This window comes from Diabrotica undecimpunctata, chromosome 5 (assembly GCF_040954645.1).
Source record: "Diabrotica undecimpunctata isolate CICGRU chromosome 5, icDiaUnde3, whole genome shotgun sequence".
Taxonomy (NCBI): Eukaryota; Metazoa; Arthropoda; class Insecta; order Coleoptera; family Chrysomelidae; genus Diabrotica; species Diabrotica undecimpunctata.
Window position 1 is genome coordinate 107,936,458 of NC_092807.1, and position 144,179 is coordinate 108,080,636.

At 33.9% G+C, this 144,179-nt stretch overlaps 3 protein-coding genes and 1 non-coding gene across 9 annotated transcripts in view; 3 read left to right on the top strand and 1 right to left on the bottom strand.

Annotated features, from left to right (window-relative positions):
* The first annotated feature begins 822 nt into the window (after positions 1–822).
* On the top strand, positions 823–81,516 carry st (ATP-binding cassette transporter scarlet). 2 transcript variants are annotated; one of them, XM_072532539.1, is made up of 15 exons: positions 824–1,047; positions 12,856–13,024; positions 13,075–13,123; positions 19,309–19,358; positions 20,295–20,431; positions 22,752–22,922; positions 26,439–26,677; positions 42,636–42,828; positions 45,181–45,209; positions 45,265–45,370; positions 47,191–47,418; positions 51,594–51,729; positions 63,170–63,275; positions 63,340–63,440; positions 81,321–81,516. In XM_072532539.1, exons 1-15 carry the CDS (start codon positions 985–987, stop codon positions 81,494–81,496), a joined length of 1,953 nt encoding a protein of 650 aa, XP_072388640.1. In that variant the 5' UTR covers positions 824–984; the 3' UTR covers positions 81,497–81,516. The 2 variants fall into 2 exon arrangements, with proteins under 2 accessions (XP_072388641.1, XP_072388640.1); XM_072532540.1 differs by lacking the exons at positions 12,856–13,024; positions 13,075–13,123 and having other exon boundaries at positions 823–1,047.
* Positions 51,163–51,236, top strand: TRNAN-GUU (transfer RNA asparagine (anticodon GUU)). Its single transcript has one exon. It is a non-coding gene; the product is annotated as a tRNA-Asn (tRNA).
* An 11,467-nt stretch (positions 81,517–92,983) lies between the features above and the next one.
* Positions 92,984–144,179, top strand: part of Camta (Calmodulin-binding transcription activator) — a 1,863,487-nt gene continuing 1,812,291 nt past the window's right edge. For all 4 annotated transcript variants that reach the window (XM_072532541.1, XM_072532543.1, XM_072532542.1 and 1 more), the window contains exon 1: positions 92,984–93,201. The gene's annotated coding sequence lies outside the window, so the exon portion shown is untranslated. The remainder of the gene's footprint in view (positions 93,202–144,179) is intronic.
* The window catches only part of LOC140441675 (cilia- and flagella-associated protein 206-like), a 46,748-nt gene continuing 41,169 nt past the window's right edge, over positions 138,601–144,179 (bottom strand). For both annotated transcript variants that reach the window (XM_072532547.1, XM_072532546.1), the window contains one exon: positions 138,601–138,849. In XM_072532547.1, coding sequence (XP_072388648.1) covers positions 138,607–138,849 — 243 coding nt within the window. In that variant the 3' untranslated portion in view covers positions 138,601–138,606. The remainder of the gene's footprint in view (positions 138,850–144,179) is intronic.

Sequence of the window (144,179 nt, forward strand, 5' to 3'; positions counted from 1 at the left end):
CCCTATACTGTGGCGGAGTGCCTGGCCTATCCTTCTCCTTGATCAGCATATTTAATTTGTAATGTTAATATATTTTAAACGTGTGATGTCAATATATATTTTTTTTAATCTGTAATTAATAATGTGACGTTATTTGCTCTAATTATGTTTAAAAATTTATGCAAATATAAATTTACTCTACTCTACTCGACTCTAATAATGAAAACTCCGTAGTGACCGATCGATAGAAGTGATAAATTTTATTGATCTCATGAGAATCGGAAAGAATGGTTAAATTCGCCAAATGTTTATTGACATTGACATTGAAAATCACCGATCGCTTCAAGCGTTGTTTCTAACAGAACGGTTTATTCTACAGAAAAAGTGTTAAAAAATAATTTTGTTCAAAATGTTCTCAGCTACATTTTTTATTTGAAACATTTTTTTCAACGGCGTTCAGATTCTTGGTAAATCGGTTCCTTCTCCGCTACGAGGAGGGTTATAGGGAGAAACCCGGGGTAGGTGTGACAAACTTTTTTGCATTTTTTTAGGGCCCCAAAATTGAAATTCTCAGCAAAATTCAGCTTGTTTGTATAATTCGTAAAGTTCAGTGGTATTTTCGTCTCGGACGACTGGAGTATAATTTAACTAGACTATGTAGACAGATAGATTTACACTTATATCCAATATAAATCGATCTCTTTCAACTACTCATGCAAAGTAGGGAATTTAGCATCAGGTTACAACTTTATAAGTTCCGGGATTCGAATTCTCTACAAAATAAAATTGTTCATTTCTCTTCTACACGGTATCTAGAAATGAGGTTTCTGTAAAAGCAAACCACAAAAAGTTTCGTACGTTGTAAATTTACACAGTCCACAAAGACAATATTTGTTTTCTAGTATATCAAGTGCATTGTTTAATATTCAAGATAAAATAATACAAAGTCGCGTCTGGCGTTGTTTTTAATTTAAAGTTTTCAATTGTTCTACAACTACGAATAAAATGCTTGATGTTGAAGAGACCCCATTGAGTTTATTTCAAAGCCATGGATCGTCTGGATCGTATGTGAGTATTTAATTTTATTTTTAATTAAAAATTTTATTATTTTCATTATATCACTTGTGCTTTCTACTAAAATCTTTGTAGGCTTTTTTTCAATCTTCTTTTTTATCTATTAAAATATAAAAACTCTTCAATTTATGCCTACATTACTATGTTCCATTTTGTTCCCAACATAGTGGAACAAAACACTTGCAATTCTACTATACAAGAAATAGATGTGACGTACAATCATAGACCAATCTGTTTAACCAAATAAGTCAAATCCATACTCATACAGTGTGGAAACCACTTATGGAATAAAATTGTTTGTGTCCTTATTATAGAAAATAATAAAAAACTCTGGGACACGTTTTTTCAAAACTTTTAAATTTATAATAGTCCATAATCCTTATTTTTAATGAAACACCCTGTATATTTTTATGTTTTTAAAAGATTCTTAACAACCTGGTTTCAACGAACTATATACCTAATGTAGGGTCTATAATGAATAATATAATGTGAAATTTTAAAATTAGTAATATATCACTTGTTATGATATTATTTTAAATTAGCTCTCTCTCTCTTGTCGTTTCCTCATTGCTGAGGATCGTGATTTCCTACAATGCGGGCTGTCAATTCTCTCCATCTCTTGCGATTTTGGGCTGCTCTCATGGACTCGGAAAACGTCTCTCCAGTGGCTTTCTGTACTTGATCTGACCATCGGATAGGTGAGCGTCCTCTGCCTCTACGTCCTTCTACGTTTCCGCATACAATTAATCTTTCTAAGTTGTCATTGTCTCTTCTCGCAATGTGGCCAAAAAACTTTAAAATATTTGCAAGACACTGAGAGGAGAGTCTGGTCTGAATGTTTAGCTCTTCGAGAATCGACTGATTGGATCTGTGCTCCGTCCACGAGACGCGTAGCATTCGTCTCCAGCACCACATTTCGAATGCGTCAATCCTTTTCCTATCCTCTGATTTTATTGTCCATGTTTCGGCACCGTAACTGAAGATTGAAAAAATGAGTGTCCGTACCAGTCTCATTTTGAGTTTTTTGGATAAAGAGCGGTCCTTCCATATTTTTGACAGTCGACTCATCGCGTTCTTGGCCATCCCTATTCTTCTGCGAATTTCCGTATGGGAGGAGGCTGCATTGCTTAAGGAAGATCCTAGATACGTGAACTCGTCTACTTTCTCGAATTGATTTAGGGCGCCTGTTGTTTGGAGGATATTCGCGTGGTCCACAATCATGATTTTTGTTTTCTGATTATTAATCTTGAGCCCACACTTGTTGCTTTCGGTTTCTACTCTCTTTATCAGTCTCGACATCTCCTCTTCAGATGTTGCTATCAGTGTTGTATCGTCTGCGAATCTTAAGTTTGAGATCTTTTTTCCTGCAATGGAGATGCCGCCTCTCCATCCATCGAGTGCGTTCCTCATTATGTATTCTCCATATAAATTGAACAGGTCTGGAGATAGTATGCACCCTTGTCGTACACCTCTGCTGGTTTTGAAGGTATCAGATTGCTGGTTTTCAATTCTTATTTTAACTGAGTTATCTTCGTATAAGTTTTTAATTAATATTGCCAAATGATCTGGAACTCCCATCTCATGAAGAACTGTCCAGAGAACTTCCCACTTCACACAATCAAATGCCTTTTGGTAGTCTAGAAAACAGATTATTATTGGAATTTTAAATTCGCGGGCCTTTTCTATGAGCTGCCGCATATTAAGGATTTGCTCTCTCGTACCCTTCCCTTTGACAAAGCCTGCTTGTTCTTGGGGAATTTGTTTGTCTAAGTATTGTTGCAAACGGCGTTTAATGATTCTTAGTAATATTTTGCTTGGATGGGAAATCAGTGAGATGGTACGATAATTACTACACTTTGTAGTTGTTCCTTTTTTATGGATTGGTATGCACAATGATGTGCGCCATTCTCTGGGCCACTTTCCGCATCTCCAAATTTTATTACAAAGTTTCCACATTATGTAACATCCTTTGTCTCCCATGTTCTGAAGGAGCTCTCCCGTGATATCATCGCAGCCAGGGGATTTATTCTTCTTGAGGTGAGTTACAGCTTCTTCAATCTCGGACAGCAGAATTTCAGGTTCAGGGTTGTATGCGATGTTTTCGAGGGCCGAAGTGTGGCCTAGATTTACGTGTTCTTCCCTGTAGAGCTCTGAACAATAGTTTTTCCATGTTTCCAACACTCTGTCGATATCACTTATGATAATACCCTGTTTGTCCTCTATTGCATAGTTCTTGGGTTTAAATTCTCTCGCAAGAATTTTCACTTTCCGGAAGAGGTCTTTGGTTTCATTTCGATATCCGTGATTTTCTATTTCTTGACAGATTTCAGAGATGTATTCTTGTTTGTCTTTTCGGCATCTTCGTTGAATATCTCTGGAGAGAGCTTTATATGTCTGTTGATCACAGGGGCCAACTTTAAGTTGCTTTCTTTGTTCAATCACTTTCCACGTGTCTCTGCTGATCCACGGTTTAATGCTATTATTTATAGATGGTTGGCGACATTGGTTCACTGTTGTAAATTAGCTAAATACATACAATACATTTCTACTCTAAGTGTCAGGGAAAATTTCTGTTTAGTAACCGTGTTAACATTTTTTGTCATCAATAGGTAAAAACTCTCTAGATCATCATCATCATTGGTGCTACAGCCCTATAAAAGAGCCTCGATTTTCTCAAGTCTATTACGCCAGTCAGTTCTATCCATTGCCAACTGTTGCCAGTTTGCTGCGCCTATTTGTTTATCATCCTCATCTACACCATCCCTCCATCTGAGTTTTGGCCTACCCCTACTTCTACTTCCCACAGATTGTGACATAAGGATTCTTCTAGGAGGGTTGTTCTGCCGTGATATTGCCAGATGTCCTGCCCATCTTAGTCTTCCTATTTTTATAAATTATACTAGGTCTTTATCACCAAATATATGTTTATATCTGTGATATATCTCGTAGTTGTACCTCCTTCTTCAAACACCATTTTCACAGATGCCACTGAATATTCTTCTCAGGATCCTTCGTTCAAATATAAGCAGGAGATTTTCATCTGCCTTGGAAATGGTCCATGTCTCCGACCCATTTGTCAACGCTGGTTGTATAAGGGTTTTGTACATGGTTATTTTTGTTTTTTTGGTTTAAGTTTCTGCTTCTCATATGTCTACTCAGTTCAAAATAGCATTTGTTTGTTAGAATTATTTTTTCGCTTGATTTCTTCCGTCATGACGTTCTCCTTGGTGATCAGAGAGCCTAAGTATGTGAATTTGTCCACCACTTCAAAGGTAGAGTTATCAACCGTGAGTTGGTGGACGATATTTCTAGCTTTATTGTTGGGTGTTGATGCCATTATCTTAGTTTTCTCCCCATTTACTTGCAGGCCCATATTTTTTGAGGCATTTGACAAGGTGGTATACATTTCTTCTAGCTTGCGTGTTGTGCGGCAACTAGGTCAACATCATCTGCATATGCCAAAATTTGGGATGATTTATTAAAAATGTTTCCTCTGTTGTCTATTTGGGCATCCCTAACCGACTTTTTCAGAGCTATGTTGAAAAGGAGACACGCCAGCGCATCTCCCTGTCGCAGCCCAACATGCGTTTCAAATGCCTGTGATTGTTCGCCCTGTATTTCGACTTTGCAAACAACTTTGCGCATTGTAGCCTTAACCAATCTTATCAGTTTATCGGGGATGTGGAATTCATCCATAGCTTCATACAATTTATTTCTTAGGACACTATCATAGGCCAATTTAAAATCTAGGAAAAGATGGTATGTGTCGATATTGAATTCATTGGTTTTTTCCAGTATTTGCCTTAGCACAAAGATCTGGTCTGTTGTTGATCGAGCAGGCCTAAAACCACTTTGATATTCGCCAAGAAGCTCCTCTGAATATGCACTCAGGCGAGCATATAAAACTGTCTAGATAGTCTGCTAAAAAAAAACTAAATCGGTAAATAATGCCGATTGTTATCAATCAGTTGTTGGTGTGTTGACATTTTACATTAAAATAATAAATTCCTAATTAAAAGCTAATTTCTTGCAGAAATAAAAATGAAATATTTAACTGAGACCCACCGAATTGAGATTTTAATGATTATCGGTTACGGGGAGAATTGTAGAAGTCAAGTTGAAATAGCAAACTTATTTAGTTAGAGGTATCCTCAGTTGCCTAATATTGCACAAGGTACTGTGGCTAAAATTTATGCACAATTCAGAGAACTTGGACATGTTAAACCATTAAAAAGAAAACCGAACTTCATTGAAGATAAGGTGAAAGTGGATATTTTGTTGTCGCAGTGTCGCAGAGAATCCAACGTCAAGTTTACGTCAAATTGCACGTCAAAATAATGTGAGTCCAACAACTGTCCTAAGGTGTTTCCATGAAGAAAAACTTCATTCACACAAATTGACTTTTGTGCAGGAGCTAACAAGACCATCCAGATCGTAGAATGGATTTCTGCGAAAGAATGATGAATAAAATTAACACAAATGAAATAGCTCTTGACACAATTCTTTTTTCTGATGAATCAACATTTACATTGAACGGAGAGGTAAACCGACAAAACTGTAGGTATTGGTCAGAGGAGAATCGTCATTGGACGCGTGAGACACACACTCAGTATCCTCAAAAGTTGAATGTTTGGGCAGGTATTATAGGAGATCATATTATTGGTCCTATATTTGTAGATGATAATTTAACAACGGAAAAATATTTAAGCATGCTAAGAGACGATGCTCTTTCTCAGTTGGCTAACTTATATCCCAATCCAGCAGATCCGACCCTACCGCATGAAACTGTCTGGTTCCAGCAGGACGGCGCAACACCCCATTATGCTTTAATGGTGAGAAATTACTTGAATGAAATCTTCTTCTATAAATGGATTGGACGAAGGTGTACTATTGAGTGGCCAGCTAGGCCGCCAGATCTTACGCCTTTGGATTCTTTTCTGTGGGGTTATCTCAAGAACAAAGTATATGCAACACAACCAACTAACATTGAAGACCTCAAAGAAAGGATGACTACAGAAATAAATGGATTGGACGAAGGGGTACTATTGAGTGGCTAGCTAGGTCGCCAGATCTTACACCTTACCGCTATTAGTCGTGACACCGTCTCGTGGCGATTTTTCGTGACGCTCGCCTCAGTATTTTACTATAGAGAAAAATTAATACGGAAGTAGCGCCTTGCTAAGGGGCTGTAAACAGTTGGAAGAGTCCATGTACGCGACGAGGTAAGTCGGTACTATAAAACTATTTGACAAATCCATGTCATACTTGGCAGGAAGTGTAAGTACTATGCACCCTACTAAATTATGTTAAATAAAAGTTTTTGGCTGCTAGCAGAGGTGTACGACAGGGAAAATTGTCCTCTCCACGACGAAGATTGGCAATTATCAATGCTATTCTAACTTTTGACACTACAGCCCGAAATAGTTCAGTTGAGCTGCATCCAAACCATTCTCTGAGGTTTCTCAGCCAGGACATTCTTCTTCTACCTATGCTGCCCTTTCCTTGAATCTTTTCCTGCATACAAATATAGCCTACGTTGAAAGCACAATTATAGTTAGACAGGTAAGGCTGTAGGTTTTAATTAGGAGAATACACTGAACCAAGAAGACCAGCAAACATTTGAACTATTTTTGCCATTGTTTTTTTTTCTTTCCAGAACTCCAGAACTTTGAACTGTCATTGAGAATTGGATTTTTAATATCCTGAATGTGTTGGTTTTTGTGGTTAACTGAAATCATTTTGCATTTGTTTCTTAAACAAGAGAATTTACATATAGTATATTTACATATCGATGACATAGTCATCTATCTATAGAGCCTTTTTTGGGCTTTTTTTCTCAATTATGATTTTTCGAAGTTCAGTTTCAAATATGTTTGGAAATTTTTTATTCCTACATCTATGCCCAAGTACAAAACAGTCTATTCTTGAAAGTAAAATATCATAAAATCTATCAAAATCTAAAATCTACATTGTTCACACCTAAGATAGTGCCCCATGGGACACTAGCTAGATAAAAAGAAATGTCCCTGTAAGGTGCCTATTTAAATTCATATTGTTCATAATAAATTGTGAATAAATACCTACAGTTATTTTGGACAATGTATATTCAATTCAATAGTTTGGATGATATTTGTTACATTTTATAAAAGGATTAGAAACAGCAGAAATAACCAAATCTGAATTGTTAATATAGAAATAAGATCAAGACCTGACACAAGGAATTGTATATAATTGAAACCAGTTATAGAAAGCCAAGCAGTCGGTTATACATTCTATATGGGATGATGATATCCGAGTTACATGATTATGATTCTTTTTTTTTATATTTTTGTAATTTATTTTTGATCAAATATATAAACATTGTTAGCTTTTGAATTGAGATAAAATAAATCGATGTGATAACTGATTTCTAAAGCATTCTAATTTATTTATTTATTTTAAATTTTTTCTCTCCGTTTGAAAAATTTATAAAACCAGTTTTGATTCAGTGAATCAGAAAGAGTAGGTATCTTTATACTCTTATACTGTTATTGTATAAATATGTATTTTATCAAACATGCCGTTGCTTACAAAATAAAATATTTCATGTACACACACATACACACTAATGAAATGATATTGTAAAATAATACCATATCCTGCGGTTCTTTTTTTTTGTTGGCAATAGGTAATTAATTTTTGTGTAACATATATGTTCAGAGATTCAATACACATTTCTTCTATAGCGGTTCGGTAATTTTAATATTTTAAAAGGTTAAATCCAATTTTGTAGTTTTTTATTTCAATAAAAGATTTTATTTCAATATTTATTTGCTTTACTTTTTTATATAACATATTTGATGAACAAAAGTGAAGTACTATAATAGCTAGAATAGAATTGAAATAGAATAAAAATTTGCTTCATTGTCACTGAAAATTGTACATTTTATGAATAAAATAAATCCAAATCCAATAAATCCAGAATTTAAATAAATTGCACATTGCATAATAAAACCTTACGAGTTGCAGCATGTGATACCTAAATATAAGGTATGTGCAGGTAATACCTTAAGAACTTTTGTCCGTATTTGTGGCCAAATATAATTTTTTTAAAAAGTAACTGTTATTACAGTTACATGGGTTATCTAAATATATATTTATTGTATAATTTTTCAAAAATTGATAAAAATATGATATTTATGACTTAATTAAAAAAATACTGCTATTGGCCATATTACCAACATGGTGTCGCTAATATGGCCACTCTACAGAAAGTAAATTTTTATATTTAATTATGAAGCTTAACACAAAATAGAATAAAATAGTTTCAGATTTTTTAACAGTTTTATTACATGTTAAGCAAATACAGTACAGAAACTTAATATTGTCTTATTTTTCACAATCAGGGCATAAGAACGTATCAATTTTGTCTTTAGCTGTGAGACCCATGCACTCTTCGTGGATATAAGTGCTACATACGCTACACAGTCTCATATCTACCATCATGTCTTCCTTGCATAATTTGCAGAACCAAGATTCTTGTTTTTTTGTTCCCTTTTTCTTAGCAGGCAAGGTCTTAAATTTGTTTTTTGGATTGGGTAATTTTCGTAGCATTGACGAGACTCTTTTACCATCTGTAGTATGCGTATTGGCTTCAATATTTTCTGAATCACTTTTTCCAATACATCTACCGAATAAATCTTTAGTAACAACTTGGGCTCGACTGTTGATAGCTGGTTTTCTAGGCTTTTTGGTATCGTTCTTTATTGCTGCATTTTCAGGTGTTTCGAGCATAATTATGAAAGAAGTATTTTGGTTGTTTCAGAAATCACTGTGATCGTCTTCTGAATCAATAACTTCATCACTGCTAGAATCATGCAAACTAAAGGATAAGTCAGAGTTGCTACTATCAGTGTCTAGAAATGGTTTTTCCGGGCGATTCTTCGGTTGAAAATCCGAAGTAGAGGGACGACAAGAGTTACTACTATCAGTAACCAGACATACTTCTTTTGAGTTATTTTTCGGTTGTAATCCCAAAGTAGAATGACAACGGTAATATTTTTGTTGAATGCCTGAAGTTGATGGCATGGATAAATCATCTGCTTTATTACAAGCGTTAGTTTCTGATAATGTGACATTCTCTTTATCTTCCTGATGTTGGTATGTGATAGTACTAGGGGCAAACGCTATCTCTGGGATAGCTTCTGGGTTGAATGGATAAATTCCCGTTGAAGAAAACCCCGATTTTATATTAGATGGTGTCATTGTTTTGTCCCAAACTGTAGAAAAAATTGCCCCAAATCTCTGTTTGGTAATAACACGATCGCTATGAATAGAATAATATTTCATAACTTCATCATTCCCGTAATATTCAAAGGCTCTAAATACAGCTTTGTCCATTGGTTGGAGCTCGTGAGTAGTATTACTAGGTAAACAGTATAGAGTAATTTCGTATCTTTCGGCAGTTTCTACAATAGTGTGATCCAAATGGCATCTTGCGCCATCAAATATGATAATACATGGATCAGCAACCTTAAATTTTGAAAAGTGTTGAAGCCAAACTGAAAACGTTTCAATATTCATGCTACCTTTTGCAGTCATTTGAACAACAGCACCTGGAGGTAGTGAGTCAACCCATTCTGGCTTACTACGTTTACCCTTAAAAAGTACCATTGGAGGGATTGCTGTACCGAGAGCATTACCACAAAAAACAATGGTAACCCTTTCTCCATGTTCGTTTGCAACAACATGTACTCTTCTAGCCCCTTTTTTCGTTTTTCTAGCTGGGTCGGTTTGCTCCATCCATATATATATATATATATATATATATATATATATATATATATATATATATATATATATATATATATATATATATGTATATATATATATATATATATATATATGTATATATATATATATATATATATAATCCTGAACTTGTTCTATTTCATCTTGTCCGATCCTCATTGTGATGTCTTCATCTGTATTTGTTGTGATTTTGGTCTTGCTATAATTCATATTAAGGCCTATCTTTCCAGCTTCTACGTCCAGTTTTTTCATCATTAAGAGGAATAATAATGGATCTCTTTAAACCCTCTGGAAGTATACCGTTTTCAAAGGAATAATTAATTAGTGAGACCAGGACTTCCGACATATATTTTTTTCTGAGATTTGAGAAAATTTTTATGGATAGTCCGTCAGTACTACAGGAAGATTTGCTGTTGATAGTATTGATTATTTGGATCGATTTAGATTTATCAACTGGTCATATAAATAAAGAATTCGAGTTTTTTTTAAATTGGGGAGACAAGAAATGGGATCTTGTTGGGGCAAAATAGTTGATGCTATTTTTACTCACATTAACGAAGTATTCATTTAGATTTTCAGGGTTTGGAAGAAAAATGTTTGAGCTTTGTTAGTTTTATGCCAAAGATCGTTTATTATGGACCAAGTTTCTTTTGCAACACTTTTAGAGCTTTCCAGACCATTTTTGCTTTTGATAAGTTTTAAGTAGGTTCCTCTGTCCTCCTCCTAAGTGCCTTCTCTGTTGTGGTTGGCGATCAATATGGCAAATTTCTCTCTATTCTGGGCTTGATGAATTAATTCATTTCCTTTTGTGTGGGTCCAATCTCTGATGTTTCGTTCCTCTGTACTTGGTGATATATTCAGTGACAAAGACGTTGGTAGTAAATTTATTGATGTACGAGGGTGGATTGATATAAAACTAGCCTTTGATAGAAAAAACAAGTTTTTTGGAATTAAATCGATTTATTTCTCAACGTAGTCCCCATTTAGCTCGATGCACTTAGTAAGACGATTGTTCCAATTTCTTTTATCCCATCCGAACAGTACTTCTCCTCGAGCTCTTCAAAATAGGCTGAAGTTTCAGCGACGTCTTCACCATTTGTTGCGAAACAGCGTCAACTGAGCCACTTTTTTAGGTTTGGAAACAGGAAAAAATCGCTGGCGGCAAGATCTGGGGAATACGGTGGGTGTTCAACCAATTTATGGCCTAATTCGTATAATTCTGCCATGGCGACGGCCGATCGGTGAGCCGGTGCATTGTCTTGGTGAAAGAGCATTTTTTGCGTTCCAAACTGGGGCGTTTTCGACGCAATTCGGCATCGAATTGATCCAATAATGCCGCATAGTACTCACAATTGATTGTTTTTCCTTTTTCCAAGTAGTCGATGTGGATGATGCCCTTCGCATCCCAGAAAACAGCCGCCATCACTTTGCTGGCCGAATGTGCACTCTTTGCCTTCTTCGGCGGTCCTTCGCCGCGTTTGCGCCACTGTTTCGACTGTTATTTGGTTTTCGGTGTGTACTAATGTACCCAGGTTTCATCAACGGCGATAAATCGGCGAAAAAAATCCTTCGGATCGTGCCGTATCATCGCCAAAAGCGTCTCCGAAGTGGTCACACGTTTTTGCATTTGATCGATTGTCAGCAAACGCGGCACCCATCGCGCGGATAGCTTTTTCATGTCCAATTGATGGTGAATGATGTTGTGTACGCGTTCTTAGGAAATGTTTAGGACCTTTATCAACTCGCGGAGATTGATTCGATAATCTGCCATAATCATGTCATGGACTTTGTTGATCATTTCCTGCTCGGTGACTTCATTTGGCCTCCCAGGACGCTCATCATCTAAAACACTCGTACAAAGACGAACAAATTCAGCTTTCTTAAATTTTACTGTTACTAACTAAGGTGCAACCTCACCATAAACTTCGTCCAGGTTGGCTTTGATTTGCACATTTGACCTGAGGCCTTTCGTGGCGGATTGTTTTTGTAACTTCCTATGTTAATATATCAAGGATTCTGTCTTGTACTATATTTATTTGTGGTTCTGTTCTATCGTCATCAAACAGATCTTCGATGTATTTTCCCATATATTTCCTACATTTTCTGGGCTAGATACTATAGTTCTCTGGGTTTCTTTATATTTTACTTCACTGCGCTTTTTGTAAGATCTTCTTACGTCCATCAGTTCTAGGATTTCTTCTGTTATCCATGTATTCTTTGTTTAACTTATGTTGTCTTGTAGTTGTTCTGTTTGTATAGTTGTGATTGTTGTTTTGAATGTGGGCCAAATACTTTCTACTGATTCTTCTGCTACCGCGGGTGCTTCACTGAATTTTTCTTTGAGTGTATCATTGAGTATTTTCTCTATCTCTGCCTGTACTGTTGGATCTTTAAGTTTTTCGAGGCTAGGTTTTATCTTCTCTTTGTATTTGATTTTCTTTAGTTTAATTGAAATTTTATCAACAACAGGATTGTGGGCGGAACCGATGTCCGCCCCGGGATATGTTTTAACTCCCCTGATTCCATTTCTATAACGTTTATCAATTAATATATAATCAATCTGGTTTCTTATTATGTGGTTTTGATTATCTCCAGGTGCTTTCCATGTATATAATCGTATTTTTGGTAGTTTATATTTTTGAATATAAATTGCATTTAAAAAATTCGATAAAGTAGGACGATTATTCTAATATATCAGTATATTCAAAGAAATTATGTGTAGTACTTTTTCTCCGAATCATTGAAAGCTATAACCCAACGTCAATTAATAAAAAAAGCGACTACAAAATGAGTTAGAAATTTTTTCTTACCAATGAATGGTTACAATGATTTTCCTGACTATAATAAATTTAACGCCATGATTGAATGGTACTTGTAACACGTCGTAGACCCCTTCGCATTGCTTTTGAATCGATAACATCATAATTTTATTTAATTTCGAGTTTAGTCCTTGACGAAATTGCAAGGTATAATTAATTTAGAGGTGTAACTAAGACCACGTTTTATTTTTAGAATGAATTCGATATATTTGCTTCAGCTAGTTTGGCGAAGAAAAGACAACGCACCTACTCACGATGGTCACCTATTGAAGAGGGAGTGACTTTAGTTTGGGAAAATCTTTCAGTGTACTCTTCGACAACAAAAAATGGGCAGATGCACCACAAACAGATAATTAACGGAGGTTGGGATATAAACGTCTATTTATAAGATAATTAACATTGTTTTTTTTAGTTACCGGAGCTGTTAAATCAGGCAGTTTGGTAGCTATAATGGGATCAAGGTATTTATCTAGGGGAGAGTTGGATAAAACGGGATAGCTAACGTTATTTGACTCATAACTATTTGACTACGCTATTGATATCTACTTGTTTTTAACTGTAACTTCTTCATTGATCACTTCTATGTTTAAGTATAGTTACGCCTAAATAGTTTGACGATAACATTGAAAAAGCCAATTTTTTTAAAAATGGCAAAGTATCCCGTTTTGTCTACCTGGTCGGGTAAAACGGGATGGTTTTAAATGTGAATAAAGACGATATTGTAGTTAAATATATTGACTTTAAAAATAACACAATATTCATATAACATTAATATTAAATAAATTTATAGTTTAAAACCGACAAAAACCGCATGAGTATGGCTCACCATCATTCTCTACTTCGGCGCAAGCTTCGTGATCCCAAAGTTGACATTGCTCACACATTACCCAACCATCATCTGATTTTGATTTGGAATACAGTTCCGAGTAATAAATGCAAACTTGGTCTTCGTTTTCATCATCTGAACTGCTATCCCTTTTGTTTCTTTCTCTTTTTTCTTTTATTGGTTTTGGAACATATTTTTTATCCTTTCCTTTGCCTTTCCAATTTTGTTTTTCTTAAAAATTTAATTTTGGTTTCTTGATGGGCTTTTTACCTATAGACCTCTCTTCTTTAAAAGCTGTTGAGGTTAACACAGCTGTTTTTCCTCTCCTTTTATCATTAGGGTTAATTTTTCTTTCTGCGTGAGGAAAGGCAACTAGTTCTTTGGGAGTGACTTAAAATTTATTGACAGAGTACCAACAAGAGAGTATCGCATTAGCATAGAACTTGCTGCAAGAAAGAGGAGGAGGAATAATTTGACAATTTTCCTTATTTGGTGAATTATCTTTTTCTGCGTCACTATCAACTTGGTTTTGTAATAATGGTGCTGTAATGCTGTTCATCGGTGTTTCTGTGGTTTCAGCTGGTTCAAATATCCAGTCTTCAAAAATTTTCGGATTGAAAAGTTGAATGCCAGTCTTTCTAAACCTATTCACAGTGGTTTGGACGCTAGCAGCTGTCGTATATGCGCTTCCGAAAAGTTTTCCTATTTAGGAGACTGTGATTGGTCGACCTGGATGTTGATGCATCCATTTTTAAACTTCTGAAGTATAATAAGTGATGAGTGATAACCTAAAACTGACGTCTAGAGGCTGCAATCGATGCGTGGTATGTGGAGGGAAGCACAACATTACAACACCAATATCTCTAGCTTTCTCTATGACGTCAATATTTTTTGTGTGGGTCGTATATCCATCGAAGAGTAAAAGAACCGGATGTTCTTTGGAAGGTTTTGAAAACTCAATAAAATGACTAAACCAATTAGAAAACATTTCTTTTTGCATCCATCCTGACGAATGATAGAAGCTTTACTGCCAGGTGGAGCATCATCTAGCAGCTTAGGTTTTGCTCTGGACCTGGGAAAAATGAAGGTAGGCGGCATAAATAGAGAAACATAAAAAATACTCACCGGTATTTATTTCGTTGATTTAAACTTAATAATTCTTAACTAAGTACGGATGAAACTAATTAGCATAACCTTCTGCTACGTTCAAATGGACGGTATCTGTAGTGATTAACATCCCCGGTCATTAGATGGCGCCGCTTATTTTTAAATTATCGTCGGTATTCCGTTTTACCACACTATTTTGTTTTAACCAACTCTCCCCTACACTTATGTTTCTTACACTTTGATTAAGTAAAACACACATAATATTATCGTCTAAGTTCTTACTACAAGATCACTACATTAATAACGTAGTTAATCAAACTCACATTTTTACATACATTTAATATGAATAGGAAAATAGCAGAATATATTAATAACAGGTTGTCAGATTATTAATTAATATATAATAATTAATTTTTGAACAAAAATTTCGATCATTTGATTTTTAAATAAAATACACAGCTCATGACATAAACGCATGTTTTTATATCAAATTAAAGCTATTTTTTTAATAGGATGATATAAGGTTGTGTGAGAAAAAATTGTCGCAAATTAGGATTGCCAGCTGTTAACAACGCGAGGTGTCAAAGATACAAAAGAGAGCTAGCGCGCATCGCCACTGGTTTGAAGTATCAGTTATGTGAGTTTTTAAAGCATGCGTCGATAAGTAGTGTAATAATATACAGATGAATACCAGTGCACGTGATTATCCACGTCAGAGATCTGAGTTGACATAGTTTCCAAATTACAAAAAACTTTCTAAATTAAATTTAAATCAAATAAATAAAAAAATAGAAAACAAGAATTAAGTAATATTCTTACGTTATAAAAAAATTGAGCCGCTTGAGTAGTTAAGTTTCGGTTTTCTTATCGATACATTACAATTGCGCATATGATGGTTTTATTAAATTTGTGAACAATGTAAAAAAAAGTGCGGTGCTTAAAAGTTACACGGTACTAAATGCTTTTGTTTCCAAATTTTCATCTTTCTTACACTTTTTTCATCCATCATCAACAACAAAGTATTTTGAGCTGGCTTGTTTCTAAAAATAAATATTGATAGCTGTACCGACTGCTCAACAATCTGCAAAAGCTCGTTTTTCAACATTGTCTCATTAAAAGGCAGTTTATTGTTAGGTAACCAATCTTTTAGTTCAGTCTTGGTTGAATACATGTTTGGTGCTTTCTCTAACAACATGCTATGGTATGAAGCGTTATCAATTATAATTAGGGATGATTCAGACAAACTTTTTACAAGTTGATTTTCAAAGCACGATAAAACATTTGCTTCATTTATTTCCCCTTGGTAGTCCAATAAAGCCGATTTAGAGGAAAATACCGCCTCTGCACCCTCAATGAAGCCATTTTGATTACCAGCATGAAGAATAATGTATCTAAAAAAAATATTTCAACACCTTTATGTCTTCAATATGATTAAATCTATTACCGTCTTCCATAATTTTTAATAGATTCTACACTTCTTTTATTCTCATCTTGCCATAAGCGACTATTTAGACTATTCTAAAAAATCCAAGTTTGATCTATAAAAACAAACTTTATAGTTCTTCATTTTATATTTTTGATAAAAAATGCTGCCCTCTTCACAGCAATATGAGACTGTTCCATCAACTTAATATACTTTATGGTGTATAACAAAAAGTATCCTTACTTCGTTGATATAATATACTGTAAATTATATTAGGAATTTAGTATTTATTATTTCAGTATTAGTTTCTTTCTTCAGGCCTAGTACGTTTTTTTAGTGGTAATGCTAGAAGTGTATTAGTTTTTAAGGCCTGAGAGATTCGGCTGCATTTAAAGCTGCAGCTACACGCTAAAGCAAGAATGTATATTGTAAGCATCTAGATAAACTCATAAACATATAAAAAATACATTACATACTTCAGCAGTATTCCTGGATATCGCAAAAGCACGATGGCCTGTTAATGAAGCTAAAGAAAATGTTTCCTATACAGCTCGTTGAAATATTACAGTCATAACTTCACCAGCGAACATTTAGAGTAAAAATGGAAAACGAGTACTCGAGTACTTACGAGTTAAAGCCAATCTTCTTCTTCAAGTGCCATCTTCGTTCCGAAGGTTGGCGATCATCAGGGCTATACGTATTTTCGAAACTGCTGACCGAAACAATTCGTTGCTGCTACAGCTATACCATTCCCGTAGATTCTTTAGCCAGGAGTTTCGTCTTCTTCCTATGGACCTTTTTCCTGCTATTTTCCCTTGCATAATTATTCAAAGCAGTTCATATCTTTCGCCTCTTGTAATGTGTCCCAAGTATTGCAGTTTTCGTTTTTTGATCGTAAATATGACTTCCTTTTCTTTATTCATTCTTCTCAAGACCTCGACATTTGTGACTCTCTCGGTCCATGATATTCTCAGAATTCTGCGATACATCCACAGTTCAAATGCCTCTAATTTTTTGGTATCAATCTTTTTCAACGTCCATGACTCCATTCCGTAGAACAGCACAGAAAGTACGTAACATCTCATCAGGCGAAGTTTCATTTCAAGGCTCAAATCTCTTCCGCAGAACACTCTCTTCATTTTAGTGAATATGGATCTGGCTTTTTCTATTCTTATTTTGATTTCTGCTGAGCTATCGTTGTCTTCATTTATAAAAGTGCCTAAATATTTGTATTTGCTAACTCGATCGATAATTTCATTGTGTAAATATAAATTTTGGACATTTTGTGTTGATTTCGATATTACCATAAATTTAGTTTTCCTTATGTTCAAAGATAGTCCATATAAATCCATTAAAGCCAATAAACGCCCCTATAAAAAATACGCCAATAAAAAGTATACCTTTTGTATACATCTGATATTCCGGAGAGAAAAAAAATTCAACCAGTTCAATATTAGCTGATGATACAGCAGTCCTGACAATAGAAAGAACTATAGAAGAATTTACGGTTAACCTACAAAATGCAATTGATGACATAGAGCGCTGGTCCAAAAAATTGGGTAAAAAGTTTATTGACCAGAAATCAGTTCATATTAACTTTACTAACAAGAAAATCAATTATTTCGCAATTATCTTAAACAACAGCATTATTCCTAATAAAAATCAGCGAAATACCGGGGTTTAAATCTTGACGTCAAACTCAAATGGAAGGAGCATTAAAAAGAAAAACTGAACAGTTGAAGATAAAGTACAATAATACGTATTGGCTGATAGGTAGGTCCTCTCAACTTTCCATCCAGAATAAAGTACTGATTTACAAACAGATATTGAAACCGGTGTGGCCTACATGGAGCTGTCCAAAAAAAAAAACAATTATGGAAATTTAGAAAAGCCCCAGAACCGAATACTAAGGATTATTGTAGGTGCTCCTTCGTATATTCAGAATAACGATTTACGTAGAGACCTTAAAGTCGAATTTACTCCAAATGAAATTAAGAAAGTCGAGAGGAGACATGAAGAGAGGCTCCATGAGCATCCAAACCATGAAGTATTTCAGCTTCTTGTCAACCAACTCCAGATAAGAAGGAGACTCAAGAGGACTAAACTGTTGGAGCTTGTGTAATGTGTGAAGTTGTGCAAGGCTTGTGTTGTGGATTGGAGCCACAACAAGGACGTGAGTAGTTAGTGAAAAGTAGAGTCAGTGCGGTGCTGTGTGTCCACAACAAAAAAGTGGGCATTTCATATCAAAAAAAGCTAGGATGAACCAGGTGATATCTAGCTTACAAAAAATCTTAGGAAAATTAGGTTAAAGAAAAAAGGCTGATTAATCTTATAGATTAGGTATATTCTTATTATTTAAAATAAAAAAATATACTTCCCTAGCAGCAGCCAACGGTAGAATGGATCCGTTATTATCACGTTCCTGTCTAAAATAATGAATCAAAGAGGCTACAATCTCTTTATAACGAATATTTAACTTCTTATTTGACATTTTAGAATTAAATCACACTAATTTTGTTCTAAAAAGAACAGAGTTTAATTAATAGTAAATAATAAAAACAAATCTGAAGCGTCAACACCACAATTGTTAAATAAGTGTTACCAATTTATGCCAAAATGTCACCTTCATTCGATCGCATTTAAAATGTAATCCGGACAAATAAGCTTCATAAAAACGCTTTAAAATTCCCTTATACAAATTAAATAAAACAAGTTAGCTTGTATTTCTTTAAGTTTACGTCATTAGAAATCTTGAAATATTATTTCTGTGCGTATATAATAAAATATGTTTAGTGACTGTAATACCCGTGTACTTGGCTAAAAGATTCTAAGAAGGAACAGACCTACGACTTAAATATTTTGTGTTGTTATCGTATGAAGTCACTTATTATGATGCGGATGACGTGCATAACGTTTATACTGTACCAACTGTACATATTATCGCTTTTCAAACCAGCGTCGTTGCGCGCTTACTTTGTTTTACTGTATCTTTGATACCTCGCGTTTTTGACAGCTGGCAGCCCTAATTTGCGACCATTTTTTCTCAGGCAACCTTATATAATCGTATTAAGAGAAACATTCGCTTTAAATTGTATAACAACATGTATATATAATATAAAATATAATTTTTGTTAAAAAATTAATTACTATTAATTGAATTAAAAATATTTGCGGTCACTATTCCCCTAATTTTAAATGTATGGAAAAATATTAGTTTGGTTAAGTACTTTATGAACGTAGTGATCTTTTTTTAAAGTTTTAATAAATTATTTTTATATTTTTTATTTTAGTGGTGCTGGGAAAAGCACTTTGATGACTGCTTTAGGATATAGAACTGAAGGTAAGCCTTTTTGATAATGCTTCGACGCACTTTCAGTATCTACATGTTTATGTAATCAATGATAGGTACTTCTTTGAATATATAAAAAAGAATACTGCACTAATGATATCAGAGTTTCAAATATCTCTTATGTTCTATTGTGGGGTTGATATTTTCTGACTTGCTTCTGATTTCGATGTTTACATGAGTAAACAAATTTTATTTATCGATTGCTGAAGTTTCCTTGTCCTGCATTTATCCTCAGAAAATCAAAAACTGTACAAATAGCTGATTTATAATTTTATAAATTGCTATCCGCACATAAAAACAGCTATCTCAACGCTTCGGTGACACAAGGGGAAAGATTGTCAATTTTACTGAACATGAAAGCTCAGGGCAACTTCAGAGTTCAAATTCAACAGAGATAGGAAGCAATGAAGTTGAGTTTACTTTTACAGATCGTGGACTATGCGTTGCTGAGTCATCGGCATCATTGGGTAATTACATTGGGCTAATATAGCATTCACAGGTATTAAATCACATTCGCTTGTTCTATAAAAATTCTAATACATTTATACTGGATTCAGTCGAAAAGAATTATTTGTGGATGCAAATAGGAAACATCTGTAATCCATAAGCTCAACTTTTTTGCATAGTTTAGTAGATTACACCCTTTATCATATTTACTTTCGAGTTTTGACGTACTATATGTTGATGATATGTATTTAATAATTTAGCATCTTCAGTTATACCTATTTGAGTACAACAAACTTATATAAAATATACAATCTACCTACACAATCAGCAAATAAAAGATCTTCCTTTCAAGACATAAAATTACCCTTTCTCCGTTCCTTTAAATTTCCAGATTTGGAAGACAAATATTGAAGTATTTCATATTGTCTAAATACTTAATAAAATTGTTTAAAAACAGCTTAATTATTTATTTGTTATCAGGTAAAATATTAACTGAGGGCAACATTCTCATAAACGGTCGTCAAATTGGGGACTATATGAAATATTTAAGCGGATTTATGCACCAAGAGGATATGCTGCTATCTTATCTTACAGTAAGAGAACACATGAATATAATGGTAAGAAATTAAAATAATCATTTTTTTTTGCTATTAGGTATATTACTATACTTCATTTTACGTTAGGAACGGAACGTTTGGCTTATGCAGATCAGTGTAGCCAAAACTCTCAGGCACGTGTTGGTAGTAGACTGCCGATATACGAGTCATTCCATATTCAGCACTGTGTAGATGTAGTTAACTAAATTTTACAAATAAGCAGATACGTACATTTTAATACAGAATAATGCATTATAAATACTTGTTTCTTTAATAGGTACGTAATTATTACAGGTCTGATAAAAATAGTTAAATTTGACTATTTTTTAACATATGTTTATTAACCTGTTTAACCTTGTTTGGCCTATATACTATCTCTTTTATTGAGACAATTTGGTCTTTTTTCCGAAAATCCACCCATACCAATCGTTACTTGCATGCCAACTCTCATCATTCCCCTTCACAAATTAATTCAATCATTAATACGCCTGTCTCCAGGTCAATACGCCTTTGCAATGATGCAAGTATACCTGCTGAGCTCTCTAGTTTAAAACAAGCCCTCATCAAAAATGGTTATCGCAAAAATCACATCAATAGGAGCATCCACAGACATCAATCTCCCACTCAATCTCAACCCAAAGATTCAGATCCACATCATACGAAAGCTTTTCTTCCTTACATCAAAGGTGTCACTGACAAAATCGACAAAATTCTAAAATCAAGGGCAATAAAGACAATATTTACCCCCTAACAAAACTTTCATCTCTTTTTCGGTCAATCAAAGACAACGTTTCAAAAGAACAACATGGAGTTTATGAAATTCCTTGTGCAGACTGCACTCGATAGTATATAGGAGAAACAATTCGTAGAATCCAAAATAGGATTTATGAACATTTCATTTCTGTTCGAAATTTTAGCTCTAGGTCAACACCATCTTCATGCAGGTCACAAAATTGATTTTGAAATCTGCAGAACCATAGCCCCTATCCGCTTCTATAAACCAATAATTATCCGAGAAGCCATAGAAATTGAAAAAATGCCAAATTATCTCAATAAAAGAGATGACGGCATACATTGAATATTTCGTGTTCCCTCCAATGAAAACATTGACAGGACCCTGGTCTACCTGGCCTTTCAGCACACGACCGTAAGCGGAACCACTAGCCCCAACGAGTCCGACACCGTTATGAGGGTGCGCGTTGCACGAAGCATCCCGGGGCTTCCCCCGTCCTCGTAGTACCTGTGGTGCGATTACGAACACCCGTCCGTTAACACCCCCGGGGCGGAAAGGTGAACGCAGGTAGAGGAATTCCACCTCGCACGTAGACAGGTAGCCGCTGAGGATCTCTCCTCTACCACTCTTGTACCTCCCAAGGTGGGTACGTGCCGTGACCCAGAACCCCTAATGGGGAAGGAGTGCGTCAGGGACGCAGCTCGTTCAACCTCACCTGGCTCTTGTGAAAATAAGAGTAGAGTGGTCCCAGGAGAGTCTCGTCTCGGATACTAGGAGTGTAGACCGGTGACCGTAAGGCCGAAGCGCCCTGCATGCGTTTCTACAAACCCGCCACCTCAAATGACGGCTATCCACCTCTCAATTCCTTCCCATTAGTCGCCTCTTACGACAGGCAGGGTAAATTGCCTCGGCCATACTCTTATCTCCGCGAGCCAAACGGAGAGATGATGGCATGCAGTCACCTTCGACTTGGAGACCTCTCATGAAGAAAATACCGCCCGCTCCACCCGTCAACCAAATTCCTACTGTCAGAAAAGTTCGTGCCAACACCCGCGCCAATCTTCGCGCCAATCCCCATGATAACCCCTACGAGAACTCCCATCCAAACCACGTCATCATCGACAGTATAAGTGACTCGTCCTCTATTCCCAGCACTAGTAATGCATTGATTGATGATCAGTGTAGTAGTATCTGAGGGCTCGGGAGACTGAGATTTCGGAAGCCCTGAAGAAGACATCGAAAAGGATGTCGAAAGCTCGGCGCAATGAACTTATACAACATAATACAAAACTGTCGTTTTCACTCCATAAACTAAGTGTGAATTGTTTTACTATTTTTTAAAATGATATTGTATGATAATGTAACAAAATTGATGACGTGCAAAGAACTTAAAAGCATATAATTTATATTCAATTTTCAGTCTACTTAATTCTTGTTAATGGCTCTTTAATAAAAATATTTTATTACCCATTAAAGTTAAAGGTCCAGTAATAAACTTTGGAATTAATGAAACTTGTGAAACTAGGTATTGTTGGTCTTTTCAAAACACCAAGCTTTTTTTTAAATATTTTAGCATATCTGGCTTATTTATTTTAAACACATTTTTAGGCCAATTTAAAGCTTGATAGAAGACTATCGGGAAATGATAAAAAACAGTTAATATATGACATCCTCAGACAACTTGGACTAATGAAGTGCATTGATCTTAAAATTGGAGGTATAGACCAGGCCAAATCATTATCTGGTGGAGAGAAAAAGCGATTGGCATTTGCCACAGAGGTAAATACAAATTAGTTTCAAAAAAGGTAACACCGTCTCTAGGATAGGTAAAAAACTGAAAACTCATTGGGTAAGATAAACTAAGTAAGATAAATTTATACGAATATGTTTTGGAAGCTGATTCATCACATGAATTCGTTTTTATATCTAACTCTCATAGAGGGCGCTAGTTACAAGGTTCGTACCAAGTATTATTCAACATAACTTTTTTAAGGGTAAAATTATGAATCAAAATTCCAAGTGAACATAAACATTATACAGTTTTGCAACAAAAAAGTACTCCTGTTTTCAACAGTTAGCGTAACGAATATGACAACACAAACAAATACGTCTTCTTTAAGTACTTGGCGGATACAAGAGCAGTAGCTACATCCTTATCATTACAGACAAGACCAAGAGCTCTTGCCAGACGATCTACCGGTTAGATTGGATTTTTGTGAAATATTGTAAGAAAGTATCCAAATGTTTTAAATGCATTATTTTTACGGACGAGGTCATCTTTCCGCAACAAGGTATGTTTGCATAACTCCCAATGCACACTGTTGGTGTAATGAGAATCCACGAGTCAAAAGGGTATCACATTAATAACATTCTTCTTCTTCTTTACGTGCCATCTCCGCGATGAAGGTTGGCAATCATCACTGCTATTCTAACTTTTTACATTACAGCCCGAAAGAGTTCAATTGAGCTGCATCCAAACCATTCTCTGAGGTTTCTCAGTCAGGACATTCTTCTTCTACCTATGCTGCGCTTTCCTTGAATCTTTTTCTGCATTATTAGTTTTAGAAATTCATATCTGTTACCACGTGTTATATGTCCCAGATATTGTAGTTTTCTTATTTTGATGGAATCCAGTATCTCCCTGCTGTTCTCTATTCTTCTTAGTACTTCTTCATTGGTTATTCTGTCTATCCAGGAAATTCTCAGCATTCTTCGATATGTCCCCATTTCAAAGGTTTAAATTTATTGAGACATTGTTTATTTAAAGTCCATGTCTCCACACCATACAAAAGAACAGAAAATACATAACACTTTAGTACTCGTTTTCTAAGATTTAGGCTGAGGTCTCTATAACATAATATTTGTTTCATATTACTCAATGCACTTCTGGCCTTTTCTATTCTAACTCTAATTTCTTTAGTATAATCGTTTGTTTTATTAATGTTTGCCCCTAAATAGTTTTAATTCTGAACTCGTTCTATCGTCTTAATATTTACGTGTAAATTGATGTCTTTAATAGTTTTCTTTGATATAACCATGAATTTTGTTTTCTTTATGTTAAGTGACAGACCAAATTCTTCACTCGCTGCAACAACCTTGTCTAAAATTCTTTGTAGATCTGTAATATTTTCTGCTATTAGTATTGTATCATCAGCATATCTAATTTCACGTATGGGCAGGCCATATATTTTTATGCCTGCTACTTCATCCTCTAATGCTTTTTTGAATATTTTCTCTAAGTATGCATTAAACCGTTATGGCGATAAGACACAGCCATGTCTAACATCTCTTTTGATTTTGATTTTATTAGTTTTTAAATTATTTATTCTAATGAGGGCTTCTTGTTTATAATACAGATTATTTATTATTCTAATATCCGTGTGTCGATGTTATTGATATAATTTAGGAAGCAGACATAGATGTCCTGGTTTTCATCTAAACATCTCTATATTAGCACATTTACTGCATAATAATGCTTGTCTGGTTCCTTGAGCATTTCTCTAAATCCGAACTGGGTTTGTCCAATGTCTTGTTCTAACTTTTTATATATTCTACGATTAATAATCTTTAGAAATACTTTTAGTATGTGGCACATTAGACTGATGATACGGTGATTTTCCTTTTTCGGTACAATCACGAGTGTTGATAGAAGCCATTCTTTAGATAATATACAAGCTCTGTTATGATATTATTCGACAATAACATGTACATTGCAGTCGACGATAAGTTGACATATTTGGAATTCAATTTGAAATGAACAACATTCATTTAAAGTTAATGTTTGGATAGCAACTTAATAGATTATCATATTCTACCTAGATATTTAAATAGTGATATGTACTTTGATTTTATAAACAATCACTTATTCGAAATAGAAGATTTAGCGCTAAACGAGCTAATATCTTTTTTGCACGATGTAGCTCCACCGCTCTTTTATAGAAGGTGTCGTAATTGGTTAAATTACCATTTTCTGAATCAATAGACTGGTATAGGTAATAAAGGTATGAAATTGCAAAGGAATTGCAAAATATGATGGATGAATTAAATAGCGAATCAACAAAAATAGGTCTACAAATGAATTATAATAAAACGAAAATTATGACCAACCAACCAGAAGAATTAATAATTACAATTGCACAAACAACTATAGAACAAGTAAAAGAATATGTATATTTTTGGGACAACTAATTAAATTAAATAAAGAAAATCAGACCGGAGAAATAAAGAGAAGGATACGGTTGGCTTGGGTATCCTTCGGAAAACTTTCCTATAGAGTAAAAAATAGAAAATACCCCCAATATTTAAAAGCAAGAGTCTTCAACCAATGTATACTTCCTGTTCTCACCTACGGTTCTCAAACTTAGACGTTTACAAAGGAAAACATGGAAAACGTAGCAAAGACACAACAAGCCATGGAAAGACAAATGCTGAACATCAGGCTATCAGACAAGAAAAGAAATACTTGGATCCGCAACAAAACAAAAGTGACCGATGTATTAACGCAGATAGCAAAACTTAAGTGGACGTTCGCTGGACATACCATAAGACAGAAAGACGACAGATGGAATAAGATGATTATACACTGAAGACCATATAGTTAGAAAGAAAAAGAGGAAGGCCACAAATGCGATGGTCAGATGACTTGAAGAAACAGGCAGTCCCGAAGTGGATACAAACTGCCTACAATAGAGAGACGTGGAAGAAAGAAGAAAATTGAACAGCAAGGGCTGTATAGATAGGTAGATAGAGAATAAGGGTATGGGAGCTCCGATTCATTGGCCTCCTCGGTCATGCGATTTTAATCCTTTAGACTACACAGTTTGGCTACCAATTTTTACGTACAGATCTGAATCTTAACAAATGATGATGAAAGAGAAGAAAAAACTGGAAGTGGTGTAAATTAACTGTCTAAGAAGAGCATGTCAGATATTCAGACTTGATCATATCCCAAATGAAGAAATAAGAAGAAGAATAGGAAGGATTTACAATATCGTAGATACAAAAGACATTGTAATTGCAAACGGATGAAACATTAATTAACTTTTTCAATGATTTTTAATTAAATATTAAGATTTAAAAAAAAAAAGAATAAACACAAAAAATATGTTTTGACTTATGGTACCTAATACAAATTTTGTTTAGAATTTTACGCAAAATCTAAAACTGCAATAAGTTATAGTTCACTTTCGGTATAACCAGCAATTGCATGTCTTTCAAAATATTTTCTTTAAGTTCATCATAAGTTATACTTTAAAAATATTTATTATTAAATAAACTTACTAATAATTTATATAGTTGCTTACAGATCCACCTCTTTTATTTTGTGACGAACCCACAACTGGTCTAGATTCGTATTCTGCTCAGAAATTGGTGATAATTATGAACCAAATGGCCATTACTGGAAAAATGATTTTGTGTACCATACATCAACCTTCCTCGGATATATTTGCTATGTTTAGTCAACTAATTTTAGTTGCCGATGGACGAATAGCTTATATGGGTTCTACCAACAATGCTCTTGACTTCTTTGAAAGGTAAATGTAAAAAAAATAACAACAAAAACTGGGGAATAAGTCACAATTTTACTTTAAAGTTAAGTTTATTTGATGTTTCGATTTCCACTTCGGAAATCGTTCTCAAAATACAAAACATTATTAAATTAAACAAATTTTGTTTTTGTTGCTTGGTAAAAAAATCTTCTGGTGAAATGGTAATTTAATTTTATTTGTCTCTGAACCTTAAGACATACCTACATTATACATTTTAAAGTAAATGACTTTAAAATTCACTTTATTGGAAGATAGTTTATTCCATTACATTTTTTTTATAATCATGTTTATTTACAATCTACATCATTACAGAGTATTAAGTAAATGTGTTACAGGTTTTGGACGTGAAGAAGAGACATTCAATGATGTTTCACATTATTCTATTTTGTTTTAGTTTTGAAGTAGGTCTTGGGGCCAGGTTCTATCTAGTCTTCTTGTGGCTGGACCATTGTTGAATAATTCCCTTACTAGCTCATTTTCATGGTGAATGGTACGTTCATTTTGTGACTACGTGGCTCGATAAATTTCTTCTCTGATGAAAGGAATCTTTAGGTTGTAGTGAAGTGTTTGATTACTTGCGTACCATGGTGCATCCACTATCGATCTTAGCACTTTAGACTGGAATCTTTGGATGGTATTCAGCGACGTTGGTTTTGCACAGTCCCGTAGGTGTAGTCCGTAGAACCAGATAGGTTTGAGTATGGCTTTGTATAGAAGAATTTTGTTTTGTATGTTAAGTTTTGATTTACGTCCAAGGAGTCAATACATTTGCCGACATTTTAAGTCGAGCTATCTTCTTTTGGTCTGGATATGTTTTTTCCAAGTGAGACCATGGTCAAGATGGAGGTCAAGGCATCTAGCGTCTGTAACTGTTGGTATTCCTACATTTTCTATTCTTACAGGTGGCATCAGTTAAGAGAGCAATCAAGACATTGAAGAACAAAAAAGCCAAAGGACCCGGAGGAATACCAAACGAACTAATTAAAAACGGAACGGAAAAGTTATTCCGCATGCTACATAGAATGTTCGAAAGAGGACTAAATGGAGAAGAAATACCTGCGGAATGGACACAAGCATACATCACATCCATACATAAGAAAGGAAACAGGAAAAAATGTGAAAACTATAGAGGAATTAGTATAATATCGTCGGTAGGTAGACTTTACGGGAAAATTATTAAAGAAAAACTAGAAACTGAAATAATAGGAAAAATTGGAGAAGACCAAGCAGGGTTCACAGTAGGAAAATCATGCCTAGATCATACGTACACATTAGAACAACTGATAGAGAAGAAAATGGCAAAAGGTAGACCGGTCCATCTGGCCTTTGTTGATCTAAAGAAAGCATATGACTCAATACCTAGAGTCAAATTATGGGAAGCAATGAATGATCTCGGAATCCGACAAACACTAATATAAGCAGTTAAAGCACTATACAAAGAAAACAAAGTAGCTATTAAATGTGGAAATAAAGCCTACAATCCAATTAAGACGACAAAAGGACTTCTACAAGGCTGTGCTACGTCCCCTACTCTGTTTAAAATATTCTTGGAAAAGACACTCAAACCATGGAGGAGAAAGTGCGAAGGAATGGGCATACCAGTAAGAGACGAATACCTATACACCTTAAGTTTTGCCGACGATCAAGTAGTCATCGCACAAAATGAAGAAGATCTCAGCTTTATGCTCAGAAAACTAGAAGAAGAATATAAAAACAACGGAATGGAAATAAACTTAGAGAAAACCGAATACCTAACAACAGAAAACAAGGATATGAGAAACCTAGAGATAGACGAGGGAAGACAAATAAATGGAACAGATAAATTCAAGTATTTAGGAACCATAATATCGAACCAGGGAACAACAGAAGAAGATATAAACAACAGACTGAGACAAACAAGAAACTGTATAAGACAACTAAACTCAGTGTTGTGGGATAAGAACATTACGATAAAGACAAAAAAGAGAATATATAACACCCTGACAAGAAGTATCCTGACATATGGGTCCGAAAACTGGACAATAAACAAGAGAAATAGAGGTAGAATAAGAGCAGTAGAAATGGAGTTCCTGAGGAGAAGCTGTAGACTTACAAAAAGAGACAGAATTGAAAACGCAGAGATTAAGCGGAGAATGGGAGTGCAATCAGACATAATCGACTATATAGAGGCCACGACAGAAGAGCGGACAGAGGACGCTGGATAAACAAAATCACAGAATGGAGCCCGATTGGAAGAAGAAAGAGAGGAAGACCCCGAAGGTCATTCAGAGATGAAATCGACGAGGCTATGGAGAAAAGAACCCTGCGAGATGGAGACTGGAATGACAGGGAAAATTGGAGAAAACGGTTGAGTGAAGGAAGACAGTGAAAACTGTGGAAATCCTTAGTAGTAGTAGTACAGGTGGCATATGTTGTGACGGCTGGTAAATGTTATTTGAGTTGATTTTATTTATTTACTTTTGTTCTTCATTTCGTATACCAATCACTGAGTCTGTTCAGATGAGGTTGCAGGTTTTGTAAGGCTTGTATGTGATCTTCATTTACAGCTAGTAGTGCTACGTCGTCAGCAAAGGAAGCGATTGTAGTATTATTAGTCTCTGGTATATCGGTTGAGTTCAACATGAAAAGCTTTTAAGTATTCTTAAGTATTCTTAGAACCAAAAACATAGATAGTAGAGATCTACAAATTATATCGAATCTGTATCAAAATCAGAAAGCAAGAATAAGAGTCGAAGGAGAACTGACAGAGGAAGTAAGTATAGTTAGAGGAGTTCGACAAGGGTACATACTTTCTCCACTCTTATTCAACGTCTGCAGTGAAGTGATATTTCAAGAAGCTTTATTGGATATTGTGAAAGGTATTTTGGTCAACGGAAATAGCATTAATATTATTAGATATGCGGACGATACGGTCATATTTGCAAGTGACATGGAAGATGTACAGTACATAATACAACATGTATACAATGCATGTGAAAGGTACGGACTGCAAATGAATCTCAAGAAAACGAAATCAATGATATTCTCAAAAAAACCACAAAATGTAGATAACCAGATCATCAATAATACAACGATCGAAAGAGTAACAACATATAAATATTTAGGAACGTGGCTAACCGAAGATGGAGATCAAACAAAAGAAATCAGATCTAGAATAGAAATGGCAAGAAACACGTTCATAAAATTGAAAAACTTACTTTGCAATCGTAACCTTAATCTAGAGATCTGCACAAGAATGCTACGTTGTGACGTTTTTTCTACTTTACTATACGGCATGGAAGCGTGGACCATAAAACAGTCTGAAATAAAAAAATTAAACTCCTTTGAGATGTGGTGCTACAGGAGAATCCACAGAATATCGTGGACTGAAAAAGTAACTAATATAGAGGTGTTACAAAGAATGAAGAAAGAATGTAAAGTCATAAAAACTGTTAAAATTAGAAAGATTCAATATCTGGGTCATATAATGAGGGGCGAGAAGTACGTATTACTTAGATTAATTATGCAAGGGAAGATACAAGGGAAGAGAAACCCAGGACGACGCAAAATATCCTGGCTAAGAAATTTGAGAGAGTGGTTCGGTTGCGGATCATTAGAATTATTCAGAAGCGCGGCCAATAAAATTAAAATAGCGATGATGATTTCCAACCTCCGACAGGAGAAGGAACCTGAAGAAGAAGATATCGGCTGTGTAGAGTGAGAAAAGCAGCGTCCCTAGAACACTGTCCTGCTGAACTCCGGAGTTAATAGGACATAGGTTGTATTGTTGGTCTTTGTATTTTATAGAGGAATATCTATTAGATATGAAGGATTTAAGTAGGAGGAAATAGTCACTGGATAATACTATTTTTACTTTGTCAAACGCTTGTGAGATGTCTAGAAATATTATATTGTTGCAGTATTTTTTTTCCTTAAGACTTTTTGATATTTAATTTATCATTCGATGGACTTGTTGGGTAGTGAAGTGATGTTTTTGTAGTAATGTTAGGAATTCACGATCTGAGTATATCCCTTGTAGCAACAATCTTTCAAAAACTTCGTTTACGGTTGGGAGTAGGCTGATGGGTCGATAAGATGTTATTTCATTGGGTTCTTTTCCTGGCTTGAGGATCATAATGATTTCAGCAAATTTCCGTATTTTTGAAAAGTATAAGCTTAGCATGCGGTTAAATATAATTGTTAGCAAAGTAATGGTCTTGCAAGGAAGTTGTTTTAGTACTTGTGCCGAGATTAAATCATAACCTGGGGCCTTTCGTGAGTTAAGTTTCTTTATCTATTGCTTGACTTCTATAGGAGTAAATCTTTTAATTGGGAGCGACATTTGATATGCTGTGCTAAATAGTTCTTCCACTTCTTCATCAGAGTCTGCTAGCTCTATTTGAAATACGTTTGCAAGATGTTCAGCAAAGACGCTTTTTGTCCTTTTTTGTTGGAACAGGCCCATTCGCCATTTGGTTTACGGATGGGAAAGATAGTTGTGTATGATTTCTTAAGCTCCTTAGTCGTCTTCCATAACTTCTGGTTATTTGCTGTAAGGTTTGTATTGTAACGTTCAAAGGTTTCGTTGTTTGTGTAATCAAATGCAATGATGACAGTAAAATTTTCTTGTTAGTAATCGTATAGGGAATCATTAAGAAACAATCAGGAAAAAATCTTCAATACTATGTATTCCAACATGGTAAGTATTTGGTCCTATATTTAGTTTACCTTCAATATTAACACCAAACTATGATTTTATTTGTACAGTTATTTTAAAACATAAATGATTGATATATCCTCGACATATTATTAACTTGCTAATATTGGTATTTTCTTTTTATTGATTTACTCTTTTATTATGGGATACCAGATCCTACTGTATTTGGCCGAGAAATTTGCGACGCAATTGCTTTCATTTAACATAATTAGAGTCGCTCCTTTTATTTTTCTCTTTTTACTATCTATTTCTTTCAGGACTATACTTGAATCTTTCCATTGAACTCTATGTTCATTTTCCCATGCATGTTTACATATTTAAGATCTATAAAATTCTCTATTTTTAGTATAAGATTGATGTTCACTTATTTTAACATTTAAAAATGCGTCCAATGCCTCCCTTGCCCTCAATCCTTCATTTTCCTTTATTTTCTGAAACATGAGTCAAAACAGGGATGAGTTCTTTTAGAATTAAACTAATTATCAATTTGCCTATATTTGTCCACTGCTGAACGTAGGTCTCCCGTAAAATTTTCCATCTATTCCTATGTTGTGCTTCTTGTATCCAGTTCGTGGTGATGCGTTTGATATCATCCGTCCATCTATTCGTTGGTCGTCCTCTGCTTCGATATGCCTCTTGCCTTGGTAGCCATTCCAGAATCTTTCTGGTCCATCTATCATCCGTTAATCTGGCAACATGTCCGGCCCAAGCCCATTTAGCCATGGCTATTTTTTCCACTGCATCTGTGACTCATGTTCTTCTTCTTATTTCTAGGTTTGGTACTTTATCTCTGATGGTAATACCTAATATTGATCTTTCCATAGCGCGTTGTGTAACTCTTATTTTTTCTATTGTTCTTTTTGTCAGAGTCAGTGTTTCTACATCATATGTAAGAACCGGTAAAACGCACTGGTTAAAAATTGAACTAATAACTAATCTTAATTCTCTTTGCAAACGGTTATTGGCTAGAAGTTGTTTATAAAATACTTTATTGCAAAAACAAAACTTTTAAACATTTTAAAAATGAAGTCTACTCTTGAGTTAAAATGGTAGCGACAATGATGTCAACAAACCTCATTCACAGTTACAAAATTTTTAATTCTGAAGAGAAAATCACTGACCTTTCTTTCGTAGATTGTATTTGGACCACACCCAGAATCGTCCACGCTCCACAGCAATGTGATCTGCCACTATTCGCCTCGGCTTTCTTCTTTTTGTATCTGCAATCCTCCTGCAGTGACTGTACGAAACACCTGACTTTATTCTCCAACAATTTACACTTTAAATTTAATTCTCCAAAATACTCAGCTACTCAATGACACAAGGACCTATTTCTGTAAACTTGGTGCCGCCAAACTATTTCCTACAAATTACAGAAACTGCCCACTTTAGATCCAAGGATATCTTTTCATCTACTTGTAATCTCCTTCCGCAATTCTGCTAACTTCCTTCACAATGCCGGTATCCAAACTCACGAACACACCCCCTATCGAGACACGACCTTTCCATTCGATGATCCAATGATAACTGTCTTTCTCTCATATATCAAACTATCAATTCTCCCATTCAAACAAAAACTGCCCAGTCATAAAGCTTTATTTTGTTTACAATCATTAAGAAAAAACCCCATTACTGTTTCCAGAGAAACTAAAATTTTTGCTTTAAACTTGGCTTTCACTTTGGTTACATAATTCATTTCTATAACAAAAGGTTAACTACAATATCTTAATCCTAGGTCATATACAAACAATGAAAAGATTATAATGAGCATGGACTTTCTAATTCTATATAAAAAGATTTTACCTGCGACTGTTTAAAAATCAGTTGTTGACAGTCAAAACTTTTTGTTAATATAATCTTATCTTAATCTAATACATAAATTTTGTTTACCAGGATATCTTGAACTAGGTACCAGGGAAGAACGATGAATGTAAAAGATAAGCAAGGAAACCTGATAGTGGATGAAGACCAAATATGTGAAAGGTGGAAAGAATATTTCGAAGAGATACTAAATGACGAAGTGACTACTGAAGAAAATTGTTATGTTCCTAGACCTCAAATAGTAATAGAAGAAATATCAAAGCCCACAGGAGAAGAAATTGAAGAAATAATAAAAGATATGAAAAACCAAAAAAGTCCCGGGGAGAGCGGCATTGTGGCAGAGAACATAAAATATGGAGGAGAGGTCTTAATAAACAAACTTGTTGAGCTAATACTAGAAGTATGGGATGCCGAAGAAATGTCTCAAGAATGGAATAAGTCGATTATAATTCCTATACACAAAAAGGGAGATAGAACTGAATGCGCAAACTTAAATCTTAATCTAATACATAAATTTTGTTTACCAGGATATCTTGAACTAGGTACCAGGGAAGAACGATGAATGTAAAAGATAAGCAAGGAAACCTGATAGTGGATGAAGACCAAATATGTGAAAGGTGGAAAGAATATTTCGAAGAGATACTAAATGACGAAGTGACTACTGAAGAAAATTGTTATGTTCCTAGACCTCAAATAGTAATAGAAGAAATATCAAAGCCCACAGGAGAAGAAATTGAAGAAATAATAAAAGATATGAAAAACCAAAAAAGTCCCGGGGAGAGCGGCATTGTGGCAGAGAACATAAAATATGGAGGAGAGGTCTTAATAAACAAACTTGTTGAGCTAATACTAGAAGTATGGGATGCCGAAGAAATGTCTCAAGAATGGAATAAGTCGATTATAATTCCTATACACAAAAAGGGAGATAGAACTGAATGCGCAAACTATAGAGGAATATCCTTATTAGAAGTAATGTATAAAGTACTCGCCATACTAATTAAAAAACGATTAGAAATATATATAGAGAAGAATCTAGGAGAATACCAGGGAGGATTTCGGAAAGGAAGATCAACAGCCGATCAAATTTTTATGCTAAAACAAATCCTGACCAATTGCTATGAATACAACATTTCAGCACAAGTACTTTTTATTGATTACAAAGCTGCCTACGATACAATAGACAGAAACAAGTTAATAGGAACACTAAAAGAATTCCAAGTGCCAAAAAAATAATAAGATTGGTAAAAATGACAAGTCGACAAACCATTTGTGCTGTGAGATGCAACGGTACAGTCTCAGAATAATTCGAAGTGAAAAAAGGTGTTCGCCAAGGAGACCCGTTGTCTACATTACTATTCAATATGGTTCTAGAAAAAATTGTAAGGATTAGTGGGATAAATAGGTCTGGAACTATTTTATACAAGGAGCACCAATGCTTAGCATACGCTGATGATGTGGTTCTCATTGCAAGAAATGAAAAAGAACTATCAAATATAATAAAAAGACTGATTCGGGAAAGCTCTAAAATAGGACTGAAAGTTAATATTAATAAATCGAAGTACAAGGAGATCTCGAGCAAAAAAGGAATAAGCCAGAGGGGATCCTTTAAATTGGAGGTGAAGAATGGATCAGTTGTAGAATTCGAGAAGGTGGATGAATATATGTAGTTAGGTACTCTTATTGATGAGACATGTAAGGAAGAAACTGAGATCAACCTGAGACTGACCAAGAGTAACAGGTGTGCTGGAGCCATGAGCAAAATAATTAAGGCCAAAGATATATCTCGTAATACAAAAATAAGAGTATACTTTTTTTTTTTAATTTATTTATTTTAATGGCTTTGGCTTGAAACCTTTAGCCACGTAATTACATACAGATAGTAGTATTCATTCATACAGGATTGTACAAGGAGGACACTTTTCACGCTCAGGGATTCATCAGAGCAGCTTTATTGTAACAAACAAGACATAAACCACGGTTAGGTAGGTGGGCAACATATATGGTAAACATACAAAGGAAATATTCATGCATACGATCAATTTTATACTCATACCTTTAATTTAATTTTTACAAGAAATATCATAATTATTTTAAAGATTTTTATATTGTCTTCACTTAATAGAAGATTTACGTTTAATGGTGTACTTAAACCCTCTTTTATTAATTCTTTTAGCAGCCACGTACTTGTATTACGATGTAGGGGGCAGTTGAAGAATATGTGATTTAAATCAGCTATACTAGTCCCACACTCACATCGGTCTGTTGGGAGAACTCCTATTTTGTGTAGATGTTTCGGAAAACATCCATGATTTACTTTTAATCTTAAGACAGTTGACACTGTGTTTCTGCTTAGTGTGACATCTTTGTAAAATTGTTTTACATCTACTGTTGGTTGTAATTTGTATAAATTAGTGCCCCTGCTTTCACCAAACTAAATCCATTGTCTGTCCCATTTAAATTTAATATGTTGTTTGGTATAGGCAAGTAGGTCACATGTGTTAAATTCTTCTATCACCATATATGGGTGCTGTAATGGATTTTTAGCTATAGAATCAGCAATAGTATTGCCAACAATATCTGAGTGTCCCTTAACCCATAGAAACTTAGTACCATATGGATCTGATAGTTTTAGTAACTGTTGAAAAATTTCTAATATGAATATATTGCTATTTATCGTGAATTTAAAGTTTTGCAAGGAGTGTAATACTGACAGTGAATCACTGCATATGCCAATTTTGTTCCACTGGTTTTCACAGCACAGTATACAGATACAAGAGTATACAAAACTTTAATTAAACCCACAATGCTATACGCTGCCGAGACATGGACTATGAACAAAACCGTACAAAACACATTGGAAGCATGGGAAAGAAAGATACTTCGCAGAATATTTGGTGGAAAAGTAGTAGAGGGAGAATGGAGAAGACGAACTAATGCAGAAGTGTATCATTTGTATGCTAACCCTATAATAACAAAAGTGGTGAAAAAACGTAGACTAGGATGTCTTGAAAATTTATTTAAATGGTCTATTTATTAATTTTTATTTTTCTGTTTTTATTGGCTGATAAAATGAATCATAACAATATATATATATATATATATATATATATATATATATATAATATCAAAGCTTTAAAAACTTTTTTTAAAAGCTTTTAAACTAACTAATATTATCTATGATATGGAGGAAAATGTACCTAAATAATTATATTAGCTTTTGAATTTGAATGATTCGGTTCCAATCTAATAAAGTTGGACGACAAATACAAATCTACTATATACATTGGAAAAAATTAAAAATAATATCCAATGGAAGTCTATATTAATAAAAAGCTTTTAAAAGTAATACTATTAGGTAATCAATTTAAACTAAAATGGAGCACTTTAAATTCATTTTTAAATTGTAATTAAATTATTTAAGTTTTCAGATATTAATGTATTTCATATCGCAATATGCAAAAGAAAGAGAAACTATGCATATATTTTAGAAAATATACATACGGTATAAGAAAGTATAATATAAAAGTATCTTAAAATAATACCAGTAGCTTTTAATAACACTTAATTTAATACAGTAACTTTTTATAATTTACTGCCAAGCATAAAATTAGGGTCACCCCATAATTTGAATTTATTTTAGAAATTATTAATCTCTTTTAACTTTTTTCATTTGTAACATAGTTCACTAATGGATAGCTTAAAAAAATTGTTGTTGTTGCTATTTCAACAAGCGTTTAAGATAATGAGAGCCCCTTACCCTAATTCCTTTAAACCTTTATCAGCATAGTTTTTGTTTCTGTGGTTTTAACGTAAATTATAAATTGTTTTTGTAATGTTGTCACCGTCAGTGTAATGCGCAATGAGCATTAGTTTTCTTGTGGCGGTGTTAGAAGATGGCCACGGTTACCGCGAAACTGCGAGAAACGTTGGTGTAAGTTTCTCGAGTGAGCAAAGAGTATGGCGACAGCACAGTATATTGCTAAAGAATTCTTTATTAGCAATAGGACAGCTGGAGTGACTGCTTTGTCGTTTCTAGTACTTTGAGAAACCGAACGACTACTTTTCCTTCTACATCATCTGCAAGACATAAGCAATGTAAACGTAAGTGAATGGACAGTTAGGAGGCAGCTTTATGCTGCTGGTTTATCTTCTCGAACTACAGTAAATGGACCACCTATTTCTTTTGAATACTAAATTGTCAGATTAAATTTTGCACGAGAACACTTGACTTGGACAATACAGGATTGGAGTCGTGTATTGTTTTCCGATGAATCCAGATTCTCTCTTACGGAATCCAATAGGCTGCAGTGGAACGAGGTAACGAAGGCAATGGAGGAGTGTACATGTCCTGGTTACCTAATGAATGTTGTGGCAGAGTATCTGGCTAAAGATTATGGTGAAGAAGGGTACGACCGTCGACGTGACAGAACGTGAGAACCAGGTGTTTGACGGGGTTATGGACTGTGAACACGGAGAGAGTACAACTCACCTCGCATTCGCGGATGACCTGGCTGTGTTGGTAGTAGCGCGGGATGAACCAGATCTCTCAAATACCGGGTCCTGAACGAAGGCGGCGTTTGAAAAATGGATGACACAGCACGGACGAAAACTCACGGCAAAGAAAACTGAAGCCATCGTTCTGACAGGGAAAAGGAATAGGCAAAGTGTGGAATTACAATGTGTGGGGGCGTGTCTAACACCCAAGAAATACGTTAAGTACCTGGGAGTGACGTTGCAGTATAATGGAAAGTTACCCGGAAGCTTGCAAATAGTACGGCTGCGTTGGGGATGGTGATGTTTAACATTGGGGAACCCAAATCCGAAAGGAGAAGAGCCTTAGACGGTGTTGTGCAGTTAATCGTTCTCTACGCGGCACCAGTTTGAAGTGAGGCGGTAGAAATAACGGTAGAAGGCTCATGACGTGAGTGGACAGCACAAGTCTGTTGCAAGTGGCATGCGCCTACAGGAGTGTGTTTGCTGCAGCCTTATGGGCTATCACTGGATGTGTTCCGCTGCATGTGTTGGCAGTGGAAAGAAAAAACTGTGTGAGGGAAGAGACCTAAACCTTACTATGACCGAAGGAAGACAGAAAAGGGAAAGGCCAATTGAAAGATAGCAAGAAGAATATAACAACACGGAAGATTATAGTTTATTCGTCTTCCAGGTTTGGACCGTGTCATTTGTGAGTGACCCAAAAGTGGGTTCATCTCGACGTTTCGCTACAATTGTATGTAGCTTGTAATGTAATTGTATGTAGCTAATAATATGGGTTTTTTCGAACAATATGGAATGACCGGTTTCTTGGCAGTGTTCTGCAACTGCAGAATGGGAGAAAAGACCTGATCGAATGCATCTTTGAATGCATCTGCATTTTTGCGGAAAAATGCCTCCTTTCAACATATTTTTCTTTTAGAGGCAATTTCTACAAACAAATATCTGGAACACCAATGGGTTCACCCCTTTCCCCTGTCATTGCTGACATTTTCATGGAAGCCTTTGAGTCTTTAGCCCTAGAATCTTACCCCTTAAAACCAAAAGTCTGGTTCCGCTACGTTGATGATACATTTATCATCTGGCCCCATGGTCAACATACCCTTTCTCCCTTCCTAGATCATCTTAACTCACAACATCCGAGTATGAAATTCACAATGGAAGTAGAAAATAATCGGTCCCTTCCCTTTCTCGATGTGTTAGTCACCTCCAAGCCCAATGACCGATTGGGTCACTCTGTTTATAGAAAAAAGACTCACACGAATCGTTACCTACATGCTTCATCACACCACCATCCTGCCCAAAAGAATTCTGTGATCAACTCTCTCATCCATCGGGCCATTTCGATTTCTGATCCTGACAACCTTAGAGAAGAACTTGGCCATCTGCAAAAAACCCTTGTCGCCAACGGTTACTCCAAGTCCACAATTCAAAATATTACACACCGACATCTACATCCCCCTTTACACCCTAGGACGACAAATTCAGAATCTTCGGGTAATACTCCTGTGGCTTTTCTTCCGTATATTCGAAGTGTCACTGATAGGATTGGCAAAATTCTTCGCAAAGAAGGTATCAGGACTACTTTTCGACCACCCAAGAAAATCTCACAATATCTACCCTCTCCTAAGGACCCATTACCGCCCCTATCTTCCTGTGGTGTCTATTCTATTCCTTGTTCATGTGGACAAGTGTATATTGGCGAAACTGGTCGTTCCGTCAAAACTCGGATTCAAGAGCATCAACGATGCATTCGATCAGGTCTTTTCTCCCATTCTGCAGTTGCAGAACACTCTCAAGAAACCGGTCATTCCATATTGTTCGAAAAAACCCATATTATTTCTAAGAGCCCCTTCTTTTATTCCAGGAAAATCCGCGAATCTCTAGAGATCCGAAAAAATCCATATAATATCAATCGAGAGGAAGGATACTACTTGTCTCCCATCTGGAATCTCAGTCTAGAGCCGCCGTCCGGTTCCGCTACCACGATGCAGCCACATGATTGGCCAGCGCGCGCTTCTTGACGTTCGCGCCACGGAGTGTGCCGATACGTCCCGACACGACAGGTCACCGCGACTATAAATAGAGCGGTAGCGGAGTAATCGTCGGATTCACTCCCCGCCTCTCGACGCGTTAGTGTTCTGAGCTGTTGGACGTGAATCCCTGTTCTGGCATTTGGTTTTCACCTCTGGCTGCGTTAAGTAGTTGAGTTACTGTGACCAAATGCCCATCTTGGTAGTTAGTATTCGCCTCTGGTTGCGTTGAGTAACTGAGTTACCGTTGCTAACTACCCATCTTCCTGTCTTTTGTTTTCTTTTTGTTCTCCTGAAGAAGCTACATACAATTGTAGCGAAACGTCGAGATGAACCCACTTTTCGGTCACTCACAAATGACACGGTCCAAACCCGAAAGACGAATAAACTATAATTCTGACTCTGGCCGTGGAAGCCTACGATTTCATTTAACACGGAAGATGTGGCACCTAGACAAAGATAGTGATCCCGAACATAAGAGATTGGGTGGATTGTGGCCCCAGGCGACTGGATTATTTCCTATTGCAGGTGGGTGTTTTAGGGCCTACCTCTCTAGGTTTAGAAAGGCTGAAACAGATGAACACCTACACTGCAAACACTCGGAAACATACAATGTTAGAGTGCAGCAGATGGATAGTAGAAAGGAACAGAATGTAAAGAGAGACTGATGTCAATTTTGTGACTGTGACATATTTATTTGCAATTAATGTGTATAGCAACAAAGCTACTAGAAAATATATAACATCGGTCTTCGAGAAGTTTGGAAAAACATCTAAACTGGACGGTCTGCAACATATTTTGCGTGTATATTATCAATAGCAATTCAGCTTGAAAATTTAACCAGTACACTCTTTAGAACCACTTTATCCTGCAGAAATAATTATAAAATAATCGTGTTCTCCTCCAGGTAACTGCAAAAAAAATGTGGGTGGCGCAAAAACGACTTAAAATGCTTAAAACTGTGTATTGATTGCCACGGGAAAACTTGCGATAATAACTTAGAGTGTAGAATTAAATTATAATGGCAATCATGATGATATAGTTGATATTATGATTATATAATATGTACTGATAAAAATATTGATGACAATGAATTAATAATTGTACGTAATTGAAAATTATAATGATCATGCTTTAGTGAGATGAGTGAACCGCCTGAAAAAAAAATTGTAAATTTTTATTAAATATATTTCTTTTTGCTTCAAATTTCTAAGTCTAAAATAATAAAAACTTATATATGTAATACAATTACATGCAACATTATATTAGATTATTGTACCAAGTTTTTGTTTCTTAACAAATTTGTAATGTTAATTCAGTTCTATTTTGTTAATTTTTTAATATAAAAATTTGTTTAGCGGTTATTTTTGGTGCGAATTTTTATTATCACAATCCTAGAAAAAAACTTATTTATAACAAATTATTGAGTATTTCTTTTAAAAAGGTCATGTGGATAGTATTATTTTTATACGATACTGCAAATTAAAAAGAAACATTTAAGTTGGACCATTATTAACGGAGATATTGCAAATCTTTCTGACGACGCGGATTTGAAATCTTCCGTTCAACTTTTGAATGTTTGGATCTACTCCTTACCACTTTTCAGGCAATAAGTTTTTATTTAGGAATCACATATGTAATTTTACTGTACGTGTTTGAACGACCTTAATTATCATCGTTGTTTCTATAAAACCTGCCAAATAAAATTGTACAAAACAACTTATTTTTAAAAACTATTAAATTTTAACTTAATTACTCTAAAAAATATTTGTCGGGTTTTACAGCTGCAGCGAAGATGTACAGTGGGTGATCAAATTATTAGAGTCAGCCCATAAAATTTTACTTTTTGTTTAATAATGGTATGTAATTAAGCTACAAAACATATTTTGTGCTTAATTCTGTTTTAGTGCGATTTAGAACCTTATAAAGTTTCTATCTATCTATAGCCCAAAATCTATTTATGTGTTGAATATAGGCCTCTCCCATTTGTCTCTGTCTTCTGTTTGTCCTTTCCATATTGGACCTGCGTTTTGCTCAATGTCATCTTTCCATCTCATTTGCGGTCGACCTCTTGACCTTTTTGCAGTACATATATGGTCTCCAACGGCCAATTTCTTTATTCCATCTTCCATCCTGATATCTTTCGTTATGCCCAGCCCATTTCCATTTTAATTTCAATGAATGTTCGACAGCGTCTGTTGTTTCGGTTTTGCATCTTATCCACTCGTTCCTCTTTTTATCTCTCAACGATATTCGCAACATTTGTCTCGTGGTTTTTTTTTCGACCACATTTTTGTTTGCGCCGTGGGGTAAAATCCAAATTTTAGTTAAGTTTTTTCTTTATACGGTTCACAGTTGCACTTTAAACTTTAAAAATGGCTATTTTTCTGTTAGAGTGATTAGTGTTCAATAATAAAGTTTTTATTTCCGCTGTTGTCCTTGGTGAGATGTCTTTGACTTTTCCCATGATGTTCGTGTACCACCGGTGTAACGAACATGCAATGTTTGCTAAATTCACAAAAAATAGTATACGATTGTCAAAATATCACTGGAGAGCAATGGAAACTATTTATTATAACTCTAAACACCAAGAATACAAAATCATATGCACACGAGTTGCAAGCAAGGCTGGACAGCACTGACCAATAATATTACCTGAGTCACATATTGCCACGCCCGCTGTGTTGACACTGTTGCCAGACTATTTATTGTACTTTTATAAAGTGTTATAAGATAATTAAATGAAAACAAACGCATTACTATATTATACAGCTCAATTATATACCCTTTTTTAAAAAAAATTGAATTTTACTAGGTGACTCTAATATTGTGATCACCCACTGTATCTTTATATTATATTGGTAAACATACAGTAAGGTATATATTCAATGAACACTTTTAGGATGGGTTATGTATGTCCAACATCTTACAACCCTGCTGATTTTTATATTAAGACTCTATCCACAACTCCAGGTTACGAAGACAACTGTAGGCAAACAGTTAAAAGAATATGTGACCAATTTGCTGTTAGTGATGAAGCAAAAGAAGTCGAAATTGTAGTACAATACGAACTTCATATGGGCAGAATAGCAATAGTAAGTTTTAAATACAGATTTACTTTGATAACTATATTTAAAAAACTAATGAGAAATTTTAACAAACTAATAACTAAGATTAATATCAGTAGAGAAAGTAATATTAAACTTTCTTAATTTCCGGTTTGGATCGCGTTGAATTTTGCTACTCACAGATTTCTACTAAATCTCTGAAGTCCTCATTTGAAATTTCGGTACTTCAGTCTCCTACACAGTACTACACAGTTCACTGTTCACAGTACTACTGCCGATGACGAACTGATTGGCTGAAGTGGCGCGGAGTAGGCACAAGCATTATTAACTTTGAAAGGTGAACTAGTGGAAGAAACGGATGATGATTCATTTTGCTTGAGAAAAAGTTTCCATGTTGAAGATAGCCGTCTGCCGTTATTTTTTTATTGAGAGAATCAGAGCGTCATTCCAATCATCCCAACATACGGAACTTTCAGGGACAGTCATCCGTTTATAAAAACGGATGGAAGCAATGATTCTGAAAGTTTTAAAGTCTTTTTAGACCTATTTGACTAATGTTGGACCAGAGCAGAAATTATATCGGAATTTCGTAGTTTATGTTTTAAAATATAGTTTACCGTCCGTGGTTAATTTGCGGTTAGTTGACCAAGTGCTTGGCCAAGACTCTTTCGCCGAAAATGCTTCATCCTTCAGTCAAAAATTCTTTTCATTTTATCTAACTACTTAAACAATACCCTATGTCACCGTCAGACATTCTAGTACGTTTCGACATCGTTTCACTCTTTACAAACATTCCTATAGACAAAACTCTAAACATTTTGGAATCTAAATATAGAATCTAGCAAATTTCTTCTTATTAAACATTCTGCACACAAATAAACGGTGCTCCAATGGGCTTCCAACTATTTCCAGTAATTGTCAATATTTTTATGGAAGACTTCGAAAATCAAGCCCTATCCACATCAATTTTCAAACCCACATATTGGCTACGATATGTTGAGGATACATTGAATAATATACATCTTAGTATCCAGTTTACGATGGAGATGTGAACTGATTCATTCGTACCAATTCGCGACTTTATCATAAAGAAAAACCAGTCCCAAGGTTTTTATCACTCTGTTTATGGAAAACCACCCACACCTATTGTTACTTGCACCAACACTTATCATACAGCTCAACAAAAACTGTTATTTCTTGTCCAATCAATTAAAGACAGCATTCCAAATAAACAACACCAACTTTATGAAATTCTTTGTGCAGACTGCACCCGATCTTATGTAGGCCAAAAAAATCGAAGAATCCAAAACAGGATTTATAAACATTCCGTTTTTGTTCGCCGATTTTCGCCGAAGTCCGATTCAGTTTTAGCTCTAGGTCAACACATTTTGAAAACTCCAGAACCATAGCCCCCATCCGCTTCTATAAATCCACCTTTCAATCAAAATCCCGCCGTAAGGAGTCTTCGATCCCAACCCTCATCCAACTACGTCATCCTCTACGGTATAAATGAACCGTCCGCTGTCCTCAGTAGCAGTAGTTCAGTAATTAGTGAGCAGTGTAGTGTCTGGGGGCTCAGGACACTGTTTTGCAATTACTTATGTGCTACGTTATTCTTTCTTTTAACCACTGCGATGTTTGCACTATATACTGTTCATCACATTCGAGGCAAGAAAGTTGGTAGTAAATTAGATGACTCTGATTTAGAAGCGGTGTCTTGTCTTTGGGCTTCGAGAATAAGATGTAATTGGTATGCTGTTAGATTTAGCTATTTTGATGTTAGGAATTCCACTCAGCAGCTTAATTATAGCCATTTGCGTAGGGTTACTTTTTGCAAATAACAGAATCTGTTGGTCTGTTATCATAATGACCGTCATATAAGTCTAACTTGTAGATTATATACTTGAGAATTTTACTATAATAGCCCAACATTTAAACGAGATTCCGTAGTGTTATACAACATACTTGCACGATCTTTATATGCTATATATAGTATATATATTCTTCTTCTAATGGCGCCACAACCCTTTGTGAGTCTTGGCCTGCTTAACAATGTTCTTCCATTCTGCCCTGTCGGATACTTTCCTTCGCCACTGCCTGATGTTCATGGTTTTAAGATCCCTCTCTACGTCGTCTATCAGTCTTTTACGGGGCCTTCCTCTTGTTCTGTTGTCTTGGGGCTTTCATCTCTGGACTACTTTTACAGCTCGATTATCTAGCATTCTTTCTAGGTGACTAAGCCCGTTTAGTCTTTGTGACTTTACAATATATGTAGTATATATACGTACACTATATATATATATATATATATATATATATATATATATATATATAATTTTTATAAAATATACAGGAAATTTAATTCTGTTTTTGTTTAAGCAAAGAAAATTTGAATTGCGTCAGAATTTGTAAGTAAACTGTTAAATAAAAAAAACACATCTTACAAAAAAATATTGTTTTTAGCAAAGAAATTCGTTGGTTGCCAAAATTGTTTTGGTTAACGTACAGATGGATTTTGGAGATTTATAGAGACCCGTCATTGGAGGCAATGAAAATGGCACAAAGAATGGTAAGCAAATATTAAATAATGTTAATTTTTCTGTAGAAAGTGTAAGTACTGAGCGCATTTTCTTAATACAATGTATGGGAAGACTCATAAATCCAGCTGTGATAAAAAACTACATGCTTCCTCCCCTTCTTTTGGCTTTTTAACCTTAAGTAAGTCGTTTCCTGTTTAGCTACTCTCCTCTATTCAGATATCTTGTGTGTCCTTCCTTTACATTGCCTCATAATTTGTTTTTAGTTTTTCCTTCCTTTCGTATGTCTGTTTCCATTGCACCATTTTTCTAACTTTTCCGTGTCTTTTCATCTTTAGACATATCAGCCTCTGATTTTTTACAAATCGTACAATAAATGTGATTATCTTTAATTTATTTCATTAATCTCGTTTTTATTCTTATTTTCCATGTACTACCGTCGTATTACACTGGAACATACACTTTTTTCAAAACCTTTAATTGTTTTTCTTCTTCATCCTTAAGTAATCCAACTTTGGACATAGGCCTCCTATAAATCAATCCAGTGTCTTCTATTTTGCGCCACTTGCTCCAGTTGTGTCCTCCGATCTTCTTAATATCATCAGCCCATCTCATTTGTGGTCTTCCTCTGCTTCTCTTTCCTAAAAATGGCCTCCACTGTTGTATTTCGTGGTTCCATCTCTTATCCTGCATTCGGGCATTGTGTCCTGCGAAGCTCCATTTCTTTGTTTTTTAATCCATTTTTTTGCTTTTTTGTCTATAAGTCTCACCCCGAGCATTGATCTTTCCATCGTTCTTTGTGCTTTTACTATTTTATCCATATTGGACTTGGTGAGTGTCCACGTCCGTGAACCATACGTGAGTATAGGGAGGATACACTGATCGTAAATTCTGTTCAAAAAAAAAACCTTTAATACTCTTTCTCAAATATCCTAAGTTGTTCTATATATTTTTTTTCATAATCCAGGTCTCACATTCGTATGTTGTTATAGATCTAATTAGGTTTCTCTAAATGATTATTTTGATTTGTTTATTTAATAATTTGGACGCTATCAATCTTTTACTTAGATAGTATGCATAGTTTCCACTGGAGATATCATTTATTTCGCTCCCAATATAATTCCCTGGATTGATTTCTTTACCCAAGTACGTGAAGGTATCCACTCGCACAAAGATGTTTGATTTTAAGTTCTCTTTAGCTACAGCTACATTATTTAAGCTGACATGGTCAGTTACATTGGCTTCTCGAATACTCGCTTTGAGAACTAAATGGTTAACCCTGTCTCACTCCCACATTAATTTCAAATTAACTTATTATATCAGAACAACTACTTAAGCAAGTACGAACTCAACGTCAAGAGACTACTAAGGATTAGATAGATCCTTCTTGAAATTCTGTCAATTCCTATTCGTCTGCCTGTATGGAAACACTCAGCAAATCATAAAGTACAAGTCGTAGATTGTTTACACTTAGTATATACATTTCTCTTTATCTTTTTGAAGACTCTTGTTGAATTTGAGGTTAATTGGACAAAATTTACCAAAGATATTCCGCTGCAATCGCTTTATTATTAATTTAGTTATGGTTAGACTTACCTAATTCCTTATGCAATTCTGTCGCGTTTATCGCTTAGCCGATTTACTCTGACTAAGCGAAATGCAATCACTTCTCTACCAGTTTCGTTTCAAATATCAAACATTCTACATCTACGTACATTTGTGAATTATGTATAGGTTGTAGTTTCCACTAATAAAAGTCTGTTTCACCAAACGTACTACCAAAGAGAAAGTCTTATAACAAAAAAAAAGAAGTGTATTAATATTCAACAATTTAAGCTCTTATTATTTTCAGCTGATTGGTTTCATAGTCGGATTCTGTTATCTTGGGACAGATGCTTTAACACAGAATGGTGTACAATCTGTGACAGGAATAATCTTTATGTTTGTTAGCGAAAATACATTTAATCCCATGTACAGTGTGCTGCATCAATTTCCATCTTACTTACCCTTATTTTTAAGGGAATACAAGTCTGGTTTATACCATCCTGCGACTTACTATTTATCAAGAATTTTGTCATTGGTAAGTACGGAAATAAATTAATGTCAGTTTATAATTATTATTATACAGATTTAGCCATACGGCTCACACTCTCTCTAAGGGGAAAATTCACTCATCCCAGATACCTACGGTATCAAAAGGATTGAGCTCTGGTGAGACTTTTTCCATGTTATCGAGCCCTAGGTGACTCGGTATGCTAGAGTATCTCCCAAAAATTTTCGTACACATCTGGACGTCGCGAGGAGTACAGCTTTCTGCATGGCTTATAACTATTTTATATATGTATATATGGTAGCAGAGTAGATCATTATCATTAAGAATTAAGAGCGAACAGTCGAAGCTAGTGTTGTCATCTGTCAACTGGGTATTCTTTCTATTATTGTACTTAGAGAACCAATAAAGTAATTATGAGTATCCAGTGCAACAGGACCCGTCAACCCCATGCAGGACGTAAACTACCCCTAGAGTTCCACTATATGGAACTCCTGATGGAAGCGATCTAATAAACACTATTATATGATTATCTAACATTATTATAAGCAGTCACTAACTAGACGTAATGATGTTTGCCTGATTACGATGCGACAGATCCTAGTATCAGTTAGTGTGAGCACGTGTTGGCAATTGATTTGTGTAGATTGTAATTGTTGTCAGTCAAAAATATTTTGTAAATTATTTTTTACGTAATTGTTTTATAGTTTAGTGGAGTGCTAATAAAAAATAGGGGAAAACGCATTGCTAACCTTGCCTTACCAAAACGAGTATGAAGATAGGAGATTGGTAGACTTAGTTTTAAAATAGTTTGTATTTGTGTTTGTAGGTAGAAGAAACAATAATAAACAGTACACCGTCGTCTTCGAAAAATCCCGTTTTAGAAAATGATCACCATGGTTGTTCCTCGTTAATTAATCGGACAGCGGATAACAATATCGAAGATTTCAAGTACAAGTAGCTTGCCTTGTGCTTCATACAGTAGTAAACAAAGACGTATTATAATCTAAAATAAAATAGTAATACTATCGGATAACAAAATACAAAATAGTTTTGATACTATTGAACCAACCAACAACATTTATACAAGGTGATCAAATAGACATTGTACAAGAGTATCAACTTAATGTCAACAGCGACGATAACAAAAATTTTAATCCACTGAATAAAGAGGAAGACGCTGATTTTACCGTTTACAACGGTAGCATGATTTTTTAATAAATGAAAGATACCTAACTTAATTTTTTTGTAGAAGTGCAAGACACACGCAGAAAAAGAAGTCGATGGAGTAAAGGAGATAAGTCTTAGTGAAAGCGTTATTTAATAAAAAAAAAACGCAGGAACCTGGGTAAATTCTATATTACAAAAGAAGGAGGATTCCAATCAAAACTCCGAAGCTTATAAACTGTTCTCGTTGCAGATTTAACTACACAGAAAATTTAAGTGAAGAAGAAAGGATGCAATTGTGTTCTAAGTTCTGGGAACGTGAATCGAACAGTCGAAGAAGAGATTTGATTATACAGAATGTAAAATTACATGCACCAAGAAGATAAAGTCCCCGAAAAGAGTGTGTTTAATCACTAACGATAAGCAAAGTTTTTTTTTAAATACTGCCAAGATTAGGGTGTGTCAAAATTTTCTTCTAAAGATTTTCTCTATCAGTAATGGTCCTCTAAACAAAGCATGTGAGGGTAAGAATACAATAACAGGCTTATTTAAAAATGATAATAAAAGAGGTAGACATGTACCTGCCAATAAAACAGTCGAAGATGATATTTACTTTAATTAAAAATAACATCGAAAATTTTCCATTAACAGAATTGCACTATTGCAGAAAGTCATCTAAAAGAAAGTATTTAGAAGCTACATTATTTATCGGAAAAGAGCATGCTTTGTATAAGGAACTATGTGATCAAAATGCTCGCATACCAAAAAATTTGGTAACCTACAGGAGAATATTTGATCAGAAATATAGCTTGTCATTCTTTAAACCGCGCAAAGATTAGTGTGCACGATGCAACAGATGTAAATTAGCAACAGGTGAAGACAACATAAAGTTACAACAAACCTATGACGAACACAAAATGCGTGAAAAGAATGCCAATGATGCTAAGGACTCATTCAAGGATTTTGTCACTGCTTCTTTTGACCTTAAACTGTGCTCCAAATACCAAGTAGTGATGTATCACACTGTTTTACCTGCACTGAACTTATTGATGCCAGAGGAAGCTTAGAAATTGCGACATGTTTATGTTTATATATTTATCGCTACTTAAAAAACACCCTTAGGAGAGTCACAGAAGTATTATTGTTTTCCGATACTTGTGGGGGAAAAATAGGAATCAGTTTGTCATCGCGGTGCTGTATTATTTTGTTCATGCGTTATCTGGTCACAATATTACTGTATTTGAGAAGAAGTATTCTGTATTCTGAGTCAGGACGTACGAGGGTGGAATACGATAGTATGCATAGCGCCATCTAGAGAGAAAAGAGGTATGTAGCAGTACACACGCTGTATGACTGGAAAAATATTTTTATCAAAGCTAGGTCTAAACGAGGCATGAAAAAGGACGAGGACCCTTATATAGTCCATGAGCTACAATTTACAGATTTTATTAACTGGAAACTATTTGCGAAAGATGTTAAAAAACACAAAACTAAAGAAATGTGGTGCAAATAAAATGTTTCAAAGTTGAGAGGGAATATCCAGGAATCATTAAATATGGCTATGAGCACTACGATCCCAAATTTAAACAAAGTATTTACGGACGAAGAAGACCTCCAACACAAACACAAGCTTCCCTATCACTTCAACAGACTTACGTAGGTATGCGTCCCATTTCGTTAGCCAAATTTAATGATTTACAGAAATTATGCACTACCGACGTTATCCCTTCCTAATTCCATGCTTGGTATTCGTCTCTGCCAACCTCCAAATCAGTTATTGACAGAAGTACTGTCCCCAGTATTTATAACAATAGTGAACCAGGTGGAAGCAAAGAAGAAGAGCAGGTCTAAACTACCTTTTACAAACCTGGCAGAAATCACTAAGTCCATTAAATAATGTTTTTGACCAACTAACATTGATTTCAAATAACATAGTGTATTCACATCTCAAAACATTACTAGACTTGTACAATTGCATCGGTAATTTCCTTGACTTTTATAATGATGAATTTTAGACAATAATTATAGCTAATATGTTCGTTTCCTTAGATCTGTTATTTTAGCCCCTGATATATTGCAACCCCCCTTCCCCCCACGCAAGCTTCATGATGCGAGGGCCTCTGTTACGTCTCTGACGTTCGCGTCCATCTGAAGATCATAAGCAAAAACGAGACTCCTCAGAAAGCATTACATACCATACAACACTATAATAATGTTGAACAGTCCAGTCTGTGTAATCATTCGACAACACCTCATCGAGCTAACAGGATTAGATTTACGAATGAATCATTCGTAAATCTCATCCTGTTAGCTCGATGAGGTGTTAATTTAGGGCATGCTACTGGTTTGTGAGAACTTACACCACTTACATGCAGGACAGTTCGTTCAGAAATACCTATGAGTTCTTCTCCTTGTGGAAAGGTCCTTTCATCGTGTGTTTTGCCTTGTAAATTGTAGAAGGCACAGATTTAAGTAAAAATCTGAATTTTGCTTTCGACAACACGACAACCAAGAAATCTTGGGATTTCTACTTTTTGGTGTTATTAAAAATATAGTGAATATTAAAGAATTTCGATATAATGTCGTTAAAATGGAGTTTTTCCACCAGCCTCCGTGGCGCAATCGGCTAGCGCGTTCGGCTGTTAACCGAAAGGTTGGTGGTTCGAGCCCACCCGGGGGCGCTTTTTTTAATAATTTATATTTCAAAGAAATATAAAATTTCTTTTCTGTCTTAGATTAATTATTATGTCTAGGTAATAATTTATTACCATTATTTTCTAGTATATATTATTCTATTTGGCCCACCTTTTGTTTGATAATCTTTGTATTTTATTATTTTTATACCTTTTGAGTAGGTTTCAGTTGTAGCTTTTCTTTTTTGCACCGCACTATAACTTATAATAGTCGTTCCGTTAATTTCCAGAATAATTTATCTATGTACTATGTGTTTTCTATTTCCTTTTATGCTCTTGATCTATTTTTTGATTTGATATTTATCTTGCTCTTTAAAATGTCTAATAAACTATTGTTGTTTTTAGCTGCCAGGATTCATATTGGAACCATTCATATTTGTAATAACTGCTTACTGGTTAGCTGGACTACGTACTAGTGGATATGCATTTCTAATGACATTATCGGTCATTGTTCTGACTATGAACGTTTCATCAGCTTGTGGTAATAAATTTTGAAATCAATTAAGTAACAAATTAAAAGAAAAATATAAAAAAGAAGAACTTTCGGGCCCCCTGGCAGATATGAAATATCGAAATTATGTTTTATAGAAAATATGGGTGAAATGATGGCTTATCGAAGTGAATAAATATGGCATAATCAAAAACAAAATATTATTTTTTTAAAGAAAAATATTAGTATATACTTCAAATCCAAATATCAAAATTTCTTAAATAGTGTCAGCTAATTTACTCAATTTTTTTTTCTTCCTTATAACTTTTAATTAAATAAAAGGTAGATATCCTGTTCCAAAGAACACTAGAGAGAGAGAGAAAGAGATGTTTTCTAACAATTTTCTAAAACTAACTGCTTTTCCTTATTTTATTTGTAAACTATATTTTGTTATTATACCAGGAAAAACTGGTCCGTCCATATTTCTATTCTCTTTTTGTGACTGATTTATATTCATTCATATCGTGTCGATAAGCAGGAAAACAGAGAAACCTGTTTATTAACTTGTATTGCTGGATGTTTTCCAAAGTTGTCTCGTTCTAAAACGTATTTAAAATGGCTTAATTCTTCAATACTCTTCCAGTCTAAATCATATTTCAATCTTGTTTTATTTGTAAACGATTCTATTTCATTTCGATGTCGAAATTTAAAAGCGACTACGCCACGACAGTCGCAATCGCTAGCGATTCTCATTCATTTCGATTGTAGTTAAAACTGGGGATATTTACTTTATCATTTTGACACTGCTGAAAATTTGGGTTGGCCCTGTTGTTTATTGACTGCACTACGCTTGTTGAATGTTTGTTTTGTTTACGTTACGTGAACGTCTTTTTTTTCTTGTTTGAGTTGTTAAAACATAAATAGTGGCCATTCTCAATTATATTTTGAATTGAAAGAAAAGATGGCAAGAAAAAAACAGGCGATATGGTAGAACCTTAAGTTATAACCACTAAGATTTGACTTAGTGGTTATATTCTAATATATTTTTAAATTTACTGCAGCTTAGTAATACTAACCCTAAACATTTTGGGTATCCTAGAGGCATAAACACCTTCTTCCAAATATGCTTCTAATACCCTTATTAAATAATTTGCAGCTTGTTTATTAAGCCGGAATTGCTGCCTAAATTGAGCATCACTTAGTGAAAAAGAATTTTGAGTATCCCGTAATATTCTTCTTATCCTCCGTTGTGAGCGTCGGATATCTATTCTCTCTAATTCCTCCAAAACTAGCAAATGTCCGTAAAACACAGCCATATTAATACTTTTTGCCTCAGTTTTCCTTGCAAGGATCCAAACACAACACCGCCTACCTAAACTGAACCTAAGTTCACTTCTCCCAGTCCAGCCAGTTATGACAGATTAATTTCGACTCGAAATGAAATTTCAACCACTTTTTTGAAGTTGAAATTAATTTCGATAAATCGAAAATTAGTGACGTCGTTTGGTTAGTTCAGCTGAAATCCACAAGGTTCGCAAAGTCGCATTTCGACGTCGCCATATTAATTTCGACATGTTTTGAGTCGAAATCTCAATCAGTTCGACTCGAGCAGCCGAACAGTACGGACGTGAGAGAGAAGCGTGCTTAGGTGGGGGCGACTGACCTATTGTCAACGGAGCTTTTCAGCTCCCGGTGGGTAAGACACCGAGTGTGGCATAGGCACTTGTCCTACATATTAGCGAAAAGCGGATGCGAGGTTGTTACTAGTTAAACCGTCGAGGAGCTGTTTTTATAGGCTCCTCGCGGAGGCTATAATAGCTTCGCGTTTGCGAAGAATTCGGGATCACCTCAGTGTGTCGTCAGGGATGACACTGTAAGGCCTTGACATTTGACAAGGTCGGACAGAAACGGCCCCTGCTCCTGAGGTGTGAGAAACAGGAAGAGGATCCCTCACTGTGAATACAGGGAGTGAACTACCGCGAGGTACCTGGGACGGCACCCAGTAAGCCGTACTGACAGCGGTCAGTCGGTGGAAAAAAAACAGAGTCGTCTAAGTAGAATTTTCTTATATCTTATGAACTATTTGTTCACTGCCTTACGGCAATATGAGTGATATTCCCCCCCCAGAAAGTGTTGTCACGCAGGTGACAACACAAGAAGAAGAAGAGAATGATTTAGCCGAATCATCAAACCCCTCTGTTGACAGCTCGATCGAGCTATATAATAAATTTATTAAATCGACTAATCCCGCGATCGACGACATAGAAATCGTAATATCTGACGATGACTCCTATCTGCCCGAGTCGGAGGAAGAAAAAAGCGAAATCGACACCGATGACGATATCAATACGATGGACGCCATCGACGAAGAGCCGAGCCCAGCTGCAGAATCGCGCGAAGCCCCACCCCCAACTGTAGTAGAGACACAACCCGCCGTGGACAACGTCTCCAAAAATGAAGCCGAGCCCGAAATCGGCAAGAAAATGAAAAGGCTAAGGCCCAAAGAAGACTCTTCGGAAGACGAAGAAGTAAAGAAAAAGGCCAGAGAAATGGCGGAAAGGGAAAAAGCCAATGAGCTTTTAAGGTCGGTCAATGTACTGACGGAACAGATCAAATCCCTTAAAGAAGAAAGCCGCATCCGCGAGGAAAAGGCAAATAAACAAATCCAAGACCTTCTCGCTCAGATGACTGAGCTGAGAAACGAAAACAAAGAAAAGGACAAGGAGATACAAAAACTTGTACAACATATAATGGCATTAACAGCAGCCAAGGAGAAAGAAGAGTCAATAATGGAAATCGACCCGTGGAAAGCCTCCCTCGATAATGACGTTGTAAAGCTAGTGGAACTAGGAATCGGTTCACCTCCCCCCGTAAAGCCATCCGGTAGCAAAGGCAAGCCTAAAGAGCCGGAAAGAATCATAACAACCAAAGAACCTGCAGGTTGGACACAAGTCCAAAACAAAAAAGGAAAAAAGACAGGCACCACTACTGAGAAATCAGACAGTAGTGTGAAAACAAAAATAAGCGTCGCCGAAAAGCAGACGCAGATAATAAATCAGCGGAAAGAAATCGAATTTAACAAGGCTGCGAAAGAGGCTCATGAAAGAAGCCAGAAAAAGAAAACTGCCCAAAATAACTTGAGCAAAAATAGCCAAGTTGAAAAAGAAAACGACGTACCAAAAGACTCACCGCAAACAAGCGAGGAGCCTATAGTAAAAGAGCCGAAACCACCGGCGATAATCCTAAAAACTGTAGGAGAACACCAAAAAATCCTGCAGAGAGCAGCCAACCAAGGCATAATATCAGTCAATAAGTTTGCACGATCAGGCAGATCGATTGTTATTAACACAAAAACCAGAAAAGATTACCTAGGAATGGTACACATCCTAGAAGAACACAGTCCAAAAATAGAATTCATCGCATATCCCATAGATAGCGATAAACTAAAAAGAGTCATTATAAAAGGGCTATCTGCTACTACTAGCACAGTAGCAATTAAAGACGAACTATACAATAAAGGAATAGAAGCAACAAGGGTGATCAATATGATCTCCAAAAAAGCTGATAAAAAAGTACTGCCACATTTCATCGTCACCCTCAAAGAGGAAGACGTTGCAAAAATTAAAAAAATATCTGATATATGCTACATGCGAATCTATGTGGAGGATGAATTCAAAATCACAAAAGACACCCTACAGTGTTATAACTGTCAAGGGTTCTATCACAGCTCAAAGGCTTGCCATTGCGGATCCAGATGTGTAAAATGCGGAGAAAACCACATCAGTAACGACTGTGAGAAAAGCCGGGAAACCGACCCCAAATGTGCAAACTGTGGTGAAGCGCACACAGCAAATTATAGAGGATGCTCTAAGGCCCCCAAAAAGAAAACACCTGCCCCAACAAGACCGGTAGGAAGACCCATAAACAGCGCTCCAATCAACAAAGGAGTCAGCTACGCACAGGCAGCGAAAAAATCCGCTGAAACCACCTCAGAATCTCCAGCACAACCACAAGAAGTGTCGGTACAGGACGCAGCTACCCTCATCGCAAACTTCCATACAGAGTATAATAACAAAATGATGGAAATGATGTCCATGATGGACAAAGCAACAAAAATGATGACTGCATTTGGAGAAGCCGTCCGAAAATGTTAGCAAACCAAAACGAAGATCTACGCATTGGGTCATGGAATTCCGGCGGAATATTCAAAAAGATCAACCTTCTGGATGAAATAATAAACAGATTAGAGCTCGATATCGTAGCTCTTCAAGAAACCAAACTAGTGGAAAGGAAAAAAACAAAATTTCCAGGCTACGATATCTATAGAACGGATCATAGAGCATTATCAGGAGGAACAGCTATATTAGTCAAAAGGGGACTCGAACACGAGCACATCCCAACACCAGACGGACTGGTGACAATGGAAGCCACAATTATTCGACTTAAGGCCAACAACGAAACACTAAAAATAGTGTCAGCTTACGTTAGACCACATGATCCGATTTTCAACGAAGATTTGAGCCTAATACTGAACTCAGAAGAGCCAACTATAATTATTGGAGACCTAAATGCTAGATCTCCCAATTGGTTTGACAGGACGACCAACCGAAACGGAAGATATCTCTGCAACCATCTCGAGAACAGACCGAACACATATGTCATCGGACCAACAGAACCGACATGTTTCCACGGAGAACTCCCTACGTATCTCGACATTGCAATCCTACACAACGTGGGTCAACAATACGAGATACACTCTCTAAATGAAGGCGATTCGACACATAACCTAATCGTCCTGACCCTGGGCGCAACAGAATTGAACTATTTGCAGCCCCACAACAGAAAGAAAACAAGTTGGCCAAACTTTAGAAGAATTGTGAGCGAGAACATCGGTAACATCCCAACAATTAATAATATTACAGAACTAGAAGACAGTGTAATAAAACTAGAACAAGCAATAAACAATGCTATCGATGCCAGCTCCAAAACCGAAACAATCACAAGACAAAAAGGAAGATTCAGGGATATAAGTATAGAACTTCAAAACCTAATCAAAGAGAAAAACCGGAAAAGAAGAAGAGCCTACCGCACAAGAATGGTAGAAGACAAAAGGATTGCAAATGAGCTAGACAGGGAAGTGAAAAAACAACTTCAAAATCATAGAAATGAAAGCTGGGACTCCTATATCGATGAGCTAAATCCTAACAAATCCGCCTTCTGGAAGTTATCTAAAATCCTTCGAAAGGACAAGAAACCCATACCTCCCCTACACGGAGTAAACGGGATTGTCCATACGGAAATCGACAAAGCCGAAGTCATGAAGGACGAACTAGAAAGGGCGTGTAGAAACAACGAAGACCCCGACGATGACATAGACTTTGAAGAAGAGGTAGAAAGAACAGCGAGAAGACTTAGAAGGAAAAAGGGCAGAATAGGTATTACACATACATCTCCCGAAGAAATAAAGGAACTTATAAAAATGACAAATGCCAAAAAAGCCCCAGGACCCGACAACATCACAAATAGGGCGCTGAAAAATCTACCAACAAAAGCTATTGTTTATATCACTAACATAATAAACAACATGCTAAAACTACGATATTTCCCAGATAGGTGGAAAGAGGCACACGTAATAATGATTGCAAAACCTGGTAAAAACGGCACATTTCCGCAAAATTACAGACCTATCAGCTTATTATCATCTATAAGCAAGATAGCGGAAAGAGTTATACTAAAAAGACTCAATGAAGAATCACAAATGCTAGGAACCATACCAGAGGCTCAATTCGGGTTCAGAAGCGAACACTCCTGTGAATTACAGGTACTACGACTTACAGAATTCATCACCAAAGGATTTAATGAAAAAATGTACACAGCTACAGCTTTTCTGGACGTCAGCAAAGCCTTCGACAGAGTCTGGCACCATGGACTCATCTATAAAATGAATGAATTTGGTTACAGTGAGGCGATGACATGCCTCCTTGCGTCATATCTTGCCAACAGAAGGTTCAGAGTTCGAATAGGGGCAACCCTATCCGAAGTCGGGACCCTGGAGGCGGGTGTGCCTCAGGGAGCGGTGCTGTCGCCGTACCTGTACACCATCTATACGGCCGACACGCCAAAAGAGCCAGGCTCTCTATTGAGTCTTTACGCTGACGACACAGCAATAGCTGTTAGCTGGAGAAACCCGGATCATGCAGCTAATCATCTGCAAAGAGCACTAAACAGATTCCAAAGATGGTGCATAAAATGGAAAATAGCCCTAAATCCAGATAAAACACAGGCTGTAATGTTTAGTCACAGAAGAAGTGTACCAAATCGCGAAATTACAATCGAAAACACCCCAGTAGACTGGACCAACCAGGCTAAATACCTAGGGGTACATCTAGATAAGAAGCTAACGTTCACTGAGCACATCAATCAGCAAATACGCAAAGCCAAAGCGTTGAAAAGTCAGCTCTCAACACTTATTGGAAGGAAAAGTAAACTACGATTTAAAACCAAAATCAGGGTTGCGAATAGTATTATCCTGCCAGTCCTAACATATGCATCCGCTGCGTGGGGACACACCTGTAAAACAAACAGGAAAAAGATACAGACTACTCAAAATCAAATAGTCAGAGATGCCCTTAAGATACCAAGGTACGTACCCTTGAGATATGTATATAGAGACTCAGGACAAACAAGAATCCTACGCACGCTAGACGAGAGAGCATATGAAATTTTTAACGGACTAAGAAACCACCCCAGCAGAATGTTAAGAGAGCTGACTAACTACAATGAAAACACAAGGACGGTACACAGAAGACCAAAACAACAGATAGCTCGATATAGGGAGAACCCGAACGAATAAATAAAGAATGAGATGGTTGCAAGAAGAACGAACAAAGAAATGCAGTCAATCAGAAAACACACCAAAAAAAAAACTCTGGCGAGAGGGCACGCTTTTCTTTTTTAGGTTCTTAGGTTTTTAGGTAATTATAAGTCCAATATACACCGGGGTGTGTGAGAGCATTATACACTTGGGAATGCACACCCCAATACACGCACACAAATAGGATTAAGGAAAAAAGGAAAGAATTGTTGCCCAGGCATTTTATAGTCCCGACGCCACAAGGAAGTCCACAAAAAAAAAAAAAAAACAAAAAAAAAAAACAAAAAAAAAAGTGTTTTCTGATTAAATAACGTAAATTCATATTGATACATTCATACTTTTCATTAAACCGTTTAACGTAAATTTACCTTATATAGCAAATATAGAAGGGGCCCGCCAGGCCTTCTATATACCGCTCCGCGGACTAGGCCCTTAAGGCAGATCGAAATGAAAGATCTACTCGCGAAATCCGAGCACTGAGGTCATGTGCGGCATGCATGGGCTTGGTGGCCGGACCCCTCTCGGGTGCTCAGCCGGCGAGGAGAACAAAATTTATTTTGCCAAATCGGCGGCTGAGTGACCGAGCACACACTCTTTTCCGGACATAGAGTCATCAGCTCAGGCTGATGGCTCTATGGTCGGAACACACGCTCCTTTTTCTTTTTTTAGGGACTCAAGTCCCGACGTAAAGCTAGAGTAAAATCAATTGAGTCAGTAAAGTAAATAGGGAGAAAAGCCTAGATGTGGCTACCCCTACAGTTAGGTGGCATAACCACATTCACTAAAAACCGAGGATGTCCTATTACCCAGGGCATCTTAAGTAAATTTCAGATCATAAGCCTCCTCACGTAAGTCACACGATGAGGAGGGGTGGTGGAAAAGCCTGGGGGTCAGATAGGTACCACTTCGACTAGCGAGGTGTGACCGGTTTGATCTTCGGACATGTGGATCCCATTCTTACATTGGTATACACATGTTCGTAGGGGCAGGGTTGATCACTGCGTGTGTGTGTGTGTGAGTCGAAATCTCAATTAGAATCAGGGCCCAGGACAAAACTGGTCAATATTTCTATTCTTTTTTTGTAACTGATTTATATTGATTTATATTGTGTTGATAAACAGGTTCTCCGTTTACTAGTATCTTGTTAGATCTGGAACTCTTCTGTATATAAAACCTTTTGAACTCGCTGATTTTAACATGTAAGGAACTTGGGGATTTTATAACTGTGTCTGTAGCTTTCTTAAAATCAAACACCGCACAATTGCCTCCAAGTTCTATGATAGTTCCATGTTCGGCTATAATTTCTTTGAACTGATCTAGATTTACAATATTTTCACGACTTCTGATTTTTTTTCTATATTTCCAAAAACTCTATCAGGCAGTATAAATGAATGTTATATCACAGGAAACACAAGGTCAATTGTTTGTGAAAAGGTGATTTTTTGAGGAACCAGAATGAACATGCGGCAATAACCGTTTGATTCGTGTTCTGACCCCCACAACCATAGGCAATCAAAGGAATAATCTTTTTTCCTTGAAAATTTGTATGTATTAGTCGATGGTACAAATTTTTTTTATGAGGTTACTTCCATTTTGAGTCCTTAAAATGTGTAAGTAACAGTTTCGGAATATGGTCCTGGAAGGGGGGGGGGGGTTAACCCCCAAACCCCCCCACTCGGTGCGCCTCCGGCATCCGGCACAGACTGTAAAATTGCAAAGATAGAGTTGTCGACTATGATAACAACTTTGATCCGGAGGCTTAGGAAAAGGTAACTCTTTTTCGCAATCAAAACACAATGTTTAGTATATTCTCGTTTTTCTTTCAACAAATCAAAAAAGGCTTTTGCCCTAAGTTTGTAAACTTGTTTTTAGCCATTAGAGTAGACCTTGTAGCAATATATTTTTCACTTTTTATTCTTAAACTTACTTGAATACAAGTAGAGCATTCACCTGTGGCAGGATTCCAAATCCTAGATTAAAAATTTGGTACTGAAATTCTTCCAAAAAATTTAGGTACATCTGACTTTTTTGTGGTCATCAGCCTGATTATTGCACGTTCTAAGTGGTCTATTTATGCTTAGTTCAGAACTTAGGTACTGTCGGGAAGACGAACTTCTACAGTAATGTGATGCTTCACATTTAAATATTTTTGTATAAGCAATTATAGTAGATCGTTTGTCTTTAAATTTATAATACCTTAAATATGACATTTTTTAATATTGAGTATATTCAGGAATACTACTTGGCAAACTGGAATCAAAATACTTTCATTGATACTGATAAAATATTTAGTTTGAAATTGCTTTTTGAGTACAGTTCGTTCTTGGGTCGACGTCTATTCACACATACTGTTTGAGTGAATTTACGTATTAAATCGTCCTGTTTCAGTTTATCAGTTTATTGCAGTACGACAAGAATCTATCATGAAATTAATTTATATTAACCAAGATTTCTACCATGGAATGCACCAGAATAATGGCTACATTTTGGACTTATTGGAAGGGATCACTTAAATATTTTATTTTTTCTGAAAATAATATCTATAAGCAATGATTTAAGAATTTTATGAACGGCTTTAGCGACAAACTTCATTAAAATATAATAATTATACCTTAGATACTTAGCTTCTTTCTTCAATGTTCTTTTCCAATTCTTTGAATGCTTTGTCTGGCATTTTCTTAATTGGTTTCAGTAGAATAGTCTTCCACAATTAAAAATGCGTTATAAACTATTATTCTGAAGCTACAGCCTTCTAAAGCTATTGGATTCAGATGCTCAGCGAACATTAAGCGGACTTATGAACGAAAATATTGATTTATGAAAGAAGAGGGACATATTTTCTTAATGCATATTTGCACGCAGAATATGAATCAGTGGTTAAAGATAGATGCATCGTATTTTAGTCTTCAGAAAACCGCCGAAAAGTCTTTGAAAAACTGAAGAACAGCGATAGAAAATGTGCTGATAGAGAGACATAGTATAGCTGTAGTTCCGCGTCATCTTCAGAAAACTACTGAAGCGCCTTCAGAAAACTGACGAAAAACCACACCTACAAGACATCTCACGTTTTCACTCATGTAGAATACATACCTGGACTCAACAAGGCAACAGCACCATTTGATTTTCAAAAAACGTTAAATCATTATTAAAAAAATTACGAACCGCGGCAGTGATAATTGCTGCATCGAAAATACCTAAACTATCACGTTATCATAGAATTTATTTAAGACTAAAACAAATCATCAAATAGCCAGTTTAGGCAAGAAAATTCTCAGTCCGACCAGTTACGATCATGCTATGCAAGATTTCAATCGTTTATGGCAAATTCGGGTTTAAGCTATCTTCAAGATTCTGCTGATTTTAGTTAGATGCATCATAAGTCGTGTATATTAGGATACTTAACATTGGGTTGATGCCTTGCATAGCCTAAAAACCACAACACAGTGGTTATATGAGCACAAGTACCCACAGTTCTCGCACCAGATTGACAGTTAGAGTAGTATCCGCTAAACGGGTCTTCTGTAGGCTTCACCATAAATCCGGGTTCGTCTATATTCTCATTAATTTGAAATTATTATTCATCATTGCCTCTAATTATTTTATCTTATATTTAAGATAGTGCAAGTTTAATTTGATGTATCCCAATCGTAAGGTATTTTAGGTATTCTAAATCGAAATCAAGAAAGTTCCGAAAATCATCATTATGAATTCTCCATTGAACATTTCTTCTAATCAGATTGTCAGTTTTAACTCTAGCTTGTACCATATTAGGAATTAATAATCTTTTTGATAATTGTTCAGCAGCTTCAGCCGTAGCATCTTCCGTGACTACAGTGGGTGATACTTATTTAATCATGATTCAGCGTTTTTTTTTAAATAAAAGGTGCTGTTGCCTTGCTGAGGCCAGGTGTGTATTCTGCATGCGTAAAAGCGTAAGATTTCTTGTGCCGCTCTAGTAGCCTTATTGGTGTGGTTGTTCCTCAGTTTTCTGTAGGCGCTTCAGTAGTTTTCTAAAGATAAGGCGGAAATGCCTTTTTGACTTTTGGCTGTTTTCTGAATAATAAATTACGATGCATCTATTTTCGACCACTGATTCATATTCAGCGTGCAAATGTGCATAAAAAAATATGTCTCTATTTTTTCATAAATCAATATTTTCGTTCACTTAACTGTGAATAAGTACACCGAGCATCTGAATCTAATAATTTCAAAATGCTGTAGCTTCAGAATAATAGTTTTTCAGACCTATGTCTCATTGGCTTACTTAATCTACGCACTGATAACTATTATTGACCGAACTTTTGTTTAATTTGACATATAATGTTTGTATAATATATAATATGTATAGAGTAGATTGTAAACATGCAATATAACAATAAAAAAATTTAAATTGAAAAAAAATGACAGGTTTCGGTTTTCCATAAAGATAGTTGCGGGATTTCAAATTCGTTGGTGATTATGTCTACTTTGACTAAAATACCTCGACTTGTCGTATAAAGAAATGGCTAGAGTGCAAGAAAGGCAGAAATTCTCAATTTTAAGAAAAACTGGAGATTGTTAATTTTGATTTGACATCACTCAACTATTTATTGTTATAATTTTTTTTTTAATTTTAAGGTGTGATGTTTTCAAATGCTTTTGATTCTGTTCCTACAGCACTAGCATATTTAGTACCCTTTGACTACGCCCATATGATTACATCAGGTGTCTTCGTGAAACTGAGGTAATAGCGCTAATTAAAATCATAAAATATTAACACTAAACTTACTTATTTTTTTTAATTTCAGTACTCTTCCAATTGTATTTTCTTGGATGAAATATCTCTCCTGGTTAATGTATTCGACGGAAGCGTTATACATATTGCAATGGAAAGATGTTACTAATATATGTGAGTATTCTTTGCAGAAGACTATATGTATAGTATAGTAAAACTACCACTATTATCAATGCGCACTAGAGATGGAATACCGACAGAGGTATTGTAATTAGGATAGATAGGATCTTTTCAATTTTTCTGATAAGTCCTTTCCATATGGTATTTATGTCATTTTTAAACCCCTTCTTGTGAGTGTTTCTATATTGCTTATGGTGTATTGTTTTCTTTTTTTCAATCTTGTGAAATTTCTTGTTTATAAATGACAATGAGTAGTCATTTATTGTCAATATATTTTTTTTTTTTGGAACGTTCTAAACGGACTAGGGAAGGTGTCCCTAGTACTGTTGGACTCGATCCAGAAGGGGACACATGCTAACGCACGCTACCCAGTGTAGGGCCTCGTGCCCCGCATGCCCCCCTGGCCGGTCGCCTACCAACTAAAACTACCCCTTCTTCGACCCAGAATACCCCCGGACGAGTTCCTTAGAGAACGAAACATGGGAGTATCCTGCGCTGTCTGGACGGAATGTGCTAGGACTGTGCCAAGATTATCGTACAATTTACCTATGCTGCTATCCTGATAACGGGTAGCAGATAGGGAAGGTTCGGTTTCCTTACAGGCGAGGAAGATGTAATATAATACTTGTTGTTGTTAACCGGGAGTAGTGATGGTGTACGCAGACTAATGAGAGAGAGAGAGAGAAAAGGAAAAAAGAAAATATAGTAGGGTACGTGCTTAATGGCTAGTAGGGCCATCACTTTTTTTTAGAACCTTTATTATCAATACATAGCCCAGTTTATGCGTTATCACGTACTTACGTTATTATGTTACGCGGCGATTTTCGAAGATTGCGCAGCACGTGCCGATAAAGTGTAAGGTGCGTGAAGACACCTCCCTCATCTTGCTTGTTCAGCTCTTTCTATCATGGTCTTTCTTTTCATTATCTTTGTGATGTGGTCTATTATGTACTCAAAATTCTGTTTATTAAGCATCGCGATCTGCATTATGTTATTGGGCGTTATCGCTCCTAGCCTGTTCAGCAGCCTGTTTTGTTCGGGTGCGAAGATATTACATTGGAAAATGCAATGCTCCGCGTCATCCTTTACGTCGCATGTTGAGCACCTATCATCGTTGGATTTTTTGATAGTATGTGTGTAAGACCTGAAAGATCCATGTCCAGTCAAAAACTGTGTAAAGTAGTAATTCACTCGTTTAAACTTACATTGGTACCACGCCACCACATCAGGGATGAGCGTTTTGGTCCATTGAGCTTTCGTCGTCTGTGCCTCCCATTCCGTTTGCCATTCTATAAGCATTTGTTCCCTTATGGTAGCTCTGGTCTGTGGGATGTGGCCGTTTTGGTTTTCATAGAGCAACTGCCGCTCTCTGGCCAGAAGGTGAATGGGGAGTGTACCCGCGATTGTCTGTAGGGCCACCGTGGACGTGGTTCTGTACGCACTCGTGACCTTAAGAAGAGGTTTTCTCTGTGCTCTTGTTAACAAATCTTTATACTTTTTATATCTAAGGACATCGATCCAGACGGGGGTTCCATATAGGAGGGTCGACTGCACAATATGTAGGTAAAGTCTTCTTTTATTGCTGCTTGGCCCTCCTAAGTTTGGTATTATTCGCTGGATGGCTGCTGTCTGTGCTTCCGCCTTCTTGGTCACTCTTGAGAGATGGCTTGAGAAACGCAAGCCTCTGTCCAAATCTATACCTAAATATTTAGCACAGTTGGTTGCTTTAAGCTCATTGCTACCTATCCGGAAGATCAATTCCGGTCCATCTCTCGGGGCTTTAAGGATGACCGCTTCGGTCTTTCCACCCGACAATTCTAAGTCATTATTCATCATCCACCTAATTACTTTATCAAAGCAGTTGTTTACTGCATCGACGACTTCCAAATAATTGTCACCCGTTGTTAAAATGGCTAAATCGTCAGCATAGGCTATTGCCATGCTATTTCTATTGTAGTCTATGTCTAGTACCCCATTATATAACACATTCCATAACGTTGGGCCTAGTACGCTGTCAGACTGATTTCTACATTTTTTGCCACAATTAGGTGTCTATCACTTAGATATCTTTTTATGATATTTACCAGATATGCCGACACCTCGGCGATCTCTAGTCTATTAATGATGTGAGCCCAGTTTGCGGAATTAAACGCGTTCTTCACATCAAACATTGTTAGGACAGCCCATCTTCTTCTTGTGTTTTTTACGGTGTCTGTAATGTGTTTGACCGCATCTATCGCCGACCTTGATTTCCTAAATCCGTACTGTCTAGTCGAGATGATGTCTTTTTCACTCAACTCCTCTTCAAGGCGATTTTTAATAATGTTTTCGTATAGTTTCCCCATGCAGTCTAAGAGACAAATCGGCCGATAAGAGTTGGATTCGTCCGGATCTTTGCCGGGTTTCGGTATGAGTGTCAGTCTCGCACGTTTGAGGTCTTCGGGAAACTCTTGTCTCACAAGCAGCTGATTAAAGATGCGTATTACCGTTTCTGGTTTTAGCATTGTGATTAATTTGATCGCCTCTGGTGGCACACGATCTGGTCCAGGGGATTTACCTATCTTAATGGACTCTGCCGCTCTGGTGAATTCTGCAGTACTAATGCCTGCCGGACAGATCTGTTCATTCTGTATGAAAGGTGTAGTCTGTTTTGTGGGAAAGAGGGTACACACAATTTCCCGTCTTTTATCGTGGCACAAATCGTACGGGATCTCGGATCTCAGCGTTTTTGTGGCTATTTTGTACGCTTGGCCCCATACATCGTTTTCCAGCGCCTCGCACAGGTTCTTCCAACAGGTACGCTTGGCTCTTTTTATCATTTTGTTTAATTCTTGTTTGGCGCTTTTGTATTCCTCCTTGGTCTGCTGAGTCCTCTCTCTTTGTGCGATCCGCCTGATTCTCAGGCATTCTGCCCGTTTTAGTTGTATTTCGTCGTTCCACCAGTACGGTACGGTATATGTGACATATTTACTCTTACTGCTTAGTCTGTGTGCTCTAATGATCGCGTTTCTAAAGGTGGGAAAATCAGTAGCTTCTTCTTGTAAGTTTCTTATATTTTCAGTAAATCTTACTTTATTGAAAACGAGTGTCCTTCTGCCATTTCCTGGTGTGACCTTAGTGCCAATCTCGAAGGTGATGTATTTGTGGAACGTGAAAATAGTATCCTCTAATACATCCCAGTTGTTTATTTTGTTGGCGTAATGATTTGATGCTAGCGTAACGTCTATATGACTCCGTGATACTCCTCTTTCAAAAATATGTTTACCATTATTCAACACTACTAAATCAGCCGTAGAAATCCATTCATTCCATATTTTCCCTTTATTGTCATTTCGTGGGGACCCCCAAAGAATGGATTTGGCGTTTATATCGCCAACGATTCTAAAGTGTTTCTCTGTAAGTGACGCCTCAATGATATTGTCTACCTTCTCTCGGTATAGTGTAACGTTAATGTTAGGTGAGATATAACAGGCTATTATTGATACGTCGTTCATGTTTACCTTAACGAAACCTTCTTTCTTCGTTATCTTCCTGATTTGCACACGTTTGTTCATTAAGTAGATGGCAACATCTGACCGTGTATCGGTAATCCAACCAAATTTCTTAACGATATTCACATTTGGTTCGGGGACTATTATAAGATCTGCATTTATTGCTAAGGCTTTACCGTAAATCAGGTCGTGTGCCACCTTGGCCCTACCGATATTCACTTGCAGGATCTTAAGTGTCTTCAACCTGTTCGAAGCCATTTTGGAGTCTATACCACTAGCCGTTTAGGTCACTTGATGAGGGGGGTTTCTTCAACCTATCCGCACCGGTCAATGACCGCGCTCGCCTGAGGGGTTGGAGAGGTAGGGGCAATTGAGTTCCTATCCGAGGGGGGAGGAGGGAGGGAGTTCGAACGCGAGCGCGAAGATACCTTAACACGTGTGAGTTCTTCCGCCGTGTCCTCACATAATGAGTTAAATTCCTCCATTAACGAGGAGAAAGCAGCGCCGTTAAATACATCATCGTCCATTTTTCCCCGCTCCTCTACAGAGGTGGATGGTTCTTCCTGAACGATTTCCATATTATGTATTTTTCGAGGTGCAGTATGCTGCGCCTGTAATAAGGGGGCCTCCGTACGCCTATTCTGGGAACCGAGCTTCGCCCTCTGCAGAGCCTCCCTAAAGGATCCACATTTCCCGCTTCCAATGCGGTGCTTTTCATTGCAGACCACACAGTGCTCCTCCTCTTTGCATTGCTCACAGGTATGTCCTCCCTTTCCGCATCTGTGGCACATACCGCTACGGTCCGGGCCGGTACATCTGGTCGCTTCATGCTGATACGACCAGCATCTCTGACACCTTTTGACGACGTACCTTCTTTCCACTTCACATCTTACCAGACCCACCTTTAACTATCCCAGATCTAAAATCTTCTTAGCTGCTTGCGCCGTGAGGATGACAGTTGCAGCCTTAGTATAATTTCTCATTGGCCTAATTTGCTTTACAGAGAAGCTCGGCTCCCATCTACCGATCTCACGCTGAATGGCCGTCTTAATGTGTTCTTCCTCAACATTAGCGGTCATACCTCTAACATGTATAATCACGTTTCTTTCATTTCCTACCAGTTTCGCGGTAAGCCCATTCTCAGTTTTCGTGATGGCCTCTCTGATTTTCGTGGCAGCTCCCTGATCTTTATCTATTGTGATAAGTAGCTTTCCGTCGCGAGTGCTGCGCATGCTACGGATAGACTCTTTAGCCTCTGAGTTCCCGACGGCTTTCTCGACTTCCTCCAACACTTGGGAGTAGGTAGAGTCACTCTTAGAGACGATAAAACCGTACGTTGGTCGTTCTCGTCGCGTGGCGGTCGTAAATATCTGAACAGTCGTGCCTCGGGTCTGTGCAAAGATAATCTCCGCCATTTTGCGAAGTTCCACTACTGGTATGTAGCTCACGTGGTGTAATGCCACGGAGTCCTCCGGCGAGGCCTCATCCCTGACACGCTCAAGTGCGTGCCAGAGTTCCTCCGCCGACTTAGGTCTTATTTTAATGACCATTTCTTTCTTGGTGCACTTCTCCATCCCTCTTCTTATTGATGTGGTGCTCTCAATAACCTCGAAGTCCCCTTCAAGGGTAGGAAGGTCAGGGTATCTGTCCCTATAGAGTCTCTGTACCGAGAATGTCATCTGTGGGTCGTTTGGCTCTAGGGCCACCACCTTTATGGAGCATTTCGTCTGCAGGGGGTTCATAATCTCCACCGTGGTCTTCTTATAAATACTATCGGGCCAGTCATACCTCACGTGCCTCTGGAAATCCGCAAAGGTGCTGACTCCTTCGAGGCTTGTTACTCTCACCGCTGCCGGCGGGCCGTGCCACGCGTCAGTCTGTGTCCCGCATTCAACTGTGGCGGGTTTCGCTCTTGTGTCCATGTGATCGACCATGTCCACTTGCGTGTCCATGTCGACCGTCATCCGCTCCACCGGTTCTGTTGAGTTCCTCTGGAGCCAGTTCTTGTAGTGCTCCATCTTTTGGAGCGCGTGTCTCTTAATAATCTGCCTATAGGTTTCTTTAATCGGTTTGGCAGTATTGGGGTACTCTTGAATGAGGCTGGTGAGCCTCCCCAGTTGTTTCCCTAGGTCTTCGAGGTATTCCATCAACTCGATTGCCTCGCTGCATGTTTTTTTCTTGTAGGTTTCTTTGAGGAAGTCTTCATAATTGGCCTTTTTTTCAGTGTATTAGAGTCAGGAAGGGAATTTATCCTCCTCCTGGCCTGGTCCGGTCTTCCCGATTTACCGCTCGGGTCGCTCGCGGTTTTTGTAACATAGTTTAGTGACATTTTGTTCCCACGAGTAGCTAGGGAAATACTTCTTCACCACTACAGAGCCCCGCGTGTGGTGGTAAGGCTACGCACAACGGGGGTTCGCCAGGTGCCCCGAGGGAACCGTTCGTGGCCAACTGTCGTGTGGTCATTCATCCTTCGGCACGGTTTCTAACACCTTAGATTCCGGGTTTTTTCCCGCTGGTTTACTCCATCGGATTTTTGATCAGGTTTTCTCCTGCGGGGGGTGAGGAATAGAAAGGGTCAGAAGGTGGAAGGCGTCGCAATTGGGACTTATTGCGGCGCCTTGTAGCGTCCGGTGGCGAAGTCCGGCGGCCACCCGGCGCAACGCCCCCGGACACTGGACTGTTCTTAGTTTCACCGATCGTGCTCCCCAGTATTTTACACAGAGTAATACTAGGGACCAAGACTAGTTACTCGGCCCTCCCACCGACGTCGAGGTAAAAAACACAGTCCAGGGAGGGATTGCCAATATCTTATTTAGTAGGAAATTTTCTCTCTCAAATGCAATTTCATTGGAGTAGGTATGTCGGGCTCTGTCATATAATGGTTAATCACTCCTTTTTTGATGTTTACGTTATGGTTTGAGTGGTAATTTAAATATCTGTTTGTGTGGGTTGGTTTTCTGTCAACTTTGGTTGCATAACTGTTGTGATAAAAATATCCAGAAAAGGAAGTGAATTGTTTTTTACTTTTTTTCTTGGTGAATTTGATTGATTTTTCTTTGTCGTTTATGTCCCAGAAGAGACAAACATATCACAAATTTACCCAGAAGAATTCGACCCATGAAGATTTTCATAATTTTTATTTCAAAATTTTTTGAAAACGATTAATTAATTACAATTAATTATCGTTAGTTTAGCACAATTTTTAAATGTTTGAATCCCGAAAAAACAGATATGGGATATACAAGTCAAAGAGAAAAAATGCGAACATAAATAAAATAAAAAAGGTAAAATTCACTATATAACCTATATTCAAAAATATTAAAATCATAAATATCACCAAATAGACACATACATATCTAGGTAAATATTAAAATAAGGTAAATAAATATCTTCTTATTAAGCACATCAGATATTGATAAAGACATTATCATAACACTTAGATGTCTTATTGATCTCTTTAGATAACTACCTCAGTCATTTCCACTTATACCAAATATGGTTAAGTTTAAAATATGGAAAAGAACAAATAAAAATTTACTGTCTAGTTAATCTACCTTTGGTTAAACATGTTAAAGCTTGAGACTTTACAAGAATATTAAGTAACAATTAAATATTAAGTATTAAATAATAATAAAAAATAACGAAATTTTTCCTATTTCAATATGAGCGTTTAAGCATTGATCTCAATTAGGTACTATAGTTAGTCTCTTTTTTCTATCTGTAATTGTCTTAAAAAAGAACTTCTCTTAAATCGTTGAGCAAAACAATCGGATATGTACAGGGTGTCCTAAATTGGAGGAGATAGAAAAAAAGTAGTTAAGATGTCATGACTCCTTTTTTCGTTAAAATAACGATTACCTAATCAAATCATCAATCGCTCCCCACATTAACGAGACAGAGGGCGATTATTGAAAAATGTTGAAAACGACAGGGTTAAATATCTTCTTTATTAAAAATAAGTTTAAAAAACTTTTAAAAGATATAATATGGCAGCGTTCAGTGGCGTACGAGACTTTTTTTAGGGGGTCTCACTAAGGTAATATAATACCAACTTAATGTTTTTTTTTATATGGGACACCCTATACATTTTGTTATTTTTAGTTTACATTTTTAATTCTCTTACACCTGATATGACATATTATATATGTATTTTCAGTCGTTGGAGCTTCTTCTTATCATGGCGCCGTCTCCTTTCGAAGGTTGGCGATCCAAATGGCAATTGTAGTTTTGGAAACTGCTGCGCGAAAAATTTCTGTGGATGAGCGGTCCAACCATCTCCTCAGATCTTTCAGCCACGAGTTCTGGCGTCTTACTACTGATCTTTTGCCCTGTACTTTTCCTTCCAGTATAACTTGAAGTAATTCGTATCTTTCGCCTCTCAACACATGACCCAAGTATTGCATTTTCCTCTCTTTGATTGTTCTTAGTAATTATTTTTGTTTACATATGCGACGAAGAACCTCAACATTAGTAACTCTTTGTACCCATGGAATTCTCAGCATTCGTCTGTATAAATACATCTCAAAGGCATCTATTCTTTTTTCTATTTCAGAGTCCATTGTCCAACTTTCACAGCCATACAGTAAGACAGAAAAAACGTAACATCTGATCATTCGGATTCTAAGCTGCAAACTAAGGTCTGATCTTGTAAAAAATGTTTTCATGCTCATGAATGCTCGTTGGAGCTACTCTGCAAATAATTTCTTTATTTCACATCACGTTATAGACACTTAAAAACAAAACACTCAGTAACACATTCTAACATTTTATTATGGAAACAATAATCCTTCACAGTTTAATTTACCAAAAACAAAAAGCTACTTAACAATCATATTAATTTTACGAAAATAATAAAATTATAATAAACATAAAAACAACAATAATACACAAAGGAACAACTAGAATTCATTTTACAAAAATTTAAAAATATAATAAATATTCAAAATGCCCCCGTTTTGTTATAATAATAATTGACACCTTTTTGTTACAGATCTTACTCAATTGAGTAATATGGATTGGCTTTATTTTTCTAAATGCTAAATGGATGCTTTGGAATTATTCTTCCTTAGTATTAAAGACATTTTTATAAATACTGCTTTTTAAAATCGCTAAATAAAAGAATTAGGAAGATTTAGTTCTGGTGAACAAGAATCATAAGTTCCAATACGCCGATTATGACATTTTTCATTTAAATAATTTCCAACGAATTCGGCATTATGAGCAGGTGCTCCATCTTGTTAAAACAAAAATGTGTTTCTCCCGGCCAAATAGGTATTTATCATTAAAAATGTTATCTAAATTCGTTTTTAAGATACCTATATATCCGGTAGCAGTTAGTGTATCATCAAATACAAGATAAACTAAATTATTATGCTTAACAAAACACTAACGTTAAAGCCGAATCTCTCTTACCTCCTGATTCCCTGAACTGAGGATTTGCGTCATTCCAATATAGTTCAATGTGTCAGTTAAATATTTCTGCACTTGATATGCGAGCTTCATCGCTAAATACTCTTCACGTTATTACCCTTTAATATAACCTACTCAGTAACAATATGTTATTTTAGAAAAAAAAAATGCAATTTACAGAAATCTAAACGTCAAAATAAACTTATTTTAAAGTAAAATTGTGGCTTATTCCCAATAAAACTAGTAAATTGTATTAATATGTCACAAGAAAATAGTTTCAAAACAATAATAAAAAAAATTAACGACAATGATATTATATCGGATAAATAATTATAAATAGAAACGAAAAACTTAATAAAATACAGTGTGTTCTATTTCGTGACAATTTTATTTATAATATAAAATATGTAAACAATACTTTAAAAATAAGAATTCACTTTGAACCAACAATTAGCAGTATTTACTTTACTTTCAAGTTAGGTAGGGTACTGATTTTATTTTTGCTAAACAAAACTGTCAAAGGATTAATATCCTCATAATAAAATGTTAAAATGCGTTATTATTGCTGTAAGTGTTTTATTTTTAAGTGTTTATAACATAACTGATAACCTTCAAAAACTGAAAAAAGTGTCCCATATAAAAAAACAAGTTGGTATTATATTTCCTTAGTGAGACCCCCGAAAAAAAAAATTCGTACGCCCCTGAACGCTACAGTAATATTTCTATCAAATGTTCTTATACAATTTTTAAAAATTTTTATCAATAAAAGAGATATTTAACCCTGTCGTTTTCGACATTTTTTAATAATCGCCCTGTATCTCGCTACTGTGAGAAGCTATTAATGATTTGATTAGACAATCGTGACTTTAACTAAAAAAGAAGTCATGACATCCTAACTACTTTTTTTCTATCCCCTCTAGTTTTCGGTATACCCTGCAAAACATACCAATTTGGGACACACTGTACATTACCTCCGATTAAACTCCGATTAAACTTTCATATAATGAAGGATGGATTAACGAGCAGTACGGATATTAATTATAGAAGAATTTGGCTTGAATGCCAGTCAAATCTTGAAACCTATAATATAGTGACAATGAGATTCGGATCCACTTCCTTCTTCCGCAACGGGCTAAAACGGATCTTCACAACTCAATTTCTAACGAAAAAGGAATAGGATAACCAGAGTTGGCCTATTTCTTCTTCTTCTTCAGTGCCGGTCCGGATTTTGGCGATCATCAAGGCTATTATGGTTTTGATGACTGCTCTGAGAAGCAGCTCCGCGGAGGTCATCCCAAACCATCGTCGGAGGTTTTTTAACCACGAGATACGACGGCGTCCCGGTCCTCTCCTGCCAAATACTTTACCCTGCATAACGAGTTAAAGAATTCGATATTTTTCTTCGTTCCGCATCACGTGCTCGAGGTACTCAAGCTTACGTTGTTTCACTAAATTAAGCACTTCTTTTTCTTTTGTCATGCGCTGTAGGACCTCAACGTTGGTGACATGGTCCGAGGTAAGTGAATCTGTCGACTCTCTGGATCTCTTCGCTACCTGCCATTAGTGCCCGGGATCTAAATTAGCACGGATGACCGCCAAGGCCTATTTATAGGAACATATTCAAATATCAAAATACCGTTTGGTTGGTGGGTGGTCTAAATTCTGACGGAACTATTAGGGCAGTGGTCGGAAATGAACTAGATCTAACGAGACCTTCGATCTTACGGTCAAACTAAAGAATGTTTACTATATTTGCAAACAAAAAAGTGTCCGGATTGCATTAACAGCATTAAGAAAAACAAACACACAAAAGAGTGAGACAGTTTTAAAAGTACCGTTCGGTACTTGGAGTATTACGGCGACAACTTTTTTTAAAAATGAGACCTAACCCTAACGGTTGTTGTATACAGAGGAAAAAACTCCGAATATTTATATACGGATTACTGTGATAGTTTTATTATGGTATTTAATTGGCATTTTATGTACATAAAAATGTATGCACAGGGTGAAATAAGATTTCGTTATTTTATAATAATAACGAAAAATGGATAGGATATGACAACCGAATTTTTTACCTGTTTGTTGAACCTGTATGTTTCATATTCCGAAATTCTTAGTACATTTTTGCCGTTTTCGTCTACTATAAATTCTGTTCGATATCCAATACGCATGCGGTATTTTAACACTTTAAAATTTTTATAAACGTAAATCTTTTCGAGGTTTATTTCCAGGAGAATAAACCCCGAAAAGATAAACACAAAGGTTTATAAAAATCGGTAAGATAGTTTCGAAACAAATTCAGATTTCTGCTTTAATCTGGAGCCTTCTAAAAATTGCAAGGCATGGCCAAACGATGATAAAGATGTTAATAGAGACATGGGGAATCTAAAATTTGCATTCCACGACATGTCTATTCATCTAAGCAGAAATCCTAACGAATTTGTTTCTCGTACTCATACAGAGTAGATCCGAAGAAAATGAAAAAGACAGAAAAGATTTTATTTCACGTTCAAAGCGTCTATGTATCTATTGATACGTATTTCGCTTTAATAAAGCTCATCAGAATAGTTATTCATAGCCGTTCTTAACGTGAAAAATAAAATTCTCTGTCTTATTAGAAGTAACAATAACATGACTTCGTTATGGACGCAATAGCGACATCTGATAGAAAAATCGGTAAGATAGTTTCGAAACAAATTCAGATTTCTGCTTTAATCTGGAGCCTTCTAAAAATTGCAAGGCATGGCCAAACGATGATAAAGATGTTAATAGAGACATGGGGAATCTAAAATTTGCATTCCACGACATGTCTATTCATCTAAGCAGAAATCCTAACGAATTTGTTTCTCGTACTCATACAGAGTAGATCCGAAGAAAATGAAAAAGACAGAAAAGATTTTATTTCACGTTCAAAGCGTCTATGTATCTATTGATACGTATTTCGCTTTAATAAAGCTCATCAGAATAGTTATTCATAGCCGTTCTTAACGTGAAAAATAAAATTCTCTGTCTTATTAGAAGTAACAATAACATGACTTCGTTATGGACGCAATAGCGACATCTGATAGAAAAATCGGTAAGATAGTTTCGAAACAAATTCAGATTTCTGCTTTAATCTGGAGCCTTCTAAAAATTGCAAGGCATGGCCAAACGATGATAAAGATGTTAATAGAGACATGGGGAATCTAAAATTTGCATTCCACGACATGTCTATTCATCTAAGCAGAAATCCTAACGAATTTGTTTCTCGTACTCATACAGAGTAGATCCGAAGAAAATGAAAAAGACAGAAAAGATTTTATTTCACGTTCAAAGCGTCTATGTATCTATTGATACGTATTTCGCTTTAATAAAGCTCATCAGAATAGTTATTCATAGCCGTTCTTAACGTGAAAAATAAAATTCTCTGTCTTATTAGAAGTAACAATAACATGACTTCGTTATGGACGCAATAGCGACATCTGATAGAAAAATCGGTAAGATAGTTTCGAAACAAATTCAGATTTCTGCTTTAATCTGGAGCCTTCTAAAAATTGCAAGGCATGGCCAAACGATGATAAAGATGTTAATAGAGACATGGGGAATCTAAAATTTGCATTCCACGACATGTCTATTCATCTAAGCAGAAATCCTAACGAATTTGTTTCTCGTACTCATACAGAGTAGATCCGAAGAAAATGAAAAAGACAGAAAAGATTTTATTTCACGTTCAAAGCGTCTATGTATCTATTGATACGTATTTCGCTTTAATAAAGCTCATCAGAATAGTTATTCATAGCCGTTCTTAACGTGAAAAATAAAATTCTCTGTCTTATTAGAAGTAACAATAACATGACTTCGTTATGGACGCAATAGCGACATCTGATAGAAAAATCGGTAAGATAGTTTCGAAACAAATTCAGATTTCTGCTTTAATCTGGAGCCTTCTAAAAATTGCAAGGCATGGCCAAACGATGATAAAGATGTTAATAGAGACATGGGGAATCTAAAATTTGCATTCCACGACATGTCTATTCATCTAAGCAGAAATCCTAACGAATTTGTTTCTCGTACTCATACAGAGTAGATCCGAAGAAAATGAAAAAGACAGAAAAGATTTTATTTCACGTTCAAAGCGTCTATGTATCTATTGATACGTATTTCGCTTTAATAAAGCTCATCAGAATAGTTATTCATAGCCGTTCTTAACGTGAAAAATAAAATTCTCTGTCTTATTAGAAGTAACAATAACATGACTTCGTTATGGACGCAATAGCGACATCTGATAGAAAAATCGGTAAGATAGTTTCGAAACAAATTCAGATTTCTGCTTTAATCTGGAGCCTTCTAAAAATTGCAAGGCATGGCCAAACGATGATAAAGATGTTAATAGAGACATGGGGAATCTAAAATTTGCATTCCACGACATGTCTATTCATCTAAGCAGAAATCCTAACGAATTTGTTTCTCGTACTCATACAGAGTAGATCCGAAGAAAATGAAAAAGACAGAAAAGATTTTATTTCACGTTCAAAGCGTCTATGTATCTATTGATACGTATTTCGCTTTAATAAAGCTCATCAGAATAGTTATTCATAGCCGTTCTTAACGTGAAAAATAAAATTCTCTGTCTTATTAGAAGTAACAATAACATGACTTCGTTATGGACGCAATAGCGACATCTGATAGAAAAATCGGTAAGATAGTTTCGAAACAAATTCAGATTTCTGCTTTAATCTGGAGCCTTCTAAAAATTGCAAGGCATGGCCAAACGATGATAAAGATGTTAATAGAGACATGGGGAATCTAAAATTTGCATTCCACGACATGTCTATTCATCTAAGCAGAAATCCTAACGAATTTGTTTCTCGTACTCATACAGAGTAGATCCGAAGAAAATGAAAAAGACAGAAAAGATTTTATTTCACGTTCAAAGCGTCTATGTATCTATTGATACGTATTTCGCTTTAATAAAGCTCATCAGAATAGTTATTCATAGCCGTTCTTAACGTGAAAAATAAAATTCTCTGTCTTATTAGAAGTAACAATAACATGACTTCGTTATGGACGCAATAGCGACATCTGATAGAAAAATCGGTAAGATAGTTTCGAAACAAATTCAGATTTCTGCTTTAATCTGGAGCCTTCTAAAAATTGCAAGGCATGGCCAAACGATGATAAAGATGTTAATAGAGACATGGGGAATCTAAAATTTGCATTCCACGACATGTCTATTCATCTAAGCAGAAATCCTAACGAATTTGTTTCTCGTACTCATACAGAGTAGATCCGAAGAAAATGAAAAAGACAGAAAAGATTTTATTTCACGTTCAAAGCGTCTATGTATCTATTGATACGTATTTCGCTTTAATAAAGCTCATCAGAATAGTTATTCATAGCCGTTCTTAACGTGAAAAATAAAATTCTCTGTCTTATTAGAAGTAACAATAACATGACTTCGTTATGGACGCAATAGCGACATCTGATAGAAAAATCGGTAAGATAGTTTCGAAACAAATTCAGATTTCTGCTTTAATCTGGAGCCTTCTAAAAATTGCAAGGCATGGCCAAACGATGATAAAGATGTTAATAGAGACATGGGGAATCTAAAATTTGCATTCCACGACATGTCTATTCATCTAAGCAGAAATCCTAACGAATTTGTTTCTCGTACTCATACAGAGTAGATCCGAAGAAAATGAAAAAGACAGAAAAGATTTTATTTCACGTTCAAAGCGTCTATGTATCTATTGATACGTATTTCGCTTTAATAAAGCTCATCAGAATAGTTATTCATAGCCGTTCTTAACGTGAAAAATAAAATTCTCTGTCTTATTAGAAGTAACAATAACATGACTTCGTTATGGACGCAATAGCGACATCTGATAGAAAAATCGGTAAGATAGTTTCGAAACAAATTCAGATTTCTGCTTTAATCTGGAGCCTTCTAAAAATTGCAAGGCATGGCCAAACGATGATAAAGATGTTAATAGAGACATGGGGAATCTAAAATTTGCATTCCACGACATGTCTATTCATCTAAGCAGAAATCCTAACGAATTTGTTTCTCGTACTCATACAGAGTAGATCCGAAGAAAATGAAAAAGACAGAAAAGATTTTATAAAATCTTTTCTGTCTTTTTCATTTTCTTCGGATCTACTCTGTATGAGTACGAGAAACAAATTCGTTAGGATTTCTGCTTAGATGAATAGACATGTCGTGGAATGCAAATTTTAGATTCCCCATGTCTCTATTAACATCTTTATCATCGTTTGGCCATGCCTTGCAATTTTTAGAAGGCTCCAGATTAAAGCAGAAATCTGAATTTGTTTCGAAACTATCTTACCGATTTTTCTATCAGATGTCGCTATTGCGTCCATAACGAAGTCATGTTATTGTTACTTCTAATAAGACAGAGAATTTTATTTTTCACGTTAAGAACGGCTATGAATAACTATTCTGATGAGCTTTATTAAAGCGAAATACGTATCAATAGATACATAGACGCTTTGAACGTGAAATAAAATCTTTTCTGTCTTTTTCATTTTCTTCGGATCTACTCTGTATGAGTACGAGAAACAAATTCGTTAGGATTTCTGCTTAGATGAATAGACATGTCGTGGAATGCAAATTTTAGATTCCCCATGTCTCTATTAACATCTTTATCATCGTTTGGCCATGCCTTGCAATTTTTAGAAGGCTCCAGATTAAAGCAGAAATCTGAATTTGTTTCGAAACTATCTTACCGATTTTTCTATCAGATGTCGCTATTGCGTCCATAACGAAGTCATGTTATTGTTACTTCTAATAAGACAGAGAATTTTATTTTTCACGTTAAGAACGGCTATGAATAACTATTCTGATGAGCTTTATTAAAGCGAAATACGTATCAATAGATACATAGACGCTTTGAACGTGAAATAAAATCTTTTCTGTCTTTTTCATTTTCTTCGGATCTACTCTGTATGAGTACGAGAAACAAATTCGTTAGGATTTCTGCTTAGATGAATAGACATGTCGTGGAATGCAAATTTTAGATTCCCCATGTCTCTATTAACATCTTTATCATCGTTTGGCCATGCCTTGCAATTTTTAGAAGGCTCCAGATTAAAGCAGAAATCTGAATTTGTTTCGAAACTATCTTACCGATTTTTCTATCAGATGTCGCTATTGCGTCCATAACGAAGTCATGTTATTGTTACTTCTAATAAGACAGAGAATTTTATTTTTCACGTTAAGAACGGCTATGAATAACTATTCTGATGAGCTTTATTAAAGCGAAATACGTATCAATAGATACATAGACGCTTTGAACGTGAAATAAAATCTTTTCTGTCTTTTTCATTTTCTTCGGATCTACTCTGTATGAGTACGAGAAACAAATTCGTTAGGATTTCTGCTTAGATGAATAGACATGTCGTGGAATGCAAATTTTAGATTCCCCATGTCTCTATTAACATCTTTATCATCGTTTGGCCATGCCTTGCAATTTTTAGAAGGCTCCAGATTAAAGCAGAAATCTGAATTTGTTTCGAAACTATCTTACCGATTTTTCTATCAGATGTCGCTATTGCGTCCATAACGAAGTCATGTTATTGTTACTTCTAATAAGACAGAGAATTTTATTTTTCACGTTAAGAACGGCTATGAATAACTATTCTGATGAGCTTTATTAAAGCGAAATACGTATCAATAGATACATAGACGCTTTGAACGTGAAATAAAATCTTTTCTGTCTTTTTCATTTTCTTCGGATCTACTCTGTATGAGTACGAGAAACAAATTCGTTAGGATTTCTGCTTAGATGAATAGACATGTCGTGGAATGCAAATTTTAGATTCCCCATGTCTCTATTAACATCTTTATCATCGTTTGGCCATGCCTTGCAATTTTTAGAAGGCTCCAGATTAAAGCAGAAATCTGAATTTGTTTCGAAACTATCTTACCGATTTTTCTATCAGATGTCGCTATTGCGTCCATAACGAAGTCATGTTATTGTTACTTCTAATAAGACAGAGAATTTTATTTTTCACGTTAAGAACGGCTATGAATAACTATTCTGATGAGCTTTATTAAAGCGAAATACGTATCAATAGATACATAGACGCTTTGAACGTGAAATAAAATCTTTTCTGTCTTTTTCATTTTCTTCGGATCTACTCTGTATGAGTACGAGAAACAAATTCGTTAGGATTTCTGCTTAGATGAATAGACATGTCGTGGAATGCAAATTTTAGATTCCCCATGTCTCTATTAACATCTTTATCATCGTTTGGCCATGCCTTGCAATTTTTAGAAGGCTCCAGATTAAAGCAGAAATCTGAATTTGTTTCGAAACTATCTTACCGATTTTTCTATCAGATGTCGCTATTGCGTCCATAACGAAGTCATGTTATTGTTACTTCTAATAAGACAGAGAATTTTATTTTTCACGTTAAGAACGGCTATGAATAACTATTCTGATGAGCTTTATTAAAGCGAAATACGTATCAATAGATACATAGACGCTTTGAACGTGAAATAAAATCTTTTCTGTCTTTTTCATTTTCTTCGGATCTACTCTGTATGAGTACGAGAAACAAATTCGTTAGGATTTCTGCTTAGATGAATAGACATGTCGTGGAATGCAAATTTTAGATTCCCCATGTCTCTATTAACATCTTTATCATCGTTTGGCCATGCCTTGCAATTTTTAGAAGGCTCCAGATTAAAGCAGAAATCTGAATTTGTTTCGAAACTATCTTACCGATTTTTCTATCAGATGTCGCTATTGCGTCCATAACGAAGTCATGTTATTGTTACTTCTAATAAGACAGAGAATTTTATTTTTCACGTTAAGAACGGCTATGAATAACTATTCTGATGAGCTTTATTAAAGCGAAATACGTATCAATAGATACATAGACGCTTTGAACGTGAAATAAAATCTTTTCTGTCTTTTTCATTTACAAAGGTTTATATTTACTAAATTAGCGATTATTATTTATTTTGCAGCTTGTGTCAATCCACCAGAAGGTTTATCTTGCATGAATAATGGACGAGACGTTTTGGCAAGATATGACTTTAAAGAAACCGACTTTCAATTTGACATCTTTGGAATGTTTGTGTTGCTATTATGTTTTTATATTTTGGGATACTTCTTCTTATGGAGACGTGTAAGATATCATTAAATAGAAAATATTGTGTTTTATTGATTTTTTTTTAATTATATTATCGTTACTCGCTAAGCAGGCCAGACCAACAGATCAGTAACAGATGAGATATTGGAAATTACCTTGGCTTAATATAAATTCAGTTGAGAATTTGAATTTAGATTAATCATTCTGATAATATAAAAGTATAATACTATAATAATAACTAATTAATTACAATAATAAGAATTACTTTCGAGTGTGTTCTATTTATTTCTGTCTAAAACCGACCCTGTCTTTTGTTTGACACCTTTATCACGGTATAATTAATAGCAATGCGAAAAGAAGTCAAACGCTAGTCGATCCATCGGACCTTCAAATTCTTTTGTCAAGATTATAGATGTCAAACGATTTTAAAGATATCTTGAATAACTAGGTTAGAGGTTATTCATGCAACGATCTTACTTTTTCAGGTTATTCGTTTTGATCACAATTGACTTTAACTCATTTTATTCACACGCCATACTAATTTGACTAGTTATATACTCGTAGTTACCCAGTTTTTCGAAGATTATTACAAGCAGATTCAAATAGACCTCACTGTCTCTGCCGGTTTTCTCGTATAATAGGTTACTTTATTATTAAGTTATTTATTCCTTGAAAAGCTGCACATGATTATAGAAATTACTATAGTGAAACACTTTCGCTGTAGATAATTATATTATCATAAATACTAAATAAAAGTTAAAGTAAAAATACAGATCTAATGGTGATATATGTTTGACTTTTGCCTTAATCCAAAATTTAATAAGATACGAGTAAGAAAAAGAGGTAGAATCAAAACGTTAACACATCTAAAAAGTAATTGCAGCAACATCAACACACTCAAGGCAAACCTAGAATAAGAAAAGAAAGCTACGAAACCCAGGGAGGCCGTGGAAACCGCTTTTATACTCAGAAGTACGTGGAAATTTTGTCTAGGGATTAAGACGTTCTTTTCATTTGAAAACAACCTCTTCGTTCCGGCAATAATTGTAGAGTAGGGAGAACCTAATGAATCTCATTTTTATTTTATTATAGTACAATCGAATCACGTAAAAATAAAATACGGGCAATTGGGCAAGCCTTTAACAGCGATGATATTAAAATGTTTAAAGCTTGAAACATATTTTAATAGTGAATTTAGCACTATGCTAACGATACCGTGTAGTTTAAGTAAATATTTTAAGATAAAATTGTGTCTATTGAAGTAAAACATATCCCAGAAATAAGCGATCATGCAATAGTTGTTTTAAAATTTGTTCTGATGTCAAAACTAACAAAAATAAATTTATTACTACTAGGAATTTCAAAAACTTAAATTACAGTCAGTTTTAATCAGATTTAGACAGTAAAGTCGATTTTTTCTCTAATAATATCATTACTCTACTTAACATTCATGTTCCATATCATACTTTCAGAATCTCAAAGAAATATGTTCAAGTCATGCAATAACCCTTTGCGGACCGAATTAAGCATTAAACAAAAAACTGCAAAGTTATTACAAGTTAGGGATACAGTGATACAAAAGATAACGTCAAGTGTCAATTAAATTTTTTTTATATAAGGGGTGGTTTAGTTTGGAGGTGGTTCCATGGTGGAACCACTGGTACTGATTAGTACTATCTCAATTTTTATAAAATGATAATAAATATTCATAAAGGAGGTAAGTTCACTTTATTTTTTATGATATTCTAAAAAAACAATTGATTTTTTCAGATAAACATAGTCCCACCTTACATACAGTGCAATGCCACCTCGTTCGATGAGGTTGGTTTCTTGTGCTGCATCGAGCACATCTTACTTTGGTTCCATGTATTGGCATATGCTCCGACTTGTTGGTGCGTATTTCAATAGGAACGCAGATTTTAAATTTATTTACCTCAGAACCGGACGATTTTCTTCCTTTCTGAGTAAGCGAAGGAGTACCGATAAGTCCTGCAGAAACTGCTAACCGAAATTCTTTTAGAGAAAGTGTTGATGCACCACCAGATCGTTCTTTAAAAATAATGAAGGCATTAACAACCGTTATTTCAACAAAATACCAGAATATTCTAGGCCACCATTTCTTGGATTTGCGGTTAATTTCGTAACAAGATTTGAGCATATCTGACTTGTCCACATAACCCATATGCTCGTTGTAATCTTTGACCAAATTTTGGCAAGTAACATTTTCTTTGGAGCCATCCTTTTGTTTCCTTGAAATAAGTTTAACATCAGTAGGATCATGAAAATTACTCATAAAATGAACTGCTCTGTTATCCATCCATTTCACAGCAAGTACACCAACATCACTTATCTTCCATTGAGTGTCTCCCCTTTCCATGGTTTTGTCCTCTAGAAAATTACATTCTGACAAATATTTAGTATTAGCTTTTACTGTTCCACATCCATATATATACTTGGATCTAAGTTGTTCCAAAAGATCATACGAAGTAAAATAATTGTCCATAAATATTTTATGGCATTTTCCAGCAAGACTGCTTGTGAGGTCTTTTACAACTCGTGCACCTAAGCCTTTTTCAGGTAAGTTGTTAACTTTACCAATGTAGATTTGAAATTCTGAAACAACACCAGATTCATTAGCACGAATCCAAACTTTGTAGCCCCGTTTTACAGGCTTCTTGGGCATATACTGGCGTAAAATGCTTCTACCTTTGAATCTAATCATTGACTCATCTACTGACTGGCATTCACTTGGCTTATAATATCGAATGAAATTGTCAGATAACCTATCGAGCATTGGTCGCACTTTATACAATTTGTCGTAGCCAACTTCACCTTTTTTCGGTTCAAGACTGTTATCATTTAAATGAATATGTCCCAGTAACCAACTGAATCGATTGCGAGACATATAAGATGCAATAAAACCATCACGTAGATCTGTCCTCGAAGACCAGTAATCCTTGTAGCTTGGTAAATGCTTTATTCCCATCAGAATGTTTATCCCCAGGAAACACTTCATTTCTTCGCGATTAGTGGGAGTAAATTTGTTAGCATTTCCCTGATTCATTTGGGTTGCATAGAGATTTGTTTGAAACACTAATATATCTAACAGCTCCTCTGAAAATAACAACATGAACAACTCCAACGGATCCAGTAAATCCGGTATGTCAGGACCCACTTCTTCAGCAAAAGATGAAGGTGTCTTGTAATAAGTTTGAATATTTTCTGACCATTTGACAATCTCATTTTTCTTTGCATGTACATTATTATTTTTTTTCCTTGCAGTTTGTTTTTGTTTTGTAAGCTTTCTTTTCCTTTTCCCAAAAACAGATAGCGGCGTACAATCATCCGAATCACTGAAAACACTTTCGTTATTTTCTTTTTCATGTTCACCTTCGTCAACCATTTGATTCATTTCTTCCAATGAATGTTGAGTGCCCGGGATGCCGTTATCTGGTTCACTATTTCCAAGATCCTCAACATCAGAATCAATATCTGACGCTTCTGACTCTCTGTCAGATGGTATTTCCTCAATCAAAGCAAATACACCATCATTATCCATAGCTTCTAAATTATTTATTGTCCATTGTTTTCTTTCTGTAATAAAAATGAAAAAAATGTTCAGGAACTGTAAAGTCTTTCAAATCCCGTATCAATATATTACCCCGTATAAAAACAACAACAAAAAATAATAAAAAGTACTTGTGGGTCCATACGGAACCACACCTTTTAGATGACTTGAAAATATAAAATATACAAAAATATCAGAATAAATTGTATACGATCTCTTTAACAACCATCAAAATTACCTAATTTAGCTGTTCTTACCTGCCATTATCAATTTGTTTACGTTCAGTAGAAATTTTAGTAGTTGGCGCGCAAAATAGCGAAAAACGTGTCACATCAATCACCTACTAGAACACACTAAAGCCACTAAAGCGCTCCAAAACCTGATCGTATGCATGGCCGATAGTGTAAGAGAGGGGATTAAAGAATTTGTCTGTGGTTCTGGCCGGCGCTTACCGGGACAGTAGGATAAAAATTCTTGAAATTGTGGTTCCACTATGGGACCACTGGCCCACAAAGGGATAAGCATGACTATGAGAGAAAAAAAATCATATTTTAAAAACATACATACTCAATCTTCTAAAGATATGTGGAATAATTTAAAATATTTGGTAAATAATTGCAAAACCAAAAATAACTTCGAAATAAAAAAAACGTGTGAAATACAAATGAGGTAAATAAACACTTTATTGAAGTCATACCAAACATAAAAGCAGACATTAATACACAAATATTCTATGAAAATAACTTTAAGTATTCCCTCTATTATTTTTTACCTTTAAACCAGTATCTGAAATAAACATTTTACATATTATTAATAATATAAAAAGTAAAGCTATTGGTGATGACGGTATTAACATATTAACGCTGTAACAACTGTGTATTCCATTTGTTCTACCTTGTATCACACATATCATTAACTTTTGCTTAACAAGTTCAATTTTTCGCACTACATTTAAACGGGCACACGTTATTGCTTTACCGAAGAATAAAATTACAGAAAGCATGAATGAATTAAGACCAGTAAGTGTACTGCCTACATTATCTAAAGTTTTGGAAAAGGTGATTGATATTCAGTTACAAACGCATTTAACAAATAACAACATAATTTCTAGCATGTAGTTCGATTTTAGGTTTAGATGTCTTTCTGCTTTATTAAATATTACAGATGATATTTTTAAAGCCTACGACCAAAACAAAATATCAATTCTAATTCTTCTAGACTACTCAAAAGCTTTTCATACAATTAACCATAATTTGTTATTCTCTATTTTCAAATATACTGGTCTAGAAGCGAGAGTAATTTATCTAATGAAATCCTATTTTTCTAATAGATGTCAAGCAGTAAAACTTAATCAAAATATTTCTTCATTTCTAGATATTAATACTGGTGTGCCTCAAGGATCTATATTAAGTCCGATTTTATTCTCTATACACACATCTAATTTTCCTTCTGTGTTTTTGTCCTGTTCACAGCATTACTACGCTGACGATACCCAACTCTATATGTCATTTTATTCAAATGAGTGTGATCAAGCAGCAAATGCAATAAATCATGAGCTTTTTCATCTGCAGATTTTTTCTCAAATTCATTGTTTGAAATTGAATACATCAAAAACTTAGGGTATTATATTTGGGAGGAATCTCCATAGAAAAATATTTTTAGAGATTTATGCCAATCTAATTATCTTAGGAAATGGAAATTTAATTTTAGCAAAAATGTTAAAAGCCTAGGTTTAGTTCGACGAAGATTTAAGGTTTACATATCACGTAAGTATTTGTTTACAAAGAGCTTACGCCGTTTTAAAATTACTGTGTCAAAGTCGTACCTAATTTATTAAGTAGAGCCACCAAGTCATTATTATGTACAATTATACTGCTCTGGTTTTATCAAAATTAAATTATTGTGACGTGCTTTACAATGCGTGTTCCTCTGAATTTGATTCATGAAGAATACAGAAATTGCAAAATTCTTGTTTGCGTTTGATTTTTGACATCAGGAAGTTTCAAAGGATAGTCAAGTGGCTAAATATGAAAAATGGTCGAAAACTTCATGCTTTATGTTTTTATCATAAAATCATTCAAGAGAGAGTTCCACCATACCTGTACAATCGAATAACTTATAGGACTGACATTCATCATTTTAATCTTAGACACAAGAATACCCTCACTTTACCTAAACATACAACATGTTTTTAGACGTTGATTTTCGGATTCAATTGCTTGCAATATAAACAGTTTGTCCTAAAATATTAGAAATTTGTTTAGTGTCAAGTTTAAGAGATTAATTTATGAACAGTTGTTAGCCGAACAGTAATTTAAGAATTTAAAACAATGAATAGTTTATAATTTCTAAATTTAATTTGTAATATTTTTATGTTCTAATATCTAATAAGAGCAGTAACATGGAAGATTGTTTGCCTTGGGCCAAAACTCCCGAACGTAAGGGAATACGTAATACCCAAAGATCTAATTTTGTAATTTCTTCTTCAGTTTATAAAAGAGAACTAGAGGAAAAGGAAGGCGGAAAAACTGAAAAGGAGCAAACAAAGTTAGAAAATAAAGCAAAATAATTTCTGAAGACTAAAAAAAAATCCTTGAAAGGAAAAAGTGTGAAACGAAATACTAAAATTAAGGTACTCATGAAACATCTTTATTTCAGCAGAAATCTAGTACCTATTTTAGAGGACTTAAAAGTAAACAAGCTTTTAAATAAACAAGATGATCGATAACCCCATGAAAAAAATATGGAAATAGGTCAATTCCAAAAGCGCGTTAGAAATCTGTCAGTATTAGGATTTGATCCAGAAGTTGCAGAACTCTGCTCACCACCTAAAAATAATATTTGTATGAATAAGGGTATATGCTTTTCATGTACTGGAAATTTTTCCCTGATTAGGTTTGGAGTTAAATGCTAGAAGTGTTCCAGAACATTTCACACGGGATGTCTTGAAAAATATGATTTATATAAAGAATATTTTGTTTGTAAAACTTGTCTTAAACAACTTGTATAAAGAATATTGTTTTTGTAAAATATGTTTTTAAAAAATATATAAATAGTTGACACTTTGTTTGTACGTAATAACTTATGTTTTAGTTTTGTTTTCAATGCTCAATTAATATTTTTTGATATAAAAATTATGCCAATTACTGGGTGCCAATGATTGAGTACACTGCCAATTACTACATGCCAATAGCTAGAATATAACTGCCAATAATTAGGAAATGTGTATAATGTCTAAAATAACCTATTTTTGCATTATTTTCCTCAATATTTATAATAAATTTACATTTAACTAGTGATCAGTAATAATAGTAAATTATAAAAAAATTCAAAATATCCCCCTATGATGTTATCTATATTAGCAAATCTAATGTTTAAACAACTATTTTCCTTAAAGTGCCACAACTGGGTGGTTTACCCTACTACCTACTTTAGGGACAACAATCGGTCCGAAATGTTTCTAAAATTTAGGTTTTGGGCAGCTTTTTATGTAAAATACCACTCTGTGCGACGAAAGTTTGGCTCACATGTTTTGGTTTATTTCCTATAATACGAATTACGAATGATAACAATGTGCAAAGATCCAGCAGCGAATCTACTGTATAAAACTGTTCTGTCGAACACATACCCATCATAAACTTATTTCAATAGAATTTGAAAAAGTAACTTTTATTTACACAGTTTTATCAGTTTTATTCTTAATCTCATCCATATTGCATTCAAAACAATTTAAAAACAATTTTGTTCAATATTAGATGAACGAAGACTTGAGAAGAAGAAAATAATAATTTTTATACATTAAAAAATAAAGCAATACCTATCTATAAATCCTATATTATAAATTCAGATACCTACACGTAAATATTTTACCCTACTTTTTTTTCTTATAATAAAGGTTGTAAACATGCCAAACAAAGTCCCTCTTTGTTTTCAGAGATTACGCATTGTTCTGTTAAAACTTTCTAGAGATTATTTTGACCCCCACCCCGTTCCGTCCTTGGCGGAAAACTCGCATCCTCGCTTCCACCGGCTTGGATCAATGTAGTAGGTAATATAAATCCCGAGAGCATCTAATCTTGCTACGGGAAAGAACCAGTCATTCCAGATATCCAATTCTAATTCGTTTTAGCACTCCCCAAACTCTTTCTTAATACTTGCGACTTTAAATCCCTCGTCAACAAATCGATTGCGTTTAGTTATTTATATAAAAAGAGCGATTAAATCAAAGATAAATGTAAACAAAGGATTAGTTCCAATATCCGTTTCTACTATAAAACAACGCATGAACGCAATGAACAATCTGCGTTAATAAAGTCATAATAAGATTGTTTCCAATGCAAATGTTGTTAATTACACACTTTTGGTTAAGTTATTATGTCAGTATGCATGGAAATCCTTTGAAAATTAAAAAGGTGCTGGGACCTGTGTTGCGACTGCGTGGGCTTGCGCATAATTCTCTGCTCGTGGTCGACTAGTAGAGGTGGCAGCGATGTTTTGGAACGTTACTAGCGCTCATAAAAATTGTAGGAAAAGTTTTAAATAAATCTTTTATACAGCTACCTAGTTGCTTAATGTTGTTTTGTATCGTTGATAATTTGAATTTTACGTGAAAAATAATTGAATGGATGATTCTTTTATCAATTTTTTCAATGTTTTCTTAAAAATACATTTTAAGTAATGATGAGCTACCAATTATGTGTAATCATTACTTCACAATTGGTCATACAGTTTATATTTTTTACTTCCTTAATCGTTTGAAATTGAGGGGGTTAGGTATAAAAACCACTCGACTAGGGTGAAGATGCTTTTCCGTTTTCAAGCGGGTTTTAGTTTTTTCATTGGCTTCTGACGCAATAGTTTTGTCCAGGCTGTCACATTTCTGACAATTATTTGACCTGTAATGTCAGATTAAATTAATTGAGATTAATATTGAGGTTACTAGTTGATTAATGCCCTTTTAATGTTTCCCGTCGTCTAAGAGAACATACTTTTCTGGCTCATATTTTTCAAGCTACAGGCGATGCATTTTTACAATATTCAACACAGGAGATAAAAAATAACTTTTCTGATTATCAACTCTACTATAATGATATTTTCTTCTGGGAAAACTCCGAATATGTTCCTTTATTTGCGCTATTATTGCTTCACTGATTTTGTTCGGTCTATTTGAATGCTTTCCACACTTATCGGAAGGTGACATAATACTACTCAGCATCAGATTTTTGGCAATTTGAGACACACTATTTTTTGATACTCCATGCAAAGAACAGAATGCCTGTTTGCATACTATGGTTTCCTGGCTTTCTACACCTAACTAAAAAACGACATTTTAGAACTAACTATTATATTTTGCAACAAAACTATTACCTTGTACTTATAGGTGCCGTTTTTTCTCTCCCATCTCCTGTAGTCCTGTTTACTGTTATCTCCCCTAGTATAAAACTGCTCAATTATATTCTGTTTGTCGGTATCGTTTATTTTAGTAAAACATCTTTTTCTACAAAGGCAATTTGGTCCAGTAGTTTCTTTTTAAATTTCCCGAATTAATACATTCTTCCCATCTAACATGTTTACTTTTCATAACGTTTCGCTTCCATTTGCTTTGCATCTTTATCCGGTTTTTACCTAATTTATTAACGATTTGAATGTTTAAAGTTTGTGTATTCTTACGCACAGACGTTTTTGTTGCTGATTAATTGGATGGGTACCTTTTTTAGCAATAACAAAATGCTTTTATTGTCGTTGACTAGGACCTGTAACCTCAGAATCGCAGAAATCGAATAACACTTAGTCAGTCACAGAATCTGCATATTGGTCTTCCTCACTTAACTTACTACTTTAATTAATACTTATACTGCAACGATCTGTTTTACACTTTATTCGTACCTAAAATACACTACTGCTCAAAAAAATTATTGAAATGCTATGGGGCCCGTGGCCTAATTTTCCGATATTGCCAATGTTACCATTGGTGGTAAGAAACAGTCATTTCCTGGAGTTAACTAATTCTTGCACCTAAGTACTCGTATTGATTGATATAGTCAACTCCTTAGCCCATGTATTTACCTTAATATTTTTTGTAGATGACGAATTATGCCACCAAAAGATGTGCAAACAATTTTCTATATGATGAATATAAAAATTGAATTAAAAAAAGTGGAGTTGATTGATTTCTGCACCGAAACCCTTGATTAGATTCCTGCGGCATATTGCACTGCCATAAGTTAATTTAATATAATTTCAAAACATGTGTCTGAATGAAATTGAACTAAAAAGCTTTAAAATTACTGTTACCATTTAATTTTTTTAAAACGTATACTAACATTTCAAAATAAGAGAGACATATAAAATTAAATTAAACATTATTACACATCACATTATAACAAAGTCAACATTAATGCCTAAATCAAACCTTCAATCGTACATACTGTTTTTATTTTGTTTCGAGATTATAACAGTAAACCAACTAATCTTTTATCCGATAGATAATGATACTGTTAAGCATATTTTCATTATTAGTGACTATTTTCAAGTTGTTAACACCTTTTAGTGAAATGATGTGTGAATTGTTGGAACCAAATTGGTACACACAGTTATACAACAATACTCTTCAGTTTCAAATATCACATTATCGATACTTTTCCACATTGTTATGCTGGAAGTTCGATCAAACGCGGCTTACTATCAACAGACGTGTGGCCATTTTTAAACCGAATGAACTTATCTGTATTTTGCTTAGACATACATCTCTGAAGGGCTTTTATATATTATTTTCCCCATCGATAATACAAAGCGACGAGCGCAAACAAATTAAATGTACAAAAGCATGCTATTACGAGGTTAATACTCGTTATTAATTGTGGTATGCGTGTGGTATTGAAAGGTATAAGTGCCCTTCTTGGTACTTAGTAATAAAAACTCATAAAAAATGTGTTTCAATTAACTCAATATTTTATTTCGTTGTTTATATTTCACGACTAATATCTATACAATATTTATAAACACAGGTCCGCGACCTACACTAATGTTGCGAGACGTTATATATCGAACAAAAGTAAACGACGTTGATGTGCCAGTTCTAGATAAGGTTAATGAATTAAACATATACAGTGTTATTGAATAAGAATTATTTATATTACCTTTTAAGACTATTTAAATATTTAGGGGTTAAAACCCTAGCGCATGCGGCAAGTTTCTGAAAATTAAGTACTTATTATGCTCATATCCTACAAAGGATACTAAAACGTTTTAAATGAAGATGAGGGACTTTGATATAGGCTTCGTTGAACAAAAATAAGGCTATAACAAGCATAAATCAATATAGTAGGACCTTACCGCAAAATGTTGGCAAAGCAGTTATTAAATAATAATATTAAATAATGTTCCCGTAATATTCCTCCAAATCATGAAATTTTTTATCTAGTTGAAAATTTATTGAGGCCCTAGATGATCTAAATGATACAATCAATACTGAAAATATTTCCTAACAAGATAAGTATCAAATACAGACATCTTTTCAAATAATAACAAAATGATATGTTGTTAGAAGTCTTGAAATATGTTTAGCTACAGTGTGTATAACCAATACATTATAAAACTATAAAAACACTTTGACAAGAAACACAGTTTTTAGAAATATTTTATTCAAAATGAACTTTACCTTAAATTTTGCAGTAAAAGAAATTTTGTGGAAATTTTCATTCAACTTGGTATAAATATTAGTTACACACTTCTACATATTGCACCCATAGTATTTGATAGACTATTGATCTTTGCTAGATTAGTATTTATCATTATTTTTAATATTTATTAAAAATAGTTAATTTTCTAAAAGTATTTGTCGTTTAATAAATAAAAAATATAAATGACTTCAAGACAACATCATTCTAAAATATCAAAAGTTCTAAAATAACCTTCAAATCCGAAATACCGAAAATCAGTCGCCTCCGCCTCTAGTCCGAACTGTCATGGAGTACGTTTGACAGTGTAGATGTGTTTGTGTTTCAAAAATATCGCGATAATTCGAGTTTTTATAATAACCCCAACATCTAATTAACGAAAACAACTGTGTATGTGTCGTGCCCATAAATTAACACTCGATTTCTGTCATAACATCTTTCCATTTGGTCGTGAATGTTGAAAAACCCGGTGACCCCCTGAAATAGATTTAATACTTGTTCAACAAAAAGTAAGTACATTTTTTGTTTATTTAAGTTAACAGCCCAGTATAACCTCTTGTTTGCTAGGTTTTCGAGCGGACTAGTTAGTAAATTTTTTTACTTCAGGTTATTATTAAATTATAACCTAGAAATTTATAGTTTTTATCTTTTTTTACGTGTGTAGGTAAGTGGTTGTTAAAAGTTATCGTTTTTTTATTTTAATTTTCATTTATTTTCGCATGTGAATTTCTAGATGTAATTGTATATATGAGAATAATTATTTTCATACAAAGGTGGATATATACCTATTCTATTTCCTCATTTATTCCATGGGTAGGTATATATTTATACAGTTTTAACATTTCCTGTTAATTTATTTGTAATATCAGTAATATTTTTGTGTGTAGATTTCCTTAGATTTGCTAAGGAAATTTCACTTTTTCCTCTTTTTAGATTTTCTTATCTGATAATTAATATGTACTGACACAATTTCGGTATTTAAAATGCCCTAAACATTTTTGTACGCGTCCAAACTCTTTGTATAGGCAGGAATTCCTATCCCTTCGCTCGAGGAACGGGAGAATAACGAGGAAACTAGAAATGTGGGGAAGTAACGTGCCCTCGATTAGGAGAAATGGCGCAGATTAGCAGAATATAGCGCGCGTGTTTCTCCAATAATTATCTAAATTGGATCGTGTAATTTAGTAATTCATATTATATAGGTATATAATATGAATTATATATATATATATATATATATATATATATATATATATATATATATATATATATATATATGTATATATATATATATATATATATATATATATATATATATATATATATATATATTATAATATTGAAATTTGATCTACATTTAAATACAGTTAAGTACTGAATTTATAACTTACACTATAACCATAAAACAATAATTTGACACAAAAACAATTAATTAATTTTTAATCAGCAATTCATTTAACATATTTATATCTCAATAATCTTAATTACAGACGCCAACTTTAAATCAAATGTTAAAATTTAATCTCAGGGTTCCTCTTTGAGTTCTGGAATACCTTTGCCCCAAAATAGCGTGAAAACATACAACAGGAGTAGAAGGAAATAAAAGAAATGTAAATTGTTAAAAAATATATAAAACACGTTGGAAAATGTGTATATTAAACCTAGAGCTAAGATTAATACTATTATAAAAATTAATATTAAACTTACCTGTCTTCCGGGTTGAACCGCGTTTTCCATTGCGCACGAGCTTTCGACATCCTCTCTGATGTCTTTTTCAGGGCTTCCGAGGTCTCAGTCTCCCGAGCCCCCAGACACTACTGCACTGATTACTATCCACTTTACTACTGTAGCGGAATTTTTTGAGTTTCTGATGGGACGTATTGTCCCAAGGGGGTCGAAAGGGTTAAATCTCTGCCAGTGGTACATTTAAAAAAATAACTTAATTTATTAAATTATAATACATATTCGATTGACAAATCTCGATTGATGATAAACTATAAATTCTGTGTTCATATTACTTGTGTTCATATTACTTGTGAACTCCGCCTGCAGTTCTGTTGGGTGGATGGAGTAGCTCGACAGAACTGTTGCCGGTCCTAAGCCCGGATAGAGGAGGAGGAGGGGGTCTACAGCCAGGTTGGCACCCTACTGATCGACTTTAAAATCAAACAGCTCATAGAAACGTTATTATGCCTCGGAACAGGAATGATTTCATTACGACGACTAACGCGAGAAAGATGACAACGAATTTATGTAAAACGAGAAATTTAATTCGTATCGGTTCTTGAAACGTAAAGTCTCTAAACATTTGAGAGTAGGAAATTACAAAAGAGCTTCTAGAAAAAAATATAGACATATGTTCGCTACAAGAGAGGAAGAAGAAAGGAAAGTGTCAAATTATGCTAGATGACTATCTGATGATTTACAGTGGTGTTGCGAAAGAAACCAGAGCCAAAGAAGGAGTCGCCCTGTTAGTAGTAAAAAAAATTTTTACATCAACTACAAGAATGTAAATTTACCTCTGAAAGAATAGTAAGTTTAAAAATTAAACTGGATGTCAAACCTCTGAATGTGATAGCCATCTATGCACCAGAGAACAACAGAGATACCACCACAAGGGAAAACTTCTACAAACACCTTCAGACTGTAATAAACGAGACCTCAAATGATGAATATATAATCATTATGGTTGATTTTAATGCCCGTGTTGGCAATGACATAGTTCCAGGAATAAAACAGCAATGCCCATCTACGGTGCCCTAAAATAAAACTTCTACGATGCCCTAGAAAGAGAGATAGATACGATGCAACAAGATATGCGCATACTCTGTGGGGACTTTAATGCTAAAATAGGCAAAGAGCCTAGCCTATACCACACAATAGGTAAACACAGCCTCCAGAATATATCCAATGACAATGGCTTAAGACTCTCAGAAACTGCAGCTAATAAAGTCAACCATGTTTCCGCATAAAGACATCCATAAGCAAACGTGGGTCTCAAACGACCATATTACGCGCAATCAAATTGACCACATCATTGTAGATGCCCGTCATGGGAACAATATTATAGACGTAAGAGGCCTGAGAGGAATAGACGGAGACACAGATCATTACTTAGTCAGAGCAAAAGTCAAATCCAGAATATCTAGCCACAAATACAATAAAACAACAATAAACCCCCAATGGGACAAGGACAAACTGCACAATACAGAGAAACAACAAAACTATAGAGAACAACTTGAACAAACCTTGAACTCTGAAAGAGAATACAATGATATAGAACAGCTATGAGAAACGACTGCCGAAATAATAACCAAGATCTCGGACAAGATCTTCGGAAGGAGTAGGCAGAAGAGGACAAAAACATGGTATGACGAGGAATGTCGGAAACAGCTGGAAAAAAGACAAACAGTAAGGAAGACTTGGATACAACTGCAAACAGATCAAAGTAAAAAGGAATATGACGACTGCCGAGAAGAAACAAGAAAAATAATACCCACAAACAAAAGAAACTATGAACAACAAAAATATGAAGCTATGGAGAGAGACCGGCCCAAACCAGGCTCCAGAGAATTCTATAAAGCAATTTCCTCTGAGAAAAGAGGACATAGAACCAATTCCATCCATACACAGAGAGACAATCAAGGATGTATGATTATCGACGGTAAAGAAGTAACTGAAGAATGGAAAGAGTATTTTAGGGACCTTCTAAACATCATACAGGAAGAACAGCACAAAGAAGAGATCTATATCACAGCGGACATGCCCGTCAAAAATTCCTCCTTTGAAGAAACCCAAAAGGCCTTAAATAAGCTGAAAAATCACAAAGCGCCGGGTACGGACGAGATACCAGCAGAACTTCTGAAATATGGGGGAGACGCACTACATCGCCAAATCCACCAGCCAATAACGCATATATGGTTAGAAGAAAGGATACCAGCACGATGGAAGGAAAACATAATAGTGCCCATCCACAAAAAAGGGGACAAAACAAAATGCGCGAATTATAGAGAAATTTCACTCCTACACAAGGCATATAAAACCCTCTCAAACATCATTCTTAGTAGACTAATCCCTTATGCTGAAAATGTCCTACGCGAATATCAAGCCGGTTTTAATAGATCAACTATTCACGCTGAGACTAGGTGGAGACTTCTAGAAAAGGGATGGGAGTATAACAGACCCATACACAGTTTTCATAGACTTTCGACAGGCATATGATAGCATAGAAGGAAGCCAAGTATGGAATGCCATGTCGGAGTTCTCAATACCAAAGAAATTCATTCGGATGACCAAAGTCTGTATGGAAGGTGGAATATATAAAGTACGACTCAAATAGGGTTAGGAACACTGTAAAGGCCGCTTTATTCTTTCGCTGAAAACGGTAACTTTTACTGAGTGATAGCCGACGGGCAAAGACCCAATAAATTGATAATAATAAAAATTCATAAGTAAAGTCACTATAATAATAATATTATAGCTGTTAATATTTTTTTGTACTTGTATATATTTTCCCATTTTAAATCCTATTAGTTTTAGAGATACATCTAATATGCGGTGAAATACCCTATACAGGTTTGTTTCTTTGGCTTAAACTCAACTGTATCAGCAAAAACGCAGCACATTTATTCTTTCAAGAACTATAAATTGGCTTTCTTGTGTCGCGAGTTTGACACATTTTTATTGGATGCTTCCAAATATCGTTTTCTGTTCTAGATCTATGCCAATCATTTATATTTTTATATCATAAATATATCACTTACTGCTTTCTCTGCTTTTCTATTTTGGAGTTATGCATATTGGAAAATATTTCCATGTTCGTTTCGAAAACGCGGGAATCTCAAAGTACATAACCGATAGACAATACTTCATGAATATTGACATGTGCATATAAAACATACTTAAGTAAACGTTCGAACGTTTTCATTTATTAAAATTTCACTTATTTATATTTTTCTTTATCATATTGTTATTTATTCTTTTCTTAATTCATAGTATACTAAACATCTGGTAAAATAAAAACCAGGTGTTTATTTTAGGTACATCAGAAGTTATAGTTGCATGAAGGGTTGCAATATTAGAGTTCCTCCAGGTAATACCGGTATCTTCAGCAAAAAGAAAAATTTCTCCATCGATTTTTAACCCTTTCAGCCCAAAATTTATTTTTTTCACAGGTAAAATTTTTCTGTTGATATTTTCTTTAATTGGACACATAAATAATACTGAAAATATTTTTTATAAAATTTTTGACCCCCACTTTTCATTTTAAAAATTGGTGGCAACTGCCACCAAGAGGTTATTAAGGCATAAATAAACATAAAATTATATATATAATATTTTATTACAGAAAACACATGTATAAAAATATATTATGTTTTATTGACGTCTTATATGATAATTTTTAAAACAATTTCTGTCTTTCAACAAGCACAGAAAGACGTTACACTTTTCACACATCGTGCGTGATCCTTAGCTGCATCCTTGAAAACCGTAACGCTGTTCGTGACCTTTTGTAGGAATTGGCCAGTGAGAAATTTCATCATATCTCACTTCGCTGACAGGTTGTTGCTGTTTCATTCGTTTGGAAGGTTCATCTTTTACAAACGTAAAAGGGGAACTTCCAGGAGAATCTCTAGGAGAACTTCCAGGTGACTCATTTAAAGGATGACCTCTTTTCGGTGTTCTCAGTGGAGCTTTAGAGAAAGCTAACTCTTCTGCAACGTGAAACGTGAATTCCAATAAATCTATTTTCTTATTTTTAGGTTTATTTTGATTGTCACGACGATACTCCAACCGTGAGCTGCAACTGCCACATTGAAATAGTGAAACCTTACCCATAGAGTCCACTTCTTACTTTTACTAAACATTCTATAAAGTGATACAAGGAAATACATATGTTTTTGTGTTTTTATCCCAACGTTTGACGGTATCAGTAGGCTTTAAGCCTATAGAATTTGAGGCCATATTTACGACCTTTTTATCAAACCATCTAAGTGCGACAGTATTTTGATCGGAAGTAATTTTCGAGTCTGAACTTCCTCTTCCTGATAGTTTCAGTTCTTTTTCGGAACGAAGTGTACAGTTTCCCATGCGATTTTGTCTAATAGTTCCAGCAGCAAATATTCCTCTCGTGTAAAGTAATTTTAGTAATTCCATTGAATTGAAATAATTATCAAAGTCGAGCTTATATCCCGCATTATCTGGCAATCTTTGTGTTAAATACAGAAGAAGTGAAGTTGTAGCATTGTGGTTTATTTCTACAGGCATAGGTAATGTAGTTGCGCCTTGATTAACTACCGATCGGTATATTATTCCTGATTCACCACAAAATTTAAAGACTTTAATCTCCCCAACGATTTGGGTTTCCTCTAATATACTGTTTTGAGAAAATTGCCCCTTGAATAGTATAATTGTCTCATCTATGCAGTTATTTTCTTCATGCATTAATTCTTCGCAACGTTTTTCAAAGCTGGTAATTATTTTCCTTACTTTGTTATGTTATTTGCAGGACAACTAGGCGGCGTATCTCATTTTCGTCACTACTGAGACTTGTACCATTCTTGTAAACAGACTAAGAATTTGTTTTTTCAGATAACTCCTTGACTCACTTTCATCATAACTACAATTACTTTCACTTGATCGATCTAAAATACTATTTGGAGGTACAACTTTCCCAGTCTTCCAGATAGTTTTTTTGTTTTTCCACTTTTTTATTCTTTTTAGGAATTTCTTCTTTTTCTAATGCTACTTCATCCTCATCTGATGTTGACATATCAGCCTCTTCATAATATGGATCGCCATCATCGTCTATATCCGAACAGTCATCATTCACGTCAGCTAATGATTCTTCTGCTTAGACAAGGGTCACATCAACTTCAGTTTTCCCTTTCCCGTAAAATATAATTTTAGGAACCTCATCTGAAAAGAATTCAGTGTTTAAAATCTTGTCATAAATTCTATTCTATTTAATCCACTTTTGTAACCGTTAACACCTACTGGTGGCATTCGCGTACGCCTTTTATAGGACCATACCAAATTTTATCAAACACAGAAACAATTAAATGAACTTTTCATAATGTTAGTTAGTTAATACCAACAGCTACATGAAGTTTTTTTCAACACAATAGCAATTTTAGAACAATAAAACAAATACTTTCCAAGTGAAAAAGGATTCACCAGCCATTACTTCAAGTAGACCAACAAAACCTGTTTACACTCCAAATGACTCAAATACATATAAATCATCTTATATAGGGACTGTAGCCGCCCTCTATTAGAATTATGTTGAAATAAAATAAGTCATATCACAGATATCTGTGCCGAATTATAGGCTTCGTAATTGCCATCGTCAGGGCCGAAAGGGTTAAGTTAGTGATGTCATTTAGGATTTAGATAAGGAAAAGTAGAAGACAAAATACTGAACCTTGCGAGTACTCCACATACAATGCTTTTATAACTAGAGTCAGTATCATTTGCTCTAACTAGTTGTTTCCTATTCCTCAAGTAAGATTGGAACCAATTCAAAGAAATACGTAGACGGATACCTGATTAATTGTAGGAAGGTCTAAAAAAGGTTGGATGTCAAGTCAAACGTTCCATAATTACGTGTGTCACATACTTCTTCCATTTCTAAAACAAAAAGGCGTGAAATTCCCTATACTTTATTTCTTGGATGGTCATAAATCTCATTTGACCAGCAAATTTTGCGCAGAGAATGGAATTCCATGGAATGGAATTACTCACTTTTCCCAAATGCTATGCATATTCTGCAGCCTGCAGTCGTTTCATTATTTGCACCCTTAAAAGCTAGTTGGAGGAAAATTGTTCTTAATTGGAGAAGAGACAATAATAATACAGCCAGTTAAAAAAAGCAACCTTTCTACTTCTATTAGAAAATGCCATATAGCGAGTTAGTTAGGATTCTGTTAAAAACGGATTTCGTAAGTGTGAATTATATCCCTATAATGTAGATGCTATAGACTTTGGCAAATGCATGCAAGACCCTTCCAGAATTTTGGGGAAAAACAAGGAAAATAATATAAGTAGAAATGAACCCACTGAATTTAAGATTCCACATTTTCTTTATTTTGAATCACTAATTCCGTTGGAAAGATGAAAAGAATTTAAACGTGCTGAAATGGGTGAATGGACAGTTGACGAATCAGCAAAGGAGTTGTTTGAAATATGGAGGAAGTTAAAGATGAGATGTAAAGAAACAAAAGAAAGTGAAGTTCTAGATGCAGAAAAAGAAGAGAATAACATTAACAGACCTCAGAAAAATGACACCATTATTATCCATAGCAGTGTACTGTTGAACGAGACAACGCCTTCAGGACCATCGATGTCCAGCCCTAACCAAAATTTACGGAACCGAAAAATTAGCACTTGCTTCTTAGAGCTCAATTTTTGGCCAGAAGAGTCGTCTGGAAAGAAAAACCAAGTTGTAAAAAAGGAAAGGCTGCCCTATGCTACTATGTCAAAAAAGTGGCTTGAGTATCATGAAAACAAAGAAACCTTGAAAATGAAAGAATTAAAAGAAAAATAAGAAATAGCTATAATAAGAAAAAGAAAAGAGAAAGAAAAGCAGCAAAAGCTGTAAATAAAAATATTAAAAATCAGAAAAAAGTTCAGACAAAAACCAAAAAACCTAAAATAGATTATTCCGAAAGTGAGGGACATGAAGAATGGTCTGAAAGCGGAACAAGTCTTGACGATATATCAGAACATTTCGCAAGTGACAACGAAGAGGAACTCTTAGCCAAAATTGCTGAAAAAGAAATGCAAGTAAAGGGCGGGGAATTTTATTTAGTTAGTTTTCCTGGGAAACGAATATCACACAACTACGTTTGTACTATTCTAAACGTAGTTAGTCGAGATGAAATAGAAGTTCAAGCTCTTTGTCCTGTTGACGAAGATAAGTCAACTAGAAGCATATTGACGGTGATATTAGCATAGTCGCTAAAGTTCAGCTCTTATGTAGGCTTGAGCAGCCAAAACTTGTAGGTACTGAGAATCGTATTAGGTACAAATTTTCCGCTGCAATACCTAGCAAGAAGTAAGTACCTAATATAAAATGTTAACGTATCAAATTGAAGTTTTATTTATATCGTTTGGTATGGGTCAATTACTGGGAAAACATGGTCAAACACTAGTTGTCAAGCGGGCAACAACCGGAAGAATACAAATTTATATATTTACTATTTTTTTTTATTAAAAAAAAAGTTTTTAGGTTTAGTTTCAACGCTTTTACACGATCTTACATTATAAATGGCCCTCGGAAGCCAAGATCCGGCAGGGGAGAAGAAGACAAGGACTCTCAGGTCGTTAATCAGCGAATTCCTTGTCAAAAGAACGCAGTTGAAAAAATAAGACTGTCCAACACTAGAATAGGAACATGGAATGTTCAGAGCATGTTTCAGCCTGGTAAAATGCACAATGTTATTCAAGAAATGAACAGGTTGAATATCGATGTACTGGGTATCAGTGAAGCTAGGTGGCCCAACTGAGGTTGTTTTTCAACAGACGAAGCCACAATATATTATTCCGGTAGCGAGAATAACCAACACAGACACGGCGTGGCAGTAATAGTTAATAAAAAATCTAATAGAGCGGTGGAATGCTATTTCCCTATCTCAGAAAGAGTAATGGTACTGAAGTTAGTGACATCTCATGCCAAACTGAATTTGATACAAGTTTATGCTCCTACGGCGAATGCCAACGAAGAAGAAGTAGAATTATTTTATCGAGATATCGAAGAGGCACTTAGAATAACGAAAACAAGAGAAATCACGATAGTCCTAGGTGATCTCAATGCAAAGATTGGAAAGGGACAAAGCGGAAAGTGTATAGGAAACTATGGTCTGGGAAATCGAAACGAGAGAGGAGACCGTCTGTTACAATTCTGTCAAGAGCAGAACTTTATTATTACAAACACATTTTTTATGTTACCAAACAGACGACTGTATACATGGCGATCGCCCGCAGATACATCGGAGAAAGTAGTCAGGAACCAGATAGACTATATTATGATCAATGAAAGATACCGTAATGCTGTTAAAGCCGTGAAAGCATATCCTGGATCAGACGTGGCCTCAGATCACAATCCACTTATAGCCAAAATTACACTCACCCTTAAAAATATTAAAAGACATCAAAGAATCCCTACAATAGACACAAGAAAACTTAAAGAACCTAAAGTAAAAGAATGCCTCCAACATGAACTGCATGTGAACTGCAACAAATTGAACACAAACACCAACGATATTGACGAGTACTGGAATCGACTAAAAGATTGTCTACTGGAACCCTGTAAAGAAATATTAAAGACTTCCTCAAGGAGAAAAGAGGAATGGATGAATGACGAGATACTCAATATGATGGAACAACGGAGACAATTTAAAAACAAGGATAACAATAAATACAGAGAGATAAACCACGAGATTAGAAAGACGATAAAGCAGGCAAAAGAAAAATACTTTGAAGAGCAATGCAAAGAGATCGAAGACCTTCAAAATAAATATGATCTGTTTAACCTACACAAGAAAGTCAAAGAACTGGCAGGACTAAGAAAACAAAAACCCACTTGTGCAATTCTGGATAGACACGGTACTGCTATAACACATACGGACGAGAAAATACAAAGTTGGGCAGAATATATCGATGAATTGTTCGATGAAGAAAGAGGAGATCTGGAGCACATAGAACTTACGTCAGAAGAAATAGGTCCATATACTACAAGAAGAAATATTGCACGCATTAAAAACAATGAAGAGCGGGAAAAGCCCTGGACCTGATATGCTTCCTATAGAAATCCTAAAAATTCTAGATGAGAAGCACATTGATGTTTTAGTGACACTTTTGAACCAAATTTATAGTTCAGGCGTATTACCCAAAGAGTGGTTAACATCTATTTTTATTTGTCTCCCTAAAAAGAAAAACGCAAGAGAATGCAGCGATTACCGCACCATTAGCTTAATGTCTCATACGCTAAAGGTACTACTTAAAGTCATCCATAACCGAATACATCACAAACTGGACATAGACGTTAATAATACACAATTTGGTTTCCGCAAAGGCCTAGGAACACGTGAAGCTCTTTTTTCACTTAATATACTAATACAAAGATGCCTGGACGTCAATCAAGATATATACGCATGTTTTATTGACTATAATAAAGCATTCGATAAAGTACGACATAAACATTTAATGAATGTCCTGAAATCAAAGAAGATTGACTACAACGACCTCAGGATCATATCAAATTTATACTATAAACAGCGAGCAAAAGTACGTGTTAACGAACAGCTGTCAGAAGAAATTGAAATTAGATGTGGAGTAAGACAGGGATGCGTATTGTCGCCAATTCTTTTCAACGCCTACTCCCACCTACTGAAAAAAGCTCTTGGGGGTGAAACAGCTGGAATAAAGGTAAATGGAGTTCCCATTAACAACATTAGATATGCGGACGACACTGTGATTTTAGCCGAAAACATTGAAGATCTTCAGAGACTGGTGACCAGAATAGCAGAGTATGGAAAATAGTATGGTCTAACAATGAATGTCAAGAAGACGAAATTTATGAAAATATCGAAAACTTAAAGAAATAACGAGAATCTTCTAATAAACGAAACCAACGTCGAACAAGTGGACAAATATGCATACCTGGGAACAATGATTAACTCCACAAATGATTACAATCAGGAGATAAAAATAAGAATAGAAAAGGCTAGAGCAAATTTCAACAAAATGAGAAGAGTTCTATGTACCAGGGATTTAAAACTGGAACTAAGAGTTAGGTTGGCGAGGTGCTATGTCTTTTCGACCTTATTTTATGGAATGGAATCTTGGACCTTGAATGCTACATCAATAAAAAAACTGGAATCATTTGAGCTGTGGGTGTACAGAAGGATTCTGAAAATATCATGGACAGAACACGTCACAAACAAAGAGGTTCTGAGAAGGATGAACAAAGAAATGGAAATTTTAAATTCAATAAAAACAAAAAAATTGGAATATCTCGGACATATTACACTTGGAGAGAAATACACCTTGCTCCAACTGATCATGCAGGGAAAGATCCAAGGAAAGAGAAGCATAGGGAGGCGTAGAATGTCATGGCTGCGCAACCTGGAGAGTGGTACGGATGTACATCAAATGAACTTTTCAGAACAGCCGTCTCAAAAGTTCGAATAGCTATGATGATTGCCGACCTCCGCCGCGGAGATGGCACTTGAAGAAGAAGACATTATAAATGAACATTTCAGCATTTTTTGTTTTGCGTAGAATAAAAAGTAAAAGGACTTATATGAGTTTAATTATGAAAATTTCCTTAACACCGAGTATCCAACCTAACCTAAAGGCTTGTTTACGGCATATAGTACGAAAAAACATTTTGCATAAGTAATTAACGTGGAGTTTTCCATATAGTATTTTATGTAAATCTTACACATATAATTTTTGGTACAAAATTTTAAATACGTATCACGTGCTTCATATTAAAAGTACATTATGCCTTTTCTTAAGTTTACAAAATACGATTTTCCTCAAGAATGAATTATTAGCGCATTGGTTGTTTGGCTTCGTCGACTATCTTGCTTAAGCTAATATTAGAGGGTAATTATGATCGGTAGCGTAACAATGTGCATTCTAAATATAGCTCGAGATAAATTTGCAGTATCGATTTATCCCTACACCTCATATCTTCTGCCGAATCCAATTTGCCTCACTTACCTACTTATCTACAATATCTGCTTCGCACATTTACGGGGTAACAAATACATTTCCTTGAATATCAATTAATCTGTTTTAAAACGTAACGCTGCTCTCTGTACACATTGTGTTTTAAAATTATTGCTTTAAATATTGAAATAAGGTAAATAAATATCATATCAAACATACCAAATATTGATAAAATTATTATAAACAACATGAGAACTTTCTTACTAAACTCGTTGACTAATTCTAATATGTAACTAAGTAGTCTCTTTAATGGATCAAATATTTAATGGATCTGTGTTGGAAAATACGAAAAAGATGCTTTTAAATTTATGTATGAAAAATAAACAAAAAAATTACTATTAGTTAATCCACCTTGGATTAAACATGTTTAAGCTGCAGACTATATAAGAATATTAAGTAGCATTAAATATTTAATAAAAAATAATGAAATATGCACTGTTTAATAAATAATAGTTATTTATTGTACAAGACGATAAAATTGTACTTTATCTTCGAGAGCGTTTTTTAGCGTCGACACGTTAGTCGAGGCGCTAATTATGCTCGAGAAGATAATGCGATTTTATCGTCGTGTGCAATACAACATTTTTTTCTATAGCAAGACTTCACGTTCAGGTGAAAAATAGAATTTCAAAGAAAATTGTAATTTTTAGCACAAAAATCGCAATTCTGTTGCTCTGTTGCTAGGGATATGAATTACTCTGTCAACAAATGTCAAACGAAAGTTACGTTTTCGTTTTTGCGGAGAATATTGGTGCGTTTTGTGTACAAAGTAAATAAAAATGCGAAATTGACGGAATATCATCTGTTGCAGAATCTTACATTGAAGAGTCAATAAGCAATAAGATTGCTGTATCCAAGTGTATACTTGCCGGAATTTGTAAATTTTATTGAATAAAAAAAAATTAAAACATTTTATCTACTCTTGCTGTTAAAGTGTCACTTTATCTACCTTTGCGGTTAAAGTGATACTTTATCTACTCAAAACAGTTGTTATAGCAACACTTTAACATTAGTTATGGAAAAAAAAGATTAAAAAAGTTACAATACTTAACATTGTAACTTTTAAGATTGTAACTTTTTAACGTAACTTCGTATTATATTATAATATTAAACATCATTGTCAGCCATTTTATACCAAAGCCCTTCATAAGTTTGTTTTAAGAAATATATATATATATATATATATATATATATATATATATATATATATATATATATATATATATATATATATATATATAATAAAGTTTTATTTTGGGGTTGCAGTCATTAATAGGGCAGGAAAGTGAAACTCTTTGTTCTTTATCTAGCTTTCGCAAAATTTATTTGCTTCTTCAGGATATGCTAAAATATGGTATCAGTAAATACAATGAAATTAAAATTAAATAGCATTGTATAAAACTAGTATAAAAACTTACAACATGAGGTTAATCCATTAAATTTTCAAATTTACAAAAAATTAAAACTTAACTTATTAAAATTATCTAGTTATGTAAGTACAATATTTTAATTTTATTTAATTTTGTACAAATTCATTATGACATTGATTATGTTGATGTTTGATTTATGTCAGAAAGACACTCGTTTCTGTTTATTATATCTTTTGTTGTTGATAACTAGCTCTCGATTGTTATTATGGTTACGTACAAAGTGGCGCCAAATATGAATATTAAAATTTTTTGAAATTATAGTATTTATAGTCAGAAAATCTAATATTAGAAAATTATAGTATTAATTTTCGTAAGACAGAATGTAATTATAGATATTGCTTAGTTTATCAATATCAGTTTTTTTATTAACGCATTGATATTTATTTATGCATACCATTTCTAAGAATTCTCTTTTATTTAATTGGTTTTCATGTCTTAATATATTAGTTTCATTGAAATTAAATGAATGATTTTTATTAATTGCATGATCTATTAATGCACACGTATTTTTATTATTTCTAAGGTCACTTTTATGTGATGTTAGTCTGCCTATTAGATTTCTAGATGTGTGTCCGATGTATGACTTATCACAATTTTCGCATGGTATTATATAAACTACATTTGAGCTTTCCATAATGCTAATAGGTGATTTAGTTTTTGTATACAATGATGCTAATGTTGCATTTTTAGTTGCAATTTTAATATCAGAATAGTTAGCAAAGACTTTAGTTAGTTTGGGTGTTAATGTTGGCATGTAAGGTAGTGATGTGAAAGTAAATTAAGATTGCACGATTTGTTGATTTGGTTCACTTGTTTGATTCATGTCAATCATTCTATTATTAGGATTGTTAAATAAAAATTTGTGAATTATTTTAATTGGGTATGAATTCTCTAATAAAATGTCTTTAAGTTCTAATAACCCTTTGTTGATTATCAACAAAGGGTTATTAGAACTTAAACATTAAGTTCAGTAGGTTATTGCAACTAACAATGTTAAAACATTAGCATCATTGTATACAAAAACTAAATCACCTATTAGCATTATGGAAAGCTCAAATGTAGTTTATATAATACCATGCGAAAATTGTGATAAGTCATACATCGGACACACATCTAGAAATCTAATAGGCAGACTAACATCACATAAAAGTGACCTTAGAAATAATAAAAATACGTGTGCATTAATAGATGATGCAATTAATAAAAATCATTGATTTAATTTCAATGAAACTAATATATTAAGACGTGAAAACCAATTAAATAAAAGAGAATTCTTATAAATGGTATGCATAAATAAATATCAATGCGTTAATAAAAAAACTGATATTGATAAACTAAGCAATATCTATAATTACATTCTGTCTTACGAAAATTAATACTATAATTTTCTAATATTAGATTTTCAGACTATAAATACTATAATTTCAAAAAATTTAAATATTCATATTTGGCGCCACTTTGTACGTAACCATAATAACAATCGAGAGCTAGTTATCAACAACAAAAAATATAATAAACAGAAACGAGTGTCTTTCTGACACAAATCAAACATCAACATAATCAATGTCATAATGAATTTGTACAAAATTAAATAAAATTAAAATATTGTACTTACATAACTAGATAATTTTAATAAGTTAAGTTTTAATGTTTTGTAAATTTGAAAATTTAATGGATTAACCTCATGTTGTAAGTTTTTATACTAGTTTTATACAATGCTATTTAATTTTAATTTCATTGTATTTACTGATACCATATTTTAGCATATCCTGAAGAAGCAAATAAATTTTGCGAAAGCTAGATAAAGAACAAAGAGTTTCACTTTCCTGCCCTATTAATGACCGCAACCCCAAAATAAAACTTTATTTTACATAACGTGTCAGTCAATAATACCTAACTACTTTATATATATATATGTATATATATATATATATATATATATATATATATATATATGTATATATATATACATATATATATATATATATATATATATATATATATATATATATATATATATATACATATATATATATATATATATATATATATATATATATATATATATATATATATATATATATATATATATATATTGTTATGATGTGTTGTTTTGTTTGAATGATGAGCAATGAGTATTTTTAATAATATAATATATAGGGTTTTTATCGCGGTTCTCAAAGAATTAGCTTGTAAGTACTTTTTTAAATTATCTTTATTATAACTATTATGAAACACACATATATGTCTAACCTAGTCAATGTAAATTTAAAATAAACTATCTTTAAACTGATATTCTTATAAAACTAATTAAATTCTATAGACAATCTAAAATTTAAACAAACTATCTTCAAAATTGAAATTGTTATGACACTAACTAAATTATATTAACAAAATTTTGTACCTTTCTTTCACTGAATGCCTAAATGAACTATTTTCCACTAAGTATATAGATTCTAATCACCACTGAATGTCTTCGTACTTCAGTTATCCTTGTTTTTTGTGAAATTACTTTTTTCAATTATCAGCTTCTACCAATTTAAGATATATTTTTCTTCACCAGCATCTATACACCACCAACCAAACCAGCAAACAGCATTTATATTTATTCTTCTTTTCAATATACCAATATCCAATTATTATAAGTTGATTTATACTAATCTCCAACCATAATATAATTTAATTTCTTCCAATATACCTTTTTTTATCTTCACTAATTATTTGTGTATAATTATAAATGTGCATTAAATTATATGCATAATTTTTAATCTTCATTTAACTCACTATATTAAACTATTGGACTATTTGTACTTGATTCACTGACTCTAACTAACTTTCATAATAAACTGCTTGACTTCTGACTAAAAAACTTAAAAACTGCTTGACTTCAGACTAAAAACTTCTAAAACTGCCATCTTGAATCCAAATCACGGGTATTTATATCTTTTGGACATTCTAGAACCATCTCGTAAGAGATCATGTTCCAATTTGTTCTATTTCATACTTGTATGAATTTTCTGGAACAAACCATTTCGCAAACATGGCCATCTCCGGAGATCCAGAGAATTCCATTCTTTTCTATTAATAATTTTGTTTACATTTAGGCTTTTCAGATCAGAATATATAATTAAATTAGTAACTTAACATTCTAATTTAATAAAATACACATTTCAAACAATATATTATTATAACCCACTTTATATTCGTAAATATTCTTAAACGTCACTTCAGAGTATAAATATCTGTCAATCTCCGAGAGTATTTTTGGTTGCCTAAGCACATGGCTCACTTATATATATTTACAATATTAAAATACAACTTTTTACAATTATTATATGCTAATTTATTAAAAATGCCCTCACATAAATATATTTTTATTAAATTCTCTAGTATATAACTTATTTAAAACAACCAAATATCTAATATTATGTAGTATATAACTTATAAATTATTTTCTATAAACCCTAATCGTCACAATACCCCAAAAATAATATTTAAAATAAATAATTTACTTATTAGTTTTTTAAATATTAATTTTCTCATACCTTATTAAATTTAATAAATTAATAATTCAATTTTTTTTTATTATTTAAAGTGTGTTAAATACATCCCTGTTCGCTGTGTATGTCAAAACAGAGAACAACGGAGCACAGTTCGGCTATTCTATGGTCAAACTGTCATGTCAAATGGAGAGAATAAAATATAACCTTAATTAAAAATATAATGGATATTGTGTTCTGTTTATTTATAGACAAAATCTAGGAATTATTTCCATTCAAAATAACTTTCATCAATATAAATTGGTAAGTTTTTCCACTTTATTATATTAGAAAGACATTTTTATAGCAATTATAGTATCGAATTTTGTGTCTAACCCCAAATTATGATTTTTAGGGTACAAACAATTTCCATATGTACAAAATTCAACAAGTATGATGTCAAATTGATTCAAAATAATGAAATCTACCATCTACCATTTAACAAATCAAGTCTATTGAATAAAATGGATATATCAGTAAGTTATTAGTGTTATTATATTTGTGTTAAAGGTATAGAAATCATTATTCAATCTCTTCATGATATTGAAAAATGTCGTTGATATGAAATATGCCTCTTAGTCTGTTCTCTGCATCTATTAACACATAACTATTTAGTCCATTCTGATTTTCAATTGTATATGGACCTTCAAACATTGGTTGTAATTTCTTACAACGGTTTTCTTTAACATTACTTTTTCTAAGTGAACGAATTAACACTAGGTCTCCTTTTTGAAATGTGATTGGTTTTTTTATATTTCGATTTTGTCTTCTGATATATTTTTCAACTTTCCTCCTAATTCGGTTATTCACTTTCTGCATTACTTGTTCTAACATATCCTGATTATATTCACTAATCCACTTTCTGTTTCCTATATGGCCAAACATTAAATATTCTGGTACTTCTTCTGTATTCAAATTATGTGTATTATTTAAAAATTACTCTACTTGTGGTATATGTTGCTGCCAAGTTTCATGTTGGTTTTGGCACAGTATCCTTAAATATTTTATAACTTCTTTAATATATCTTTCTGCAGGATTTGCCTGAGGATGTCTGATACTTGTAAAATGAATGTTGATTCCCTTTTTCTCACAAAATGTCCGAAATTTTTGGTTGTTAAAATATGTAGCATTATCTATTATGCAATTTCTAAATGGTCCTATTTCTTCGAAAAATTGATTAATATATAATTTTAATGTTTTAACATTTGTTCTGGAGCAGGGATATAGTTTAATAAATTTTGTATATAAATCAACTATCACTAGTATATGCTTTTTTCCTGTTGGACTGAGAACTAAATTTGAAATAAAATCCATGGAAACTGTATTTAGTTTTTCATATACAACATTAGATTTATATGTGTTCTGGTTTTTGAAATTCTTTTCTTTGTTTAGTTGACATATTGGGCATTGGGTAGTAATTTCTTTTGCTATACTTATGTCATTCTTTGCAAAATAATTGTCCCTAAATAGCATCCATAGCTTTCTTGAACCAATATGCATATAATCGTTATGTAAATTTTTCAATATTTTCTTTGCTAAAGTTCTAGTTATTACATATACTTCTATGCCATTTATTATTTTATAATAAACTCCATCTTTCTTAAGGACTTTTTGTTTTTCACTCAAATTGATCTGATCTCTTATAATTTCTTCTCTAGAATATAATCCAGTACTGTCTACTAATTGATTTAATCCAATTTTTATTGTTCGCTGCCCTTTTTGTGATGTATTTTCTAACCTTGATAAAGCATCTGCCACTATATTGGATTTTCCAGAAATGTATTTGATTTCAAAGCAGTATTCACTAAGTATTAGACTCCACCGATGTATTCTACTGTTTCCATATTTGTTATTTAATATAGACGTTAAAGCTTGGTGATCTGTTTCTATTGTAAATTCATTACCCAACAAATAAAATCTTAATTTTGTGACACAGTGTATTATACTTGCTAGTTCTAATTCTGAAACTGAGTAACCCTTTTCATGTGGCTTTGTAATTCTTGAAATGAATTGTATTGGGTATTCGACCCCATCATGTATTTGTAATAATACCCCTGATAATCTCTCTATTGATGCATCTGTTCTTAATATGAATGGCTGTGTGTAGTCAGGATAGTATATTTTCAAATTTGACAGAAAAATGTTTTTAATTTCTTGGAATGCTAGTTCTCTTCTCTGATCCCATCTCCATTTTACACCTTTTCTCAGTAGTTCAAGTAATGGAATTTCTTTTATACTTAGATCTGGTATCATCCTTTTATAATAATTAATTATTCCAATAAATCCTCTTACAGTTCTTAAATTGTGTGGTGTTTTATATTCCTGAATGACTTGTGTCCGTTCTGGATCCATTTCGATTCCCTTAGTGTTAAGTTTATAACCTAGATATATTACTTCTTTTTGAAAAAATGTACATTTTTCTTGATTTATTTTTAGTCCAACTTTGTCTAATCTATTTATTATAATTTTTATGTGTTTCTCATGATCTTCAGCCGTTTTAGAAAAAATTAAGATATCATCAATGTAGTGAATTACAAAATGTTCATATTGATCCAAAATATCATGAAGACATCTACATAGAGCACTGCAAGATGATTGAAGTCCAAATGGTACTACTTTGAATTGATATACTACTCCATCTATCTGAAATCCTGTATACTGTCTACTTTTTCTTTCTAGAGGTATTAACCAGAAACTATGCTGTAAATCGATTTTAGTGAAAAATGACATTCCTGTAATTCTTCCTAATATTCCATCTATACTCATTGGTGCTTCAAATTGCTTTTCAGTGATCTTGTTAATATTCCTTGCATCCAAACATAACCTGATTTCACCTGATCTTTTTCGTACTACTACTATGGGGTTAATAAAACGTGTATCTGCCTTCTCAATGATTCCATCTTCTAACATATTATTAATTGTTTTGTTTACTTCTTCTCTGTATTTATATGGTATTGGGTATGATTTTGTTTTAAAATCTTTTTCTTCTTTAACTTTTATACTATGGATATAATTTTGTGCAATTCTATTTTCTTTATTGACAAGTCCCCTGTGTTGCTGCAATATGGAAATGACTATTGATTTATATTCTTCAGGGCAATTTAAAACTTTCATCATATCTTCTTCTTTACAAATCACATTATTCTTCAATATGTACTCATTATTCCTTGCTTCCAATTTTACGCACTCCGCCTCGTAGGCATCCATCTGCTTAAAATTTCCATTCCTTAAATATTCACTACCATAACTATTACTATTACCATTTTTTCTTCAAAATCTATCTTTACTTTCTTCCTTTCCAATTCATCATTTCCCATTAATATATCAACACATAAATCCTTGACAATAAATCCTTGCATATTAATTTCTTTATTAAGAATATTAATTTTAAAATTGGCTAGTTTATCAATTTCACCCAACTTCTTATTATTTGCACCAATAATTTTAATTTTTGGAATCTTTATTATATCTGATAGTTTTAATGTATTAAAAATAAAATTCTCCGAGACTAATGTACTTTCTGAACCAGTATCTATCATAATTTTAATCATTTTATTTTTGGCCAAAGCATTTATATAAATTAAATTAATAGAGTCAATAATTTTATCCTCATCTAAAGAAATAAATTCAGAAGGTTTTTCATAATAGCAATGGCCTAACTTGTAATTCAGAAAGTTTACTGCACAAAATTTTGATTATTAGAATTGTCAGATTGTATCTGACCACTTGGATCTGATGTCCTATGTCTTTCCCTACTATGACTTCTACTCACATTTTCCTGCCTTGTACTATTTTGTTCCCTGTCTTCACAGCTTCTATTCCTTCGAACACAATTTACCTGTCTGTTATAGTTAGGTCGCTCTGTATTTCTTCTATTATTAAAATCTTGTCTATTATTATTAGTACTGTCATTAAAATGTTGTCTATTATAATTAGTATTATTATTAAAATTTTGTCTATTATAACTAGTATTATTATTAAAGTTCTGTCTATTTGGATTACTGTTATTATTATTAAAATTTTGTAAATTATTACCATACCTAGTATTAATGTTATATGATTGTCTATATTGTTGAATATCATTTTTATTATATTGAAAGTTATTATTGTTTTTTCTGTTGTTATTATTACTTGTCATATTGCCTCTTTGTATTCTTTGAATAAAATTAATAAAACTATCTATTGTTTGAATATTTTGTACAGTTACTGTTTGGACAACATCAGCATCAAAATGTCTAGATACATTTAAGACTGTTTCATCCTCTCTAAGTGGTGGTTCTAAATATTTTGCAACTGTTATCAATTTCAATGCATAATCTACCATATTTGATTTTAAATTTTGATTATACTTTCCAAAATATAGAATTTCTCTAAACTTTGCTTGCTCTAATTCACCCCAATAATAATTTAAAAATTTATTTTCAAATGTTTGAAAATTATCTAAATCATTCTCAATACTAGCAAACCAAGTTGCTGCATTGTCATTTAATGTCATTCTAATATAATCTTTAATATCATTAATATTATTCACAAATCTTAATTTATGTTTTAAACTATTTATGTATACTCTAGGATGCAAATTTTTTATATTACCAGAGAATTTAATCCCAGTCTCATTTGTTAAATTTAAGTAAGTCCCTATGTCTCTCATTTGTGAGATATCATCTATTCTCTGTTCCACATTTCTTATTTGATTACAATTTATTTGGATATTTTGTTGTATATCGTCTAATTTTTCTTCTGTGTTTCTCCTGTATTCGTTAATTTTTACTTCTAAGTTACATTTCTGTAACTCTATTTTCTGTTCTATATCTATCTTATTATCTTGAATAATCCTCTTTACTTCTGTCCTCTCATTGTCTATCCTTTTCTTGTAGTCATTCCGTATACTTTTTATTTCATTTGCTACTTTTTTCTCTGCAGCTTCAAGTTTTTTATCCATTTGTTTTACAATTTTATTATTATTATCTTCTATTTTCTTTTCTAATTTTCTATAATTCTCTTCCAATTTCTGTTCCATTTTTTTCATGTCTTCTTTGACTTCTTTTGAATTCTCTTCCAATTTTTTTATGTCTTCTTTGATTTCTTTTGAATTCTCTTCCATTTTTTTCGTATTCTCTTCCATTTTCTGTTCCATTTTTTTCATGTCTTCTTTGATTTCTTTTGAATTCTCTTCCATTGTCTTGTTCATCTGCATCATTAATGACATCAAAGCTGCCATATTGACATTTTCCTCTCTTTCTGGATTCATTTCTGCAGTATCTTGTGGAACTTGAACTAAACTCTCCTCTTGTATAGGTTGTGTTTCTACTTCCACATCTTCTTCATTCTTTTTGCTTCTTGTACCTTTCTTTCCTTGAGACATTTTGAGACTTTACTTGTTCAAATATAATTAAAAATAAAATCTATAATTTTTTCTTTGTACTGATAATTAATTTAATTATATGAGAGCACTTATCTTCTCAAACTAATTCTTTTAAATAGAGAGCCACCGCGTTGGGCGCCAAATTGTTATGATGTGTTGTTTTGTTTGAATGATGAGCAATGAGTATTTTTAATAATATAATATATAGGGTTTTTATCGCGGTTCTCAAAGAATTAGCTTGTAAGTACTTTTTTAAATTATCTTTATTATAACTATTATGAAACACACATATATGTCTAACCTAGTCAATGTAAATTTAAAATAAACTATCTTTAAACTGATATTCTTATAAAACTAATTAAATTCTATAGACAATCTAAAATTTAAACAAACTATCTTCAAAATTGAAATTGTTATGACACTAACTAAATTATATTAACAAAATTTTGTACCTTTCTTTCACTGAATGCCTAAATGAACTATTTTCCACTAAGTATATAGATTCTAATCACCACTGAATGTCTTCGTACTTCAGTTATCCTTGTTTTTTGTGAAATTACTTTTTTCAATTATCAGCTTCTACCAATTTAAGATATATTTTTCTTCACCAGCATCTATACACCACCAACCAAACCAGCAAACAGCATTTATATTTATTCTTCTTTTCAATATACCAATATCCAATTATTATAAGTTGATTTATACTAATCTCCAACCATAATATAATTTAATTTCTTCCAATATACCTTTTTTTATCTTCACTAATTATTTGTGTATAATTATAAATGTGCATTAAATTATATGCATAATTTTTAATCTTCATTTAACTCACTATATTAAACTATTGGACTATTTGTACTTGATTCACTGACTCTAACTAACTTTCATAATAAACTGCTTGACTTCTGACTAAAAAACTTAAAAACTGCTTGACTTCAGACTAAAAACTTCTAAAACTGCCATCTTGAATCCAAATCACGGGTATTTATATCTTTTGGACATTCTAGAACCATCTCGTAAGAGATCATGTTCCAATTTGTTCTATTTCATACTTGTATGAATTTTCTGGAACAAACCATTTCGCAAACATGGCCATCTCCGGAGATCCAGAGAATTCCATTCTTTTCTATTAATAATTTTGTTTACATTTAGGCTTTTCAGATCAGAATATATAATTAAATTAGTAACTTAACATTCTAATTTAATAAAATACACATTTCAAACAATATATTATTATAACCCACTTTATATTCGTAAATATTCTTAAACGTCACTTCAGAGTATAAATATCTGTCAATCTCCGAGAGTATTTTTGGTTGCCTAAGCACATGGCTCACTTATATATATTTACAATATTAAAATACAACTTTTTACAATTATTATATGCTAATTTATTAAAAATGCCCTCACATAAATATATTTTTATTAAATTCTCTAGTATATAACTTATTTAAAACAACCAAATATCTAATATTATGTAGTATATAACTTATAAATTATTTTCTATAAACCCTAATCGTCACAATATATATATATATATATATATATATATATACATTTATATATATATATTATATATATATAATATATATATGTATATATATATATATATATATATATATATATATATATACAGATTGAACGACTTTAAAACGGAACATACGAAATCAATGTATTTCGGCTCAACTCCGCTCTAGGTGGTTGGCCAACAAAAGGTTGTCAAATAATTATATTATAAAAATCCAATACTTCAGCGGGCCGCTGGATTCTGAATTCATTCAAGAACAAGTCAAAACTCCACCCAAATAGGTTGCCTAGAATCACTGTGAAAACTAGACTACACAAGCAGTTATTATGCTGTCAAACCACTTATCGCTTTCTTATAGTCCAAGAGATAGAGCCGAAATTTTGAACTGATCAGTAATATGACATTTCTCTATTGGAATATATTCATTGTAACTGGGTTAAGACTTTGCCTTACAGGCGGACGCCCCTCGTGGTACAGGGGGTGGCTATACAGGGATGAAGTTGTAATTTTTTTCAGAAAAATTAACGATCGATAATATGGCTGAAAATTTGCCCAGAGTAAGATCTTGGTATAACCAGACGAAATCCCAAAGGGCGGACGCGAGAGTGGATACATAAGGGGTGGCGGACAGGGGTGAAATTGCAATTTTTTGGGGAAAAATTAACGATAAGTAATATGTCCGCCATTTTCATGGCTCATTATTTAGCCCCTAAAAACTCTAAATTCAAAAGGACGGACAGCTGGGTTGGTACAGAGAGCCATAAAACGGGGTCAAATGTACCACTTGCCTACGCATTTTAGGTCTCGGTAACAATTTTCAAACTGATTTTATTATGATATTTTTATACCGATTGATTTGAAAATTTGTATGCTCACTTCTGTTACTATTCTGAGAAGCGTCAAGTAGAGTTTTCCTCAAAAATTTCCAAAAAAATTTCCGTAAATGAAAATTTTCGTAATTTTTTGAGGTAAAATCTAATTTATAGAATCCTCTCGATTTTCTGTAAGTTATACCATGATTTTTTTCCAAAAATTTTCAAATGATTTTTCCGATAAGAAAAAAAAATTAGAAAAACTTTTCTAAAACATTTGATAAAACTGTACGTCATCGTCTGAATCTTTTATAGAATATTTTGTAGCTTTAAAATGATATTATGATAATGTTTTTTTTTTCAAACTAAAGTCATATTTACTTTACAAATCACATTTTTTTCTTAAATATAAATATTTTACAAATTAATTTTTAATTGACTAAATGTTTGATATTTGATATTTTATTATATTAAAGTAATTTTATAATGTTAACTATTAAATATTTTTGGTATAACAAATAATAATTTTACTTATTTTTTATTACAATAAAAAGGTTTTTAAATTTATATTGCATAAATAATGGTTGTTCAGATATAAGAAAAATTTGATTTATTATTACATTAATAATCAAATACAAAATATATTATTTCTATTTATCAATAGGTAAAATTCAATTTGTAGAATTCCTTTAAAATTTTACAAATAATTATTAATAAAAATCAATTTAATAGTGGAATTATCAATTTTTTAAGTTTTGAAATTTACTTTGTACTTAGATATTTTCAATATTTTTTTTAACTTTCAAATTGATTGAATTTTTTTTTATTAGTTAATTATAATTTTACAAATTCTGTTTGGACATTAATTTTGCATTATTATTATTTTAAAATAATAAAATAATAATGATGCGCGTTCCATTTAGATCAGTAATGCTAGACGCATGCGCTAAATGTAATAAGTATCAAGATGCTTTTATCCAACTTGGTGAAACTGACTTCGATTGTAATGAAGTTTTTGAAACCTTAGAAACTTTCATATGTCACTTATATGGAACAGGACTGACGAGAACAATTCCAAAAAGAAAAGTAAACAATGTCAGATTTTCACTATTTAACCGGCAGTATAAGTTGCATGATATGAACGAGCCTTTTTAAAAAAAAACTAAAAAATTTCGACGCTTCAAGCTTACCACCATGTCAAGATGAATTACACCAACATCTACTGCGAGCCCATTATATTTCAAATATTTGGACAAATGCTCATAAAAAAGTACCTTCAGAATTGATTGTTGAAGAACATGGTTGGGAGTTTGAAGATGAAACATATAAATTCAAATGGTTTAGTGGACCTCAGATGCCAGAATCAGTTCGAAAAGTAGTGATTGAAAATGAAGCAGACAATGAATGTGATATTATTGAAAGTAAAACTGACGAAGATGATGAATGTGATGACATCAGTGAGAGTGAGAAAAATGACGAAACTTTTAAAGTTTTTCTAAATTTTTTTTTCTTATCGGAAAAATCGTTTGAAAATTTTTCGAAAAATTGATGGTATAACTGACAGAAAATGGAAAGGATTCTACAAATTAGATTTTACCTCAAAAAATTACGAAAATTTTCATTTACGGAAATTTTTTTGGAAAATTTTGAGGAAAACTCTACTTGACGTTTTTCAGAATAGTAACAGAAGTGAGCATACAAATTTTCAAATCAATCGGTATAAAGATATCATAATAAAATCAGTTTGAAAATTGTTACCGAGACCTAAAATGCGCAGGCAAGTGGTACATTTGACCCCGTTTTATGGCTCTCTGTACCAACCCAGCTGTCCTCTCTTTTGGATTTAGAGTTTTTAGGGGCTAAATAATGAGCCATGAAAATGGCGGACATATTACTTATTGTTAATTTTTCCCCAAAAAATTGCAATTTCATCCCTGTCCGCCACCCCTTATGTATCCACTCTCGCGTCCGCCCTTTGGGATTTCGTCTAGTTATACCAAGATCTTACTCTGGGCAAATTTTCAGCCATATTATCGATCGTTAATTTTTCCGAAAAAAATTACAACTTCATCCCTGTATAGCCACCCCCTGTACCACGAGGGGCGTCCGCCTGTAAGGCAAAGTCTTAACCCAGTTACAATGAATATATTCCAATAGAGAAATGTCATATTACTGATCAGTTCAAAATTTCGGCTCTATCTCTCCGACTATTAGGCAAGCTCCTCTTTCCTTTAAAGGAGACAGATAGTTGAACGATATTTTATACAATGTCTATCACCGGGTATGGATTTATTTTTGTCCAAGTTTTATATTGGTCCACTATTTCAAATGCAATTCAAACAGACAGATATTAAATTGTATGTTCCGTTTTAAATTCGTTCAATCTGTATATATATATATATATATATATATATATATATATATATATATATATATATATATATATATATATAAGGTTATAAGGGTATACATTGATATAAGGTTGAATGCTCGAATAAATGAACTAAGATAAAATAAAGACAGATATCGAGCACAGTTTTATTAATTAAATCTTGCCCAAGTACTTTCGCTAACTAGAGCATCTTCAGGGGAATTTCGTCAGTTTTGGGCTATCCAACAATCCCAGAATGTCATAAACATAAAATTATCATTTAATTGCTACGTAAATAATTTAAAGTTCTTGCAATGCAGTTAAAAACCTTTGAAACATTTTATTGTGGCCTATCCCATCGAAAAAGTATTAGTCTCAACGTAGTTAAACGCAAATAAATAATTCATTTAAAGAAATTGAAAAACAAACAATACATTCTATTTTAAAAAATAACAAGGAAACTAAATAAAAGTTTCATATATACCACCTTCTTTTCCAAGACAATAACCTAGTCTATTACGTTTGAAGGCTGTTCTGGCGTAATCGTAGCACATGCATTTCTTATTTTATTTTCTAAATCAACTAGATTATGTGCCCTGTCGAGATCGTTACCGCAGATGGTGGATTTAATATGTTCCCAGAAAAAAGAATCCATGGGAGCCAAATCGGGAGATCTTAAGGCCATTTAATTTGGATGGTTCCGCTTATAATGCGAAAAGGATATTTTTTTTAAATATATCATTTTTGTGAGATGCATTCATTGCAGCTTCATAAAACTTCAATCTACAAAATTGATCTCCGGGAAATAACTCCTGAGTTTTTTTTGTTTCTGAATTTCTAAACTTGATTAATTGTGGATTGCAAGACCTCAAACTCCTTGGCAACACTTTTAGTGGTTCTGGAGGTATCCACCTCAATGGTAGCACAAATACATTCATCTCTCCTTTCGATTTCCTGCTGTCTTTCCGGGGACATCTCTTGTCTTTTGTGACATTTTGTACAATCTTGCCAACAACAATGTGTTTTAAAACTATTTACAATTGTTCATCTACACCAGTGGCTCTCAACTTTTTCACAACTGAGGACCACTTGTACCTTTCAGAATTTCAATAATACGTAAAATGAGATGAACACTAAAGTTTTACTAATGAATTTATTATTTACAAAATAAAAAAATAAAATACATAGTGAAAGACAAAAGAAATATAAAAAACAAAATAAAAAGTCATAGATAGCGCCAAATTAACACGTTAATGACTCCCTTGGTCTTGCTTCTCACTTGAAAGTTTCTCAATGTTTGGCTCGAAAGAAGTTAACGCCAGTCTCATAGGAGCATGCAAATTCAGCAACCTATTTCTGTGTTTATTCTTGATGACATATAATGTTGAGAATGATGCCTCACTCACAAAGTCGAATGAAAAGGAAGAAGTTTCAAAGCTTTTTCACTTAGCAGTGGACTTTCATGAAGTAATCCTATCCAAAAATCTGCAACATTTTCGGAGTGAGATTTTATCACTTTTAAATGATCATCGGATGAAATTTCAATAAGCTGTTCATTTTCCTGACTAGACAGATTATTATCGTTTGTAGCTAAAGAGGGATCAATTACCCACAGATTATTTTTCCTCACATCTGTATCAGCAGGGAAGTACTTCTCAAAGTAATCTTGAAGATATTTAATGTAGGACTTAACCAGTGAATTTAAAACATCCTCATTTAAGCCTTCATTTTCAGAGATAAAATCTGAAAACAAGTTGAACATTTCAAACGATCCTTTTTCAGCTTCAAACTCCCATAGCAACGTTTTTTTCTTAAATGAATCAATTTTTTTCCTTAGGTCAACTGCGGTTTTAGATGGACCCTCAAGGCCTAGAAAAGCTAACTGGGCCATAAAGTCTCCGTCACGCAGTGTTTCCGCTAAATCAGGTATTTTTCATCAAGATAAATACATACTTCTTCTCGAAGTTCATAAAATCTGGCTAAAACCCGGCCCCTGGACAGCCACCGAACTTCGGTATGTAGAAGGAGATTGGAATGGATGGATCCCATGTCCTCGCATAACAAAGCAAACAATCTCGAACTAAGAGCATTAGGCCTTTACCACAGTAGTCAAAACTTTGTTTAGGTCGGGACTTAATTTTTTGGCAGCAAGCATTTCGCGATGAATAATACAGTGTGTTAAAACAATATCACGGTTTCCTTCTTTCCTTACAAAACTTGGCAAGCCTATTTTGTGACCTGTTATTGCCGCGGTACCATCAGAGCAAAGTTTTGTGTGAAATATCCGTCAATGGCTTTAAAATTGTCTTTTCCGGTTTAGTTATCTTGCAACTTAATCGAGGTCACGAACTCCTCAGATAATTTTTTGTTATCTTTCTGTATGAATCAAATGTAAACAAGAAGAATAGCTTTATTGGTAATATCTGTAGATTCATCAAGTTGTACAGCAAAAATCTTTGAGGAATGAATTTTCTTTAGAAGTTGGTTTTCAACATCTGATGCCATATCTTCATTTCTCCTACTAACGGTGTCATTGGAAAGAGGAATATTTTGCATTTGTTTAGCGTAGTTATCACCTAAAATTGCTTTAGTTGCATCTACGATACATGGTAAAACTAATTCCTCACCAACAGTAAAGGGTTTTTTGGTTTTTGAGATTCCAAGTGAAAGTTGATATGACGCCTTCAAAGTAGCTTTATCATAAGTTGAGTATGACTTAAGGATATTTTTTGAAGATTTTAGTTCCGTCTCCTTCCTCTTAAAGAAATCTACATGTTTTCCTCAAAAAATTTCATGCTTTGTTTCAAAGTATCTAGTTAATTTTGCCGGCTTCATTGCCTCATTACTTAATACCTCCGCACAAATTACACATTGAGGTAACTGGACACTAAATTCTGCAATGAATGTAAATCCACATGCTATGTAGTCGGGATTGTACTTACGGTTAGCAGCCTTTCTTTTAGGGCCAGTTTGAGTTAATATTGTGTTATCACTGGTAGAACATCCTGCTTTAACGTTCTCACTATCCGTCTTCTTAAAAAAACCCGAAAGTTTCATCTGTTTGCTCATTTTAGTAAACTACAATTACCAAGCAAAAAACACGCATGCTCATCACTTGACAGTTGAGTCAGCACTGAGTCACTGAGTAGTAGCTCGAGCGCGATCAAAGACGCAGTGTCCTGTACGTACACGACAGCGGCCGAAACTAAACAAAGATAACGGAACTAACTATTCGGCGAGTGAGGGAAAATACGCGGAAGATTGAGGTGAATGAACCTGTGTTTAGGCGCGTTTGGTCGTTTGGAAACGTTATGAGTTAAAAAAAAATAGGCCGACGCATTAATTTACGTCTCAAGAGCCAAGATTTAAATTGATTATTATTTTATGACTGTTCACTTCGCGGACCACATGAAAACCCTTTGCGGACCACATGTGGTCCGCGGACCACAGGTTGAGAATCACTGATCTACACGACATAGGTCAATTATTATTTTCGAAAGTATTAGCAAACAGATCTACACATTCTGACAAAAAATTGCCTTGGTAATACCTTTTTTTATTTGAACCTCTTCTGGAGAAGTGTAAATAAACATTTTAAAAGATACTCTTTGCTTAACGGTTTCACTTGGAAATAAATGCGTAATTGCGTACAGCTAACAGATTCTAGGATGCCGATTATCGAGTTATCAACCATATTGTAGGATATCGCTTACGCTTAGTGTGGTACTTCAGTCACTGTGGAGGAAAAGAGGTCAATACCTCTAAATTTTTTATAACTGAATCGATTTTGCTAAAAATTGGAATTAGGCTTATCTTACCTCCCTCTTCAATAGTTATATATGCGCTAGGTGAGCTTTTTATTTTTAAGGGGTGAAATCACCCCTTATTGAAAATAATGAAAAAATTTTATATTAAAGCATTTTATGGATTTAAATCGTGTTAAATTACGTAATTGAAATATTGTCAATTATAATAATGGATATTGTGTACATTCTTAACCCTTAAATAATCTTAAAAACCACCCCTTTTAATAAAAATAATTGTAAACAATCATTTAACAGGTTCAAACGCTTTTGTAGTGCATTTATATCATCTACGATGTAATTCTCTGCTTATATAAAATAATTTTGGTTGATTGCAATACTTCAACCCTTAAAAACTACCCCCTATGTCAAAATATATAAAAAAATCTTTTTAAACAACTTCAAAAGTTTTTAATGTACATTTATATTCAAAAATTCCTTTCTTATCAATAAAATATTTTTTGATTGGTTGCTTATTTTCAACCCTTAAAAACCACCTCTATGCTCACGAAACAAATTCCTCTTTGGTAAATGTCTAAATAAAAAAATTAAGTATACTCATGATGTTTTTATTGTAAAAAATTATGCATGAAAATACTTTACATTAGAAAGTATACAAAATATATTTATAAAAATAAAAATTATTTACAATATATCAAATTATTCATTGTCTGAAATGTCATTCTCGTCGTGTTCTAACTCCACTTCTTCGTCTATTGCAGGACAGTTTTGACCATTGTCGCCAGAGCATGTTCCACACGTAGCATTGCAAAATAGACCTAGTCTACGACAGCCACACGCTGAGCCGCAACCCTTTTTGCAATTGCAAAAAATCATTTTCAATAGTTCTTGTGGTGCAGGTGAACTTTTCATTTTTATTGGTCGTAAAATATCATCACTCTTGAACCATCCTCAATCCGTTATATCAATCTCTTTGTTTCCAAGCCATATCTGAGTTTGTAAATAACTCTTTTGATATGCTCATCCAGGGCACTTACAGTTGGTACAAGAGATGATAATTTAACTTCACTATTTTTAGTTGTGGCTTTAATAAAGGATTCGTATCACATTTGTTCAAGTAATGATGAATAATCTTCGACCTTATTCATTTTGTTCATGTGGGTGTCTTTGGCAAGGCCATACAGCAAAATTGTACAGTATCTCTCAGCTTCTAAAATATCTTCGAGATCTGAAGTACTCCTGTCATTGGCACTCATTGGCGGCTTGCCCACGCAACTTCAAAGGAGTGTCGCTTCTCTGTGTTCGTTAGTTCTCTGAAGCAGATGTTCAGTTTAGAGGTGCCTATATTATATTCATAACATATATATATATATATATATATATATATATATATATATATATATATATATATATATATATGTATTATATACATATTTGTGTGAGTGTTAGTGTGTCTGTTACCAGTTTTTCGAATATACTTGAATAAAGCATTTATATATACAGAAAATAAGTTGATGCTCCAAAATATAAATAACATGCTCCAAAATTTTTTAGAATAACTCCGTTAATTTTTAAGCTACAGTGTCCATTAAAAAAATCTTTTGAAGGTAATTTCAAAAGCTACAAGACTAAGTAGATTAAAATATGTTAAAATTCTTTCTTTTTAAATAGTAAAGGGCCAAAGTGCTGATTACAGGTGTGTCAGCCGCTGTATCTCAAACTTCAATTGGCTATATCTCTATTATTTTTCGAGCTACAACAAAAATAAAAATATCAAAATTTTGTTAAGAAAAAAACTACATTTTGGTATAGAACCATTTTTCACGTATCTCTTATAGTTTTAGATTTATTTTGAAAAAATGTAAATTTTTAGATAATCAAAAAAAAAAGATTATTTAATTTAAACATGATTTTTTCAAAAAATACGCATTTTAAACAGGCTAAACTTTTAAAACTTATAAATAACACAAAAAAAAAATGAATTGTAGAAGATATACGTTTAATTTCAATTCTGATCGAAGTAGTGTTACTTATACTGCTCGTTTTTTTTAAACGCTAGAGTAATTCAAATTCTTTCCTTCGTATTTCGCTTTGTTTTAATCGAAATGGCTTTTAACATAGCTCATTTTAAAGGTTTTTTCTAGCTCTTTAAAAAGTGTTGTATGAGTTTTTATCAAAAAAGATGTCAATTTTCCGATATTTGATGTTAAATGCATCGAGTATAGTATCCCAAAAATAAAAAGTCATCTTCAAACAATTATAAATCGCTTAGTATTGTACTTATAAAACTTAATAAAAAAAACATTCTCTTTGTTTTTTTATAAGCTTTATTTTTGTTCATTATAGATTTTTCAATAAAACGCTTTGTTTTTGAGTTATTCGTATAAAATCATTGGAAAACATGTTTTTTTTTTGCGAAAAGTTTACTTTTTCAAGTGCGTATAACTCAAAAAGTATTGATTTAGCGAAAAAAATTTATATGACATTTTTTGTATAAAATTTGATTCTCTATCAATTCCCGGGGTTATTTTGAGTGTAAAAAGTTCAACCCCCTAGATGGGGTGCCAACCACCCCAGGGGTAGAAGCACACATCGGCACCATATAACTTATGTTTTTTGAGTAATTTACTACCCACTGTAAAAATTTCAGATAACTCGGTGCAGTTATAAAAAATTTAAAGGGAAAATGCCACAGTAACTGGATTATGGTGGGATATTGGCGTAGACTCGAGAAAGCACAGTTGCCACACTTATCTCAATGTATATTACCCATGTCCAGCTGAAATATTAACGTACTGTATGATTTGATGTTTACGTTATGATTAGTAAGTAGTGCCACTAGTAAATAAACCATTCATTTTCAGGACAAAGATTTACTACACCTGTAGAATTATCCAAATGAATAAAATAACAGTATATATCCATTTCCGTACGTATTTCTAGGCATAGTTTCACGATTAAGCATTCTATTTATGGATCACAACAAATAGCCGTCAAATATATTATCGGCTACTTCAACCGTTTTATTTGTACTAGAAAAAATCGACGATATATTAAAAAATCAAAGAAGCGTCGCTATTGTGCGGACACGTAGGCCCGTCGAAAACAGCCAGTAAAAAAGATGTATTACGCTGTTAATCCCACTTCATGTTTCTGGGCCGAAAGACAAAAAATGTTCGTTTGTTTTTATCTGTCGAACATTAACAATGGAAAAATATGTATGGACTTTAGCCGGCACCGTTATTTATTCGCTATCGGCTTTGACTTGCAAATTTTGCTGTTAATTGTCGATAGCTGCAGTGAATAACGAGTACAAAAGAAGGAAAAATTGATAACGACCCTGGAAGGGGACAATGTTATTCGTATTTTTTTAAGATCCTACAAATCTGTTGACTTACCATTCTGACAGCGGTAACGTGCAATTCACGCCGTTTTGTACAGTCTGTGGTATAAATGCTTTTAAAAGAAGTAATTTTTTTTGTTTAAAATTAATGTTTTTAACCCTTTATAGAGCAAATTGATTTTTTTCAAAATTGTCTCAAACAATAATGCTAATGTGCTTATTGTTGTTCAATGTATTACGAGTAAAAGTTACTTATATTTTTTTAACACTAGTTTAATATTTCTTAAGAATATTTTTTAAGATGGTCGATATTTAAACCAGTTTTCATTTACAGTCAGTAAAAAAGCATATGGTCACTGGTTAAATTATCAACCACTTCCAAAACTATAACAGATAAAAAGACATATCTTATTCAAAAAACCTTTTATTGTAGCCACAAAACATTCAACCAAAAACTCGACTTGATAACTACATGAATATTCTAAAAATATCGAAAAAATTGAGAATAATTACAAGCGAAATTTAGCGAAATAAAAATTAATTTATTTATTGTGGATTGACGCATAATACGGAATGCACAGTGCCACTTCACATTTTATGCTTTGAATATTAGATCGTTTTGGCTTTTTCTCAGCACTCCATCGTACACACCGCTGGGATGTAGTGTGGGTTGGCATGTGATCGCCTACGTTAGACAGTCTAGTGGAGTTCTCAACTGTTTCAATATTTTTCATTTTGTTTCTTCCTATGATTACTCTTCTTCCTTTAGACTTTCTTCTACGATAAATACCGACTGATTCTTTAGCGAGGATACTTCTAAAGACTAGATGACTTTTAGGTTTCTGGCTGGAGTTATGAATGGAAAACTGTGATTTTGTACAAAATATAACCATTTACAATACTAGCATCGAGAAAGTAATAAAATAACTTCAGCCTTTTCCTTCGTGACTTCCAAGCTAAGTAGTTATAGCAGGAATGGAGTTGATTAAAGAGGCTAACCCCACCCATATGTTTGTTGTAGTCCGCAATTGCTCTTGGACATTCTATTACCATCTTGACAGCCCCTTTATTTTTATGCATCACTGTGCTCCTTTCACTGAAATTTTGTGAATCGTGCTTGCTAATGTAACACTTTTTTTTCCTCTGTATTTTTTCCTTTGCAAGGTGCTAGTTAATTCCAACGCAGTGCATTCATTTAAATAACCTTCTTTCACACTGACCTTTTTACCTTTATAAAGAGAAAAATTTAACAAATAGCCTGTACTTGCACAAGCCATAGCCCATATTTCGATACCACGCCTTATTGGCTTCTGCAGCATGTATTGATTCAGGCTACTACGACTTTGAACGCCACCATGCTCTAGTCAACTGCCACATTTCTTTTTGGATTGAAACTATTCATGAAATTTTTTTGAAGACTGGATACTATTGGTCGCACTTTATATAATTTGTCGAAATCAATGTTCCCAGGTTTTGACATATGTTCATTACCGTTTAAATTTAGAAAACGAAGTATTTTTAGAAATCTTTTCAAAGACATAATGTCAGCAATTCTAGCAGAATGAATATTAATATCCGTGGACCAATAAAGGCGTAAACTAGGTTTTGGATGCAAACCCATTATAATTAAGACTTCTAAAAATGTTTTGAATTCATCTACTGATATATCTAAATGTGCATGCTTCTGCTCCGCATATTTGTTAAATTCAGAGAGTTGAATGCTTCATCAAAAATAGCTGATGTGTACTTGTTCTCAGGTTTATCACTTTTGCTCCATACGTATTCTGTTTCAATCAAAGTAGCTTTTTTGGCAAAATACTTGACACAGGCAGATCATCATCATCACTAGATGAGAAACTGTGTCGCCTTATTGAACAGCGAATATTGTTATTTTCAGGTACAAAATCGGGATCATTTTTTTGAATTGTCGCTATCCTAGTCGTCAAAAGACGTATTACGGTTTCTCTTACTAGTACTCGTTGTGGATTCTGCAGTAGGTATATTCAGGATCTTCTGTGTAGCTATCACCACTTACATTCTTTTATTTATTTATTAAAATATATCAATTTATAAAAAATTTTGAATAAAATCCTTTATAAAAAGGTATATAAAAAACCCAGTTGGGCTATGTTGCATTGACAAAACGTTTTCGGAATAAATATTCCATCATCAGTGTCCTAAAATAGTATTTAACCACTTAATTAAAAAGAACATGAAATGATTTAAGTTTTGACTAAGGTTAATGTAAAAGTGTGGTTAATACTTACTAGTTAATACATGGATGTAGCCACTAAATATGTGGGTAAAAACCCTTTAAAAATTATTAAATAAGATTTGATTTACATTATGTCTAATTTACAGTTAAGATGTTAAAGTTACCGTTGGATTGGTAACATGGCGACATATGACTCTACATTAGTTGCGAGTCCTGAGACGGTATGTCTACGAGGACTTTGTCAAAGCAACTGATTGAAATGACAATCTTGGCAGGTTAAGACGGAAGTTATGACAGAGCAGTCAGTGTAACTGTATATGTCTATTTAAGACAGAAGCCAACGTTGTTTAAAATTGTGAAAGTTGAAATAAAATAAAATTATAACAGTATCAACCATCAATGTTATTGTTTTAAATTATGTATGTGAAATGAAATTGTGGTGAGAAAATTATGTGATTATAGTTAGGCAACCAACTATACGTTAGGTTAGGTTTTCGTTAGTAACAATTTTTAGTTAGAAAAATTCGTTCTTGGAGGAAAAACATTTGTTAACAACTGTTTTGTTAAAAAATGATTATCCTTTATCGTTTATAAATAAGGAATTTCAACAATCGATCGAATAGAACAAAACAACTTAGAACGAGATCCTACAGCATATGCAAGGAATAATACGAGGAAAATAACAATACCATACATAAAAGGATTATCGGAAAAGCTTAAAAGGATAGGAAATAAATTCAACATTTCAACAACATTCAAAACAACAAACACGTTGAGATCTATTTTGTCCAAAACCAAACCTAACAATGAACAAGAAAGGACAAAGAATTGCATTTATAAAATACCTTGTGAATGCTATCAGTTTTATTTAGGTGAAACATCAAGACCATTAAATGTTAGAATAAGTGAACATCAATCCTATATTAAAAATAGAGAATTTGATAGATCTCATATCTGTAAACACGCATGGGATAATGAACATAGGGTTCAATGGAATGATTCAAATATAGTTCTAAAAGAAACGGATGGTAAAAAGAGAAAAATCAAAGAAGCGGCTCTAATTATGCTAAATGAGGCCAATTGTGTCGCGAATTCCTCGGCAGAATGTAGTAGGATCTGGTTACCCATATTGAAAGAGGAAGTTATTAAAAGAAAAAGAACCAGTATTGGTAAGTCAGTAACATATAGAGAATACATCATTTATGTTTTTTAAATAACACACATATAAAATCGGAATTTGGTGTTTATTGAAGGTAAACTAAATGCACGATCAAATACTTACCATGTCGGGATAGTATTATGAGGTTTTTTTCCTGGTTTTTCCCTCATAATTTACTATGGAATCACTAACAGAAGAATTTTACTGTCATCATGACATGTATTTGTCTTTTTAAAGACGAATTACATGTTATGATCTTTTCTGACGGATATTCTCAAGTTAAAGTTGATTTCATGTAATCGAATGAACTATCTTATAAGTAAAGTCGTCCCAGGAACGCAACTCAACAATATTGGCAATATCATTTTAAAGTCGTCTTCTTTAAAATGTATAAGGTATGTCTGAATTGTCAATATAGATGAGTCAGATAAAATTAAATTATTAGAAGAATTTTTCACTAAGTAACAAAAAACAAAATTTGTTTAATTTACTAATGTTTTTATTTTGAGAACGATTTCCGAAGTGGAAATTGAAACGTCAATAAACGTATTTTAACCTTTAATTGTGGCTTATTCCCATTTAAATATAAATTAATTTAAAATGCCACAAGAAAATAGCTTCAGAACAATATTAAAATATATCAATATATTTTACTATTCATTTAGCAAATAAGAACAAGTTATATATGTTTAGCCTAATATCACATGGAAATAAATATAAAATATATCTACATTTCTATTCCATCTTTTTACTAAATTTTAAATCATTTTTCTTGTACGCACGACCTTGAGATTATGCCAACTATAACTATAACTAGGAAGTTGTGATATACTATTATATTTAAGAAACTTACCTGTTGAAATCAATTAGATTACAAAAAAAGTAGCAACATATCGTAACGTGACCAATACGTGTGCCCGACCGGTACAGGAGCTAATGAGATATTGGTCTAAATTACAATCCGTTCTTGTATAATGTACAAATAACAAACATCTGGTTTATTGTTGAACCACTGTGCCTCTATAAACAATGTTTGGTTTAAAAAGATTTATATTTAAATCAATAATTGTTACACATAACTATCAAATTGTTTCAATTTAGTATTTAATCAGGGGACTTCTTGATAGTACAATAAATAAATACGTCAGTTTAAAACAAAAACGTTTTATTTTAACATATGGTTGAAATGCAAATTACATAAAATAAATAAACACTTTAGTTCAACAAATTATCGAAAGGGTGACAGGGGGAGTGTGTGTGTGTGTGAGAGAGAGAGTGACAGAAGGAAAGAATGAGAGAAAAAGGAAGAGTGTGTAGGAAAAAGAAAAAGTGAGTGAGAGAAAAAAGAGTGGGTGTGATAAAAAAAGAGTAAGTGGGAGAAAGAAAGATTGAGTGGGAGAAAGGAAGAGTGAATGAGAGACAGAAAGAGTGAATGAGAGAAAGAAAGACTGAGTGAGAGAAAGAAAGAGTGAGTGAGGGAGAGACTGAAAAAGAGAGAGAGAACTTATTACATATAAAATATGATATACGGGAATGTAAGGACTGCAAGGTAACAGCTAGTAAGACTGTTAGCAACAACTTTGTGCAACAAGTTACTTATGCTAGACATCATGTTGAGAATTCATTCCCAGTGAACCTTCTGAACATAATTATTTTTGGTATCATAAAAGTCAAAACGAAAGATCTAACAGAGGTTTTAACAAATAACCAACCAACGATGTACTGCTCTGTAACATATATACCAGTCTTAACAAATATAATTTAACATGTGTTAAATGTGTTAAACACAAAAATGTGTTCTACATTTTCACGTAAAAAAATAAAAATAAAAATTTTGTTAAAAAAATTTTTTTAGTGGACCACCTTTATTTCCTAGGGGTATGAAAAATACATGACAACTTATTCTCAGACATACCGGACACACATATAAAATTTCATAAAAATCAGTCGTGCTGTTTCGGAGGAGTATGGTAACTATCACTTTGAGATATATTGACATAATTCTCGTGTCAAAGTGTTAGTTACCATACTCCTCCGAAACAGCTAGACAGATTTTTATGAAATTTTAAACTAATTATAATTTTATTATTCAAATATTACCGCGCTCTATCGAGCAGATTAGCTGGAACGTTAGCCACAGACACTTCTGTCATCTTTTATTTAAAAGCCTGTAATGTTTTATTTGTGGTTAGGAATGTTCAACATTGTGATATAGTGACATAAAATGTCGATTCTTTATCTATCTATCTATCTATAGCCCAAAATCTATTCATGTGTTGAATATAGGCCTCTCCCATTTGTCTCCATTTATCTCTGTCTTCTGTTTGTCTGTTCCACATTGGACCTGAGCTTTGCTCAATGTCATCTTTCCATCTCATTTGCGGTCGACCTCTTGACCTTTTTGCAGTATATGGTCCCCAGCGGCCAATTTCTTTATTCCATCTTCCATCCTGATATCTTTCGTTATGCCCAGCCCATTTCCATTTTAATTTCAATGCATGTTCGACAGCGTCTGTTGTTTCGGTTTTACATCTTATCCACTCGTTCCTCTTTTTATCTCTCAACGATATTCCCAACATTTGTCTTTCCATAGCTCTTTGAGTTTTCTCAAAGAAACTCATAGAATTTAGAAACTCATTTAATTTCAGTTAAAATCTGTGTAAATAATGTAAATGGAACCTATTTTAATAAATCTTTAATTTCAGGAACTCATTTGTGTTATTAATCATAAAAATAAATCGTTTTTATATTTCAATAACCCAAAGGGACGGAAAACGGTATTATGTGATAATTTTTGGTACATGACTATCAAAACAGATGGTACCTGTGTGCGCTAACCACTGAAGTGGTAAAGATTTTGGAGACACCTTTCGAGTTTGAATTTGTATCAGCCCGAGTTGACTGAAGAGGTGGGGACACCGAAATAACAGTTATATCACTGTATTAATACCAATCTTAACGTAAAAGGTTTAACTCAATTGAATTTCTGCTCCAACGCCAAATATTTGGCTTTCAATATATATATATATATATATATATATATTTATTTATTTATTTATTTATTTACACTTATTTATTTATTTATTGAAATATAGAAATATTTCCTTTCAATACTTTGAGATATACAGAAAATGTTCACTTAAATCGGGATATATCTGATGTCACAATAATTCTAATAATGCCACTGGCTGTGAACTGTGAACTAGAAACACATTTTCTATAAATTAAACGTCATATAAAAAGGACGGAGTCGCCAATTTCGGGCGCATGTTTAAATTTTATCTATTTTGGCACGGGAATGTGTCCTAGTGGTGGTCCTTTGATCTAGAATTTATTAGGCTTCGCGTGCTCCAGTAAGTGTGTGATTCACAAAGGACTATACACTAAAGAATTATTCATGCTATCTCTCAGGAAGTCTTGTATACGAACCAGAAGGAAAGAAGTTGTAAAAAGTATTTCAGCACATAGGATATTTCATATTCACGAACTACAAAACTCACTATTTTTACTGGTTTTTGAGTCAAGTTTGAACAGCATATACGAAAGCAATATTTCTGGAAATCTTGGGTAGTTTTATATGGAATGACAAATTCGAGATTTCGTGAGTTGTTTTCAATTGCAGATAACTGGGACACTACAATAATTTAAAAGTGATTTGGGGTCGAATTAATTGTCTTAAAAGAACATTTCTTCAATTATGTTTTAATTCAACGAGAAATTTTCAATGAACTTTTGATTCTATTTTAGAAAACTCACGTACATATTTATATTTTTCAATATTTTTACGGAATTGGTAGTCTTGAACGTCTAGCTAGAAGATAAGATGAACGAGGGGACGTTTAAAAAAGATGGTACTGCAGGCGGTACAGTATATAAAAGGCTATTGCACCGTTTGTCCAGTAAACTAACGACGCCATCTAGGAAAGAAATTTGAACTACCACAATTTGACATTTTAATCATATTTTGTTCTTCGAACGATACGTTTAATAATTCTGTATTAATTACATATTAATATAATTAATAATAAATTTTAATAATATTTTTAAGGTACGATTTATTACAAAATAATTTAAAGTTTTATGTTAGTTTAGATTTAAAATTCAAGCGCAACTAGGAAAGAACATATAAACTAACAGATATAATAAATAAAAATTATCTGACATATAAAATATTCATTTGACAAATAAAGAACCGACTAAAAAGTTATCTCGAAAATAAATTGTGTTTATTGTAGTTCGTTATTATGTTGTAGATTATCTCGAAATAAAAAACATAATCTAAATATTGTAGTTTAGTCTATGTTATAGACATGGATATTAAAAGATTTAATGAAATCGGAGAGTATGATCAGTATGATGTTTAATGTTAATAAACTTAGTGCGAGAATATAATGTTTGATGCAGAATTGAACATTTTAACTTGTGTAAAAATAAAGACTTTTTTAAAAGGTTAAGATTAAATAAACCGACAGTGATCGATGTTCTGAGAAAATATTGTAAATAGTTGTTAATAACTGATTATAAAAGTAGATGTATACATATTTTCATTTACTTAGTTTAGGAATTCAATATTTTGCCCATATTCAAAATATGCCCATAGTACCTAGGTTGTCGGATTCTTTTAATAATTATAAAATACATGCAAATGTATATAAAAAAGACTCAAAGTAAGTATACTACAAAATATCCAGAGTTGTAACTTTTTCTTTATAATTAAAATATTAAATAATTTTTAATACCTTTACCCCTGTTGCTGAGAGTTACATCCATCGCCTAGAAAGCATTCCACTGTCAGATTCAAACTACAAAAAAGAACTAAATATACTCAGACAAATAGCAGTCAACAACGGATATGATCACAACATCATCAACAAACTCATCCACAAAAAACGCCTTAAGACCCTGCGGGAGACTGCGTTCCCCAGAGACCTTACCACCAAACCCAACTATGTTTCACTCCCTTTCTATCATGAAAGTCTTTCTGGAGATATTCGAAATCTCATCCAACGTTCGGTTGAAAACACCCATGTTTCTTTCAAAGTACCCAACAATTTGGGACAACATATTTCTAATTCCAAAGATCCTATCAATTATATGAACCGGAGTGGAGTATATAGACTTAAATGTTCAGATTGCAATGCCACCTACATAGGTAGAACATGCAGATCTCTTTCTTCACGCTCTCTAGAGCACACAACAAGAGAAAATACTTCCACTTTCTCTCAACATCTCAAAGAACACAACCACACCCTCAATATTCCAGAAGACGTTTCACTTATCCACTTATCCACTTATCCACTTATCCACTTATTCACTTATCCACAATATCTCCCAAAAAAATTTCCTCAAATTAGATTTATACAAAGATCTTGAAATTCTTAAAGAAAAACAAAAAAGCCCAAATTGTGTTAATCGTCATGTTTCATTCAATCGAGATTTTCTCCCTCTCCATCGCCAACTATTCTCCTAACCCACATCCCCAATTTACTTCTACAATTAAAATTTATATTCATTATTAGTTCACCTAATACTCATCTTCCTTAGTTCACTCTAAAAACCTTTCTTCCAATACATCTTACTTTCCATCTATCCCACTCTTTTCTTTTCAACCCAAACTTCATGTCTTAATCACTATAACCAATACTTTCCATGCTTCTATTTCGACACTTCCAAATTCAGATCAGATCACCCGTCATCCACCACCCATTCCATATTATTAAATTCTTATTTTACTTCTCTACACAATTCCCTCAGGGTTTGGCTTCGGTTCTCTGGGGACCTCAGCCTTCCGTAGTCTATCCGTTTATCACAATTTTCTCAAAAACACCTTAATTTTCATTCTCTTTACTCAAATTTAACAGAGCCACCTACAACAATTTCATTTTACTATTATAGTCAATATAGACCAATAGTTCATTCAACTTACCAACTTATAACCTAATCTTTTATTTTCTCTATGTACCTAGTGTTGCTTTATAACATATAGGGCCTTTTCTCAAGTTGAGTACTTTACGACCAATATATTACAAAACCACTTCCAACCATCAAATTTTGTCCATTTCATATACTTGTCAACACACAAAATATAACTACATCACTCAGTTTGTCAACACCCAATCAGATATTTATATTCATGAACTTGCAACTCAAAAAGTTTTACATTTTCCAGGTACCAAATGTTGTTTTTTGACATACAGGGCCTAATATAATTGAGTTATAAGTCAATTTTTACATGAACTTTATATCATAATAGTTTTATTTCATTCATTGAATAACATTCTCACATATTAAATATATTAATTCCTACACTTTTTCAAGAACCCAACTTTCCACCTGTGTCTAGTTTCCATTTTCCAGGTACCAAATGTTATTAAAACATAAAGGGCCTTATATTAGAATCTTTTCATCACACCACTTGACACTGTATAGTTGGTTGCCTAACTATAATCACATAATTTTCTCACCACATTTTCATTTCACATACATAATTTATAACAATAACATTGAGGGTTGATACTGTTATAATTTTATTTTATTTCAACTTTCACAATTTTAAACAACGTTGGCTTCTGTCTTAAATAGACATATACAGTTACACTGACTGCTCTGTCATAACTTCCGTCATAACCTGCCAAGATTGTCATTTCAATCAGTTGCTTTAATAAAGTCCTCGTAGACATACCGTCTCAGGACTTGCAACTTAATGTAGAGTCATATGTCGCTATGTTACCAATCCAACGGTAACTTTACCATCTTATTTGTAAATTAGACATAATGTAAACTAAATTTCATTTAATAATTTTTAGGGTTTTTACCCACATATTTAGTGGCTACATCCATGTATTAACTAGTAAGTATTAACCACATTTTACATTAACCTTAGTCAAAACTTAAATTATTTCATGTTCTTTTTAATTAAGTGGTTAAATACTTCTTTTAGGACACTGATGATGGAATACTTATTCCGAAAACGTTTTGTCAATTCAACATAGCCCAACTGGGTTTTTTATATACCTTTTTATAAAGGATTTTATTCAAAAATTTTTTTATTGACAAATACTTCTCTATAGATAGTCATCTGTAGGCGCTGGGTTTTCATTTCCATTCAATCCAAGGTTGGGTTCAATATACGTTGTACTAATTAAAAACGTTGGAAACTCAAGCATGAATCGCCCATAGCGTCAGTGAGTGCTAGATTCTCTGTGCACCGGGACTCCTTTAAGTCTAACTATAAAAACACAAGGCAGACACACAACCACTAAACTTGAATTACACTGGCCTCTAGAATAGATAAAACGAAAATAGTTGCGTCCGATTCTTTCCGAATTTAGTCGAGCAACACACGCATTGTACTCCACATCGCTATGCTACCGAATCGACAGAAATGTATAAAGGCACTACGCATACGAGAAGTTGCTTGCAAACTCAGTCAATATTAGGTGCCATAATAACGTACATACTTAGAACGCAGTGAGAATAAAACCGGAGTTATATTCTAGCTACGCAGAAAATACAATTTGTCCTTTGTGTAATTGTAGGGCTTACTTAAACCCATGTCCCGTATCAGATTAACATTATAACATTAAAAGACACATTAAAAGTTATATTTGTAAATTAAAAAACATGAAATTTAGTTATGTAACTATTTATTTATTTTTTTTTTAGTTCAGATTCAAACTCCCAAAAAGTAAGATTAAGGTGTGCTTGCCGTTTTCCTTCCTTATCATTTCTTAAACCATAGATAAACGATAAAGGTGTTGGTGTATTTGTATATTTTTTAGAGTTGGTAGAAACTCTCTTTTCTTTTTTGTTATAGGTCTGGCTGTGAATACTGTTCTTACAAAATGTCTTGTCTGTCATTGTGCTTACTGTTTTGCGAGATAGAAGTTTTGCCTAAAATAGATAATTTGTATATAATAACTGGGATACTTTTTTTTACTAAAAGAAAACAACCCACTTAACTCTATGATTAACCAACATTTTTTACATTACTGTCCTAGGTATTTCCAATATTTCACCTTACTGGTGCATTTCACATTACTGTTGATCAGTTAAAGGATCGTTCGTTATGACAATCTTTTTTATTTCTTATATATTATCTATATATATTATATATTATCTATTATCAAGATGGCCGCTGTCGAAGACGTACGGCCAATTGATGGTGAAAACTTGGAAATAAATTTTAAATGCTGCGCTAAAAAAGAGTGTAAAATAGTTGTGTGTAAATATTGTTATAGTGTTTTTCACTCTAGCTGTGCAAAAAGATGTGGATTTGAAACATGTGAGAGAAATATCATAATATGCTGTGACAAAAAAGGCGGTGATACCAAAACAAACGAGATGTCAACTACAGAAGAATTATCCAAACTGAGATTAGAAAATGACCTCTTAAAAAGACTAATTATGGAAATGGAAGACAAAAATGTTGTATTAAAAGAAAACAATAATTTATTGCGCCAAAAAGTAAGTTATCTAGAGCAAAAAACCGCAAAAAAAACTGAATACGAAAGTGTAAATAAACAAGATCAGATAATGGAACACTCTGTTGATAAAAAATTCTCAAGGTCGGTACCACCTCGTACACAAAATAGATCATTCACAGAAGTAGTAGCTCAAACGTCAAAAAGTTTAAGTAGTTCCTCTGAACAGAAGACAAGTGACAACATTAATGTCAACCTCAAAAATAAACAAACAACTGAGGTTAATGAGCAAATAAAAAAACATAAAATAACTGAGGAGAACAGCGATAGTGACTCAGATGGGTTCCAAAAAGTTATACACAGGAGACATCGGTACATAACTAAAAAAAATATAGGAACGGCAGTAAGCGATGACGATAGCACAAGTGGTTTTGCAGGGGAAAAGAAAAAAGTGTGGCTATACTTGTATAGAGTGAAGAGAACAACAAAACAAGAGGAGATATGTAAATTTCTAATAGAAAAGAGGAAAATGCAACAAGAGTCTATTATGGTAAAGGAATTGTCAAGTCAAGAAAATATGTTGAAGAGATTTGTTGTATCGGCTCCCTTTGAATATAAGGATGACATGTATAAACCAGAGTTTTGGCCTAATGGTGTTGGCATAAAAAGGTTCCAGATGCATCGTCATAAGGATTTTCTAGATAACCGAGGTGGAAATTTTTCATAGGAGAAAATAGAGAGCACAAGACACATCAACACAAGGAAATTGAAATACAAAACACAGTCACACGAGCAAAGAATATAAGTATCATCCACCAGAACCTCCAATCCATAGGAAATTGTATTGATGAAATAGAAGAACTTCTAACAAACAACAGTGACTGTAAAATATTGTGCACAACAGAACATTGGAAAACTAAAGAAGAATTAAGTGAATATGGAATTAACAATTTTGTGCTGACAGCTAGTCATTGTAGAAATAATGTGAACGAACATGGAGGAACAGCTATATATCTTAGTAAAGACATCATTGGCCAGGAAAGAAAGGATATACAAGAGTTATCAGTAGATAGGGTAATAGAGTGTGCTGTATGCGAAGCTAATGTAGGTAATAACAAACTCATTATAGCATCAGTTTACAGACCATCAGGTAGCGATCTGGCAGTTTTTTTAAACAAATTTGATATTATACTGGGAAGAATTATGATAGAAAACACAATTATAATTATAGGGGGAGATTTCAATATCGATCTTAAGAATAACACATTAGATAAAGTAAAATTTTGTATGTTAATTAACTCATATAATATTTGTCATGTAATTGAAGACTACACTAGAGTAACTGCCACATCTAAAACTTGTATAGATAACATACTAACAAATATGCAATCATATGTGTCAGTAGAAGTCTTGCACGCTGGAATCTCTGATCATTCTGCCCAAAAATGAACTTTTCAGGTAGAGGAAGCAGAAACGAATACTCTTGAAATGAAAAGACATTTTAGTACAAATAATATTGAAACCTTTATAAGTAAATTACATAATCATGACTGGCTTAATTTAAGTTACAAATGTGTAAATGATCAATGGAATACTTTCTTAAATCAGTTTCTGTATATATTCAATCAGTGCTTTCCTTTTAAGAAGTTAGATTCTAGGCAACGTAAAAAAGGCCTTAATAAAAGAGATGATCCAGAGATAATAGAATGTAAGACTCGTTTAGACATCTTGTTGACAATGAGCAGAGTTAACCATAAATTCTATGATTCCTATAGACAGGTAAAAAAAGAATATAATAAGAAACTAATAACAAAACGATCAAAGCTATATGAAAACAGGATGTCTGAAGCTGCCAACAAAAATAAATGCATGTGGCAAATTGTTAGTGAAATTAATGGTCAATTAAAAAGTGTAAATTCAATAAAAGTAGAGGGTAGTCCTCAAGAGATTGCTGATAAATACATGATCCACTTAAATACTGCTTTAAATAACACTTTATCTCAATTACAATACACTGAATATAAAGACAACATTGCAACTAACATAAATTCAGTGTTTGTCGCATCTGTGACAGAAACTGAAATTATGGATATAACTAAAAATTTAAAAAACAAAATGAGTTGTGGAATTGATGAAATACCCACTAAAATCCTTAAACTGTCTATAAAGGAGATAGTGAATCCTCTCACTACAATCATAAATAATTCACTAAAATCTGGTGTATTTCCTGAATGCCTGAAAACTGCCATAGTAACACCTGTTTACAAAAAGGGTGATCCTAAATTAATTAATAACTATAGACCAATTAGCCTTCTATGTTCCTTTTCAAAAATCTTAGAAATGACTATGTATAGGCGGATAACAGAATTTTTAACAAAATGTCATATTATTAGTTTAAATCAGCATGGTTATCAACAGGGAAAATCAACTCAGACTGCGATTTTTCAATTTGTCTGGGATATTTTGAAATGTACTGAGATTGGTCATATGGCTTTGGGTCTCTTTTTGGACCTATCAAAGGCATATGACTGTTTAGTGCATGACCTATTATTTGATAAATTGGAGAAATATGGTATACGTGGACCAGCATTGAACTGGTTTAAGTCCTACTTGGCAAATAGGAGACATTTAGTAAAAATACATAAAAACACTGAAATAGGCATCTCATCTGAAAGCACTATCAATATTGGAGTACCACAAGGAAGTGTGATTGGTCCTTTACTGTTTGTGATCTATATCAATGATCTTCATGGTCTAGTGGCTAATACTACTTCCAGCATAACAAATTATGCAGATGATACAAACATTTTAGTCAGTGGTGAAGACATGTCTGTTCTAAGTGTTAATGCTAGTTTAGAGTTCCAGAAAGCTAAAGACTGGTTTTCTATGAATAGGTTGGTTTTAAATCAAAATAAAACAGATCTTCTTTTGTTTAAGACAAATTATGCACATTCAGATATGCCAAACAGTATTATTGTAAATAATGACACTTTAAATATTAGCAGCAGTACCAAATTTTTAGGATTATATATTGACAGTTTTTTATGTTGGGATAAACATGTTGACCAGTTATGTATGTCTTTGAGTAAAGTGATTTACAGCTTTAGAGTTCTAAAAAAATACATGAATAGTAACTCATTAAAAACAGTGTATCATGCTAATTTTGAAGCAAAATTTAGATATGGTCTAATAAATTTTGGCCACAGTAGGGACATAAATAATGTATTTCTGGTTCAGAAAAAAATAATCAGAGTTATGTTTGACTTAAAAAGTAGGGAATCATGTAGAGGGCATTTTAGGAGTAATAATATTTTAACAGTTTACGCTGTATTTATTCAAGAATGCTTATTGTTTCTATATAAGAATAAAATACTCTTTAGGAACTTTGAGCCCAATAGTATAGTAAATACCAGGTTATATAATTATAAAATTCCAATACACAGGTTAAGTATAACAGAAAAAAACGCTCTTTATTGCTGCATCAAATTGTTTAATAAACTGCCTGACCCTATTAAGAGGGAGGAAAGATTAAGTTTGTATAAACATCAAATATTTAAATTACTGGTAGCTCTTGAGCCATATTCTGTGGAGGACTATTTGTATATGTAACGGTTAGGAATAAGTAAATAATATTTTCGTTTGTGACACTGTTTTTTTTTTTAATAATTGTATGTTCACGGAATGTATATTATTTTCTAAAAATAAAGATATTGTTATGTTATGTTATGTTATATATCTAGCTAGATAGATAGCTTTTTGGCATGCCAGAATCAACAAACACACGGCATGCTGTGCACTGGCCGTTAGTTTTACTATAAAGTTAGCATAACCATTCTTTCTCGGAAAAGGTTGCAGCAATAAATTATTTCTTGGTGTAAAACTTGCAGCAATAAATTAGCAACTAATTCCATGCAGTTCACTTTTCTAGTTGCATCGTTTTTAGCCGATATCTCGATTTTTCTGGGGGTGATTTTGTGCTAGGGAATGATGGGGTAGTTTTTGGGTTTTGATTGATATCAATGTATCAATCAACAGCAATTAATTAGCAATAAAATTGTCGCCAGGATGGACCCTGTAGCCTTTTTCTCGCCAAGATATAGCTATGGTGATGGTAGCTTTACCATAAGGTTAGCATATCCATTGTGTGTCGGAAACGGCTACAGAGATAAATTTTTTTTTCCAAGCAAATTAGCAATAAATTATGGTATTGGTCTGAATTTAGCCTTATAAAATGGATATGCTAGCTTTACCGACGTTTGATCAGCTGTAGTGCTAAATATTCGATTTTTCTTTGACTGAAACACTTCTGTCTTTCAAGTATAAGTATATAAGCTGGACGTAGCGAGTGGGTAGGATTGTTTATTGTAAGTGTTGAAGTGGACTAATTTCTTTTGGTTTAGGTATATATTCTGCTTTTATAAGCAGTATCTTCTAAATATGTTTGGAGATAATTGGTAGCAATAATATTAATCTCTATTATGCTTCTACTTTATTTATCGGTTTTCTCAATTTGGAATCCCCTATTCATATGTTCGTGATATCTTTCTTTATTAGTGGCAAGAAATCGTTATAACTTTCAATCGGTACTTCTATTTCAGTATTACAAGCATTTTTGGCTACCATATCTACTTCTTCATCACCACTAATACCTGCATGTCTTTTAACACAAATGAATTTGATATATAGTAAGGTCTCATTTTATGCGGTGGATACGTTCCAAAGAAAAGCGCATATAAAAAAAATTGATGCAATGACACAACCGTATAAAAAAATGGCCACACCTAGTCTGTAATTTGATGT

What these genes read in the sequence shown, in the direction of transcription:
- st (XM_072532539.1), top strand. Translation starts at nt 985, where the DNA reads ATGCTTGATGTTGAAGAGACCCCATTGAGTTTATTTCAAAGCCATGGA. An exon ending in TTTAGGATATAGAACTGAAG is followed by an intron (nt 19,359 to 20,294) that starts GTAAGCCTTTTT and finishes ATTTGTTATCAG; the next exon opens with GTAAAATATTAACTGAGGGC. An exon ending in TGAAAATGGCACAAAGAATG is followed by an intron (nt 45,371 to 47,190) that starts GTAAGCAAATAT and finishes TATTATTTTCAG; the next exon opens with CTGATTGGTTTCATAGTCGG.